The 144179-nt window shown below is 49.9% G+C and overlaps 1 protein-coding gene across 2 annotated transcripts; it reads right to left on the minus strand.

Moving 5' to 3' along the window:
* Nucleotides 1–26869: 26869 nt before the first annotated feature.
* Nucleotides 26870–80710, minus strand: LOC139272562 (zinc finger protein PLAGL1-like). Of its 2 annotated transcripts, none has more exons than XM_070888619.1 (8): nt 80617–80710; nt 52939–52981; nt 49428–49583; nt 46981–47093; nt 39171–39314; nt 37032–37154; nt 33983–34413; nt 26870–29400 (listed from the first exon to the last, which is right to left on the minus strand). In XM_070888619.1, exons 2-8 carry the CDS (start codon nt 52955–52957, stop codon nt 28185–28187), a joined length of 2202 nt encoding a protein of 733 aa, XP_070744720.1. In that variant the 5' UTR covers nt 52958–52981; nt 80617–80710; the 3' UTR covers nt 26870–28184. The 2 variants fall into 2 exon arrangements, with proteins under 2 accessions (XP_070744720.1, XP_070744719.1); XM_070888618.1 differs by having other exon boundaries at nt 39165–39314.
* Between the last annotated feature and the right edge of the window lie 63469 nt (nt 80711–144179).

The raw sequence follows: 144179 nt of genomic DNA on the forward strand, positions 1-144179 counted from the left end.
TGTGTATTGTGTATGGGGGAGTGTGTATTGTGATTGTGGGGGAGTGTGTATTGTGCATGTGGTGGGGTGTGTATTGTGCGTGTGGGGAAGTGTGTATTGTGCGTGTGGGGAAGTGTTTATTGTGTGTGGGGGTGTGTATTGTGCGTGTGCGGGAGTGTGTTTTGTGTGTGGGGGAGTGTGTATTGTGTGTGGGGGAGTGTGTATTGTGTGTGTGGGGGAGTGTGAATTGTGTGTGTGGGGGAGTCTGTTTTGTGTGTGGGGGAGTGTGTATTGTGTGTGGGGAAGTGTGTTTTGTGTGTGGGGGAGTGTATATAGTGCATGTGGGGGATTGTGTATTTGTTGTGGGGGAGTGTGTTTTGTATGTGGGGGAGTGTGTATTGTGCCTGTGCGGGAGTGTGAAATGTGTGTGGGGGAGTGTATATAGTGCATGTGGGGGAGTGTGTTTTGTGCGTGGGGGAGTGTGTATTGTGCATGTGCGGAAATGTGTATTTGTTGTGGGGGAGTGTGTTTTGTGTGTGGGGGAGTGTGTATTGTGCCTGTGCGGGAGTGTGTATTGGAGTGTGTATTGTGCGTGCGTGGGAGTGTGTTTTGAGTGTGGGGGAGTGTGTATTGTGTGTGGGGGAGTGTGTATTGTGTGTGTGGAGGAGTGTGTAGTGTGTGTGTGGAGAAGTGTGTTTTGTGTGTGGGGGAGTGTGTATTGTGCCTGTGCGGGAGTGTGTTTTGTGCGTGGGGGAGTGTGTATTGTGCATGTGTGGGAGTGTGTATTGTGTCTGAGTGAGTGTGTAGTGTGTGGGGGAGTGTGTGTTGTGATTGTGGGGGAGTGTGTATTGTGCGTGTGCGGGATTGTGTATTTGTTGTGGGGGAGTGTGTTTTGTATGTGGGGGAGTGTGTATTGTGCCTGTGCGGGAGTGTGAAATGTGTGTGGGGGAGTGCGTATTGTGCGTGTGCGGGAGTGTGTTTTGTGTGTGGGGGAGTGTGTATTGTGCCTGTGCGGGAGTGTGTTTTGTGTGTGGGGGAGTGTATATTGTGCATGTGGTGGGGTGTGTATTGTGCGTGTGGGGAAGTGTGTATTGTGCGTGTGGGGAAGTGTTTATTGTGTGTGGGGGTGTGTATTGTGCGTGTGTTGGAGTGTGTCTTGTGTGTGTGTGGGAGTGTGTATTGTGTGTGGGGGAGTGTGTATTGTGATTGTGGGGGAGTGTGTATTGTGCGTGTGCGGGATTCTGTATTTGTTGTGGGGGAGTGTGTTTTGTGTGTGGGGGAGTGTGTATTGTGTGTGGGGGAGTGTGTATTGTGATTGTGGGGGAGTGTGTATTGTGCGTATGCGGGATTGTGTATTTGTTGTGGGGGAGTATGTTTTGTGCGTGGGGGAGTGTGTATTGTGCGTGTGTGGGAGTGTGTATTGTGTCTGGGGGAGTGTGTAGTGTGTGGGGGAGTGTGTATTGTGTGTGGGGGAGTGTGTATTGTGATTGTGGGGGAGTGTGTATTGTGCATGTGCGGGATTGTGTATTTGTTGTGGGGGAGTGTGTTTTGTGTGAGGGGGAGTGTGTATTGTGCCTGTGCGGGAGTGTGTATTGGAGTGTGTATTGTGCGTGTGTGGGAGTGTGTTTTGAGTGTGGGGGAGTGTGTATTGTGTGTGGGGGAGTGTGTATTGTGTGTGTGGGGGAGTGTGTAGTGTGTGTGTGGGGGAGTGTGTTTTGTGTGTGGGGGAGTGTGTATTGTGCCTGTGCGGGAGTGTGTTTTGTGCGTGGGGGAGTGTGTATTGTGCATGTGTGGGAGTGTGTATTGTGTCTGAGTGAGTGTGTAGTGTGTGGGGGAGTGTGTGTTGTGATTGTGGGGGAGTGTGTATTGTGCGTGTGCGGGATTCTGTATTTGTTGTGGGGGAGTGTGTTTTGTGTGTGGGGGAGTGTGTATTGTGTGTGTGGGGGAGTCTGTTTTGTGTGTGTGGGGGAGTCTGTTTTGTGTGTGGGGGAATGTATATTGTGCATGTGGTGGGGTATGTATTGTGCATGTGGGGAAGTGTTTATATTGTGTGAGGGTGTGTATTGTGCGTGTGTGGGAGTGTGTCTTGTGTGTGGGAGTGTGTATTGTGTGTGGGGGAGTGTGTATTGTCATTGTGGAGGAATGTGTATTGTGCGTGTGCGGGATTCTGTATTTGTTGTGGGGGAGTGTGTTTTGTGTGTGGGGGGGTGTGTATTGTGCCTTTGCGGGAGTGTGTATTGTGTGTGGGGGAGTGTGTATTGTGCCTGTGCAGGAGTGTGTATTGTGTGTGGGGGAGTGTGTATTGTGCGTGTGCGGGAGTGTGTTTTGTGTGTGGGGGAGTGTGTATTGTGTTTGGGGCAGTGTGTATTCTGTGTGTGGGGGAGTCTGTTTTGTGTGTGTGGGGGAGTCTGTTTTGTGTGTGGGGAAGTGTGTTTTGTGTGTGGGGGAGTGTATATTGTGCATGTGGTGGGGTGTGTATTGTGCGTGTGGGGAAGTGTTTATTGTGTGTGGGGGTGTGTATTGTGCGTGTGTGGGAGTGTGTCTTGTGTGTGTGGGAGTGTGTATTGTGTGTGGGGGAGTGTATATTGTGCATGTGGTGGGGTGTGTATTGTGCGTGTGGGGAAGTGTTTATTGTGTGTGGGGGTGTGTATTGTGCGTGTGTGGGAGTGTGTCTTGTGTGTGTGGGAGTGTGTAGTGTGTGTGTGGGGAAGTGTGTTTTGTGTGTGGGGGAGTGTGTATTGTGCCTGTGCGGGAGTGTGTTTTGTGCGTGGCGGAGTGTGTATTGTGCATGTGTGGGAGTGTGTATTGTGTCTGAGTGAGTGTGTAGTGTGTGGGGGAGTGTGTGTTGTGATTGTGGGGGAGTCTGTATTGTGCGTGTGCGGGATTGTGTATTTGTTGTGGGGGAGTGTGTTTTGTGTGTGGGAGAGTGTGTATTGTGCCTGTGCGGGAGTGTGAATTGTGTGTGGGGGAGTGTGTATTGTGCGTGTGCGGGAGTGTGTTTTGTGTGTGGGGGAGTGTGTATTGTGTGTGGGGGAGTGTGTATTGTGTGTGTGGGGGAGTGTGAATTGTGTGTGTGGGGGAGTCTGTTTTGTGTGTGGGGGAGTGTGTATTGTGTGTGGGGAAGTGTGTTTTGTGTGTGGGGGAGTGTATATAGTGCATGTGGGGGATTGTGTATTTGTTGTGGGGGAGTGTGTTTTGTATGTGGGGGAGTGTGTATTGTGCCTGTGCGGGAGTGTGAAATGTGTGTGGGGGAGTGTATATAGTGCATGTGGGGGAGTGTGTTTTGTGCGTGGGGGAGTGTGTATTGTGCATGTGCGGAAATGTGTATTTGTTGTGGGGGAGTGTGTTTTGTGTGTGGGGGAGTGTGTATTGTGCCTGTGCGGGAGTGTGTATTGGAGTGTGTATTGTGCGTGCGTGGGAGTGTGTTTTGAGTGTGGGGGAGTGTGTATTGTGTGTGGGGGAGTGTGTATTGTGTGTGTGGAGGAGTGTGTAGTGTGTGTGTGGAGAAGTGTGTTTTGTGTGTGGGGGAGTGTGTATTGTGCCTGTGCGGGAGTGTGTTTTGTGCGTGGGGGAGTGTGTATTGTGCATGTGTGGGAGTGTGTATTGTGTCTGAGTGAGTGTGTAGTGTGTGGGGGAGTGTGTGTTGTGATTGTGGGGGAGTGTGTATTGTGCGTGTGCGGGATTGTGTATTTGTTGTGGGGGAGTGTGTTTTGTATGTGGGGGAGTGTGTATTGTGCCTGTGCGGGAGTGTGAAATGTGTGTGGGGGAGTGCGTATTGTGCGTGTGCGGGAGTGTGTTTTGTGTGTGGGGGAGTGTGTATTGTGTGTGGGGGAGTGTGTATTGTGTGTGTGGGGGAGTGTGTATCGTGTGTGTGGGGGAGTCTGTTTTGTGTGTGGGGGAGTGTGTATTGTGTGTGGGGAAGTGTGTTTTGTGTGTGGGGGAGTGTATATAGTGCATGTGGGGGGTGTGTATTATGCGTGTGGGGAAGTGTGTATTGTGCCTGTGCAGGAGTGTGTATTGTGTGTGGGGGAGTGTGTATTGTGCGTGTGGGGAAGTGTTTATTGTGTGTGGGGGTGTGTATTGTGCGTATGTGGGAGTGTGTCTTGTGTGTGTGTGGGAGTGTGTATTGTGTGTGGGGGAGTGTATATAGTGATTGTGGGGGAATGTGTATTGTGCGTGTGCGGGATTCTGTATTTGTTGTGGGGGAGTGTGTTTTGTGTGTGGGGGAGTGCGTATTGTGCGTGTGCGGGAGTGTGTTTTGTGTGTGGGGGAGTGTGTATTGTGCCTTTGGGGGAGTGTGTATTGTGTGTGTGGGAGTGTGTATTGTGCCTGTGCAGTAGTGTGTATTGTGTGTGGGGGAGTGTGTATTGTGCGTGTGCGGGAATGTGTTTTGTGTGTGGGGGAGTGTGTATTGTGTGTGGGGGAGTGTGTATTCTGTGTGTGGGAGAGTGTGTATTGTGTGTGTGGGGGAGTCTGTTTTGTGTGTGGGGGGGAGTCTGTTTTGTGTGTCGGGAAGTGTGTTTTGTGTGTGGGGGAGTGTATATTGTGCATGTGATGGGGTGTGTATTGTGCGTGTGGGGAAGTGTGTATTGTGCGTGTGGGGAAGTGTTTATTGTGTGTGGGGGTGTGTATTGTGCGTGTGGGGGAGTGTGTATTGTGCCTGTGAGGGAGTGTGTATTGTGTGTGGGGGAGTGCGTATTGTGCGTGTGCGGGAGTGTGTTTTGTGCGTGTGCGGGATTCTGTATTTGTTGTGGGGGAGTGTGTTTTGTGTGTGGGGGAGTGTGTATTGTGCCTGTGCGGGAGTGTGTATTGTGTGTGGGGGAATGTGTATTGTGTGTGGGGAAGTGTGTTTTGTGTGTGGGGGAGTATATATAGTGCATGTGGGGGGTGTTTATTGTGCATGTGTGGAAGTGTGTATTGTGCGTTTGGGGAAGTGTTTATTGTGTGTGGGGGTGTGTATTGTGCGTGTGTGGGAGTGTGTCTTGTATGTGTGTGGGAGTGTGTATTGTGTGTGGGGGAGTGTGTATTGTGATTGTGGGGAAATTTGTATTGTGCGTGTGCAGGAGTGTGTTTTGTGTGTGGGGGAGTGTGTATTGTGCCTGTGCGGGAGTGTGTATTGTGTGTGGGGGAGTGTGTATTGTGTGTGGGGGAGTGTGTATTCTGTGTGTGGGGGAGTGTGTATTGTGTGTGTGGGGGAGTCTGTTTTGTGTGTGGGGGAGTGTGTATTCTGTGTGTGGGGGAGTGTGTATTGTGTGTGTGGGGGAGTCTGTTTTGTGTGTGTGGGGGAGTCTGTTTTGTGTGTGGGGAAGTGTGTTTTGTGTGTGGGGGAGTGTATATTGTGCATGTGGTGGGGTGTGTATTGTGCGTGTGCGGGATTCTGTATTTGTCGTGGGGGAGTGTGTTTTGTGTGTGGGGGAGTGTGTATTGTGCCTGTGCAGGAGTGTGTATTGTGTGTGGGGGAATGTGTGTTGTGCTTGTGCGGGAGTGTGTTTTGTGTGTGGGGGAGTGTGTATTGTGTGTGGGGGAGTGTGTATTGTGTGTGTGGGGGAGTGTGTAGTGTGTGTGTGGGGGAGTGTGTTTTGTGTGTGGGGGAGTGTGTATTGTGCCTGTGCGGGAGCGTGTATTGTGCGTATGTGGGAGTGTGTATTGTGTGTGGGGGAGTGTGTATTGTGTGTGGGGGAGTGTGTATTGTGCGTGTGGGGGAGTGTGTATTGTGCGTGTGGGAGTGTGTATTGTGTGTGGGGGAGTGTGTATTGTGTGTGGGGGAGTGAGTATTGTGCGTGTGGGGGTGTGTATTGTGTCTGGGGGAGTGTGTAGTGTGTGAGGGAGTGTGTATTGTGTGTGGGGGAGTGTGTATTGTGATTGTGGGGGAGTGTGTATTGTGCGTGTGCGGGATTGTGTATTTGTTGTGGGGGAGTGTGTTTTGTGTGTGGGGGAGTGTGTATTGTGCCTGTGCAGGAGTGTGTATTGTGTGTGGGGGAGTGTGTATTATGTGTGGGGGAGTGTGTATTGTGTGCGGGGGAGTGTGTATTGTGTGTGGGAGAGTGTGTATTGTGTGTTGGGGAGTGTGTATTGTGTGTACGGGAGTATGTATTGTGTGTGCGGGAGTGTGCATTGTGCGTGTGGGGGAGTGTGTATTGTGCGTGTGGGGGAGTGTGTATTGTGCGTGTGGGAGTGTGTATTGTGTGTGGGGGAGTGAGTATTGTGCGTGTGGGGGTGTGTGTATTGTGTGTGGTTGAGTGTGTATTGTGTGTGGGGGAGTGTGTATTGTGCGTGTGCGCGATTCTGTATTTGTTGTGGGGGAGTGTGTTTTGTGTGTGGGGGAGTGTGTATTGGGCCTGTGTGGGAGTGTGTATTGTGTGTGGGGGAATCTGTATTGTGCGTGTGCGGGAGTGTGTTTTGTGTGTGGGGGAGTGTGTATTGTGCCTGTGCGGGAGCGTGTTTTGTGCGTGGGGGAGTGTGTATTGTGCATATGTGGGAGTGTGCATTGTGTCTGGGGGAGTGTGTAGTGTGTGAGGGAGTGTGTATTGTGTGTGGGGGAGTGTGTATTGTGATTGTGGGGGAGTGTGTATTGTGCATGTGCGGGATTGTGTATTTGTTGTGGGGGAGTGTGTTTTGTGTGTGGGGGAGTGTCTATTGTGCCTGTGCGGGAGTGTGTATTGGAGTGTGTATTGTGCGTATGTGGGAGTGTGTATTGTGTGTGGGGGAGTGTGTATTGTGCCTGTGCAGGAGTGTGTATTGTGTGTGGGGGAGTGTGTATTATGTGTGGGGGAGTGTGTATTGTGTGCGGGGGAGTGTATATTGTGTGTGGGAGAGTGTGTATTGTGTGTTGGGGAGTGTGTATTGTGTGTACGGGAGTATGTATTGTGTGTGCGGGAGTGTGCATTGTGCGTGTGGGGGAGTGTGTATTGTGCGTGTGGATGAGTGTGTATTGTGCGTGTGGGAGTGTGTATTGTGTGTGGGGGAGTGAGTATTGTGCGTGTGGGGGTGTGTGTATTGTGTGTGGTTGAGTGTGTATTGTGTGTGGGGGAGTGTGTATTGTGCGTGTGCGTGATTCTGTATTTGTTGTGGGGGAGTGTGTTTTGTGTGTGGGGGAGTGTGTATTGGGCCTGTGTGGGAGTGTGTATTGTGTGTGGGGGAGTGTGTATTGTGCATATGTGGGAGTGTGTATTGTGTCTGGGGGAGTGTGTAGTGTGTGAGGGAGTGTGTATTGTGTGTGGGGGAGTGTGTTTTGTGTGTGGGGGAGTGTGTATTGTGCCTGTGCGGGAGTGTGTATTGTGTGTGTGGGGGAGTGTGTATTGTGTGTGTGGGGGAGTGTGTTTTGTGCCTGTGTAGGAGTGTGTATTGTGCCTGTGCGGGAGTGACTTTTGTGCGTGAGGGAGTGTGTATTGTGCATGTGTGGGAGTGTGTATTGTGTCTGGGTGAGTGTGTAGTGTGTGGGGGAGTGTGTATTGTGTGTGGGGGAGTGTGTGTTGTGATTGTGGGGGAGTGTGTATTGTGCGTGTGCGGGATTGTGTATTTGTTGTGGGGGAGTGTGTTTTGTGTGTGGGGGAGTGTGTATTGTGCCTGTGCGGGAGTGTGTATTGTGTGTGGGGGAGTGCGTATTGTGCGTGTGCGGGAGTGTGTTTTGTGTGTGGGGGAGTGTGTATTGTGTGTGTGGGAGTGTGTATTGTGTGTGTGGGGGAGTGTGTATTATGTGTGTGGGGGAGTCTGTTTTGTGTGTGGGGGAGTGTGTATTGTGTGTGGGGAAGTGTGTTTTGTGTGTGGGGGAGTGTATATAGTGCATGTGCGGGGTGTGTATTGTGCGTGTGGGTAAGTGTGTATTGTGCGTGTGGGGAAGTGTTTATTGTGTGTGGGGGTGTGTATTGTGCGTGTGTGGGAGTGTGTCTTGTGTGTGTGTGGGAGTGTGTATTGTGTGTGGGGGAATGTGTATTGTGCCTGTGCGGGAGTGTGTATTGTGTGTGGGGGAGTGTGTAATGTGCGTGTGCGGGAGTGTGTTTTGTGTGTGGGGGAGTGTGTATTGTGTGTGTGGGGGAGTCTGTTTTGTGTGTGTGGGGGAGTCTGTTTTGTGTGTGGGGAAGTGTGTTTTGTGTGTGGGGGAGTGTATATTGTGCATGTGGTTGGGTGTGTATTGTGCGTGTGCGGGATTCTGTATTTGTTGTGGGGGAGTGTGTTTTGTGTGTGGGGGAGTGTGTATTGTGCCTGTGCAGGAGTGTGTATTGTGTGTGGGGAAATGTGTGTTGTGCTTGTGCGGGAGTGTGTTTTGTGTGTGGGGGAGTGTGTATTGTGTGTGGGGGAGTGTGTATTGTGTGTGTGGGGGAGTGTGTAGTGTGTGTGTGGGGGAGTGTGTTTTGTGTGTGGGGGAGTGTGTATTGTGCCTGTGCGGGAGCGTGTATTGTGCGTATGTGGGAGTGTGTATTGTGTGTGGGGGAGTGTGTATTGTGTGTGGGGGAGTGTGTATTGTGCGTGTGGGGGAGTGTGTATTGTGCGTGTGGGAGTGTGTATTGTGTGTGGGGGAGTGTGTATTGTGTGTGGGGGAGTGAGTATTGTGCGTGTGGGGGTGTGTGTATTGTGCGTGGGGGAGTGTGTATTGTGTGTGGGGGAGTGTGTATTGTGTGTGTGGGGGAGTGTGTAGTGTGTGTGTGGGGGAGTGTGTTTTGTGTGTGGGGGAGTGTGTATTGTGCCTGTGCGGGAGCGTGTATTGTGCGTATGTGGGAGTGTGTATTGTGTGTGGGGGAGTGTGTATTGTGTGTGGGGGAGTGTGTATTGTGTGTGGGGAAGTGTGTATTGTGTGTGTGGGGGAGTGTGTATTGTGTGTGTGGGGGAGTGTGTTTTGTGCCTGTGTAGGAGTGTGTATTGTGCCTGTGCGGGAGTGACTTTTGTGCGTGGGGGAGTGTGTATTGTGCATGTGTGGGAGTGTGTATTGTGTCTGGGTCAGTGTGTAGTGTGTGGGGGAGTGTGTATTGTGTGTGGGGGAGTGTGTGTTGTGATTGTGGGGGAGTGTGTATTGTGCGTGTGCGGGATTGTGTATTTGTTGTGGGGGAGTGTGTTTTGTGTGTGGGGGAGTGTGTATTGTGCCTGTGCGGGAGTGTGTATTGTGTGTGGGGGAGTGCGTATTGTGCGTGTGCGGGAGTGTGTTTTGTGTGTGGGGGAGTGTGTATTGTGTGTGTGGGAGTGTGTATTGTGTGTGTGGGGGAGTGTGTATTGTGTGTGTGGGGGAGTGTGTATTGTGTGTGTGGGGGAGTCTGTTTTGTGTGTGGGGGAGTGTGTATTGTGTGTGGGGAAGTGTGTTTTGTGTGTGGGGGAGTGTATATAGTGCATGTGGGGGGTGTGTATTGTACGTGTGGGTAAGTGTGTATTGTGCGTGTGGGGAAGTGTTTATTGTGTGTGGGGGTGTGTATTGTGCGTGTGTGGGAGTGTGTCTTGTGTGTGTGGGAGTGTGTATTGTGTGTGGGGGAATGTGTATTGTGCCTGTGCGGGAGTGTGTATTGTGTGTGGGGGAATGTGTATTGTGCGTGTGCGGGAGTGTGTTTTGTGTGTGGGGGAGTGTGTATTGTGTGTGGGGGAGTGAGTATTGTGCGTGTGGGGGTGTGTGTATTGTGCGTGGGGGAGTGTGTATTGTGCGTATGTGGGAGTGTGTATTGTGTCTGGGGGAGTGTGTAGTGTGTGAGGGAGTGTGTATTGTGTGTGGGGGAGTGTGTATTGTGATTGTGGGGGAGTGTGTATTGTGCGTGTGCGGGATTGTGTATTTGTTGTGGGGGAGTGTGTTTTGTGTGTGGGGGAGTGTGTATTGTGCCTGTGCAGGAGTGTGTATTGTGTGTGGGGGAGTGTGTATTATGTGTGGGGGAGTGTGTATTGTGTGCGGGGGAGTGTATATTGTGTGTGGGAGAGTGTGTATTGTGTGTTGGGGAGTGTGTATTGTGTGTACGGGAGTATGTATTGTGTGTGCGGGAGTGTGCATTGTGCGTGTGGGGGAGTGTGTATTGTGCGTGTGGGGGTGTGTGTATTGTGCCTGTGGGAGTGTGTATTGTGTGTGGGGGAGTGTGTATTGTGTGTGGGGGAGTGTGTATTGTGTGTGAGGGAGTGTGTATTGTGCGTGTGGGGGTGTGTGTATTGTGTGTGGTTGAGTGTGTATTGTGTGTGGGGGAGTGTGTATTGTGCGTGTGCGCGATTCTGTATTTGTTGTGGGGGAGTGTGTTTTGTGTGTGGGGGAGTGTGTATTGGGCCTGTGTGGGAGTGTGTATTGTGTGTGGGGGAGTGTGTATTGTGTGTGTGGGGGAGTGTGTATTGTGTGTGTGGGGGAGTCTGTTTTGTGTGTGGGGGAGTGTGTATTGTGCATGTGGGGGGTGTGTATTGTGCGTGTGTGGGAGTGTGTCTTGTGTGTGGGGGAGTGTGTATTGTGATTGTGGGGGAATATGTATTGTGCGTGTGCGGGATTCTGTATTTGTTGTGGGGGAGTGTGTTTTGTGTGTGGGGGAGTGTGTATTGTGCCTGTGCGGGAGTGTGTATTGTGTGTGGGGGAGTGTGTATTGTGCGTGTGCGGGAGTGTGTTTTGTGTGTGGGGGAGTGTGTATTTTGTGTGGGGGAGTGTGTATTGTGATTGTGGGGGAGTGTGTATTGTGCGTGTGCGGGATTGTGTATTTGTTGTGTGGGAGTGTGTTTTGTGTGTGGGGGAGTGTGTATTGTGCCTTTGCGGGAGTGTGTCTTGTGTGTGGGGGAGTGTGTATTGTGCCTGTGCAGGAGTGTGTATTGTGTGTGGGGGAGTGTGTATTGTGTGTGTGCGCGGGAGTGTATTTTGTGTGTGGGGGAGTGTGTATTGTGTGTGGGGGAGTGTGTATTCTGTGTGTGGGGGAGTGTGTCTTTTGTGTGTGGGGGAGTCTGTTTTGTGTGTGTGGGGGAGTCTGTTTTGTGTGTGGGGAAGTGTGTTTTGTGTGTGGGGGAGTGTATATTGTGCATGTGGTGGGGTGTGTATTGTGCGTGTGGGGAAGTGTTTATTGTGTGTGGGGGTGTGTATTGTGCGTGTGTGGGAGTGTATCTTGTGTGTGGGGGAGTGTGTATTGTGATTGTGGGGGAGTGTGTATTGTGCATGTGCGGGATTCTGTATTTGTTGTGGGGGAGTGTGTTTTGTGTGTGGGGGAGTGTGTATTGTGCCTGTGCGGGAGTGTGTATTGTGTGTGGGTGAATGTGTATTGTGCGTGTGCGGGAGTGTGTTTTGTGTGTGGGGGAGTGTGTATTGTGTGTGGGGGAGTGTGTATTGTGTGTGTGGGGGTGTGTGGAGTGTGTGTGTGGGGGAGTGTGTTTTGTGTGTGGGGGAGTGTGTATTGTGCCTGTGCGGGAGCGTGTTTTGTGCGTGGGGGAGTGTGTATTGTGCATATGTGGGAGTGTGTATTGTGTCTGGGGGAGTGTGTAGTGTGTGAGGGAGTGTGTATTGTGTGTGGGGGAGTGTGTATTGTGATTGTGGGGGAGTGTGTATTGTGCATATGCGGGATTGTGTATTTGTTGTGGGGGAGTGTGTTTTGTGTGTGGGGGAGTGTGTATTGTGCCTGTGCGGGAGTGTGTATTGGAGTGTGTATTGTGCATGTGTGGGAATGTGGTTTGTGTGTGGGGGAGTGTGTATTGTGTGTGGGGGAGTGTGTATTGTGTGTGTGGGGGAGTGTGTATTGTGTGTGTGGGGGAGTGTGTTTTGTGTGTGGGGGAGTGTGTATTGTGCCTGTGCGGGAGCGTGTTTTGTGCGTGGGGGAGTGTGTATTGTGCTTGTGCAGGAGTCTGTATTGTGTGTGGGGGAGTGTGTATTGTGCATGTGCGGGAGTGTGTATTGTGTGTGAGGGAGTGTGTATTGTGTGCGCATGAGTGTGTATTGTGTGTGCACGCGCGGGAGTGTGTATTGTGTGTGGAGAAGTGTGTATTGTGCGTGTGGGGAAGTGTGTACTGTGCGTGTGGGGAAGTGTGTATTGTGTGTGAGGGAGTGTGTATTGTGTGCGTGGGAATGTGTATTGTGCACGTGGGGGAGTGTGTATTGTGTGCTGGGGAGTGCATATTGTGCATGTGGGGGAGTGTGTATTGTGCATGTGGGGGAGTGTGTATTGTGCGTGTGGGGAAATGTGTATTGTGCGTGTGGGGAAGTGTGTATTGTGTGTGGGGGAGTGTGTATTGTGTGTGGGGGAGTGTGTATTGTGTGTGGGGAAGTGTGTTTTGTGTGTGGGAGAGTGTATATTGAGCATGTGGGGGAGTGTATATTGTGCATGTGGGGGAGTGTGTATTGTGCGTGTGGGGAAGTGTGTCTTGTGCGTGTGGGGAAGTGTGTATTGTGTGTGCGGGAGTGTGTATTGTGTGTGGGTGAGTGTGTATTGTGTGTGGGGGAGTGTGTATTTTGTGTGGGTGAGTGTGTATTGTGTGTGGGGGAGTGTGTATTATGATTGTGGGGGAGTGTATATTGTGCGTGTGCGGGATTGTGTATTTGTTGTGGGGGAGTGTGTTTTATGTGTGGGGGAGTGTGTATTGTGCCTGTGCGGGAGTGTGTATTGTGTGTGAGGGAGTGTGTATTGTGTGTGGGGGAGTGTGTATTGTGTGTGTGGGGGAGTGTGTATTGTGTGTGTGGGGGAGTGTGTTTTGTGTGTGGGGGAGTGTGTATTGTGCCTGTGCGGGAGCGTGTATTGTGTGTGGGGGAGTGTGTATTGTGCGTGTGCGGGAGTGTGTATTGTGTGTGTGGGGGAGTGTGTTTTGTGCCTGTGTAGGAGTGTGTATTGTGCCTGTGCGGGAGTGACTTTTGTGCGTGGGGGAGTGTGTATTGTGCATGTGTGGGAGTGTGTATTGTGTCTGGGTGAGTGTGTAGTGTGTGGGGGAGTGTGTATTGTGTGTGGGGGAGTGTGTGTTGTGATTGTGGGGGAGTGTGTATTGTGCGTGTGCGGGATTGTGTATTTGTTGTGGGGGAGTGTGTTTTGTGTGTGGGGGAGTGTGTATTGTGCCTGTGCGGGAGTGTGTATTGTGTGTGGGGGAGTGCGTATTGTGCGTGTGCGGGAGTGTGTTTTGTGTGTGGGGGAGTGTGTATTGTGTGTGTGGGAGTGTGTATTGTGTGTGTGGGGGAGTGTGTATTGTGTGTGTGGGGGAGTCTGTTTTGTGTGTGGGGGAGTGTGTATTGTGTGTGGGGAAGTGTGTTTTGTGTGTGGGGGAGTGTATATAGTGCATGTGGGGGGTGTGTATTGTGCGTGTGGGTAAGTGTGTATTGTGCGTGTGGGGAAGTGTTTATTGTGTGTGGGGGTGTGTATTGTGCGTGTGTGGGAGTGTGTCTTGTGTGTGTGTGGGAGTGTGTATTGTGTGTGGGGGAATGTGTATTGTGCCTGTGCAGGAGTGTGTATTGTGTGTGGGGGAGTGTGTAATGTGCGTGTGCGGGAGTGTGTTTTGTGTGTGGGGAAGTGTGTATTGTGTGTGTGGGGGAGTCTGTTTTGTGTGTGTGGGGGAGTCTGTTTTGTGTGTGGGGAAGTGTGTTTTGTGTGTGGGGGAGTGTATATTGTGCATGTGGTGGGGTGTGTATTGTGCGTGTGCGGGATTCTGTATTTGTTGTGGGGGAGTGTGTTTTGTGTGTGGGGGAGTGTGTATTGTGCCTGTGCAGGAGTGTGTATTGTGTGTGGGGAAATGTGTGTTGTGCTTGTGCGGGAGTGTGTTTTGTGTGTGGGGGAGTGTGTATTGTGTGTGGGGGAGTGTGTATTGTGTGTGTGGGGGAGTGTGTAGTGTGTGTGTGGGGGAGTGTGTTTTGTGTGTGGGGGAGTGTGTATTGTGCCTGTGCGGGAGCGTGTATTGTGCGTATGTGGGAGTGTGTATTGTGTGTGGGGGAGTGTGTATTGTGTGTGGGGGAGTGTGTATTGTGCGTGTGGGGGAGTGTGTATTGTGCGTGTGGGAGTGTGTATTGTGTGTGGGGGAGTGTGTATTGTGTGTGGGGGAGTGAGTATTGTGCGTGTGGGGGTGTGTGTATTGTGCGTGGGGGAGTGTGTATTGTGTGTGGGGGAGTGTGTATTGTGTGTGTGGGGGAGTGTGTAGTGTGTGTGTGGGGGAGTGTGTTTTGTGTGTGGGGGAGTGTGTATTGTGCCTGTGCGGGAGCGTGTATTGTGCGTATGTGGGAGTGTGTATTGTGTGTGGGGGAGTGTGTATTGTGTGTGGGGGAGTGTGTATTGTGTGTGGGGAAGTGTGTATTGTGTGTGTGGGGGAGTGTGTATTGTGTGTGTGGGGGAGTGTGTTTTGTGCCTGTGTAGGAGTGTGTATTGTGCCTGTGCGGGAGTGACTTTTGTGCGTGGGGGAGTGTGTATTGTGCATGTGTGGGAGTGTGTATTGTGTCTGGGTCAGTGTGTAGTGTGTGGGGGAGTGTGTATTGTGTGTGGGGGAGTGTGTGTTGTGATTGTGGGGGAGTGTGTATTGTGCGTGTGCGGGATTGTGTATTTGTTGTGGGGGAGTGTGTTTTGTGTGTGGGGGAGTGTGTATTGTGCCTGTGCGGGAGTGTGTATTGTGTGTGGGGGAGTGCGTATTGTGCGTGTGCGGGAGTGTGTTTTGTGTGTGGGGGAGTGTGAATTGTGTGTGTGGGGGAGTCTGTTTTGTGTGTGGGGGAGTGTGTATTGTGTGTGGGGAAGTGTGTTTTGTGTGTGGGGGAGTGTATATAGTGCATGTGGGGGGTGTGTATTGTACGTGTGGGTAAGTGTGTATTGTGCGTGTGGGGAAGTGTTTATTGTGTGTGGGGGTGTGTATTGTGCGTGTGTGGGAGTGTGTCTTGTGTGTGTGGGAGTGTGTATTGTGTGTGGGGGAATGTGTATTGTGCCTGTGCGGGAGTGTGTATTGTGTGTGGGGGAATGTGTATTGTGCGTGTGCGGGAGTGTGTTTTGTGTGTGGGGGAGTGTGTATTGTGTGTGGGGGAGTGAGTATTGTGCGTGTGGGGGTGTGTGTATTGTGCGTGGGGGAGTGTGTATTGTGCGTATGTGGGAGTGTGTATTGTGTCTGGGGGAGTGTGTAGTGTGTGAGGGAGTGTGTATTGTGTGTGGGGGAGTGTGTATTGTGATTGTGGGGGAGTGTGTATTGTGCGTGTGCGGGATTGTGTATTTGTTGTGGGGGAGTGTGTTTTGTGTGTGGGGGAGTGTGTATTGTGCCTGTGCAGGAGTGTGTATTGTGTGTGGGGGAGTGTGTATTATGTGTGGGGGAGTGTGTATTGTGTGCGGGGGAGTGTATATTGTGTGTGGGAGAGTGTGTATTGTGTGTTGGGGAGTGTGTATTGTGTGTACGGGAGTATGTATTGTGTGTGCGGGAGTGTGCATTGTGCGTGTGGGGGAGTGTGTATTGTGCGTGTGGGGGTGTGTGTATTGTGCCTGTGGGAGTGTGTATTGTGTGTGGGGGAGTGTGTATTGTGTGTGGGGGAGTGTGTATTGTGTGTGAGGGAGTGTGTATTGTGCGTGTGGGGGTGTGTGTATTGTGTGTGGTTGAGTGTGTATTGTGTGTGGGGGAGTGTGTATTGTGCGTGTGCGCGATTCTGTATTTGTTGTGGGGGAGTGTGTTTTGTGTGTGGGGGAGTGTGTATTGGGCCTGTGTGGGAGTGTGTATTGTGTGTGGGGGAGTGTGTATTGTGTGTGTGGGGGAGTGTGTATTGTGTGTGTGGGGGAGTCTGTTTTGTGTGTGGGGGAGTGTGTATTGTGCATGTGGGGGGTGTGTATTGTGCGTGTGTGGGAGTGTGTCTTGTGTGTGGGGGAGTGTGTATTGTGATTGTGGGGGAATATGTATTGTGCGTGTGCGGGATTCTGTATTTGTTGTGGGGGAGTGTGTTTTGTGTGTGGGGGAGTGTGTATTGTGCCTGTGCGGGAGTGTGTATTGTGTGTGGGGGAGTGTGTATTGTGCGTGTGCGGGAGTGTGTTTTGTGTGTGGGGGAGTGTGTATTTTGTGTGGGGGAGTGTGTATTGTGATTGTGGGGGAGTGTGTATTGTGCGTGTGCGGGATTGTGTATTTGTTGTGTGGGAGTGTGTTTTGTGTGTGGGGGAGTGTGTATTGTGCCTTTGCGGGAGTGTGTCTTGTGTGTGGGGGAGTGTGTATTGTGCCTGTGCAGGAGTGTGTATTGTGTGTGGGGGAGTGTGTATTGTGTGTGTGCGCGGGAGTGTATTTTGTGTGTGGGGGAGTGTGTATTGTGTGTGGGGGAGTGTGTATTCTGTGTGTGGGGGAGTGTGTCTTTTGTGTGTGGGGGAGTCTGTTTTGTGTGTGTGGGGGAGTCTGTTTTGTGTGTGGGGAAGTGTGTTTTGTGTGTGGGGGAGTGTATATTGTGCATGTGGTGGGGTGTGTATTGTGCGTGTGGGGAAGTGTTTATTGTGTGTGGGGGTGTGTATTGTGCGTGTGTGGGAGTGTATCTTGTGTGTGTGGGAGTGTGTATTGTGTGTGGGGGAGTGTGTATTGTGATTGTGGGGGAGTGTGTATTGTGCGTGTGCGGGATTCTGTATTTGTTGTGGGGGAGTGTGTTTTGTGTGTGGGGGAGTGTGTATTGTGCCTGTGCGGGAGTGTGTATTGTGTGTGGGTGAATGTGTATTGTGCGTGTGCGGGAGTGTGTTTTGTGTGTGGGGGAGTGTGTATTGTGTGTGGGGGAGTGTGTATTGTGTGTGTGGGGGTGTGTGGAGTGTGTGTGTGGGGGAGTGTGTTTTGTGTGTGGGGGAGTGTGTATTGTGCCTGTGCGGGAGCGTGTTTTGTGCGTGGGGGAGTGTGTATTGTGCATATGTGGGAGTGTGTATTGTGTCTGCGGGAGTGTGTAGTGTGTGAGGGAGTGTGTATTGTGTGTGGGGGAGTGTGTATTGTGATTGTGGGGGAGTGTGTATTGTGCATATGCGGGATTGTGTATTTGTTGTGGGGGAGTGTGTTTTGTGTGTGGGGGAGTGTGTATTGTGCCTGTGCGGGAGTGTGTATTGGAGTGTGTATTGTGCATGTGTGGGAATGTGGTTTGTGTGTGGGGGAGTGTGTATTGTGTGTGGGGGAGTGTGTATTGTGTGTGTGGGGGAGTGTGTATTGTGTGTGTGGGGGAGTGTGTTTTGTGTGTGGGGGAGTGTGTATTGTGCCTGTGCGGGAGCGTGTTTTGTGCGTGGGGGAGTGTGTATTGTGCTTGTGCAGGAGTCTGTATTGTGCATGTGCGGGAGTGTGTATTGTGTGTGAGGGAGTGTGTATTGTGTGCGCATGAGTGTGTATTGTGTGTGCACGCGCGGGAGTGTGTATTGTGTGTGGAGAAGTGTGTATTGTGCGTGTGGGGAAGTGTGTACTGTGCGTGTGGGGAAGTGTGTATTGTGTGTGAGGGAGTGTGTATTGTGTGCGTGGGAATGTGTATTGTGCACGTGGGGGAGTGTGTATTGTGTGCTGGGGAGTGCATATTGTGCATGTGGGGGAGTGTGTATTGTGCATGTGGGGGAGTGTGTATTGTGCGTGTGGGGAAATGTGTATTGTGCGTGTGGGGAAGTGTGTATTGTGTGTGGGGGAGTGTGTATTGTGTGTGGGGGAGTGTGTATTGTGTGTGGGGAAGTGTGTTTTGTGTGTGGGAGAGTGTATATTGAGCATGTGGGGGAGTGTATATTGTGCATGTGGGGGAGTGTGTATTGTGCGTGTGGGGAAGTGTGTCTTGTGCGTGTGGGGAAGTGTGTATTGTGTGTGCGGGAGTGTGTATTGTGTGTGGGTGAGTGTGTATTGTGTGTGGGGGAGTGTGTATTTTGTGTGGGTGAGTGTGTATTGTGTGTGGGGGAGTGTGTATTATGATTGTGGGGGAGTGTATATTGTGCGTGTGCGGGATTGTGTATTTGTTGTGGGGGAGTGTGTTTTATGTGTGGGGGAGTGTGTATTGTGCCTGTGCGGGAGTGTGTATTGTGTGTGAGGGAGTGTGTATTGTGTGTGGGGGAGTGTGTATTGTGTGTGTGGGGGAGTGTGTATTGTGTGTGTGGGGGAGTGTGTTTTGTGTGTGGGGGAGTGTGTATTGTGCCTGTGCGGGAGCGTGTATTGTGTGTGGGGGAGTGTGTATTGTGCGTGTGCGGGAGTGTGTATTGTGTGTGTGGGGGAGTGTGTTTTGTGCCTGTGTAGGAGTGTGTATTGTGCCTGTGCGGGAGTGACTTTTGTGCGTGGGGGAGTGTGTATTGTGCATGTGTGGGAGTGTGTATTGTGTCTGGGTGAGTGTGTAGTGTGTGGGGGAGTGTGTATTGTGTGTGGGGGAGTGTGTGTTGTGATTGTGGGGGAGTGTGTATTGTGCGTGTGCGGGATTGTGTATTTGTTGTGGGGGAGTGTGTTTTGTGTGTGGGGGAGTGTGTATTGTGCCTGTGCGGGAGTGTGTATTGTGTGTGGGGGAGTGCGTATTGTGCGTGTGCGGGAGTGTGTTTTGTGTGTGGGGGAGTGTGTATTGTGTGTGTGGGAGTGTGTATTGTGTGTGTGGGGGAGTGTGTATTGTGTGTGTGGGGGAGTCTGTTTTGTGTGTGGGGGAGTGTGTATTGTGTGTGGGGAAGTGTGTTTTGTGTGTGGGGGAGTGTATATAGTGCATGTGGGGGGTGTGTATTGTGCGTGTGGGTAAGTGTGTATTGTGCGTGTGGGGAAGTGTTTATTGTGTGTGGGGGTGTGTATTGTGCGTGTGTGGGAGTGTGTCTTGTGTGTGTGTGGGAGTGTGTATTGTGTGTGGGGGAATGTGTATTGTGCCTGTGCAGGAGTGTGTATTGTGTGTGGGGGAGTGTGTAATGTGCGTGTGCGGGAGTGTGTTTTGTGTGTGGGGAAGTGTGTATTGTGTGTGTGGGGGAGTCTGTTTTGTGTGTGTGGGGGAGTCTGTTTTGTGTGTGGGGAAGTGTGTTTTGTGTGTGGGGGAGTGTATATTGTGCATGTGGTGGGGTGTGTATTGTGCGTGTGCGGGATTCTGTATTTGTTGTGGGGGAGTGTGTTTTGTGTGTGGGGGAGTGTGTATTGTGCCTGTGCAGGAGTGTGTATTGTGTGTGGGGAAATGTGTGTTGTGCTTGTGCGGGAGTGTGTTTTGTGTGTGGGGGAGTGTGTATTGTGTGTGGGGGAGTGTGTATTGTGTGTGTGGGGGAGTGTGTAGTGTGTGTGTGGGGGAGTGTGTTTTGTGTGTGGGGGAGTGTGTATTGTGCCTGTGCGGGAGCGTGTATTGTGCGTATGTGGGAGTGTGTATTGTGTGTGGGGGAGTGTGTATTGTGTGTGGGGGAGTGTGTATTGTGCGTGTGGGGGAGTGTGTATTGTGCGTGTGGGAGTGTGTATTGTGTGTGGGGGAGTGTGTATTGTGTGTGGGGGAGTGAGTATTGTGCGTGTGGGGGTGTGTGTATTGTGCGTGGGGGAGTGTGTATTGTGTGTGGGGGAGTGTGTATTGTGTGTGTGGGGGAGTGTGTAGTGTGTGTGTGGGGGAGTGTGTTTTGTGTGTGGGGGAGTGTGTATTGTGCCTGTGCGGGAGCGTGTATTGTGCGTATGTGGGAGTGTGTATTGTGTGTGGGGGAGTGTGTATTGTGTGTGGGGGAGTGTGTATTGTGTGTGGGGAAGTGTGTATTGTGTGTGTGGGGGAGTGTGTATTGTGTGTGTGGGGGAGTGTGTTTTGTGCCTGTGTAGGAGTGTGTATTGTGCCTGTGCGGGAGTGACTTTTGTGCGTGGGGGAGTGTGTATTGTGCATGTGTGGGAGTGTGTATTGTGTCTGGGTCAGTGTGTAGTGTGTGGGGGAGTGTGTATTGTGTGTGGGGGAGTGTGTGTTGTGATTGTGGGGGAGTGTGTATTGTGCGTGTGCGGGATTGTGTATTTGTTGTGGGGGAGTGTGTTTTGTGTGTGGGGGAGTGTGTATTGTGCCTGTGCGGGAGTGTGTATTGTGTGTGGGGGAGTGCGTATTGTGCGTGTGCGGGAGTGTGTTTTGTGTGTGGGGGAGTGTGTATTGTGTGTGTGGGAGTGTGTATTGTGTGTGTGGGGGAGTGTGTATTGTGTGTGTGGGGGAGTCTGTTTTGTGTGTGGGGGAGTGTGTATTGTGTGTGGGGAAGTGTGTTTTGTGTGTGGGGGAGTGTATATAGTGCATGTGGGGGGTGTGTATAGTGCGTGTGGGTAAGTGTGTATTGTGCGTGTGGGGAAGTGTTTATTGTGTGTGGGGGTGTGTATTGTGCGTGTGTGGGAGTGTGTCTTGTGTGTGTGGGAGTGTGTATTGTGTGTGGGGGAATGTGTATTGTGCCTGTGCGGGAGTGTGTATTGTGTATGGGGGAATGTGTATTGTGCGTGTGCGGGAGTGTTTTTTGTGTGTGGGGGAGTGTGTATTGTGTGTGGGGGAGTGTGTATTCTGTGTGTGGGGGAGTGTGTATTGTGTGTGTGGGGGAGTCTGTTTTGTGTGTGTGGGGGAGTCTGTTTTGTGTGTGGGGAAGTGTGTTTTGTGTGTGGGGGAGTGTATATTGTGCATGTGGTGGGGTGTGTATTGTGCGTGTGCGGGATTCTGTATTTGTTGTGGGGGAGTGTGTTTTGTGTGTGGGGGAGTGTGTATTGTGCCTGTGCAGGAGTGTGTATTGTGTGTGGGGGAATGTGTGTTGTGCTTGTGCGGGAGTGTGTTTTGTGTGTGGGGGAGTGTGTATTGTGTGTGGGGGAGTGTGTATTGTGTGTGTGGGGGAGTGTGTAGTGTGTGTGTGGGGGAGTGTGTTTTGTGTGTGGGAGAGTGTGTATTGTGCCTGTGTGGGAGCGTGTATTGTGCGTATGTGGGAGTGTGTATTGTGCGTGGGGGATAGTGTATTGTGCGTGTGGGAGTGTGTATTGTGTGTGGGGGAGTGTGTATTGTGCGTGTGGGGGAGTGTGTATTGTGCGTGTGGGAGTGTGTATTGTGTGTGGGGGAGTGTGTATTGTGTGTGGGGGAGTGAGTATTGTGCGTGTGGGGGTGTGTGTATTGTGCGTGGGGGAGTGTGTATTGTGCGTATGTGGGAGTGTGTATTGTGTCTGGGGGAGTGTGTAGTGTGTGAGGGAGTGTGTATTGTGTGTGGGGGAGTGTGTATTGTGATTGTGGGGGAGTGTGTATTGTGCGTGTGCGGGATTGTGTATTTGTTGTGGGGGAGTGTGTTTTGTGTGTGGGGGAGTGTGTATTGTGCCTGTGCAGGAGTGTGTATTGTGTGTGGGGGAGTGTGTATTATGTGTGGGGGAGTGTGTATTGTGTGCGGGGGAGTGTATATTGTGTGTGGGAGAGTGTGTATTGTGTGTTGGGGAGTGTGTATTGTGTGTACGGGAGTATGTATTGTGTGTGCGGGAGTGTGCATTGTGCGTGTGGGGGAGTGTGTATTGTGCGTGTGGGGGAGTGTGTATTGTGCCTGTGGGAGTGTGTATTGTGTGTGGGGGAGTGTGTATTGTGTGTGGGGGAGTGTGGATTGTGTGTGGGGGAGTGTGTATTGTGCGTGTGCGCGATTCTGTATTTGTTGTGGGGGAGTGTGTTTTGTGTGTGGGGGAGTGTGTATTGGGCCTGTGTGGGAGTGTGTATTGTGTGTGGGGGAGTGTGTATTGTGTGTGTGGGGGAGTCTGTTTTGTGTGTGGGGGAGTGTGTATTGTGCATGTGGGGGGTGTGTATTGTGCGTGTGTGGGAGTGTGTCTTGTGTGTGGGGGAGTGTGTATTGTGATTGTGGGGGAATATGTATTGTGCGTGTGCGGGATTCAGTATTTGTTGTGGGGGAGTGTGTTTTGTGTGTGGGGGAGTGTGTATTGTGCCTGTGCGGGAGTGTGTATTGTGTGTGGGGGAGTGTGTATTGTGCGTGTGCGGGAGTGTGTTTTGTGTGTGGGGGAGTGTGTATTTTGTGTGGGGGAGTGTGTATTGTGATTGTGGGGGAGTGTGTATTGTGCGTGTGCGGGATTGTGTATTTGTTGTGCGGGAGTGTGTTTTGTGTGTGGGGGAGTGTGTATTGTGCCTTTGCGGGAGTGTGTCTTGTGTGTGGGGGAGTGTGTATTGTGCCTGTGCAGGAGTGTGTATTGTGTGTGGGGGAGTGTGTATTGTGTGTGTGCGCGGGAGTGTATTTTGTGTGTGGGGGAGTGTGTATTGTGTGTGGGGGAGTGTGTATTCTGTGTGTGGGGGAGTGTGTCTTTTGTGTGTGGGGGAGTCTGTTTTGTGTGTGTGGGGGAGTCTGTTTTATGTGTGGGGAAGTGTGTTTTGTGTGTGGGGGAGTGTATATTGTGCATGTGGTGGGGTGTGTATTGTGCGTGTGGGGAAGTGTTTATTGTGTGTGGGGGTGTGTATTGTGCGTGTGTGGGAGTGTGTCTTGTGTGTGTGGGAGTGTGTATTGTGTGTGGGGGAGTGTGTATTGTGATTGTGGGGGAGTGTGTATTGTGCGTGTGCGGGATTCTGTATTTGTTGTGGGGGAGTGTGTTTTGTGTGTGGGGGAGTGTGTATTGTGCCTGTGCGGGAGTGTGTATTGTGTGTGGGTGAATGTGTATTGTGCGTGTGCGGGAGTGTGTTTTGTGTGTGGGGGAGTGTGTATTGTGTGTGGGGGAGTGTGTATTGTGTGTGTGGGGGTGTGTGGAGTGTGTGTGTAGGGGAGTGTGTTTTGTGTGTGGGGGAGTGTGTATTGTGCCTGTGCAGGAGCGTGTTTTGTGCGTGGGGGAGTGTGTATTGTGCGTGGGGGAGTGTGTATTGTGCGTGTGGGAGTGTGTATTGTGTGTGGGGGAGTGTGTATTGTGCGTGTGGGGGAGTGTGTATTGTGCGTGTGGGAGTGTGTATTGTGTGTGGGGGAGTGTGTATTGTGTGTGGGGGAGTGAGTATTGTGCGTGTGGGGGTGTGTGTATTGTGCGTGGGGGAGTGTGTATTGTGCGTATGTGGGAGTGTGTATTGTGTCTGGGGGAGTGTGTAGTGTGTGAGGGAGTGTGTATTGTGTGTGGGGGAGTGTGTATTGTGATTGTGGGGGAGTGTGTATTGTGCGTGTGCGGGATTGTGTATTTGTTGTGGGGGAGTGTGTTTTGTGTGTGGGGGAGTGTGTATTGTGCCTGTGCAGGAGTGTGTATTGTGTGTGGGGGAGTGTGTATTATGTGTGGGGGAGTGTGTATTGTGTGCGGGGGAGTGTATATTGTGTGTGGGAGAGTGTGTATTGTGTGTTGGGGAGTGTGTATTGTGTGTACGGGAGTATGTATTGTGTGTGCGGGAGTGTGCATTGTGCGTGTGGGGGAGTGTGTATTGTGCGTGTGGGGGAGTGTGTATTGTGCCTGTGGGAGTGTGTATTGTGTGTGGGGGAGTGTGTATTGTGTGTGGGGGAGTGTGTATTGTGTGTGGGGGAGTGTGTATTGTGCGTGTGGATGTGTGTGTATTGTGTGTGGTTGAGTGTGTATTGTGTGTGGGGGAGTGTGTATTGTGCGTGTGCGCGATTCTGTATTTGTTGTGGGGGAGTGTGTTTTGTGTGTGGGGGAGTGTGTATTGGGCCTGTGTGGGAGTGTGTATTGTGTGTGGGGGAGTGTGTATTGTGTGTGTGGGGGAGTCTGTTTTGTGTGTGGGGGAGTGTGTATTGTGCATGTGGGGGGTGTGTATTGTGCGTGTGTGGGAGTGTGTCTTGTGTGTGGGGGAGTGTGTATTGTGATTGTGGGGGAATATGTATTGTGCGTGTGCGGGATTCAGTATTTGTTGTGGGGGAGTGTGTTTTGTGTGTGGGGGAGTGTGTATTGTGCCTGTGCGGGAGTGTGTATTGTGTGTGGGGGAGTGTGTATTGTGCGTGTGCGGGAGTGTGTTTTGTGTGTGGGGGAGTGTGTATTTTGTGTGGGGGAGTGTGTATTGTGATTGTGGGGGAGTGTGTATTGTGCGTGTGCGGGATTGTGTATTTGTTGTGCGGGAGTGTGTTTTGTGTGTGGGGGAGTGTGTATTGTGCCTTTGCGGGAGTGTGTCTTGTGTGTGGGGGAGTGTGTATTGTGCCTGTGCAGGAGTGTGTATTGTGTGTGGGGGAGTGTGTATTGTGTGTGTGCGCGGGAGTGTATTTTGTGTGTGGGGGAGTGTGTATTGTGTGTGGGGGAGTGTGTATTCTGTGTGTGGGGGAGTGTGTCTTTTGTGTGTGGGGGAGTCTGTTTTGTGTGTGTGGGGGAGTCTGTTTTATGTGTGGGGAAGTGTGTTTTGTGTGTGGGGGAGTGTATATTGTGCATGTGGTGGGGTGTGTATTGTGCGTGTGGGGAAGTGTTTATTGTGTGTGGGGGTGTGTATTGTGCGTGTGTGGGAGTGTGTCTTGTGTGTGTGGGAGTGTGTATTGTGTGTGGGGGAGTGTGTATTGTGATTGTGGGGGAGTGTGTATTGTGCGTGTGCGGGATTCTGTATTTGTTGTGGGGGAGTGTGTTTTGTGTGTGGGGGAGTGTGTATTGTGCCTGTGCGGGAGTGTGTATTGTGTGTGGGTGAATGTGTATTGTGCGTGTGCGGGAGTGTGTTTTGTGTGTGGGGGAGTGTGTATTGTGTGTGGGGGAGTGTGTATTGTGTGTGTGGGGGTGTGTGGAGTGTGTGTGTAGGGGAGTGTGTTTTGTGTGTGGGGGAGTGTGTATTGTGCCTGTGCAGGAGCGTGTTTTGTGCGTGGGGGAGTGTGTATTGTGCATATGTGGGAGTGTGTATTGTGTCTGGGGGAGTGTGTAGTGTGTGAGGGAGTGTGTATTGTGTGTGGGGGAGTGTGTATTGTGATTGTGGGGGAGTGTGTATTGTGCATATGCGGGATTGTGTATTTGTTGTGGGGGAGTGTGTTTTGTGTGTGGGGGAGTGTGTATTGTGCCTGTGCGGGAGTGTGTATTGGAGTGTGTATTGTGCATGTGTGGGAATGTGGTTTGTGTGTGGGGGAGTGTGTATTGTGTGTGTGGGGGAGTGTGTATTGTGTGTGTGGGGGAGTGTGTTTTGTGTGTGGGGGAGTGTGTATTGTGCCTGTGCGGGAGCGTGTTTTGTGCGTGGGGGAGTGTGTATTGTGCTTGTGCAGGAGTCTGTATTGTGTGTGGGGGAGTGTGTATTGTGCATGTGCGGGAGTGTGTATTGTGTGTGAGGGAGTGTGTATTGTGTGCGCATGAGTGTGTATTGTGTGTGCACGCGCGGGAGTGTGTATTGTGTGTGGAGAAGTGTGTATTGTGCGTGTGGGGAAGTGTGTACTGTGCGTGTGGGGAAGTGTGTATTGTGTGTGAGGGAGTGTGTATTGTGTGCGTGGGAATGTGTATTGTGCACGTGGGGGAGTGTGTATTGTGTGCTGGGGAGTGCATATTGTGCATGTGGGGGAGTGTGTATTGTGCATGTGGGGGAGTGTGTATTGTGCGTGTGGGGAAATGTGTATTGTGCGTGTGGGGAAGTGTGTATTGTGTGTGGGGGAGTGTGTATTGTGTGTGGGGGAGTGTGTATTGTGTGTGGGGAAGTGTGTTTTGTGTGTGGGAGAGTGTATATTGAGCATGTGGGGGAGTGTATATTGTGCATGTGGGGGAGTGTGTATTGTGCGTGTGGGGAAGTGTGTCTTGTGCGTGTGGGGAAGTGTGTATTGTGTGTGCGGGAGTGTGTATTGTGTGTGGGTGAGTGTGTATTGTGTGTGGGGGAGTGTGTATTTTGTGTGGGTGAGTGTGTATTGTGTGTGGGGGAGTGTGTATTATGATTGTGGGGGAGTGTATATTGTGCGTGTGCGGGATTGTGTATTTGTTGTGGGGGAGTGTGTTTTATGTGTGGGGGAGTGTGTATTGTGCCTGTGCGGGAGTGTGTATTGTGTGTGAGGGAGTGTGTATTGTGTGTGGGGGAGTGTGTATTGTGTGTGTGGGGGAGTGTGTATTGTGTGTGTGGGGGAGTGTGTTTTGTGTGTGGGGGAGTGTGTATTGTGCCTGTGCGGGAGCGTGTATTGTGTGTGGGGGAGTGTGTATTGTGCGTGTGCGGGAGTGTGTATTGTGTGTGGGGGAGTGTGTATTGTGTGTGGGGGAGTGTGTATTGTGATTGTGGGGGAGTGTGTATTGTGCGTGTGCGGGATTCTGTATTTGTTGTGGGGGAGTGTGTTTTGTGTGTGGGGGAGTGTGTATTGTGCCTGTGTGGGAGTGTGTATTGTGTGTGGGTGAATGTGTATTGTGCGTGTGCGGGATTGTGTTTTGTGTGTGGGGGAGTGTGTATTGTGTGTGGGGGAGTGTGTATTGTGTGTGAGGGAGTGTGTATTGTGTGCGCATGAGTGTGTATTGTGTGTGCACGCGCGGGAGTGTGTATTGTGTGTGGAGAAGTGTGTATTGTGCGTGTGGGGAAGTGTGTACTGTGCGTGTGGGGAAGTGTGTATTGTGTGTGGGGGAGTGTGTATTGTGTGTGTGGGGGAGTGTGTATTGTGTGTGTGGGGGAGTGTGTTTTGTGTGTGGGGGAGTGTGTATTGTGCCTGTGCGGGAGCGTGTATTGTGTGTGGGGGAGTGTGTATTGTGCGTGTGCGGGAGTGTGTATTGTGTGTGGGGGAGTGTGTATTGTGTGTGGGGGAGTGTGTATTGTGTGTGTGGGGTAATGTGTATTGTGTGTGTGGGAGAGTGTGTATTGTGTGTGGGGGAGTGTGCATTGTGTGTGTGGGGGAGTGTGTATTGTGTGTGTGGGGCAGTGTGTATTGTTTGTGTGGGGGAGTGTGTATTGTGTGTGGGGGAGTGTGTATTGTGTGTGGGGGAGTGTGTATTGTGTGTGTGTACGTGCCACTCCAGACCACAGGAAACGAGTCAGCCTCCCATGCCCCAGACTCTGCTCCATCCTGGCACTGACCCTGGACCCAGCCTGAAGGCACAGACACCCCATTGGCTGTTATGGCCAAGAGACCGTTCACGCGGCCAATTTCCTGGCTGGAAGTTAAAATTCTCTCCCGCCCCATTATCCCAATTTGTGTGCTAAATGGAAACATCATAAATACCATAACTGTGAATACAAGACCATCCAAATAATGAGCTGAAATCTAAACCCAGAGACAACAGAATCAATGTCAGTTCAAGATCATACATGGCATTTAATGCACTGCGTAAAAAAAACGACTGATCAATTCCAAAAATATATATTTTCATTCCATGGCATAAAAAATAATCCTTTCAACATCCACTGTCTAACAACAATTATATTGTGATCAGTCTTCATATAAAATGTTTGGAGTCAATTCCATCAAAAATAGTTTAAAATGTAGAACCGTACTGCTGATTTAAGTTCACCTCCGCTTTCAAAGGTTACCTGTCTTGGAGATAGTTTAGGACAAAAACAGATAATAACTGGGGGTCAATACTGGCCAATCAGGCGCATCCCCTGGCACTGAGAACAACCCCTATTTGGGAGGATTAATCAATAATCTAATCGAAGGGTTCAGATATAGAATAATGGATACCTGGGAGTGAGTTACAGGCTGGAATCTAATCAAAGGGGCCCTGGGAATGTGTCAATATTTGAAAGGGGGCCCTGGGAATGTTCCAATATTTGAAAGGGGGCCCTGGGAATGTTCCAATATTGGAAAGGGGGCCCTGAGAATGTGCCAATATTTGAAGAGGGTTCATGAACAGGGGAACATTCAGCCCCTCGAGTCTGTCCCACCAGTTAATCAGATTATGGCTGATCTGTATCTCACTCCACTTACCCTCCACTTTGCTCCATCCCCCTTGATATCCTTACCCAACAAAAAATCTGCCAACCTCAGTCCTATTGGCAGTGTTCAAGATTTCCATTTCCCTTTGTATGACGAAGTGCTTCCTGACATCAGCCCTGAACGGACTGGCTCTGATTTTAAGATTAGAATCATAGAATGTGACGGCACAGAAGAGGGCCATTCGGCCCATCATGCCTGTGAAAGAGCTGTCCAATCAGTCCCACTCCCCCTGCCCTTTTTCAACGGCCCTGCAAAGTCTTTTCCCCGTTCAGCTTTTTATCCAATTACGATTGAACCTGCTTCCACCGCCCTTTCAGGCAGCGGGTTTTAGATCACAGCAACTCGCTGGGTAAAACAATTATCCTCATCTTCCCCGCTGGGCCGTCTGCCAATTACCAATGAAGATTGTGTTCCCCTTGTTCTGCATTCCTCCAAAGTTTCAAATCCATCGAACTGGATCATTACAAAAAAGCAGGACTTCAAAAATAGAGATGAGTCTTATACTGAGAAACAGGGAGTGTGACGTGCTTCTATCCACAGGTGGTGGGGGCAGTAGACAACAAGGGGAATATTTATCAAAAAGTAAAACTGAAATGTGTACAACTCTTTGAGTCTGCCGACATTACTTCTCCAGCTGTTCCCACCTCAGGGGTGATGCCTGGAGACCCTCCATTGAGCGACGGCTGGTTACTGAAATACCTGGTGAAAGCGGGGCAGTGGGGTCGGGGCAAGGGTGGAGGGGAAAGGTGGGGAGACCGGGTGAAGCTGGGTCAAGTTCAAACAGGCCACGGCCTCCCCGCCGCCCCGTGGCCGCTGCTGCCCAAGGTGGGGGGCCAGTCCGGGCCCAGCGCCCCCTTGGCCGTACGTCAGTCCCGAGGCACCCACTGGGGGCTGGCCTGCTCCGGGAGGTCTGGGCAAGAACCCCAGCAGGTGGGAGATGTCCACGGAGCTCGCGTTCAGGGGCTTGGTCTCCTTGCGCAGGGCGGGGGAGCAGCCCCCGGCGTCCACGGAACCGCTCGAAGCGTCCGGTCCCACGCCGGGGCTTCCTTTACCAGCCGCTGCTCGGGACTGGGGCACCGGTGCGTCTGCCGGCAAGTTGTAGCCTCCGGCGCCGACCTTGGCAGGCTGGCCTTTGGTGGGCAGGGGGCCGTAGGAGGGGGCGCTCGGGTGGTACGGCTGGTGTTGCATGCACTGGCTTTTCTGGGGCGGCGGGGGAGGAGACATAAACAGGGGTGAGCCGGGCACCGCGTGGCGGGGGCTGCCCGGGCGCTGGCCAGGCGGCAACGGATAGGCGTAGGGCCCGGTGCTCACGGCGTAGTCCTTCTGCGCTGGCTCGCCCAGAGGATCGGGCCACGCGGCGTCGAGCTCCTCCTTCAGGGGGATGGCGGGGCAGCCGCCGGTCGCGGCCTCCCGCCTCCCTCGCACCGGGCCGTGGCTCTTCTTGGTGTGCCGGGTCAGGTGATCCTTGCGGCCGAAGCGCTGGGCGCAGAACTGGCACAGGAAGTCCTTGCGGCCGGTGTGCACCACCGTGTGCCGGCGGACGTCCTTGCGGGTGTAGAAGCGCCGCTCGCAGCGGTCGCAGGCGTGCCGCTTCTCCCGGGAGCCGGGGGCGCCGGCCAGCCTGCCCGCGTGGCCCTTCAGATGCTCCAGCAGCTGGTCGGTACGGGCAAACTCGCGGGCGCACACCCCGCACGCCAGCTCGCCCGCCGCCGCGGCGTGCAGCGCCAGGTGCCGCCGGTAGCCCAGCTTGGTGTTGTACCGCTTGCCACACTCCACGCACCGCAGCTGCACCTTGTTGGGGTCGTGGGTCAGCAGGTGGTTCTTCAGGTGGTCCTTGCGGTGGAACATCTTCTCGCAGAACGAGCAGCGGTGCGACTTCTGAGGGCAGTGGGTGGCCATGTGTCTGGGGGAAGCAAGGACACGAGAGAGGATTAGCAGGGCACCACAAGCTCCCAAATCACAAGGAACAGAGCGGATTGAGAGGAGATTCGACAGAGGCCTTCAAAATCATGAGGGGTCTGGGCAGACTGGAGAGAGAGAGAGAGAAACTGTTCCCATTGGCGGGAGGGTCTCGATCGTTTTGAACGATAAGGGAATCAAGGGGCTATGGGGAGCGGGCGGGGAAGTGAATTGAGGCCAAGATCAGATCGGCCATGATCGTATTGAATGGCGGAGCAGGCTCGAGGGGCCAAATAAGAACATAAGAATTAGGAGCAGGAATAGGCCATACGGCCCCTCGAGCCTGCTCCGCCATTTAATACCATCATGGCCGATCTGATCATGGACTCAGCTCCACTTCCCCGCCCGCTCCCCATAACCTTTTACTCCCTTATCGGTTAAGAAACTGTCTATCTCTGTCTTAAATTTATTCCAATGTCCCAGCTTCCACAGCTCTCCGAGGCAGCGAATTCCACAGATTTACAACCCTCTGAGAGAAGAAATTCCTCCTCACCACGAGGTTGAGAGGAGATTCGATAGAGGTCTTCAAAATCATGAAGGGTCTGGGCAGACTGGAGAGAGAGAGAAACTGTTCCCATTGGCGGAGGGTCTCTGTCATTTTGAACGATTATGGGGAGGGGGCAGGGAAGTGGAGTTGAGACCAGGATCGGATCAGCTATGATCGTATTAAATGGTGGAGCAGACTCGAGGGGCCAAATGGCCTACTCCTGCTCCTATTTCTTATGTTCTGATGTAAGGGGATGTTTACTTGGCTTGTTTTATTTTTTATTGACAAACCCACTGTGGAGGACTAAGTAATGAAGAAACCTGTGGGGAAAATTCCCCAATATAATGCTCCAGTGTGGAGCCATGCTTGTTAAATCATTGAATGGTTACAGCACAGAAGGAGGCCATTCGGCCCGTCGAGCCCGTGCCGGCTCTCTGCAAGAGCACTTCAGCTCGTCCCACTCTCCCGCCCTTTCCCTGTAGCCCAGCAATTTTTTTCCTTCAGGTACATATCCAATTCCCTTTTGAAAGCCATGATTCAGTCTGCCTCCACCACTCTTTCAGGCAGTGTATTCCAGATCCAAACCACTCGCTGCGTAAAAATGTTTTCCCTCATGTTGCCTTTGGATGTTCTGACAATCACCTTATATCTGTGTCCTCTGGTTCTCCACCCTTCTGCCAATGGGAACAGTTTCTCTCTGTCTACTCTGTCCAGACCCCTCATGATTTTGAACACCTCAATCAAATCCCCTCTCAACCTTCTTTGCTCCAAGGAGAACAACTCCAGCTTCTCCAGTCTATCCCCGTAACTGAAGTCCCTCATCACTGGAACCATTCTTGAAGATTAGGCCTTGATTACCTATACCCCACTCCCCTCAAACCTGGCTGCTGGCCGCGATCTGGGAATTTCCCCTTCAGATAGTGGCAATGAGACAAGGGAACACAGGTTCAAACAAGTAAAAGACAAATTTGAGACCAATGTCAGGAGGTTCTCCTTAGTACAAGACTAGTCAATACATGGAATGGACTTCCAAGTACAGTCCTGGAGGCAAAAACTCTGGAATCATTTAAGAACATAAGAAATAGGAGCAGGAGTAGGCCATACGGCCCCTCGAGTCTGCTCTGCATTCAATAAGATCATGGCTGATCTACCTCAACTCCACTTTCCTGCCCGATCCCCAGATCTCTCGATTTCCTTAGTGCCAAAAATCTAGCGAACTCAGTCTTCAATATACTCAATGACTGAGCCTCCACGGCCCTCTGGGGTAGAAAATTCCAAAGATTCACCCCCTCTGAGTGAAGAAATTTCTCCTCATCTCAGTTCTAAATGGCCGTCCCCTTATCCTAAGAATCCAAATTCTACAGCCAGGGGAAACACACTCTCAGCATCTACCCCGTCAATCCCCCTCAGAATCTTAAATATTTCAATGAGATCACCTCTCATTCTTCTAAACTCCAGAGAGTATAGGCCTAATCTACTCAGTCTCTCCTCATAGGGCAACCCTCTCATCACAGGGATAAATCTATTTAAGAGATAGTTTTGCACTGTGATGGGAAAGTATAGGACAAGATGAGCCAAATGGCCTTCCTCATTGGTACTGATCTGTCTTGTGATACAATCCAGGTTGAAAAGAGTGAGACTGAAGACAAGACAAATGAAGAATTAGTGATGAGCTGGCTCTGAGCTCGAGTCTTAAAAGTAGGAAGAGAAGACTGAGGAGTTCCACCGTCTGGAACTGTTGAATTAATCCAAGTGATATCTGTACACTTACTGGTGGTATCTCAGTTGCTTTCTTGCAACCAAATTAGCACCATGGAACGAGGAAATGCAATTCACCTCATCACAAGGATAAATACATAATCAAGGTCGAACCCTTCATCAGAACTGCCATGTGTATTCCAACATTCTGGCCAATATTTATCATAACACAGTCATTTCTGGTCATTATCCCATTGCTGTTTGTGGGACCATGCTGTGTGCAAATTGGCTTTCGTGTTTCCTACATAATGACAGTGCCTACACTTCAAAAGTACTTCATTGGCTGTAAAGGGAAGTGGCCCTACTTAAGGAAGTGGCGCTAGAAATAGTGGATGCATTGGTGATCATTTTCCAACAGTCTATCGACTCTGGATCAGTTCCTATGGACTGGAGGGTTGCTAATGTAACACCACTTTTTAAAAAAGGAGGGAGAGAGAAAACAGGGAATTATAGACCGGTTAGCCTGACATCAGTAGTGGGGAAAATGTTGGAATCAATCATTAAGGATGAAATAGCAGCGCATTTGGAGAGCAGTGATACGATTGGTCCAAGTCAGCATGGATTTATGAAAGGGAAATCATGCTTGACAAATCTTCTGGAATTTTTTGAGGATGTAACCAGTAGAGTGGACAAGGGAGAACCAGTGGATGTGGTGTATTTGGACTTTCAAAAGGCTTTTGACAAGGTTCCACACAGGAGATTGGTGTGCAAAATCAAAGCACATGGTATTGGGGGTAATGTACTGACATGGATAGAGAACTGGTTACTAGACAGGAAGCAGAGAGTCGGGATAAACGGGTTCTTTTCAGAATGGCAGGCAGTGACTAGTGGAGTGCCGCAGGGCTCAGTGCTGGGACCCCAGCCCTTTACAATATGTATTAATGATTTAGATGATGGAATTGAGTGTAATATCTCCAAGTTTGCAGATGTCACTAAACTTGGTGGCGGTGTGAGCTGTGAGGAGGACACTAAGAGGCTGCAGGGTGACTTGGATAGGTTAGGCGAGTGGGCAAATACATGGCAGATGCAATATAATGTGGATAAATGTGAGGTTATCCACTTTGGGGGCAAAAGCACGAAGGCAGAATATTATCTGAATGGCGGCAGATTCAGAAAAGGGGAGGTGCAGCGAGACCTGGGTGTCATGGTTCATCAGTCATTGAAAGTTGGCATGCAGGTACAGCAGGTGGTGAAGAAGGCAAATGGTAGCAAGGGGATTTGAGTATAGGAGCAGGGAGGTCTTACTGCAGTTGTACAGGGCCTTGGTGAGGCCTCACCTGGAATATTGTGTTCAGTTTTGGTCTCCTAATCTGAGGAAGGATGTTCTTGCTATTGAGGGAGTGCAGCGGAGGTTCACCAGACTGATTCCAGGGATGGCTGGACTGACATATGAGGAGAGACTGGATCAACTGGGCCTGTATTCACAGGAGTTTAGAAGGATGAGAGGAGATCTCATAGAAACATATAAGATTCTGACGGACTGGACAGGCTAGATGCGGGAAGAATGTTCCCGATGTTGGGGAAGTCCAGAACCAGGGGACACAGTCTTAGGATAAGGGGCAGGCCGTTTAGGACTGAGATGAGGAGAAACTTCTTCACTCAGAGAGTTGTTAACCTGTGGAATTCCCTGCCGCAGAGAGTTGTTGATGCCAGTTCATTGGATATATTCAAGAGGGAGTTAGATATGGCCCTTACGGCTAAAGGGATCAAGGGGAATGGAGAGAAAGCAGGAAAGGGGTACTGAAGGAATGATCAGCCATGATCTTATTGAATGGTGGTGCAGGCTCGAAGGGTCGAATGGCTTACTCCTGCACCTATTTTCTATGTTTCTATGTGGGACAGCCTGCAGTCGTGAAAGGTACTCAATAAATGCAAAATCTTTCCTTTCTGTCTGTGGTTCCCGAAGTTCTCCACCAGTGGGGATCGGATCAGCCATGATCGTATTAAATGGCGGCGGGGGGGGGCCGTATGACCCCCTCCTGCTCCTATTTCTTACGTTATTATGTTCCTCGCCTCATGTCTGAGTCTATTGTAGACTCATTGATACTGGTTAGGGAATCACTCCTTGGTCGTTGAATCATGGGACTACCAGGATGGTCGAAGGCTGTTCTCATCCGATGTTCCTTTGGCACCTTTAATGTACAAAATCGGCCCAAGGCACCTCGCTGAGCCAAAGAAGGGAGCCATTAGGACCTAAAGCTTGGCCAAAGAGGTGGTCTTGCAGGAGGTGGGGAGACGTTGGGGGTTTAGGGAGGGACCCTCCAGAAGTCTAGATCTTTACCTTATTAATTTGTATTTGGAGATAAATGCTTTGGCGCAGTCGTGTTGCGAGCAGGTGTAAGGGCGTTCTCCGGTGAGTGAGTCGGAGTGCGCTGTCGGTCTGTCCACACTGAAGAAGATCTTCCCACACGGCGGACAGGGGAAGGTCTGCCGTGGCTCAGCCTCTGCCCCCTCCCTCCTCGCGGCCTCGGCCTGACCGTCTCGCTGCGCCGTCCGGCCCTCGGGGCCCGAGCCGTCCGTCTTCAGGCAGGCGTGCGCGTGCTCGGTCCCGGGGCGCCCAGCCACAGTCAGTCCCCGCGCCCTCCCTCTCGCCGTCCCCTGGGTCTCGACGGGACCCGAGCCCCAATGATGGCAGGGGTGGGACTCCAGCAAGCTGAAGGTGCTGAAGACGATACAGCAACTCGAGCACTTCCACCGGTCGGCCGTCTCCGCCTGCAAGGGAAAGAGGAAACTGCGCTTTCATTGAAATCCATTTGCCACAGTTTTGCCCATTCACCTAATCTATCGATGTCCCTTTGTAAATTTATTCATTCATCTACCCTGCTTACAATTCTGCCTAGCTTTGTGTCATCGGCAAATCTGAACATGTGACTTTCTACATAGAAACATAGAAAATAGGTGCAGGAGTGGGCCATTCGGCCCTTCGAGCCTGCACTCTGCACCACCATTCAATATGATCATGGCTGATCATGCAACTTCAGTACCCCATTCCTGCTTTCTCTTCATACGTCCTGATCCCTTTAGCCGTAAGGGCTACATCTAACTCCCTTTTGAATATATCTAATGAACTCGCTCCAATAACTTGCTGTGGTAGAGAATTCCACAGGTTCACAATTCTCTGAGTGAAGAAGTTTCTCCTCATCTCGGTCCTAAATGGCTTACCCCTGATCCTTAGACTGTGACCCCTGGTTCTGGACTTCCCCAACATTGGGAACATTCTTCCTGCACCTAACCTGTCCAGTCCAGTCAGAATTGTATATGTTTCTATGAGATCCCCTCTCATTCTTCTAAATTCCAGTGAATATAAGCCTAGTCGATCCAGTCTTTCTTCATATGCCATCATATGAACATATTCAAGTCATTAATAAATACTGCGAATAGTTGAAGCCCCAAAACTGATCCCTGCTGGACACCACTAGTCTCCACCTGCCAATTTGAGTACTTACCCATTATCCATGTTGCCTGTCTCTAGCCACTCAGCCAATTTCCTATCCATTTGCCCTCGACTCTGTGGGCTTCTACATTAGTTCACAGTCTCTTATGTGGGACTTTATCGAATGCCTTCTAGAAGTCCATATACATAACATCCAAAGACATTCGCATGTCGACTACCTGAGTTATCTCCTCAAAACATTCAACCTGGTTTGTCAGGCATGACCTATATTTTACAATTCCATGCTGGCTCTCTCTGATCAGCTGAATAGTTTTGAGATGTTCAGTCACCCGATCCATTATTATAGAATCTAGCAATTTCCCCACAACAGATCTTGGGCGAACTGGTCATAATTCCCTGGTTTCCCTCTTTCGCCATTCTTAAATAGTGGAGTGACATGCACCATTTTCCACCCTAAAGGAATGGTTCCTGAGTCAAGAGAATTTTGGAAGATTAGTTAGGGCATCTGCAGCGTGCTCACCTACTTCCCTTAAAATCCTGGGATGGAAACCGTCTCATCCTGGCGATTTCATTCTTTAGTGCCATTATTTTCTTCATTACTGTTATTTTACTTGCATTAATTTATTGAGTCCATGTTCCTGATTTAATATTGGTTTCCTTGGGATTTCTGGCTATCCTCTTCCTTTACTGTTAACACCGATGCAAAGTAACTCAGCCTCTTGGGTTTGGCTGCTTCCCGAACCAAAACAGCTGAGGTCAGTCGTAAAGAATGAAGCAGTGTCTTGTCACATCTCCGAGAAATGTCTCAAAGCACTTTGCGTCCAATGACCTTGCTTTGAAGTGCAGTGACTATTATAAGAACATAAGAAATAGGAACAGGAGTCGGCCATGCGGCCCCTCGAGCCTGCTCCACCATTCAATACGATCATGGCTGATCTGATCATGGACTCAACGCCACTTCCCCGCCCGCTCCCCATAACCTTTAATCCCTTATCGGTTAAGAAACTGTCTATTTCTGTCTTAAATTTATTCAATGTCCCAGCTTCCACAGCTCTCTGAGGCAGTGAATTCCACAGATTTACAACCCTCTGAGAGAAGAAATTCCTCCTCATCTCAGTTTTAAATGGGCGGCCCCTTAGTCTAAGATTATGCCCTCTAGTTCTAGTCTCCCCCATCAGTGGAAACATCCTCTCTGCATCCAACTTGTCAAGCTCCCTCATAATCTTATATGTTTCGATAAGATCACCTCTAAATTCTTCTGAACTCCAATGTGTAGAGGCCCAACCTACTCAACCTTTCCTCATAAGACAACCCCCTCATCTCCGGAATCAACCGAGTGAACCTTCTCTGAACTGCTTCCAAAGCAAGTATATCCTTTCGTAAATATGGAAACCAAAAGTGCACGCAGTACTCTGGTGTGGCCTCACCAATACCCTGTATAGCTGTAGTAAGACTGCTTTTATACTCCATCCCCTTTGCAATAAAGGCCAAGATTCCATTGGCCTTCCTGATCACTTGCTGTACCTGCATACTATCCTTTTGTGTTTCATGCACAAGTTCCCCCAGGTCCCGCTGTACTGCAGCACTTTGCAATCTTTCTCCATTATGTGGACAGTCCAGTAGGCTATTTTCTCCACAGCAAAATCCCAGAGTCAGCAATGAGCTGGTACTGACTGAAGGAGGGGATGTTGGGAAGGACACTATTCAGAGGACCTGCATCCTCTGAATAGTGGATTTTAACTGTTCACCTCAAGCACCAGCACAGGCAAATGACTTGCTACAGATTGAAATCTGAATGAGATCTTCCAGGGCTATTTGGCAAAGAGGAGCCTCTCTAGCTCTGAGCTACTGGGATGGCTAGAATGGTTCATTCTTAATCCTCAATGTGACTTAACCCAACCAACACCACCTCCGAGTGACAAGGGACGAGACTTACTGCAGAGTCAATGGGAGATGAGTAGATGCCAGGCTCCTCTTTGATAAGCACCGAAGGAGATTCCATGAATTTGGCATAATCTTCCGCATACCAGACTTTCAGCTCCGTGTGCGGTTGAATGTTCTGCAGAAGACACCATTCTGTTAGCACCTACATAGATAACACATCACGTAACGACACCTGCCCTCGACACCTGCCCACACTGCGATACCTCCCCACCGAGTGACAGCTCCATCCGCAGTGACCCCTCACACCAAGTGACCCCACCCACTGAGTGACTCCGCCCACCGAGTGATCCCACCCACCGAGTGCCCCCTCCCACCGAGTGACCCCGCCCACCGAGTGACAGCTCCCACCGAGTGACCCCACCCACCGAGTGACCCCTCCCACCGAGTGACAGCTCCATCCGCAGTGACCCCTCCCACCGAGTGACCCCGCCCACTGAGTGACAGCTCCATCCGCAGTGACCCCTCCCACCGAGTGACCCCACCCACCGAGTGACCCCGCCCACCGAGTGACCCCGCCCACCGAGTGACAGCTCCCACCGAGTGACCCCACCCACCGAGTGACCCCTCCCACCGAGTGACAGCTCCATCCGCAGTGACCCCTCCCACCGAGTGACCCCGCCCACCGAGTGACAGCTCCATCCGCAGTGACCCCTCCCACCGAGTGACCCCACCCACCGAGTGACCCCGCCCACCGAGTGACCCCACCCACTGAGTGACCCCACCCACCGAGTGACAGCTCCATCCGCAGTGACCCCTCCCACCGAGTGACCCCGCCCACCGAGTGACCCCGCCCACCGAGTGACCCCTCCCACCGAGTGACCCCGCCCACCGAGTGACAGCTCCCACCGAGTGACAGCTCCATCCGCAGTGACCCCACCCACTGAGTGACTCCGCCCACCGAGTGACCCCGCCCACCGAGTGCCCCCGCCCACTGAGTGATTCCGCCCACCGAGTGCCCCCTCCCACCGAGTGACAGCTCCCACCGAGTGACCCCTCCCACCGAGTGACAGCTCCATCCGCAGTGACCCCTCCCACCGCGTGACCTCGCCCACCGAGTGACAGCTCCATCCGCAGTGACCCCTCCCACTGAGTGACCCCTCCCACCGAGTGACCCCGCCCACCGAGTGACAGCTCCATCCGCAGTGACCCCTCCCACCGAGTGACCCCTCCCACCGAGTGACAGCTCCATCCGCAGTGACCCCTCCCACCGAGTGACCCCGCCCACTGAGTGACCCCTCCCACCGAGTGACCCCTCCGACCAAGTGACAGCTCCATCTGCAGTGACCCCTCCCACCGAGTGACCCCGCCCACTGAGTGACCCTTCCCACTGAGTGACCCCGCCCACCGAGTGACAGCTCCATCTGCAGTGAACCCTCCCACCGAGTGACCCCGCCCATCGAGTGACTCCTCCCACCGAGTGACTCCTCCCACCGAGTGATCCCGCCCACCGAGTGACTCCTCCCACCGAGTGACCCCTCCCACAGGCTTCCATGTGAGCCTGGATCTGCCCTTGTTCGAACAACCTTCCTGTCGGTGATTCATTGGAGCAGCCAGTTTCACCGTGCACCAGTGGGAACAAAGGGAACGCGTGGCTTTGAAATGGGAAACTGAGATGCAGTCAACGGATCATTATTTTGGATAAAGAGCAGACGTGTTCCCCTCACCCTCACCCCTCCCCTCCACTTTCCCACTCCCCTCACCCTCCTCCTCCATACACCCCCTCCACTCTCTTCCCCTCCCTCACACCACTTCCCCTCACCCTCCACCTCCCCGCCCCACCCCTCACTCCACCCCGCCACTCCCCTGTTCGACCTCACATTCCATCCCCACCTCCACTTCCCCCTCCTTCTTTCACCCACGACTCTCCCCCTCACGCTGCCACTCCCCATCACTCTCCCTCCCTACCTCCTCCCCTCACACTCCACCTCCCATTCCCCATCACGTTCTTCCTCCCTCCCCTCCCACCCTCCCACTCCACCTTCTTGCCTCCCCCCGCACAATCCCCCTCCCCTCACCAACCTCCTCGACCTCCCCTCCCCCTCACCCTACTCTCCCTTCCCACCACAACCTTTCCCTCACCACCCCCTCCCCGTTGGTCGTGACTCCTTCCCAGTCCAGCCCCTACCTTTACCGTTGTGAAGTACACCTCCCCCCGGTGCTGGTACGCCACCAGGGTTTGCTCCTCCAGGTTCCTCGCAGCTCGCACAAACATCATCCAGTTACCGCACTCTTCATCCGGAGTGTCCAGGAAATACTTCCCCCCGTCCTTTATAACCTGGGGACAGTCAGCGCACACATGGAGCAAAGTACAGCAGCGACGGGACCCTTCCCCTCCTCTTCCCCCTCCCCCCTAATGCCACCTTAGTGACAGGAGCAGACCATTCGGCCCCTCGAGTCTGTTCCACCATTCAATTAGATCACGGCTGATCTGTATCTCAACTCCACCTCCCCACCTTGGTTCTGTAACCCTTACACCCTTACCAAACAACAAACAATCATTCTCAGTCCGCAAAGTTTCAGTTGACCACTCCCCCCTATCTCAATAGCTTTTTGGGGGAGCGAGTTCCAGATTTCCACTGCTCTTTGTGTGAAGAAGTGCTTCCTGACATCACTCTGAACGGCCTGGCTCTAATATTAACATTACACCCCCCTTGTTCTGGACTCTCCCACCAGAGGAATTCGTTTCTCTCGATCCACCCAATCAAATCTGTTAACCTAACTCTCCGAAACGCTGACAGATTTGTTGGAGAGTTTCGGTCCATCACCTGCCATCTGGAACTCAAGTTATCATCTGGCCTGGTTGGGCTTAACAGGCAGTCCGTCAGTACAGGAAGTGCTTAAAATAATGGGGGAGACTGGGACGCGAATACATTGTGTTGTCAGTCAAAGGGCATCCAGCATTTCTGTTCCCAAACACTTGACACACACCGTACAAAAAATGGCCATTAGGATACGGGTGAAAGCCTTGATCCTACATCTGCTTTACACTCCTGTGTGTGTGAGGTATCCGGGTACAGTGGGTGAGGTACCCGGGCACTGTGGGTGAGGTAGTCAGACACTGGGGGTGAGGTAGTCAGACACTGGGGGTGAGGTAGTCAGACACTGGGGGTGAAGTACCCAGACACTGTGGGTGAGGTACCCAGACACTGTGGGTGAGGTACCCAGACACTATGGGTGAGGTAGACAGACACTGTGGGTGAGGTACCCGGGTACTGTGGGTGAGGTACCCGGGTACTGTGGGTGAAGTACCCAGAAACTGTGGGTGAGGTACCCAGACCTGTGGGTGAAGTACCCAGACACTGTGGGTGAGGTACCCAGACACTGGGGGTGAGGTAGACAGACACTGTGGGTGAGGTACCCAGACACTGTGGGTGAAGTACCCAGACACTGTGGGTGAGGTACCCAGGTACTGTGGGTGAGGTACCCGGGTACTGTGGGTGAAGTACCCAGACACTGTGGGTGAGGTACCCAGACACTGTGGGTGAGGTACCCAGACACTGTGAGTGAAGTACCCAGACACTGTGGGTGAGGTACCCAGACACTGTGGGTGAAGTACTCAGACACTGTGGGTGAAGTACCCAGACACTGTGGGTGAAGTACCCAGACACTGTGGTTGAGGTAGACAGACACTGGGGGTGAGGTAGACAGACACTGGGGGTGAGCTACCCGGGTACTGTGGGTGAAGTACCCAGACACTGTGGGTGAGGTACCCAGACACTGTGGGTGAGGTACCCGGGTACTGTGGGTGAAGTACCCAGACACTGCGGGTGAGGTACCCAGACACTGTGGGTGAGGTACCCAGACACTGGGGGTGAGGTACCCAGACACTGGGGGTGAGGTACCCAGACACTGTGGGTGAGGTAGACAGACACTGGGGGTGAGGTACCCAGACACTGTGGCGGAGGTACCCAGACACTGTGGGTGAGGTACCCAGACACTGTGGGTGAGGTACCCAGACACTGTGGGTGAGGTAGACAGACACTGGGGGTGAGGTACCCAGACACTGTGGCTGAGGTACCCAGACACTGTGGGTGAAGTACCCAGACACTGTGGATGAAGTACCCAGACACTGTGGGTGAGGTAGACAGACACTGGGGGTGAGGTAGACAGACACTGGGGGTGAGGTACCCAGACACTGTGGGTGAGGTACCCAGACACTGTGGGTGAGGTACCCAGGTACTGTGGGTGAAGTACCCAGACACTGTGGGTGAGGTAGACAGACACTGGGGTTGAGGTAGACAGACACTGTGGGTGAGGTACCCAGACACTGTGGGTGAGGTACCCAGACACTGGGGTTGAGGTAGACAGACACCGTGGGTGAGGTACCCAGACACTGTGGGTGAGATACCCGGACACTGTGGGTGAGATACCCAGACACTGTGGGTGAGATACCCAAACACTGTGGGTGAGATAGACAAACACTGTGGGTGAGGTACCCAGACACTGTGGGTGAGATACCCAGACACTGTGGGTGAGATACCCAGACACTGTGGGTGAGGTACTCAGACACTGTGGGTGAGGTACCCAGACACTGTGGGTGAGGTAGACAGACACTGTGGGTGAGGTACCCGGGTACTGTGGGTGAGGTGCCCGGGTACTGTGGGTGAGGTGCCCGGGTACTGTGGGTGAGGTACTCAGACACTGTGGGTGAGATACCCAGACACTGTGGGTGAGGTAGAAACAAAGAAACATAGAAAATAGGTGCTTGAGTAGGCCATTCGGCCCTTCGAGCATGCACCACCATTCAATGAGTTCATGGCTGAACATGCAACTTCAGTACCCCATTCCTGCTTTCTCGCCATACCCCTTGATCCCCCGAGTAATAAGGACTTCAACTAACTCCTTTTTGAATATATTTAGTGAATTGGCCTCAACAACTTTCTGTGGTAGAGAATTCCACAGGTTCACCACTCTCTGGGTGAAGAAGTTTCTCCTCATCTCGGTCCTAAATGGCTTACCCCTAATCCTTAGACTGTGACCCCTGGTTCTGGACTTCCCCAACATTGAGAACATTCTTCCTGCATCTAACCTGTCTAAACCCATCAGAATTTTAAACGTTTCTATGAGATCCCCTCTCATTCTTCTGAACTCCAGTGAATACAAGCCCAGTTGATCCAGTCTTTCTTGATAGGTCAGTCCCGCCATCCCGGGAATCAGTCTGGTGAACCTTCGCTGCACTCCCTCAATAGCAAGAATGTCCTTCCTCAGGTTAGGAGACCAAAACTGTACACAATACTCCAGGTGTGGCCTCACTAAGGCCCTGTACAACTGTAGCAACACCTCCCTGCCCCTGTACTCAAATACCCTCGCTATGAAGGCCAGCATGCCATTTGCTTTCTTAACCGCCTGCTGTACCTGCATGCCAACCTTCAATGACTGATGTACCATGACACCCAGGTCTCGTTGCACCTCCCCTTTTCCTAATCTGTCACCATTCAGCTAATAGTCTGTCTCTCTGTTTTTACCACATTATACTTCATCTGCCATGCATTTGCCCACTCACCTAACCTATCCAAGTCGCTCTGCAGCCTCATAGCATCCTCCTCGCAGCTCACACTGCCACCCAACTTAGTGTCATCCGCAAATTTGGAGATACTACATTTAATCCCCTCGTCTAAATCATTAATGTACAATGTAAACAGCTGTGGCCTCTTGCGGTACCCTACGAGTCACCGCCTGCCATTCTGAAAAGTACCCATTTACTCCTACTCTTTGCTTCCTGTCTGACAACCAGTTCTCAATCCATGTCAGCACACTACCCCCAATCCCATGTGCTTTAACTTTGCACATTAATCTCTTGTGTGGGGCCTTGTCGAAAGCCTTCTGAAAGTCCAAATATACCACAATAACTGGTTCTCCCTTGTCCACTCTACTGGAAACATCCTCAAAAAATTCCAGAAGATTTGTCAAGCATGATTTCCCTTTCACAAATCCATGCTGACTTGGACCTATCATGTCACCTCTTTCCAAATGCGCTGCTATGACATCCTTAATAATTGATTCTATCATTTTGCCCACTACCGATGTCAGGCTGGCCGGTCTATAATTCCCTGTTTTCTCTCTCCCTCCTTTTTTACAAAGTGGGGTTCCATTGGCTACCCTCCACTCGATAGGAACTGATCCAGAGTCAATGGAATGTTGGAAAATGACTGTCAATGCATCCGCTATTTCCAAGGCCACCGCCTTAAGTACTCTGGGATGCAGTCCATCATGCCCTGGGGATTTATCGGCCTTCAATCCCATCAATTTCCCCAACACAATTTCCCGACTAATAAGGATTTCCCTCAGTTCCTCCTCCTTACTCGACCCTCTGACCCCTTTTATATCTGGAAGGTTGTTTGTGTCCTCCTTAGTGAATACCGAACCAAAGTACTTGTTCAATTGGTCTGCCATTTCTTTGTTCCCCGTTATGACTTCCCCTGATTCTGACTGCAGGGGACCTACGTTTGTCTTTACTAACCTTTTTTTCTTTACATATCTGTAGAAACTTTTGCAATCCGTCTTAATGTTCCCTGCAAGCTTCTTCTCGTACTCCATTTTCCCTGTCCTAATCAAACCCTTTGTCCTCCTCTGCTGAGTTCTAAATTTCTCCCAATCCCCGGGTTCGCTGCTATTTCTGGCCAATTTGTATGCCACTTCCTTGGCTTTAATACTATCCCTGATTTCCCTTGATAGCCACGGTTGAGCCACCTTCCCTTTTTTATTTTTACGCCAGACAGGAATGTACAATTGTAGTAGTTCATCCATGCGGTTTCTAAATGTCTGCCATTGCCCATCCACTGTCAACCCCTTAAGTATCATTCGCCAATCTATCCTAGCCAATTCACGCCTCATACCTTCAAAGTTACCCTTCTTTAAATTCTGGACCATGGTCTCTGAATTAACTGTTTCATTCTCCATCCTAATGTAGAATTCGACCATATTATGGTCACTCTTCCCCAAGGGGCCTCGCACAACGAGATTGCTAATTAATCCTCTCTCATTACACAACACCCAGTCTAAGATGGCCTCCCCCCTAGTTGGTTCCTCGACATATTGGTCTAAAAAACCAACCCTTATGCACTCCAGGAAATCCTCCTCCACCGTATTGCTTCCAGTTTGGTTAGCCCAATCTATGTGCATATTAAAGTCACCCATTATAACTGCGGCACCTTTATTGCATGCACCCCTAATTTCCTGTTTGATGCCCTCCCCAAAATCACGACTACTGTCGCAGTGCATCTTGTAGATGGTGCACACTGCAGCCACGGTGCGCCGGTGGTGGGGGGAGTGAATGTTGAAGGTGGTAGACAGACACTGTGGGTGAGGTACCCAGGCACTGTGGGTGAGGTGCCCGGGTACTGTGGGTGAGGTACCCGGGTACTGTGGGTGATGTACCCAGACACTGTGGGTGAGGTGCCCGGGTACTGTGGGTGAGGTACCCAGACACTGTGGGTGAGGTGCCCGGGTACTGTGGGTGAGGTACCCAGACACTGTGGGTGAGGTACCCAGGCACTGTTGGCATCTCCTCGTAGTGCAGATCAATAATGCAGAGAGGGGTTGCTATTGCAAACTCTTACCCTAGCACTCCGTGCCAATGCTCTGTGCCGTAATACTGCCTGAAGGATACCTGAAGACCTTATTGTACAATTACAAGGCACAAGTCAGGAGTGTGAGGGAATACTCTCCACTTGCCTGGATGAGTGCAGCTCCAACAACACGCCAGAAGCTCGACAGCCTCCAGGACAAAGCAGCCCACTTGATCGGCACCCTATCCATCACCTTCAACATTCACTCCCTCCACCACCGGCGCACCGTGGCTACAGTGTGTACCATCTACAAGATGCACTGCAGCAACTCGCCAAGGCTTCTTCGGCAGCACCTCCCAAATCCGCGACCTCTACCACCTAGAAGGACAAGGGCAGCAGGCGAATGGGAACACCACCACCTGCAGGTTCCCCTCCAAGTTACACATCATCCTGACTTGGAAGTACATCGCAGTTCCTTCATCGTCACTGGGTCAAAATCCTGGAACTCCCTCCCTAACAGCACCTTCACCACATGGACTGCAGCGGTTCAAGAGGGCGGGTCACCACCTTCTCAGGGGCAATTAGGGATGGGCAATAGATGCCGGCCATATCCCAAACATTAATAAAACAGAAGGTGATGTGTCCAGTAGAAGGAACCGAGCTCTGGAGGTACTGCTATGGTGCCTTTGGTAAGCTCCTAGCTGGAGTTGCGGTTTAACAAGTTAGAAGTGGCTACGGCAGAAGGAACAGGAGAGGGAGGGAGAGAGAAAACTGAGGATGATGGAATGTTACAGCTTTTTAAAAAGAAGGACAAGGTTAAGATTCTGGAAACCATTCCCACCCCATGAGAAAGTCTGGGTCCAGGTCCACCTTCAATGCCACAGAGAGTCAGGACAGCATCACGTCTAGAAACGTCTGCCCATTGGAAGCATGCTTTTACACAGTGCTTTTGTAATCTTGTAGAATCTTGCAGCACAGAAGGAGGCCATTCGGCCCATCGTACCCGTGCCGGCTCTTTGAAAGAGCAATCCAATTAGTCCCAGCGCCCTGCCATTTTTTCCCCCTTCATCTATTTATCCAATTGCCTTTTGAAAGTTACTCTTGAATCTGCTTCCATTGCCCTTTCAGGATCCCCACAGCTCACATCCATAAACCGTGAGATGGATACAGATGGGGGAAGGCCCATTCAGCCCCACCCTCGCTGATCGAACCAGGGGGTACATCCAGCCTCTCACTGCAGCTTCCCGCTACATCACTGACTCCAAGGATTGGGCCTCCCCTACACTACCCGGACATCAGTCACTGAATACAATTGTCCCGGCCACACAAGGAAGGACATACCTGCCTTAGAGGAGGTGCAACAAAGGTTCACGAGATTGATTCCTGGGATGAGAGGGTTGTCCTATGAGGAGAGAGCGAGTAGAATGGGCCTATACTCTCTGGAGTTTAGAAGAATGAGAGGGGCTCACTTGGAAACATATTGAAGCACTGACCATGTACAGTAGACACCTCAAGTCGCTGGAGAAATACCGCCGACAATGCCTCCGCAAGATCTTACAAATCCCCTGGGAGGACAGACGCACCAACGTTTGCCAACATCCCCAGCATTGAGGCACTGACCACACTCGATCAGCTCCGTTGGGCAGGCCACATCATCCGCATGCCAGACACGAGACTCCCAAAGCAAGCGCTCTACTCGGAACTCCTTCACGGCAAACGAGCCAAAGGTGGGCAGAGGAAACGTTACAAGGACACCCTCAAAGCCTCCTGATAAAGTGCAACACTCCCACTGACACCTGGGAGTCCCTGGCCAAAGACCGCCTTAAGTGGAGGAAGTGCATCCGGGAGGGCGCTGAGCACCTCGAGTCTCATCGCCGAGAGTATGCAGAAATCAAGTGCAGGCAGTGGAAGGAGCGTGCGGCAAACCAGTCCCACCCTCCCTTACCCTCAATGACTATCTGTCCCACCTGTGACAGGGACTGTAATTCCCATATTGGACTATTCAGCCACCTAAGGACTCATTTTAAGAGTGGAAGCAAGTCTTCCTCGATTCCGAGGGACTGCCTATGATGGTGATTGGATTCTGAGAGGTATATGCTGGATCTTTCCCCCGACTGGAGAGTCTAGAACTAGGGGTCATCGTCTCAGGATGAGGGGTCGGCCATTTAGGACTGAGATGAGGAGAAATTTATTCACCAGAATCTTTTGAATTCTCTACCCCAGGGGGCTGTGGATGCTCAGTCAGTGAGTATATTCAAGGCTGAGATCAATAGATTTTTGGGCTCCGTGTATCAAGGGTGGGAAAGTTGAATTTCAGCCTTGAATGGTGGAGCAGGCTCGTGGAGCTGGATGGCCTATTCCTGCTCCTAATTCTTATGTTAATACAATCACATTACAAGGGCAGTTAAACAGCCCGTCCTCTTCGAGCCGTACCTGCAACATAAGCCTGCTGTCATCATAGTCGGTGAGCCTGATTGAGAGCAGGCCCACGTACGGTCCAAACTGGGTCCTCTTCTGGATCACCTTCTTGGCAAACACTCCTAGGACTGTAGGGGACATGAAAATTGCATAAAATAATGCAGAATTTACAGCACAGAAAGAGACCATTGGGCCCAACAGGTCTATGTCGGTGTTTATGCTCCACACCAGCCTCCTCCCACCCCTCTTCATCTAACCCCATCAGAATACCCTTCTATTCCTTTCTCCCCCATTGGTTTATCTAGTTTCCCCTTAAAGGCATCTATGCTATTCGCCTCAATCACTCTCTGTGCTAGCGAGTTCCACATTCTCACCGGTCTCTGGGTAAAAAGGTGTCTTGTGAATTCCCGATTAGATTTATTAGTGACTAACTTATATTGATGGCCCCTAATTTCAGTCGCCCTCCCCACAAGTGGAAACACTCTAAATCTACCCTTTGATACCCTATCATAAATCAGGTCACCCCGCCCCCCCAGTCTTCTCGTTTCTAGGGAAATGAGCCCTCGGTGTTCAATATTTCCGGACAGGTATAACCTCTCAGTGCTAGTATCATTCCAGTAAATCTTCTTTGCACCAGTGCTTCTATATCCCTTTTATAATATGTAGACCTGAACTATTCCGAGTGTGATCTAACCAAGGATAGTCGTTCAGTGGCTGAATGACAGTACAGGTATCTGTTTCTACACGTACTGCAACAGGGACTTTAAAAAATAATCTATTCTGGGATGTAGGCGTCGCTGGAAAGGCCGGCATTTATTGCCCATACCCAATTGAGAAGGTGGTGGTGAGCTGCCTTCTTGAGCCGCTGCAGTCCGTGTGGTGAAGGTGCTCCCACAGCGCTGTTAGTGAAGGAGTTGCAGGATTTTGACCCAGAGACGATGAAGGAACGGCGATGTATTTCCAAGTCGGGATGGTGTGTGGCTTGGAGGGGAACGTGGAGGTGGTGGTGTTCCCATGCGCCTGCTGCCCTTGTCCTTCTAGGTGGCAGAGGTCGCGGGTTTGGGAGATGCTGCCGAAGAAGCCTTGGCGAGTTGCTGCAGTGCATCTTGTAGATGGTACACACTGCAGCCACGGTGCGCCGGTGGTGGAGGAGGTGAATGTTGAAGGTGGTAGATGGGGTGCCAATCAAGCGGGCTGCTTTGTCCTGGATGGTGTCGAACTTTCTTGTTGTTGGAGCTGCACTCATCCAGGCAAGTGGAGTGTATTCCATCACACTCCTGACTTGTGCCTTGTAGATGGTGGAAAGGCTTTGGGGGGTCAGGAAGTGAGACACTTGCCACAGAAATACCCAGCCTCTGACCTACTCTTGTTGCCACAGTATTTATGGGACTGGTCCAGTTAAGTTTCTGGTCAATGGTGACCCCCAGGATATTGATGATGGGAAATTCGGTGATGGTAATGCCGTTGAATGTCAAGGGGAGGTGGTTAGACTCTCGCTTGTTGGAGATAGTCATTGCCTGGCACTTGTGTGGCCCGAATGTTACTTGCCACTTATCAGCCCAAGCCTGAATGTTGTCCAGGTCTTGCGGGCACGGACTCCATTATCTGAGGAGTTGTGAATGGCACTGTGCAGTCATCAACGAACATCCTCACTTCTGCCCATATGATGGAGGGAAGGTCATTGATGAAGCAGCTGAAGATGGTTGGGCCTAGGACACTGCCCTGAGGAACTCCTGCAGCGATGTCCTGGGGCTGAGATGATTGACCTCCAACAACCACAACCATCTTCTTTTGTGCTCGGTATGACTCCAGCCAGTGGAGAGTTTTTCCCTGATTCCCAATTTTACTCGGGCTCCTTGATGCCGCACTCAGTCAAATGCTGATTAATCTGCTCCATCCCATAGTGGAACCATTTCCCAATAGATCTCCTGTTGGCTGGTGGTATTTGGTTGCCATCAAGTGTCTAAAGGGCTCTGTAAACCAGCCTGTGTACCCATCCATTATCCCCCTTCCCATTCAACTGCCGCTGTGTTGTTCTTGTGCAATACTCCCTCATCTCTATCCCTTCCCCATTAGAACACGACCCCTCACCACAAGCCCACTCCCTACTGTGACAGTCCTAGTAGGAGCTCCAACATAAACCCACCGCTCCTTCTTCATGTTGTCCAATAGGGATCTGCTTTTTCCTTCCTTGAGTACATCCGAATCCTTCTCTCCACAGTCTCTCCTCCCCATATTCCGCACTGCAGTCTCTTTATCCTTTCTGCATTGTGCAGCCTCTCTATCCATTCCTAGTTCCTCACTAGGTAACCACTTAGATTGTTCTCCTTACTGTATCCTTACTGTCCTGCTCCCCCCCCCCCGGGTTCCCACACTCTGGTTTCTCTTCATTCACCTCTGCCTGTAACAGAGACCTTTGGCCAATGAGGCCGTGTGGCCCAGTCCATGCACAGGGTACTCACCCTGCTTGCTGTCGGCCCGCATCTCCAACACTCGGAGGACAAGGTAATGGGGGAGTGTTAGCCGTGCTCGGCTGGGAATGGCTCTGTCCTTCACCTTGATCAGCGGCCCGTGTATCCGGCACTCCCCGGGCACACATTTGCCACAGTCCACGCACCCTACAACAACAACAACAACTTGTATTTAGATAGCGCCTTTAACGGAGTAAAAAATATCCCAACACGCTTCACAGGAGCGTTATCACATAAGATTTGACACCGAGCCACATAAGGAGATATTCGGACATGTGACCAAAAACTCGGGTAGAGAGGTGGGTTTTAAGGAGCGTTCTGTAGGAGGAGGGAGAGGCGGAGAGGTTTAGGGAGGGAGTTCCAGAGCTTAGGGCCCAGGCAGCTGAAGGCACGGCCACCAATGGTGGAGCGATTATAATCAGGGATACTCAGGAGGGCAGAATTAGAGGAGCGCAGACATCTCGGGGGTTTGTGGGGTTGGAGGAGATTACAGAGATAGGGAGGGGCGAGGCCATGGAGGGATTTGTAAACAAGGATGGAGGCCTGGGTGGACTAGGGGTGATGGATAGACAGAGAGAGAGAGAGAGAGAAAGAGAATCAGAGGACAGGGAGAGAGGGAGAGCAGGGAATTGAGGAGCCAGAGGACAGAGAGAGAGAGAGAGAGAGAGAGACACACACAGAGGACAGAGAGAGAGAGAGACGGGAATAGAGAGAGTCAGAGGACAGAGAGAGAGAGAGAGAGAGAGACACACACACACAGAGGACAGAGAGAGCGAGAGATGGGAATAGAGAGAGTCAGAGGTCAGGGAGAGAGAGGGAGCCAGAGGACAGAGAGAGAGAAGAAAAGAGAAAGGGCCAGAACATGAAGATGAATGAACGAGGAGTGAATGCAGTGGTTTTGGGGGGGAGAAGAATGGGGCCAGGGAGGGGAGGATTCACGGGGGAAGATGATGGAGACCTCCACGGTCCCACTATCCTGTGTGTGTGGGAGGAATTGTGAATTTTTAGCGATGGCAGGGAGTGAGTGTTGCATCACCTGTTTAGACACGTGCATCGGTACCCTCCTCCCAAATGCAAAATGTTGGGGGCCCTCCGTGCCCGAGACCCCTTTCAAACTCAGCCCTACGCCGTGAGAGCAAACAGCTACTAACCCCTCCCCTATTGTCAGCGAAGCCAAGATAGCGATACATGCAAGTAACTAAAAGCTCAGGCTGCCTGCACCATCAGCAGGCAGCATCTGTGGACAACCTCCCCACACACACACAATTCCCTATCTCCCCCTTCCCCCATGCTCGGAATGTGTGTCAGAGCACGCCTGGGGGCGGGAGGGTCATTAAAACTGGCTGTCGGGCCTTGAAGAGTCTGGTAGCCATTCCCCCTGTGTTATTGTAAGATAACGTCTGTTGCTGTGTATCCCTCCTCCATCCTCCTCCCCATACCCATCTCCATCCACCTGCTCCCCTCCTCCATCCTCCTCCCCATACCCTCCTCCATCCACCTGCTCCCCTCCTCACCCTCACCCTCCCCATACCCTCCTCCATCCACCTGCTCCCCTCCTCCATCCTCCTCCCCATACTCTCCTCCATCCACCTGCTCCCCTCCTCACCCTCACCCTCCTCCCCATACCCTCCTCCATCCTCATCCCCATACCCTCCTCCATCCACCTGCTCCCCTCCTCCCCATACCCTACCCATACCCTCCTCCATCCACCTGCTCCCCTCCTCACCCTCACCCTCCCCATACCCTCCTCCATCCACCTGCTTCCCTCCTCCATCCTCCTCCCCATACCCTCCTCCATCCACCTGCTCCCCTCCTCACCCTCACCCTCCTCCGTCCACCTCCCCGCCAACCTCTTCACCCTCACCCATTTTCCTGCTTACACCCCGCCCACCCCCACAAACCTCCTCCACGCCCAACCCTCCTCCTCTCCGCCCTCCTCCCCTCCAACCTTCTCCCCAACAGCCTCCCCCCTCCCGTCCCCTCTCCTCCTCTCCCCGCCCGCCCGTCCTCCCCCGCCAACCACATCGAGGGATGGCCAATAAATGCCAGCCTTGCCAGCGACACCCACACCCCCAAAACGAATGTAACACAACCCAGGCCTCCTGTTCTGCCCATTGCTGTACCGCGATGCAGAGTCAACCATCCAATCAAGGCTCAGCGATGTAAACCAATGAACAGACTGCATCCTGGATGTGACACTACACTGCGGGGGGGGGGGGGGCAGCACTGAGAGGGGGGCTGGGGCAACACTGCGGGGGGGGGTTGGGAAGCACTGGGGGGGGCAGCGATGAGGGGGATGGGGCAGCACTGGGGGGGGGCAGCACTGGGTGGGGGGGCAGCACGGGGGGGGAGCACTGGTGGGGGGCAGCACTGGGGGGGGGGGCAGCACTGAGAGGGGGGCTGGGGCAACACTGCGGGGGGGGGGGGAAGCACTGGGGGGGCAGCGATGAGGGGGGTGGGGCAGCACTGGGGGGGCAGCACTGGGTGGGGGGGCAGCACGGGGGGGGGCAGCACGGGGGGGAGCACGGGGGGGGGAGCACTGGGTGGGGGGGCAGCACGGGGAGGGCAGCACGGGGGGGGGGAGCACTGGGGGGCAGCACTGGGTGGGGGGGCAGCACGGGGGGGGCAGCACGGTGGGGAGCACGGGGGGGGAGCACTGGGGGGGCAGCACTGGGGGGGGCAGCACTGGGTGGGGGGGCAGCACTGGGTGGGGGGGGGCAGCACGGGGGGACAGCACGGGAGGGAGGAGCACTGGGGGGGGCAGCACTGGGTGGGGGGGCAGCACGCGGGGGGAGCGCTGGGGGGGCAACACAGGGTGGGGGGGAAGGACTGGGTGGGGGGGGCAGCACAGGGAGGAGCACTGGGGGGGGGGAAGCACTGGGTGGGGGGGGAAGCACCGATTGGGGGGGCAGCACTGGGTGGGGGGGCAGCACTGGGGGGGCAGCACCGGGGGGGGGAAGCACTGGGGGGGGGCAGCACTGGGTGGGGGGGGCAGCACGGGGGGAGCACTGGGGGGGGCAGCACTGGGTGGGGGGGCAGCACGGGGTAACACTGGGGGGGGCAGCACTGGGTGGGGGGGAAGCACCGGGTTGGGGGGGCAGCACTGGGTGGGGGGGCAGCACTGGGGGGGCAGCACGGGGGGGGAAGCACTGGGGGGGCAGCACTGGGTGGGGGGGCAGCACGGGGGGAGCACTGGGGGGGGGCAGCACTGGGTGGGGGGGCAGCATGGGGGGGAGCACTGGGGGGGCAGCATTGGGTGGGGGGGAAACACCGGGTGGGGGGGGGGCAACACTGGGTGGGGGGGGAAGCACCGGGTTGGGGGGGCAGCACTGGGTGGGGGGGCAGCACTGGGTGGGGGGGGAAGCATCGGGGTGGGGGGGGCAGTACTGGGGGGTGGTGTGTGGAACTAGTTGGGTCCAAATGAGGGGTCCAAAAAGCCTGTGATGGATCGTGAGTGCAACGTTCTGACACTGGGTTTGAGAGAGAGGAAGGACAGACTTACAGAGCGGCTCTGTGCACATGTTCAAGGAGAGCGAGGGGCAGACCTGTGGAGGAAAGGACAATTCAGTAAGGCACACAGCAACAGACGTTCCAGCTCACCAAATATTCCCAGCACAGTTCCTCACCATCTGACTTACTTTGGCGACTCCGTGTGGCCCCTTGTCCCGGTCGGGGTACAGAGCTGGATGGGGCATGTCATGTATTCAACCAGCATTGTAACCTATGTAGAATCTGACCACTAGGTGGTGAACTTGTGGGAGACACTCCTAACCTGGACCTTCAGGTATAAAAGGGGAAGCTCCACCCACTTCCATCACTTGACTGCTATGAAATAAAGGACAGGTCACAGACTGACCTTCTCTCAAGCATGGGCCTCGTGTGCATTTATACTGTATAGTAAGGACGTATCAATGGCGACAAGAAACTGAATTTAAACCACGCGAGCATGGCCACCAGCAGAACAGACGAGAGGTACTGTGTTAAGGAATGGTTGGGACAGAGATTCAACATTGTTAAAGCAGCACACAGTTCTCCAGGCAGACAAGGGCAATCGGGCATGCCCCAACATGTAGTCGAACCCAGAGGGGGAGTTCGACAGAGACAATGGCAAGCTGAACGGCGATTCACGCCATTGCAAGGGACAATGCGGCCAGTAATGGGGCCACCAACACCTGTTAATGGCGCACTCAAGGACAATAACAGGGGCAGTCAGGGACGATCGACTGGCAAAGTACCTTTTGTTTCCAACAACAGCTCATGTTGGAGGCATGGAGGCACACACTCAGCCAGAGTTTGCAGAGATGAGCAAAATACCTGCAGAAATTGCAGAAACGAACGTTGGGGGAAATCGCTGGAAGCTGAAGTTCAGCGAGTTCATGTGGAGCACATATACAGTTCATACACCAGGATGCCACCGATAATGATGAAAGTGCTCCTCAATGGCATCCCAGTATCAATGGAGTTAGACACGGGGGCCAGCCAGTCCCTGATGGGTATCAATCAGTTCAAAAAGTTGTGGGCGTCCAAGGCCAGGAGGCCAAAATTATCGCCGATGAACGCACAGATACGTACTTACACAAAGGAGATCATTCCGGTGCTAGGCAGCGCCACGGTAGTCGTGACCCACAAAGATTCAGAGAACAGACTGCCACTCTGGATTGTCCCAGGGGACAGTCCCGCACTACTGGGGAGGAGTTGGCTTGCTGTCATGAACTGGAAATGGGGCGATGTCAATGCAATTTCCTCTGTGGAGCGAGTATCATGCCCACAGATCCTGGACAAATTTGACTCATTATTTCAACCCGGCATTGGCACTTTCATGGGGGCCAAGGTAGTGATTCACATAAACCCGGACGGCAGGCCAGTACACCACAAGGCCAGAGCGGTGCCGTACATGATGCGGGAAAAGATAGAAGGCGAATTGGACCGCCTGCTGAGGGAAGGCATCATCTCGCCAGTCGAATTCAGTGACTGGGCGAGCCCGATTGTGCCGGTGCTCAAGGCGGATGGGTCAGTCAGGATATGTGGTGATTACAAGCCCACCATCAATCGGGTGTCACTCCAAGACCAGTACCCGCTACCGAGAGCGGAGGACCTCTTTGCGACGCTATCCGGTGGCAAACTTTTTTCAAAATTGGACCTGACCTCAGCTTATATGACCCAGGAGCTGGCGAGTGAGTCGAAGAAGCTGACCACCATCACGACACACAAGAGGTTGTTTGAGTACAACAGATGTCCGTTCGGGGTTCGCTCGGCCGCCGCGATCTTCCAACGAAATATGGAAAGCCTCCTCAAATCGATTCCAGAGATGGTGGTTTTTCAGGACGACATCCTCATCATGGGTTACGATACTGAAGAACACCTCCACAACCTGGAGGAGGTGCTACGCAGACTGGACCGGGTAGGGCTGCGATTGAAAAAGGCGAAGTGCATCTTCCTAGCTCCAGAGGTAGTATTCCTGGGGATGAGGGTAGCAGCAGACGGGATCAGCCCTACTGCGTCCAAGACGGAAGCGATCCAGAGAGCACCCAGACCCCGTAACACGACGGAGCTGCGTTCATTCCTGGGGCTCCTGAACTATTTTGGTAACTTTCTTCCCAAATTGAGCACGCTGCTAGAGCCACGACACGTGCTCCTATGCAAAGGTCGCGAATGGGTTTGGGGGGACAGCCAGGAAAAGGCTTTTAATAGAGCACGCAATTTGTTATGTTCCAATAATCTGTTAACGCTATATGACCCATGTAAGAAACTTGTTTTAACGTGCGATGCGTCGTCCTATGGTGTCGGGTGTGTGTTGCAGCATGTCAATGCCAAGGGTCAGTTACAGCCGGTAGCTTATGCCTCCAGAAGTCTGTCCCAGATAGAAAGGGGCTACGGGATGGTAGAAAAGGAGGCGCTCGCATGTGTATATGCGGTAAAGAAAATGCACCAGTACCTGTTTGGCAGGAAATTTGAGCTGGAGACAGATCACAAACCCCTAACGTCCCTTTTGGCCGACAACAAGGCCATAAATGCAAACGCATCGGCCCACATACAGAGGTGGGCACTCACGTTAGCCGCCTATGACTACACAATTCGGCACAGACCGGGCACCGAAAACTGCACCGATGCACTCAGCAGGCTCCCACTAGCCACCACTGAGGGGGCTACTGAGCATGCTGCTGAGATGGTCATGGCTGTTGAAGCTTTCGGAAGCGAAGGCTCACCCGTGACAGCCCGTCAGATTAAAGTCTGGACAAATAGAGACCCGCTATTGTCTCCAGTCAAGAAATGTGTCCTGAATGGGGACTGGGCAGCCACGTACAGGGCATGCCCTGAGAAATTTAAACCATTTCACAGGTGCAAGGAAGAACTCTCGATTCAGGCTGATTGCCTACTGTGGGGAAACCGCGTAGTCATGCCCCAGATGGGCAGAGAGGTGTTCATCAGAGAACTCCACAATGAGCACCCGGGCATTGTCATGATGAAGGCAATTGCCAGGTCACACGTTTGGTGGCCAGGGATAGACGCAGATCTGGAACTTTGTGTTCGCAGGTGCAACACGTGTGCCCAGCTGGGCAATACGCCCAGGGAAGCCCCCCTTAGCCCCTGGCCATGGCCCGCCAAGCCTTGGTCACGCATCCATGTGGACTACGCAGGTCCTTTCATGAGGAAAATGTTTTTGGCTGTAGTAGACGCCTACTCCAAATGGATCGAGTGTGACATTTTAAATTCAAGCACATCCTCTGCCACGGTATAAAGTCTACGGGCAATGTTCGCCGCCCACGGTCTACCGAAGATCTTGGTCAGCGACAATGGCCCGTGCTTCACAAGCACTGAATTCCAGGACTTCATGGCAGGCAATGGAATTAACCATGTTAGAACGGCACCGTTCAAGCCGGCCTCAAACGGCCAGGCAGAACAAGCAGTGCAGATAATCAAACAGGGGATGCTCAGAATCCAAGGGGGTTCCCTACAATGCCGCTTATCACGCCTCCTGTTGGCCTATAGGTCCCGACCACACTCGCTCACAGAGGTTCCACCCGCAGAGCTACTAATGAAAAGGACGCTCAAAACCCGATTATCCCTTATACACCCCACCATGAAAGAAATTGTCGAGAGCAGGCGCCAGTCACAATATCACTACCATGACAGGAATGCGAGGGCGCGATGTATTGATGTAAATGATCCTGGTTTTGTCCTCAACTACGCTGCAGGGCCCAAATGGCTCGCAGGCACCGTGATTGCCAAAGAGGAAAATAGGATTCTGGTAGTTAAACTTACCAATGGACAAATCTGCCGCAAACACGTGGATCAAACAAAAAGGAGGTTCAGCCATCCCATAGAAGAAGCAGAGGAAGAACACGATGTAGTGTTCACTCCACCACAGGTGACCGAACATCGGAACCAAAGGGAGGAGAACCCAGTCACTATGGGCAGTCCGGACAGGCCTGAGGCACCGCAAACAGCAGACACTCAGGCCAGCGCCCAACAACCGGAGCCCCAACTCAGGCGCTCTACAAGAGAGCGTAAACCACCAGAGAGACTCAACCTGTGATCTCAATAAGACTTTGGGGGAGGGAGGTGAAGTCATGAATTCAACCAGCATTGTAACCCATGTGTAATCTGACCTAAGTTGTACACTGTGAGAACAATGACCACTAGGTGGGAGACACTCCTAACCTGGACCTTCAGGTATAAAAGGGGAAGCTCCACCCACTTCCATCACTTGAGTGCTAAGGGATAAAGGACAGATCATAGACTGACCTTCTCTCAAGCATGGGCCTCTTGTGCATTTATACTGTATAGTAAGGACGTATCAGAGAGAGAGAAGGGGGACAGAGAGAGAGAGGAGCGACAGAGAGAGAGAGAGGGAGAGGACAGACAGACAGACAGAGAGAAAGGGGAGACAGACAGAGAGAGAGAGAGAGAGGGGGACAGAGAGAGAGAGAGAGAGAGAGAGGGGACAGAGAGAGAATGGGGCAGAGAGAGAGAGAGAGAGAGAGAAAGGGGACAGACAGAGTCACAGAGAGAGAGAGAGAGAGAGTGGGGCAGAGAGATAGAGGGGACAGAGAGAGAGAGTGGGGCAGAGTGAGAGAGACAGACAGGGAGAGAGAGGGGACAGCAAGAGAGAGTGGGGCAGAGAGAGAGAGAGAAAGGGGACAGAAATACAGAGAGAGAGAGTGGGGCAGAGTGAGAGAGACAGACAGACAGAGAGAAGGGGTGGACAGCGGGAGAGAGAGCGAGAGAGAGGAGAGAGAGAGAAAGGGGACAGAAGGGGACAGAGAGAGAGAGAGAGAAAGGGAGAGAGGGGACCGAGAGAGAGAGAGAGAGAGTGGGGCCGAGAAAGTGAGAAAGGGGGGACAGAGTGAGAAAGGGGGGACAGAGAGAGAGAGAGGGGACAGAGAGAGGGGGGAACAGAGAGAGGGAGGGGACAGAGAGAGTGGGAGTGAGACTGAGAGAGAGACAGGGAGGGGGAGAGAGACAGGGAGGGGGAGAGAGAGAGAGCGGGGGCAGAGACAGAGACAGAGAGGTGACAGAGAGGGGGAGAGAGAGTGGGGCAGAGAGAGAGAGAGAAAGAGGGGACAGAGAGAGAGGGAGGGGGTGGACAGAGAGAGAGAGGGGGCAGAGAGAGAGAGAGTGAGGGGGGACAGAGAGAGAGTGGGGCAGAGAGAGCGAGAGAGAGAGAGAGAGAGACAGGGAGGGAGAGAGAGAGAGAGAAAGGGGGGGCAGAGAGAGAGAGAGAGAGAGGACATAGAGGGGGACAGAGAAGACATAGAGGGGGACAGAGAGATAGAGCGAGAGAAGGGGAGAGAGGGGACAGACAGACAGACAGACAGAGAGAGGGGACAGAAAGACAGAGAGAGAGGGGCAGAGAGAGAGAGAGGGAGTGGGACAGAGAGAGAGAAAGAGGGTCAGAGAGAGAGAGAGAGGAGACAGCGAGAGAGAGTTGGGCAGAGAGAGAGAGAGAGGGAACAGCGGGAGAGAGAAAGAGAGAGAGAGGGAGGGAGAGAGAGAGACAGAGAGGGGGGACAGAGAGAGAGAGAGAGACAGAGAGGGGGGACAGAGAGAGAGAGAGAGAGGGGGGCAGAGAGAGAGAGTGAGTGTGGCAGAGAGAGAGAGGGAGAGGGGACAGAGAAAGAGAGAGGGGGAACAGAGAGATAGAAAGAGGGGAGACAGAGAGAGAGGGGAGACAGACAGACAGACAAACAGACAGACAAAGAGAGGAGAGAGAGGGGAGAGAGGGGACAGAGAGAGAGAGGGGGGGACAGAGAGAGAGAGGGGGGGACAGAGAGAGAGAGAGAAAGGGGGGGACAGACAGAGAGAGAGAGAGAGAGGGGGGGACAGAGAGAGAGGGAGGGAGTGAGGGGACCGAGAGAAAGAGAGAGATAGAGAGTGGGGCAGAGAGAGAGGGGACAGGGGGGACAGAGAGAGAGAGATTGGGTTAGAGAGATAGAAAGAGTGGCAGAGAGAGAGAGGGGACAGAGAGAGAGAAAGAGAGAAAGGGGGCAGAGAGAGAGAGAAAGAGAGAAAGGGGACAGAGAGAGAGAAAGGGGACAGAGAGAGAGAGTGGAGCAGAGAGAGAGAGAGAGAGGGGACAGAGAGAGAGTGAGTGGGGCAGAGAGAGAGAGAGAGAGAGGGGACAGAGAGAGAGAGGGGACGGAGAGAGAGGGGGGGACTGAGAGAGAGAGAAAGGAGGAGCAGAGAGAGAGAGAGAGAGAGAGAGGACAGAGAGAGAGAGAGAGGGGGAGAGGACAGAGAGATGGAGAGAGGGGAGAGAGATGGAGAGAGTGGACAGAGAGAGAGGGGGGGACAGAGAGAGAGGGGGGGACAGAGAGAGAGAGAGAGAGAGAGAGAGAGGGGGGGACAGAGAGAGAGAGAGAGGGGACAGAGAGAGAGAGGGGACAGAGAGGGAGAGAGATGAAGAGAGTGGACAGAGAGAGAGAGGGGACAGAGAGAGAGAGGGGACAGAGAGAGAGGGGGGGACAGAGAGAGAGAGAGAGAGGGGGGGGACAGAGAGAGAAAGAGAGAGAGGGGACAGAGAGGGAGAGAGAGAGAGAGAGGGGTCAGAGCGCGCGGCCGTGCAGCTTATCGTGAACTTGGGTTGTGGGGCTGGAGGAGGTTATACAGATAGGCATGGGTGAGGCCATGGAGGGATTTGAAAATACAGATGAGAATTTTAAACTCAAGGTGTTACTCAATCGAGAGTTAGCGAGCACAGGGGAGATGGGTGAGCGGGACTTGGTGTGAGTTAGGACACGGGCAGCGAGCACAGGGGAGATGGATGAGCGGGACTTGGTGTGAGTTAGGACACGGGGCAGCGAGCACAGGGGAGATGGGTGAGCGGGACTTGGTGTGAGTTAGGACACGGGCAGCGAGCACAGGAGTGATGGGTGAGCGGGACTTGGTGCGAGTTAGGACACGGGGCAGTGAGCACAGGGGTGATGGGTGAGCAGGACTTGGTGCGAGTTAGGACACGGGCAGTGAGCACAGGGGAGATGGGTGAGCGGGACTTGGTGCGAGTTAGGACACGGGGCAGTGAGCACAGGGGAGATGGGTGAGCGGGACTTGGTGCGAGTTAGGACACGGGGCAGCGAGCACAGGGTGATGGGTGAGCAGGACTTGGTGTGAGTTAGGACACGGGGCAGTGAGCACAGGGGAGATGGGTGAGCGGGACTCGGTGCGAGTTAGGACACGGGGCAGTGAGCACAAGGGAGATGGGTGAGCGGGACTTGGTGCGAGTTAGGACACGGGGCAGTGAGCACAAGGGAGATGGGTGAGCGGGACTTGGTGCGAGTTAGGATACGGGGCAGCGAACACAGGGGAGATGGGTGAGCGGGACTTGGTGCGAGTTAGGACACGGGGCAGCGAGCACAGGGGAGATGGGTGAGCGGGACTTGGTGTGAGTTAGGACACAGGCAGCAGAGTTTTGGATGTGCTGAAATTTATGGAGAGTGGAAGTTGGGATGTCGGCCTGGGGAGCATTATTGAGGGAGGGAGGCCTTTCTTCTGTGAGAGTCCTCAGGGGTTGCCTGCCTGCCGGACAGTGCAGTCAGCAAACTCTGACCGAGTATGTGCTAGCCATGACTCAGTGGTAGCACGCACACCTCTGAGTCAGACAGGACCCTCCCAGGGCAGTGCTGAGGGAGCGCTGCACTGTCGGAGGTGCCGTCTTTCAGATGAGATGTTAAACCGAGGCCCCGTCTGCTCTCTCAGGTGGATGAAGAGCAAGGGAGTTCTCCCTGGTGTGCTGGCCAATATTTATCTCTCAATCAACCTCACTAAAAACAGATTACCTGGTCATTATCACATTGCTGTTTGTGGGAGCTTGCTGTGCGCAAATTGGCTGCCGCGTTTCCTACATTACAACAGTGACTACACTCCAAAAACTCTTAATTGGCTGACAAGCGCTCTGAGACGTACTGAGGACGCAAAAGATGCTATAGAAATGCAAGTTCTTTCTTTTGAATCAAACCGATCTATTAATGTCTCTATGAGCTTTAAGCCCCTTTCCCCACTATTGGCAATGGCACTGCACGGGAAAAGCAAGACAGCTCGGCCCACAGGGAGCTCATGCCTCAGCGCCCACGTTCAGCGACACCCTTCTCCCCGAGAACTGTTTTATTTCCGGTGGCGGCCCAGATTAGCCGGTGCCTGTCTCGACTTTGTGTCCCCCTCTCTTACAAAGTGCTCACAAAACTACAAACACTGCTTTGCCACCAGCAATAGGAGCCCTGTGATAGTGATGATAGTGATGGGCCGCCTTCTTGAGCTGTGGGGAACGGTTTGATAGAACCGAGGCCGCTTCAGAGGGAAGTTAACAATGAACCACGTTGGTGTGGGACTGGAGTCACATATAGGCCCAGACCGGGTAAGGAGGCAGGCTTCCTTCCCTAAAGGGCATCAGTGAACCAGTTGGCTTTTTATTTTAAAATTCGAATTCTCACAGTGAGATCTGAACTCACATTCTGCTAGATTATTACCACAGGCCTCTGTATTTCCAGTCCAGTAATTTAACCACTGCACCACTGAAGCCATAATTTATTATAATCTCTGTCTACACGACCATAAAGTGCAAAGACAAGCCTCTACATCCAGCAAAAAGCTGCACCCTTGGCTGAAGAGGCACAGGGGAGGGCCTCAAAGCCTAAATCGAGACTAGGCTGAACTCTGAGTGACCTCCGGCTCTTCCCTCTTTGCCCTACATACTTCAGTGAGAACTGAGAGGTTAAACACTGCCGTTCACCAGCCAGGAGGGGCGGAGTAAGTACATGGAATGTCAGGCCCAAAATTACACAGATATAACATAGAAACATAGAAAATAGGTGCAGGAACCCTTCGAGCCTGCACCGCCATTCAATATGATCATGGCTGATCATGCAACCACAATACCCCACCCCAGCCTTCTCTCCATACCCCCTGATCCCTTTAGCCGTAAGGGCCACATCTAACTCCCTTTTGAATATGTCCAACGAACTGGCCTCCACAACTTTCTGTGGCAGAGAATTCCACAGGTTCACAACTCTCTGTGTGAAAAGGTTTCTCCTCATCTCGGTCCTATATGGCTTACCCTTTATCTTTAGACTGTGACCCCTGGTTCTGGACTTCCCTAACATCGGGAACATTCTTCCTGCATCTAACCTGTCCAGTCCCGTCAGAATTTTATAAGTTTCTATGAGATCCCCTCTCAGTCTTCTAAATTCCAGTGAGTATAAGCCTAGCCGATCCAGTCTTTCTTCATATGTCAGTCCTACCATCCCGGGAATCAGTCTGGTGAACCTTCACTGCACTCCCTCAATAGCAAGAATGTCCTTCCTCAGATTAGGAGACTAAAACTGAACACAATATTCCAGGTGAGGCCTCACTAAGGCCCTGTACAACTGCAGTAAGACCTCCCTGCTCCTATACTCAAATCCCCTAGCTATGAAGGCCAGCATGCCATTTGCTTTCTTAACCGCCTGCTGTACCTGCATGCCAACCTTCAATGACTGATGCACCATGACATCCAGGTCTCATTGCACCTCCCCTTTTACTAATCTGTCACCAGATAATAATCTGCCTTCCTGTTTTTGCCACCAAAGTGGATAACCTCACATTTATCCACATTATACTGCATTTGCCATGCATTTGCCCATTCACCTTCACCTAACCTGTTCAAGTCCACCTGCAGCCTCTTAGCATCCTCCTCGCAGCTCGCACTGCCACCCAATTTAGTGTCATCTGCAAGATATTACATTCAATTCATTCGTCTAAATCATTAATGTATATTGTAAATAGCTGGGGTCCCAGCACTGACCCCTGTAGTACCCCACTAGTCACTGCCTGCTATTCTGAAAAGGACCCATTTATTCCCACTCTTTGCTTCCTGTCTGCCAACCAGTTCTCTATCCACTTCAATATGTTACCCCCAATACCATGTGCCTTAATTTTGCACACTAATCTCCTGTGTGGGACCTTGTCAAAAGCCTTTTGAAAGTCCAAATATACCACATCCACTGGTTCTCCCTTATCCACTCTACTCATTACATCCTCAAAAAACTCTAGAAGATTTGTCAAGCATGATTTCCCTTTCATAAATCCATGCTGACTTGGACCGATCCTGTCACTGCTTTCTAAATGCGCTGCTATTACATCTTTAATAAATGATTCCAGCATTTTCCCCATCAACGATGTTGGTCTATAATTCCCTGTTTTCTCTCTCCCTCCATTTCCTTGTTCCCCATTATAAATTCACCTGATTCTGACTGCATTTTTTTCTCTTCACATATCTATAGAAGATTTTGCAGTCAGTTTTTATGTTCCCTGCAAGCTTCCTCTCATACTCTATTTTCCCCCTCCTAATTAAACCCTTAGTCCTCCTCTGCTGAATTCTAAATTTCTCCCAGCCCTCAGGTTTGCTGGTTTTTCTGGCCAATTTGTATGCCTCTTTCTTGGATTTAACACTTTCCCTAATTTCCCTTGTTAGCCACGGTTGAGCCACCTTCCCTTTTTTATTCTTACGCCACACAGGGATGTACAATTGTTGTAGTTCATCCATGTGTTATTTAAATGTCTGCCATTGCCTATCCACCGTCAGTCCTTTAAGTGTCATTCTCCAGTCTATCCTAGCCAATTCACGTCTCATACCATCGAAGTTTCCTTTCTTTAAGTTCAGGACCCTAGTCTCTGAATTAACTGTGTCACTCTCCATCTTAATGAAGAATTCTACCATCTTATGGTCACTCTTCCCCAAGGGGCCCCGCATGACCAGATTGCTAATGAATCCTCTCTCGTTACACAAGACCCAGTCTAGGATGGCCTGCTCCCTAGTTGGTTCCTCGACATATTGGTCTAGAAAACCATCCCTTACGCACTCCAAGAAATCCTCCTCCACAGTATTGCTACCAGTTTGGTTAGCCCAATCAATATATAGATTAAAAATCACCCTTCAGGCTTGTTTTTTTAATACTCTTTGTCCTTTCAGAATTATGTTGTAATGTGGCCCTTTTTGATTTTTGCCCTTGATTTCTCTGCCCTCCACTCTTGTTTTTCTCCTTCCTACCTTTTGCTTCTGCCCCCTTTTTACTTCCCTCTGCCTCCCTGCGTAGATTCCCATCTTCCTTTAGTGTTTCGCAGCTCTACCCATATAGATTCCACATCATCCACGCTAATGTCCTTCCTTACTATTGCTAAAAGGAGGTGGGGTAGTGTTAACCAGTAATGCTATCCTACCTCCTTTTCCTTCCTGTCTGTCCTTCCTGAATATTGAATACCCCTGGATGTTGCGTTCCCAGTCTTGGTTACCCTGGAGCCATGTCTCCGTAATCCCAATTACATCATATCCGTTAACAGCTGTCTGTGCAGTCAATTCATCCACCTTATTACGAATGCTCCTCGCATTGAGACTCAGAGCCTTCAGGCTTGTTTTTTTAATACTCTTTGTCCTTTCAGAATTATGTTGTAATGTGGCCCTTTTTGATTTTTGCCCTTGATTTCTCTGCCCTCCACTCTTGTTTTTCTCCTTCCTACCTTTTGCTTCTGCCCCCTTTTTACTTCCCTCTGCCTCCCTGCGTAGATTCCCATCCCCCTTTAGTAACAGCCCAGAAACAGCCATTCAGCCCAACTAGTCCGTTCTGGTGTTTACACTGCACACGCGTCCCCTCCCATTCCATCAACCCCGCCTCAGCACATCCTTCCAGCACACCTCCCTATCAGCTTTTCTCTCAGCTACTAGTCTAGTTTCCTGGAATGGGCCCTCGAAGGTGGGGGAGGGGAGTGGCGGCAAGAGAATGAGATGGGTCGGTCACCTGGCAGGTCGCCAACTCTGATTGGCCGTATTCCTGGAGGTTTCGTCACATGACCTCCCCAACCGGCCCCGCCCAATCAAACGGCCTTTCTCTCCCCCGCCCCAGCCCCAATATTTGTATATATAAAAAGGAGGAAAATCTTTCATTCCTGGTGACTCCAGGACATTTCTGGAGGTTTGGAGCCCCTAATCAGAACTGTACCAAGCATGGCCCCTTATAATCAGACACTGGGTAATTTAAAACAATATCACCTCAACGGTCCAATCAGTCTCCATTTCTGGACACAGGTTTCTGCACTGAATGTAACCCAGCATTGCTTGATAGCTGTGTGCAAGATATGTCTTTACAGTGACCTCCCTCAATGAATTCATGCGTTTCAAAGCCTCACGTGGACCATTGATATTGGAGATTGCTTCACAACCATTCCATCCCTCACTCATCTCCATGTGCCTCCTTATTGGGTCAACTGGCCGCTTCCTGCTGTCCTTACCTGGTCTGGGCCTACGTATGTGACTCCAGTCCCACACGAAAGGGAGGAAGGGATAGACCGAGCAATTACAGGCCAGTTAGTTTCATCTCGCTGGTGGGCAAATTACTGGAATCAATCCTGAGGGACAGCATAAACCTTCATTTAGAAAGACACAGACTAATCAAGGTCATCGGCACGGATTTGTTAAGGGAAGGTCGTGTCTGATTTGATTGAGTTCTTTGAGGAGGTAACAAGGAGGGTCGATGAGGGTAGTACGTTTGATGTAGTTTACATGGATTTTAACAAGGCTTTTGACAAGGTCCCACATGGCAGGCTGATCAAAAAAGTAAAAGCCCATGGGATCCAAGGGAGAGTGGCAAATTGGATCCAAAATTGGCTCAGTGTCAGGAAGCAAAGGGTAATGATTGATGGGTGTTTTTGCGACTGCAGGCTGTTTCTAGTGGGGTTCCGCAGGGCTCATAAGAACATAAGAATCAGGAACAGGAGTAGGCCATCTAGCCCCTCGAGCCTGCTCTGCCATTCAACAAGATCATGGCTGATCTGGCCGTGGACTCAGCTCCACTTACCCGCCCGCTCCCCGTAACCCTTAATTCCCTTATGGTTAAAAATCTATCTATCTCTGATTTGAATACATTCAATGAGCTAGCCTCAGCTGCTTCCTTGGGCAGAGAATTCCACAGATTCACAACTCTCTGGAAGAAGAAATTCCTTCTCAACTCGGTTTTCAATTGGCTCCCCCGTATTTTGAGGTTGTGCCCCCTAGTTCTAGTCTCCCCGACCAGTGGAAACAACCTCTCTGCCTCTATCTTGTCTATCCCTTTCATTATTTTAAATATTTCTATCATCCTTCTGAACTCCAACGAGTAAAGACCCAGTCTACTCAATTTATCATCATAAGGTAACCCCCTCATCTCCGGAATCAGCCTAGTGAATCGTCTCTGTACCCCCTCCAAAGCTAGTATATCCTTCCTTAAGTAAGGTGACCAAAACTGCACGCAGTACTCCAGATGCGGCCTCACCAATACCCTATACAGTTGCAGCAGGACCTCCCTGCTTTTGTACTCCATTCCTCTCGCAATGAAGGCCAACATTCCATTCGCCTTCCTGATTACCTGCTGCACCTGCAAACTAACTTTTTGGGATTCATGCACAAGGACCCCCAGGTCCCTCTGCACCGCAGCATGTTGTAATTTCTCCCCATTCAAATAATATTCCCTTTTACTGTTTTTTTTTCCAAGGTGGATGACCTCACACTTTCCGACATTGTATTCCATCTGCCAAACCTTAGCCCATTCGCTTAACCTATCTAAATCTCTTTGCAGTCTATCTGTGTCCTCTACACAATCCGCTTTCCCACTAATCTTTGTGTCATCTGCAAATTTTGTTACACTACACTCTGTCCCCTCTTCCAGGTCATCTATGTATATTGTAAACAGTTGTGGTCCCAGCACCGATCCCTGTGGCACACCACTAACCACCGATTTCCAACCCGAAAAGGACCCATTTATCCCGACTCTCTGCTTTCTGTTCGCCAGCCAATTCTCGATCCATGCTAATACATTTCCTCTGACTCCGCGTACCTTTATCTTCTGCATTAACCTTTTGTGTGGCACCTTATCGAATGCCTTTTGAAAATCTAAATACACCACATCCATCGGTACACCTCTATCCACCATGCTCGTTATACCCTCAAAGAATTCAGTACTGGGTCCCTTGCTTTTTGTGATATAGATTAATGATTTAAACTCCAATGTAGGGGGCATGATAAAGATATTTACAGATGATACAAAAATTGGCCGTGTGGTTGACAGTGAGGAGGAAAGCTTTAGACTGCAGGAAGTATCGATGAACTGGTCAGTTAGGCAGAAAAGTGGGACATGGAATTCAATCCATGTGAGGTAATGCATTTGGGGAGGGACAACAAGGCAAGGGAATACACATTAAATGGGAGGATACTGAGAGATGTAGAGGAACGGATAGACCTTGAGAGTGTATGTCCATAGATCCTTAAAAGGTAGCAGGACAGGTAGGTAATGTGGTTAAGAAGGCATAAGGGATACTTGCCTTTATTAGCCGAGGCATAGAATATAAGAGCAGGGAGGTTATGCTAGGCCACAGCTAGAGTACTGCGTGCAGTTCTGGTCACCACATTACAGGAAGGACGTAACTGCACTAGAGAGGGTGCAGAGGAGATTTACGAGGATGTTGCCAGGACTGGAGACTTTTGGCTATGAGGAAAGATTGGATAGGCTGCGGTTGTTTTCCTTGGAACAGAGGAGGCTGAGGGGAGATTTAATTGAGGTGTATAAAATGATGAGGGGCCCAGATAAAATGGACCTATTTCCCTTGGCAGAGGGGTTAACAACCAGGGGGCACAGATTTAAAGTAATTGGTACACGGTTTAGAGGAGATGTGAAGGGAAATGTCTTCATCCAGAGGGTGATGTGGGGGGTCTGGAACTCACTACCTGAAAGGGTGATAGAGGCAGAAACCCTCGCCACATTTAAAAAGTACTTGGATGTGCACTCGAAGTGCTGCAACCTGCAGGGCTTTGGACCGAGAGCTGGAAAGTGGGATAGCTCTTGGTCGGCCGGCGCGGACACGATGATTCATCCTTGTTTCTTTTCTTACTTCCCTCTCCATTCCATGGAATCGCACATGGCTCCTTCCAGTGAAAGACCACGGGTCCTACAGAATCAGACAAGGATCAGGGAACACGGACCTCCCTCCATCCGGGGGTTGGGGGGGGGGATGGGGGCAGGGACCTCTCTCCATCGGGGGGAGGGGCACTGATTGCCTCGATCGGGGGAGCGGCATAGATCAGGGAAGTGGTACGGATTGCCCCGATTGGGGGAGGGGGAGGGTCACAGATCAGGGGAGGGACACAGATCGCCCCGATCGGGCAGGGGGCCGGACCAGTATCAGTGAGGGGAGGGGGGTGAGCCAGACACGGGTCGAAGTGCAGACCAGCCTCGATCGGAGGCAAGACGTGACCGAGAAGGAGCAAGCGGGCATCGAGAGGGGAAGGCGGCCGAGTGCCGTTCTCCTCTATCGCCGATGGTCCCTGGTTGTGGGGCTGGACTCCCGACAGTCACGGCGAGTGGAGACCAGAGCTCCGGCCCAGAATTCCAGGCTGACATCCAGTGCTCCCTCCCCCACCCACGTATGGGTTCTGGGAGCCACTAAAACCCTCCCCTCGTGCAGGACCAAGCCCTCCATAGTCTGGGAGAAAGATGGTTCCGGCCATGGATGGACCGTTCACCTTGCAGATATCAGACTGTTAATCAACCCACAAATCATTCCAATACTCACACTGTTCTCCCGGGGAAGAGCATTGAAGATATCCAAATAACGTCCCAACAACCCCCACACTATTTATTGTTAGTTTCCACTTGGGTGTACAATGGTTTAAAGAAAAAGTGCAGAGTTCAGGTCTAAATAACAGCATGCCATAAATTGACAACGGCTTGAAATTTCTAAGTATGTTACAGTGATGTGAAAGGCCTGTGGCAGAGTGAGAATACTTCCAATTGTTGGTCCATGCCTTGGCTACCTCGAGACTTGACTATTCCAACACACTCCTGACTAGCCTCTGTAAACTTGAGGTCATCCAAAACTCGGCTGCCCATGTCCTAACTCACACTAAGTCCTGCTCACCCATCACCCCTGTGCTCGCTGCCTGTGTCCTAACTCACACCATCCCGCTCACCCATCACCCCTGTGCTCGCTGCCCGTGTCCTAACTCACACTAAGTCCCACTCACCCATCACCCCTGTGCTCGCTGACCTACATTGGCTCCCAATTTAAAAATTCTCATCCTTGTTTTCAAATCCCTCCATGGCCTCGCCCCTCCCTATCTCTGTAATCTCCTCCAGCCCCACAACCCCTCGCCCCCCCCGCCCCCCGAGATATCTGCGCTCCTCTAATTCATCCCCGATTTTAATCGCTCCACGATTTCGGCCCATCGTGCCCATGTCGGCCCACAAACAGCTACCAGCCTAATCCCACTTTCCAACTCTTGATCCGTAGCCCTGTAGGTTACGGCACTTCAAGGGCACATCCAAGTATTTTTTAAATGCGGTGAGGGTTTCTGCCTCTACCACCCTTTCAGGCAGTGAGTTCCAGACCCCCACCACCCTCCGGGTGAAGAAATTTCACCTCGGGTTCCCTCTAAACCTCATACCAATTACTTTAATTCTATACCCCCGTGTTCCCTCTGCTAAGGGAAATAGGTCCTTCCTATCCACTCTATCTAGGCCCCTCATAATTTTATGCACCTCAATAAGGTCTCCCCTCAGCCCCCAAGGAAAACAAACCTAGCCTTTCCAATCTTTCCTCGTAGCTAAAATTCTCCAGTCCAGGCAACATCCTCATAAATCTCCTTAGTACCCTCTCTAGTCAAATCACATATTTCCTTTAATGTGGCGACCAGAACTGTACGCAGTACTCTGTGGCCTAACTAGAGTTTTATACAGTTCAAGCATATCCTCCCTATTCTATGCCTCGGCTAATAAAGGCAAATATTCCATATGCTGTCTTAACCACCTTATCCACCGAGCCTGCTACCATCAGGGATCTATGGACATGCACTCCAAGGTCCCTCTGTTCCTCTACACTTCTCAAGTGGCCTATGATTTATTGTGTATTCCCTTGCCTTGTTAACCCTCCCCAAATGCATTACCTCACACTTATCCGGATTGACTTCCATTTGTCACTGTTCTGCCCACCTGACCAGTTGATTGATATCTTCCTGCAGTCCACAGCTTTCTTCTTCATTATCAACCACACGGCCGATTTTTGTATCATTTGCAAACTTCTTAATCATATTCCCTATAATGAAGTCTAAATCATTGATATATACCACAAAAACCAAGGGACCCAGCGCTGAGCCCTGCGGATCCCCACTGGAAGCCGCCTTGCAGTCACAAAAACACCCATCAACCATTACCCTTTGCTTCCTGCCTCTGAGACAATTTTGGATCCAACTTGCCACTTTGCCCTGGATTCCATGGGCTTTTACTTTCGTGATCAGTCTGCCATGCGGGACCTTATCAAAAGCTTTGCTAAAATCCATATACATTACATCGTACACACTGCCCTCATCGACCCTCCTGGTTACATCCTCGAAAAATTCAATCAAGTTAGTCAGACACGACCTTCCCTTAACAAATCCATGCTGACTGTCCTTGAATAATCCGTGTCTTTACAAATGAAGATTTATTCTGTCCTTCAGGATTTTTTCCAATAATTTTCCCACCACTGAGATTCGGCTGACTGGCCTGTAATTACTCGGTCTATCCCTTTCTCCCTTCTTAAACAAAGGTACCACATTAACAGTCCTATGGCACCACACCGGATGTGTTGGAAGTTCGGTTTACAGGAGAAACCGTTCCATTTCATTCCAAGGGAAATCACAGAACTGGTGTCAGGGTGCCAAACTAAAGCAGAAACTAGAACGTCACAGTGTCAAAGAACATAAGAATTAGGAGCAGGAGTAGGGCATTCAATAAGATCATGGCTGATCTTCTATCTGAACTTCAATTTCCTGCACTATCCCCATATCGCTCGATTTCCTTAATATCCCAAAATCTATCGATCTCTGTCTTCAATATACTCAACGACTGAGCCTCCACAGCCCTCGGGGGCAGAGAATTCCAAAGATTCACCACCCTCTGAGTGAAGAAATTTCTCCTCATCTCAGTCCTAAATGGCCGACCCCCTTATCCTGAGACTGTGACCCCTGGTTCTAGACTCTCCAGCCCGGGGGAAACACCCTCCCTGGTGACAGAGGAGTGTGGGGGATGGGGGGGCAGCAAAATCCAACACCAATCGTGACAGTCAGCACATTGTGGCTTCAGTTGCTCGGCCCAATTCCTTTCCGTTCTACTTCAACGCAGTCATCAACCCGTCTTAAAACATAATGCGGCGCCAGAAATGCCGCGCGGCCGAGCGAGGCGTCAGCCATGGCTCACTGGGTGGTACTCTCGGCACTTGTCAGAAAGTTGTGGCTTCATGTCCCACTCCAGAGGCATGGCCGAAGGCGGACAATCCGGTGCGACGCTGAGGGAGCGCCGCACTGTCGGAGGTGCCGTCACTCGGATGAGACGTTAAACCGAGGCCCCGTCTGCCCTCCTCAAATTGATGTAAAAGATCCCACGGCACTATTTTGAAGAAGAGCAGGGGAGTTATCCCCGGTGTCCTGGGCAATATTTATCCCTCAATCAACATCACTAAAACCGATTATGTGGTCATTATCACGTTGCTGCTTGTGGGAGCTTGCTGTGCGCAAATTGGCTGCTGCGTTTCCCACATTACAACAGTGACTACACTCCAAAAGTATTGACTTGACTGTAAAATGCTTTGGGACAGCCTGGGGTCATGACAAGTGCTATATAAATGCAAGTCTTTCTTTATAACTGCCCACCCATCTCATGGCTGTTTACGGAACATTGCTATTGCAGAATAGCTGCCCTGTTTCCCTCAACAATAGTCACTGCTCTTCAAAGCAATTGATTGTATGTGAAATGCTGAGATGTGATGTGAAATTTCAGTAGTTCTGCATTCACAGTTCCTGTTCAATTATCTGCTTACATCGAATATCAACTATTCCTTTCAGCATTTTAAAGCCCAGGATCATGTTCTCTCCACCTCAATCTTACCTCCCACTCTGAAAATCAGCTCCCTCCACTCTCCCTCCAATCCCCTGAAACGTGCCGCAATGATGGAATCAGCAGGAATATTAGTTCCCTTGCCACATACCGGGATTGTCACCTTAACTCACAATCCCGGAATGGACTGTTGCTCAAAGCAGTGTCTGGGGTTGTGGCTGTCAATGCTGGGGGAGGGATCAACTCCCAACATCAAGCACTCCCGTGCCAGGAAGTCTGGAAGCTGAGAATCTTAGAATGGTTAAAGCACAGGAGTCCATTCGGCCCGTCGAACCCGTGCCGGCTCTCTGCAAGAACCCTTTCCCCGTAGCCGTCCAATTTTCTTTTCCTTCACGTACTCATCCAATTCCCTTTTGAAAGCCACGATTGAATCTGCCTCCAACACCCTTTCAGGCAGTGCATTCCAGAGCCTAACCTCTCGATGTATAAAAGGTTTTCCCTCATGTCGCCTTTGGTTCTTCTGCCAATCACCTTAAATCTGTATCCTCTGGTTCTCGACCCTTCCACCAATGGGAACAGTTTCTCTATCTACTCTGTCCAGACCCCTCATGATTTTGAACACCTCGATCAAATCTCCTCTCAACCTTCTCTGCTGTAAGGAGAACAACCCCAGCTTCTCCAGTCTATCCACGTAACTGAAGTCCCTCATCCCTGGAACCATTCTTGTAAATCTTGTCTGCACTCTCTCTAGTGAACGTTAGATATCGGGCCCACCTACCTCTACACTTCCTCTGTTTCTGTGTGTGCGTGTGCATGTGTGATTCTCTTTGTGCGTGTGTATGTGTGTGTGAGTGTTTGTGTGTGTGTGTAAGTGTGTGTATATCTGTATGTGTAAGTGTGTGTGTATTTGTGTGTGTACATGTGTGTGCAATTGTGTGTGTGCATGTGTATCAGTGTTTGTGTGTGTCTGTGTAAGTGTGTGCGTGCGCGCATATGTATGTGTGCATGTTTGCGTGTAAGTGTGCATGTGGGTGTGAGCGTGTGTGTGCATGTGTGAGTGTATGTGTGTGTGTGTGTGTGTGCGCATGTGTATGTGTGTAAGTGTGCATGTGGGTGTGAGCGTGTGTGTGTGTGTGTGCATGTGTGGGTGTGAGTGTGTGTGTGCGCATGTGTAAGTGTGCATGTGGGTGTGAGCGTGTATGTATAAATGTGTGTAAGCATGTGTAAGCGTGTGTGTGTGTCTATGTCTACATGTAATGAATTTGTAGATTGCGGTATATGAGAGGGCAACGCAGCTCACACACCCTGGGCAGTGGCTACATTCATAATTCCGCAACGATAGGAACATTTTTGAAGGAGATTTTCTAAGAAATTAATTTTTAAAGATTTTTCGCAATCTGCATTACACCACGGCTCAATGAATGAAGACAGCTGCATGTCCCTCATCAGGTCGGATTTAAACAAACGCAGTAATTAAACAGTCTAAGGCTCAACACGCCCCTGCAGGTAGTATGGTTACAGCAACAGCAATCAGCTTGTATCAGTCTAACAAAACATCAGAGGGTTCTCCCTGAGTCCTGGCCAATATTCCTCCCCCCAACCACACCATCAAAAACAGCCATCTCATTCGCTGTTTGCGGGACCTTGCTGTGGGAGCTTCATTTTAAAATTCTCATCCTTGTTTTCAAATCTCTCCATTGACTCGCCCCTCCCTATCTCTGCAACCTCCTCCAGCTCCACAACGCCACCCCCCCACTCCCTCCCCCCTCCCCCGAGATATCTGCGCTCCTATAATTCTGCCCTCCTGAGCATCCCTGATTATAACTGCTCCACCATTGGTGGCCGTGCCTGCAGCCACCTAAGCTCTGGAATTCCCTCCCTAAACCTCTCCGCCTCTCTCTCCTCCTTTAAGATGCTCTTTAAATCCTATCTGTCCTAATGTCTCCTGCTTTGGCTCAGTTTCTGTCCGATAATGCTCCTGTGAAAGCGATGATGGCAACAGGAGCAGTGCCACAGAAAAATCAACGCCGGGGCATTCAAAGATCCAGCTAAGAGAGCCCTATACAGCCAGTACCTCACTGCCAACCCTCGAGGACCCCGAGACACAGAATGCCCACACAGCGCTTGGTCTGCCCTCCAGGCCTCCATAACCAGTGCCTGTGAAGAGACGCTCGGTCACTCAACCAGGAAACACCAGGACTGGTTTGATGAGAATGACCAGGAGATCCAAGAGCTAATAAATCGCAAGCGCAGGGCATTTCTGAACCTAAAACAACACCCCAACTTGGGAGCAGCAAAGCAGCTTTACAGATGGCTTAAAGCCGAAGTCCAACAAAAAACCCGCGACCTAAAGAATAGTTGGTGTGTGGAGAAAGCACAGGAGATCCAGCGGCCGGCCGACAGCCATGATGTGCCAGGATTCTTCACCGCAGTCAAGTCCACCTACGGTCCAAACACCCAAGGCCCCATCCCACTGCTGGCCACGAACGGGGAGACACTCATCAAGGACACCGAGGCAGCCAGGACCCGCTGGACGGAGCACTTCGACGACCTCCTTAACCGAGACTCTGCCTTTGACTCGAGTGTCCTCGACCCCATCCCGCAGCATGCCTCCCGCCACCATCTCAGCAAAACCCCAGCCCTGCACGAGGTAGAAAAGGCCAGCCGTCAGCTCAAGAACAACAAGGCATCGGGAGCAGATGGAATCCCTGCTGAGGCACTAAAGTATGGCGGAGAGGCACCGCTGGCACGAATACATGACCTCATCTCTCTCATCTGGAAGGAGGAGAGCACGCCGGGAGATCTGAGATGCAGTAATTGTGACCATCTTTAAAAAAAGGGGACTGCAGTAACTACAGAGGAATCTCCCTGTTTCAGCCACTGGGAAAGTCATCACTAGAATCCTCCTCAGCCGTCTTCTCCCTGTGGCTGGGGAGCTCCTCCCAGAGTCACAATACGGATTCTGTCCACTACGGGGTACAACGGACATGATCTTCGCCGTGCGACAACTGCAAGAGAAATGCAGGGAACAGCACCAACCCTTGTACATGGCCTTCTCTGACCTCACAAAGGCCTTTGACACTGTTAACCACGAGGGACTAGGGAGCAGCCTCCTCCGTTTCGGCTGCCCCCAAAAGTTTGTCGCCATCCTCCATCTGCTCCATGACGACATGCAGGCCGTGATCCTGACCAACGGATCCACCACAGACCCAATCCACGTCCGGACCTGGGTCTAGCAGGGCTGCGTCATCACACCAACCCTCTTCTCAATCTTCCTCGCTGCAATGCTCCATCTCACACTCAACAAGTTCCCCGCTGGAGTGGAACTAAACGATAGAACCAGTGGGAACTTGTTCAACCTTCGTCGCCTCCAGGCTAGATCCAAGACTGTCCCATCCTCTGTCGTCGAGCTACAGTATGCGGATGACACTTGTGTCTGCACACATTCAGAGGCTGAACTCCAAGTCATCGTCAACATTTTTACCGAGGCATATGAAATTATGGGTCTTACACTAAACATTCGTAAGACAAAGTCCTCCACCAGCCTGACCCCGCCACCCAGCACTGCTCCCCAGTCATCAAGATCCACGGCGCGGTCATGGACAACGTGGACCACTTTCCATACCTCAGGAGCCTCAGCAAGTTTATGGTGTACAGGGCAGTAGTGATCCCCACCCTCCTGTCTGGCTCAGAGGCGTAGACCATATACATTAGATACCTCAAATCGCTGGAGAAATACCACCAACGATGCCTCCACGAGATCCTGCAAATCCCCTGGGAGGACAGACGCACCAATGTCAGTGTTCTTGATCAGGCCAACATCCCCAGCATTGAAGCACTGACCGCACTCGACCAGCTCCGTTGGGCGGGCCACATCGTTCGCAGGCCTGACACAAGACTCCCAAAGCAAGCGCTCTACTCGGAACTCCTACACGGTAAGCGAGCCCCAGGTGGGCAGAGAAAATGTTGCAAGGACACCCTCAAAGCCTCCTTGATAAAATGCAACATCCTCACCGACACCTGGGAGTCCCTGGCCAAAGACCGCCCTAAGTGGAGGAAGTGCATCCGGGAGGGCGCTGAGCACCTGGAGTCTCGTCACCGAGAGCATGCAGAAAGCAAGCGCAGGCAGCGGAAGGAGCGTGTGGCAAACCAGACTCCCCACCCACCCTTTCCTTCAACCACTGTCTGTCCCACCTGTGACAGAGACTGTAATTCCAGAATTGGACTGTTCAGTCACCTGAGAACTCATTTTTGGAATGGAAGCAAGTCTTCCTCGATTTCGAGGGACCGCCTATGATGATGTGACATGCCTTGGTCTATTTTATTGCATTATAGGCGCTATATAAATACAAGTTGTTGCTGTGTGTAAATTGGCTACCACACTTGCCTATAATATAGTGACGGCGACTAAACTTCCAATAGTAAAGTAGGCCATTGCTTGGGAAACAGTGTGCTTTTCTTTGTCTGCAATACTCAGTAAACAGCATACCAGAAAAACTTTGAGTGTGTGCAATAAAGTATGTGTATGTAAACAAAAGTGTCCATTTCCATAGCACCTTTCACAGTCTCAGAACAACTTTACAACTAATTAAGTGTAGTCACTGTTCGTCTAAAACAGATGAGAGTCACACTCATCTGAAAGACGGCACTGCTGACAATGCAGCACTTCCTCAGTACTGCATTGGGGTGTCAGCCTGGCTTATGCCCTCAAGTCTATGGAGTAGGACTTGGACCCCACAACCGTCTGACTCGAAGGCCAGAGTGCGACTCACTGAACCACGGTGATATACTAGCGAGCTGCCTACCGTCAGTTAATGAATGTGTGTTTTTTGTGATATATGGGAAATGGCGATGGAGATGGGAGATTTTAGAAACTTACTCTGCAGAGTCACCGAGTGGCCAGAGCCTGCAAATGCATTGTGACAGTTGACATAGCAAAACTGAATGTAAAATGTTGATCAGCAATCTATAACAGGAAATGTTGGAAGAGATGCACGACTTAAAACTGTGACAACAGGAAGTAAGGTTCAGGGAACGGACAGGATGTGTTTATACAGAATATTGCAACTAACTGTTGATCCATTTGTCATTCACTCCCCCTCCCCAGCACTGAATTTAGCTCAGCCCACCCAATTAACTTTATTGGTGATCGATTTATTCTTGACTTGATTTAGAAACTCAAGCCATGGCCTGATCCCAGCGTCCACCCCACGCTAATTTAACACATTCGGTAACTTTAAATAGGTGTGTAAAAGCAAAGCACAGGCAAATTTCACACGTATCGAGGGTTTCACTCCACAGGCTCTTTCCCCAGAACGTGCAGCAACTTCTAGTGGCCAATGCCCCTGGGAAGCACAAGAAGTTCAATGGCTTTTGACCCCCAAAATTGGCCAAAATGATCAGAAACCGGACAGCAGCGCAGATGGTCCACTTTATATGCAGAACAACTCTCAATGTAAGAATATAAGAAATAGCAGCAGGATTAGGCCACTCGGTCCCTCGAGCCTGCTCTGCCAATAAGATCATGGCTAATCTTCGACCTCAACTCCACTTTCCTGCACTATCCCGTATCTCTTGATTCCCCTAGAAATGAAAGAAAAAGAGAAAGACTTGGACTTATATAGCACCTTTCACGACCACCGAATGTCTCAAGGCACTTTACAGCCAATGAAGTACTTTTAGAGTGTAGTCACTGTTGATAAAGTGCAACATCCCCACCGACCCCTGGGAGTCCCTGGCCAAAGACGGCCCTAAGGGGAGGAAGAGCATCCGGGAGGGCGCAGAGCACCTCGAGTCTCGTCGCCAAGAGCGTGCAGAAACCAAGCGCAGGCAGCGGAAGGAGCGTGCGGCAAACCCATCCCACCCACCCTTTCCTTCAACCACTGTCTGTCCCACCTGTGACAGGGACTGTGGTTCTCATATTGGACAGTAGTCACCTGAAAACTCACTTTTAGAGTGGAAGCAAGTCTTCCCGATTTCGAAGGACTGCCTATGATGATGATGAATGTAGAGTCCAAAAATCTATCTATCTCAGCCTTGAATATACTCAACGACTTTATCCACAGCCCTTTAGGGTAGAGAATTCCAAAGCTTCACAACCATCTGAGTGAAGAAATTTCTCCTCATCTCTGTCCTAAATGGCCAACTCCTTATCCTGACACTGTGACCCCCTGGTTCTAGACAATCCAGCCAGGGGAAACATCCTCTCAGCATCTATCTTGTCAATCCCCCTCAGAATCTTGTGTGTTTCAATGTGATCACCTCTCATTCTTCTAAACTCCAGAGAGTATACATAAGAAATAGGAGCAGGAGTTGGCCATTTGGCCCCTCAAGCCTGCTCCGCCATTTAATAAGATCATGGCTGATCTGATCATGGACTCAGGTCCACTTCCCTCCACTTCCCTGCCCGTTCCCCATAACCCATTACTCCCTTCTCACTCAAAAATCTGTCTGTCTCTGCCTTAAATATATTCAATGACCCAGCTTCCACAGCTCTCTGGGGCAGAGAATTCCATATATTTACAACCCTCTGAGAAGAAATTTCTCCTCATCTCAGTTTTTAATGGGCGGCCCCTTATTGTAAGACTATGTCCCCTAGTTTTAGTTTCCCCTATGAGTGGAAACATTATCTCTGCACCCACCTTGTCGAGCCCCCTCATTATCTTATGTTTCAATAAGATCACCTCTCATTCTTCTGAACTCCAATGTGTATAGGCGCAATCTACTCAACCTTTCCTCATAAGTCAACCCCCTCATCTCCGGAATCAAACTAGTGAACCTTCTCTGAACAGCCTCCAATGCAAGTATATCCCTCCCTAAATACAGAGGATTCTTCGCACGTTGTCACACACAATCTGGACAATTAAAGAGTGGTCACCCTTTCTGTTCAAGAAGTTGAGTGGGTTAACCACAGGAATTCACAAAGCAATATGGATGGCACCTACTGCTTCCTGCACTTTGGGAGACTAAGCGATGCAATAAAACTGGATGTTCCTATCTTAATGCTGCCTTTTTGTGATGCCAAATTGGATGAATTTCCAAACTCTCTGGGAGGGGAGTGTGTCAATTAGAAATACACGCCCTGATGGCACCGTGGCTGATATTACACTGTACCCCCTGGCTGCCTGTAATGAGACAGTGGCATAAACTTTGAATGCAGTTTATTAACGCAGGATTTGCTGAAAGTTTGCATGATGCATTCATCCTGCCTGGGAGCTGCAGCAGGCTCTCGGTACACTAATACATGGTGGAGGAGCGGCGATACATCGTGGCGGACATGCAGCAAATGAGGGTGCGGGGCCCAGAAGAGCCCAGGGACAGGACGGGCCAGCCCACACTGCGATGGGTGCGCGCACTGGGTCTGTGCAGCAGAGCAGGTCTCCAGTCGTCTTGGTTTACCCTTGCCACTGGATAAAGACCTCGCTCTGTCAAGCCCGTGTGGTGGCTGGTGTGCAATGGTCACCACACGTTAAAAAAAATCCACGCACAGGCATCTTCCACCCCTGGAGTTCAAGACTGGAATATCAGGTCCTCCATTGAAACATCTGTGAACTCATCCCTTTTGGTGTGGAAGCAAGTCATCCTCGTTCGAGGGATCGCCTATGATGATCGTTCCTTAAATACAGAGACCAAAACTGTAAGCAGTACTCCAGGTGTGGCCTCACCAATACCCTGTACAGTTGTAGCAGGACTTCTCTGCTTTTATACTCTATCCCCCTTGCAATAAAGGGCCAACATTACTGATCACTTGCTTGACCTGCGTTGGCCCAATCCACTCAATCTCTCCTCATTGGGACAGCCCTCTCATTCCAGGGATCAACCTAGTGAACTGGAATAAACGCAAGACAACCTGGAATTGCTGGAGCTTATTTTACAGGGTTATGTCAGGAGGCGGCACAATAGTGAGAGAGGAAATGACAATCTCCCGGCTTGCCTTCAAATCCCGGCCGGGCGGGTGAAACGACATCTTGTGTGTTGGTTGCAATGTTACTCACAAAGCAGCGAGAGCTGCAGGCTTGTTCAGAGTTTTAAATGAAGAGTTGCTAGATTGTGCAGATAAACAGAATAACGGCAGTTCTGAGACACACTGCCATTGCAGAATGTGTGGGCGATCACGGTTTAATGTTGCTATTGGCTGGCAATGCTGACTACATTGTATTGAGGAATGTGTTCTGAGCCCAGAGTCCCGCCCAATTCCTTCACTGCCATTCATAAAATCCTGGCTGGGACCTTCCAGAGGTCAGACCTGTATCTGCGATTGTATCTCAGATAGTGGCCCGGGGGGGGGGGGGGAGAGAGAGAGCCAGGTCAGTGAGCTTTGCGAATTACTGCTCAAAACCAAACCTGCTGCAGGGATATATTCTATATATATACAACATTGCTGCTCCAGGGATAGCCCTCCCAGGGAAGCCTCGCCAACTCAGCCCACAATATGGGGGGAAGAGATTGTTTCTCTACAGTATGGATTGTCTCTGTCCCATTAAACAGTGCAAAAAGGCACCGGAATATACACAAGGGACCAATGAAAATACAGCACAATGCAATAAAATGCAAACCTACACAATTAAAATCTGCAATTCAACTAGAAACAATGCGCCCCCCCCCCCCTTTGTATACAAAAACTATCTTACAAGTATTTTATGTATTTTATATATTTTTATATATAAATACAACATTGCTGAGTGTTTTTTGGAGGTACCGGTGGGCAGGGAGAGAGAACATCTCCAACACTCTAACTTTGGGTAAACTTTTTGCTACTTTGGCCCCTCGATGAGTTGCCAGCGAACAGGCTGGCGAGCGCCTCCTGCCCCACTCACCCGGCTCGGCACAGCATCGCTGGGCGCTCAGTGACGGCGGTGTGCCCCCGTAGCTCTCCCGTTACCTGTCCTCCTGGGGCTTGCGATCGGGAGCCAGCCCGGCTCCTCGAGGCAGGAGTCACAAAGGAAGAAAAAGGGATTTTCCTGTGGCGACAGGGGGCTGGGGGGAAGGGGAGGGGCTACCCTGCTATTGAAACACACACATACACACACACTGACTTTCACAAATATACACACTCACACCCACACACTCACTGACTTTCACAAACACACACACACTCTCACACACTAACTCTCACAAACACACACAGCTCACACTCGCACTCACACACACACACCAGAGACACACACACTGACTCACACAAACATACACACATACACACACATATACACAGTCTCACACTCAGACACACATACTGACTCACACAAACTTACACACTCTCATACCCCCACACACATATATATACTCTCACACTCACACACACCACAGACACACACTAACTCCCACAAACACACACACTCACACGCAGTCACACACACCTCACATTTACACACACACACACACTAACTCCCACAAATATACACACTCACACGCACATACTACAAACACAAACTAACTCACACACACACAAACCTATACACATATACACACATACTACAGACACAAACTCACACACACTAAGTTACACATTCACACATACTCATAGAGACACACAGACACACACTCACACACACATACACATATACTCATACACACAGACACACTCACATGGACACATACACATACTCAGACAAACACACACACAATCATGCACACATACTTTCACACAGATACACACTCACACATACACACACTCAGACAAGATACTCACACATACACACAAAATTACACACACACACAAATACACACGGACACACACACACAAACACTTAGACACACATACACACAGACATACATAGACAAGCAGTTGGGCCGAATGGCCTGTTCTAGTGCTGTAAATTCAATCCAATTCTATGTAATTCATACACACAGACACAAATACACACACAGACACACATACAGTCACAGACACACATACACACACAGACACACATACAGTCACAGACACACATACAGTCACAGACACACACACATCATTATCATCATAGGCAGTCCCTCGAAACGAGGATGACTTGCTTCCACGCCGAAAAAGGGATGAGTTCACAGGTGTTTCTATGAAGGACCTAATATTCCAGGTCCCGAACTACATCCTGAAGGGTGGAAGATGCCTGTGCGTGGATTTTCTTAACGTGTGGTGGCCGTTGCACACCAGCCACCACACGGGCTTGACAGAGCTCGGTCTTGGCCCAGTAGCAAGGATTAACCAGGACGACTGGAGACCTGCTCTGCTGCATGGACCAAGTGTGCACACATATTGCAGTGTGGGCTGGTCCGTGCTGCCCCTGGGCCCTTGCCTCTCCTGGGCCCCGAACTCACGTCTCTCCTGGGCCCCGATCACATCCCTCTACGAACTCTTGCCGCTTCTTCGCCCTGACTGCACCGCTCCTGCTGTACCTGCCCACGCTGCAATCAGCCATCGCCCTCCTGCAACAGCACGCGCTGCTCCCTGCAGTGGCCCCGGCCTGCTGATGGTCTTGCAGGCTGGGAGCGCGCCGATTTCCAGGCCAGGGTGCCTCACACTGCTGCCTCTAATGGCCCCAGCCATCTATTGTTTGATGGGCTGCACACAGTGACACCATGGAGGCCAGAATGGAGGTGATTGGGTAATTCCACTGTCAATCATGCACTGCTGTAAGCGACTGCCATTGGGTTTACCCACATCATTTATATTCTGGAACTATCTTTGCACATACACACATACAGTCACAGACACACATACAGTCACAGACACACATACAGTTACAGACACACATACAGTCACAGACACACATACACACACAGACACACATACAGTTACAGATACACATACAGTCACAGACACACATACACACACATACACACAGACACACATAGTCACAGACACACATAGTCACAGACACACATACACACATATAGTCACAGACATACATACACACACACACATACAGTCACAGACACACATACACACATATAGTCACAGACATACATACAGTCACAGACACACATACACACATATAGTCACAGACATACATACAGTCACAGACACACATACACACATATAGTCACAGACACACATACACACACATACACACAGACACACATAGTCACAGACACACATAGTCACAGACACACATACACACACATACACACACATACACACATACACACACATACACACATACAGTCACAGACACACATATAGTCACAGACACACATACAGTCACAGACACACATACACACATATAGTCACAGACATACATACACACACACACACGCATACAGTCATAGACACACATACACACAGAGACACATACACACACAGGCACACAGACACACACAGACACACAAAAACACGACACACATACAACCAAGGCACACACTCATACTGTTACACATGGTCATGCAGACTCACAAATGCACATACACAGATAGGCATATGTATATATCTGTGAGAAAAATCCCAAAGTTTTGGTTGTAAAAGTCAATGGTTGGAATATTTTAGAGACAATAATCTGGGTGCAAAATTATTCAGCATTTGGAAAAGTATGGGCTAATAAATGAAAATCAGCACAGATCTATTGAAGACAAATCAAATTTGATGAACCTGATTGGATTCAATTGAGGAAGTAATGAAGAAGGTTGATGAGGGTAATGCAGATGATGTTGTGTATATGGACTTTCAAAAATCGTTTGATAAAATACCACATAATGGACTTTAGCAAAATCGAAGCCTATGATTTTAAACGGTCAGTGGCCGTGTGGATATAAAACTGGCTAAGGGACAGAAAGCAGAGAGCAGTGGTGATTATTTGTTCATCATATGGCAGGGAAATATAGAGTGGTATCCCTCAGGGGTTGGTATAAGGAACACTGCTCTTTTTGATATACATTGTATTAATGATCTGATTACGGGAAGGTATTGGTTATATTCCTGGACTAATAATCCAGGTTACAGTAGTATAGTGATTATATTCCTGGACGAATAATCCAGGTTGGGCCTGTATTCACTGGAGTTTAGAAGAATGAGCGGGGATCTCATAGAAACATATAAAATTCTGACAGGACTGGACAGGTTAGATGCTGGAAGAATGTTCCCGATGTTGGGGAAGTCCAGAATCAGGGGTCACAATCTAAGGATAAGGGGTAGGCCATTTAGGACTGAGATGAGGAGAAACTTCTTCACTCAGAGAGTTGTTAACCTGTGGAATTCCCTACCGCAGAGAGTTGTTGATGCCAGTTCATTGGATATATTCAAGGGGAAGTTAGATATGGCCCTTATGGCTAAAGGGATCAAGGGGTATGGAGAGAAAGCAGGAAAGGGATACTGAGGGAATGATCAGCCATGAGCTTATAGAATGGTGGTGCAGGCTCGAAGGGCCAAATGGCCTACTCCTGCACCTATTTTCTATGTTTCTATGTTACAGTAGTGTAGAGTTATATTCCTGGACTAATAATCCAGGTTAGGATAGTGTCGTGGTTATAGTCCTGGACTAATATTCTTGCCACAGTGAAAGTCATCACAAGAATCCTCCTGAATCGCCTTCTTCCAGTGGCTGAAGAGCTCCTCCCAGAGTCACAATGCACATTCCATCCACTAAGGGGCACAATGGACATGATCTCCACCGTGTGTCAAATTCAAGAAAAATGCAGGGAGCAGCATCAACCTCTGTACATGGCCTTTTTTGACCTCACAAAGGCCTTCGACACTGTCAACTGGGAGGGATAATGGAGTGTCCTCCTTAAATTTGGCTGCCCTCAAATGTTCGTCACCATCTTCCGCCTGCTTCATGCAAGGCATGCAAGCTGTGATCCTGACCAACCGATCCACCACAGACCCAATTCACGCGCGGACCGGGGTCAAGCAAGGCTGTGTCATCGCACCAACGTTCTTCTCCATCTTCCTCGCTGCAATGCTCCATCTCACCTTCAATAAGCTCCCCGCTGGAGTGGAGCTAATCTACAGAACTAATGGGAAACTGTTCAACCTCAGTCGCCTCCAGTCCAGATCCAAGGTCGTCCCACCCTCTGTCATTGAACTACAGTATGCAGATGGCGCTTGCGTCTGTGGAGGTCAAACCATGTTAACACCTTCACTGAAGCGTATGAGAGTCTGGGCCTTACACTAAACATCCTTAAGACAAAGGTCCTCTACCAACCTTCCCCTGCCACACAGTATTGCCCCCGATTATCAAAATCCACGATAAGGCCTTGGACAATGTGGACCATTTTCCATACCTTGGGAGCCTACTGTCAACAAGGGCAGACATCGACGACAAGGTCCAACACTGCCTTCAGTGTGCCAGTGCAGCCTTCAGTCACCTGACGAAGAGAGTTTGAAGACCAGGATCTCAAACCCGGCACCAAGCTCATGGTCTACAGAGCAGTAGTGATACCCGCCCTCCTATATGCTTCAGAGACATGGACTATGTACAGCAGGCACCTCAAATTGCTGGAGAAGTAACACCAATGCTGCCTCCGCAAGATCCTGCAAATCCATTGGCAGGACAGACGTAACAATGTCAGTGTTCTCTCTCAGGCCAACATCCCCAGCATTGAAGTATTGACAATGCTCGATCAGCTTCGATGGACAGGCCACATCATCCGCATGCCCAACACTAGACTCCCAAAACAAGCGCTCTGCTCAGAGCTCCGATACAGCAAGCGAGTCCCAGGTGGGCAGAGGAAACACTTCAAGGACATCCTCAAAGCCTCCTTGAAAAAAGTGCAACATCCCCACCGACACCTGGGAATCCCTGGCCCAAGGCCGCTCAAAGGAGAGAAGAAACATCTGGGAAGGTGCCGAACACCTCGATTCTCTTCGCCGGGAGCACGCAGAAGCCAAGCGCAAACAGCGGAAGGAGCGCCCGACAACCCAAGCACCCTACCCACCCGGCCCTTCAACCACCGTCTGCCCCACCTGTGACAGAGACTGTAGGTCCCGCATTGGACTCATCAGTCACCTGAGAACTCATGTTAATGTAGAAGAAAGTTATCCTCGACTCCGAGGGACTGCCTAAGAAGGAATATTCTAGGTTACGGGAGTGCAGTGGTTATATTCCTGGACAAATAATTCAGAGATTGTGAGTTATATTCCACCATGGCAGTTTGAGAATTTGAATTCAATATAAAACATTTTGATGTAAAAATCTGCTAACAGCAAACGTGACCATGGATTGTCAGTGGAGATAAAAGTCGGGAGAGATGGAAAACGGACTGCCAACTCGCTACTACCCTGTCGCACAAAGTCAAGACCTGCCTCAGCAACTGGTGAAGTCAGAGGTTCAATGATGGTGCGGCATCAAGACTGTAAGCAGCAAGAACAACAACTGCCACTGACATAGCGCCACGTTTCAGTCAAATCCAGGGCACGACTGCAATCGTTCACAATAAGCTTGAGGTACAGGAGAACGTATAGCCACGAGGCTCAATTGTCCCGAGTGATTTGCGCTGTGTTTTTGGAGTAGGCCGCTTTGTTTGGCGTAGTGAGTCAAATTTTTGGTGTATTTATTTTTTCCAAGTTTCCCCCTGCGATCTGCGCCGGTGTAACTGACACGGCTCTGATTTTTCTAGGCCACTTTTTTTGACGTTCCCTCATGTCTGCACCGATTTTTTTCAATTGTTTGCAGTTTGGCCAACATTTTTTTCTCTGAGGTCGGCGTATCTGGCTACTCCCGAAAACCTTCTGGTGAGCTAAGAAAACCAGGACACATTCACAAATCTGCGCTGAAAGCCGCCATCGGTTTTAAATTGAAGATTTTGGAATGAGTCAAGACCACTGTCAAAATCACTAATAAAGTTCAACGTTTTTTTACCTGTCAACATAGAAGTGTAAATTTGTTGGATTTCAGAAGTTCTCTCATTTTTTTACTCACTCACACGCCACCAGCGAACGTCTTGAAGAAGGCCTGGAGGGTCGCAGGTATGGCCGGCAGAATCGGCTTCGCGTCCAAACACAGCGGGCTCAGGATTCGGCTACAAAACAAGCCCTGGGGGGGAGGCGGTGGGGGAGGGAGGGGAAGAGAGAAGAGGAGGGAGAGATAGCCAATCTTTACGGCTTGGAGCCCGGGGAGGGGGGGAGAGAGAGAGAGGTCACAAGGCTCAAGGGCGTGGGGGCGGGGGGGAGGGAGGGGAAGAGAGGAGAGGAGAGAGAGATAGCCAATCTTTACGGCTTGGAGCCCGGGGAGGGGGAGAGAGAGAGAGAGGTCACAAGGCTCAAGGGAGTGGGGGGTGGGCTGGGGCGAGGGGGGGGGGGGGAGAGAGAGGAGGCCCTGAGGGCTCAGCGACAACTATTCCACATGGACCTGTTTATTGTTTGGAGCTGTTCCGTGATGTTGTGTTGTGTTAATGGATCATGATTCATTTTTAACGTAAAATATATTTTATTCAAAAGTTTACAATAATTTAACTTTAATAAAATTATTCTTGTATCAAACTTCACTTTAAGATCACTCTTTAAGATCACTTAAAAAATTTAAGATCACTTATACACTTGTAAATTTACATAACTTACAAAAAACTTTTAATTTGATAACAGTTACAACAGTAACAATAATAATAATAACAGCAGCAGCAGCAAAGAAAGGCTGCACCCATCACTCCTCCCCATTATTCTAAGGCCCCCCGCTGCGCTTGGCCTTGGATAGTCCATCACCCCTGCCCACAGGCGATGGCGCAGTGATTTGGGGCTTGGTACCAAGCTTATTCCTTCTAACATCTCGGGTACTGCGCACCTCTTGAGGGTGGGGTGGGGGGGGCGTCAGCGCCAGGTAGCAAGTTGGAGGGCCCAGCTTGGGGCTCTTCAGAGGCTTGTGTAGGGATTGGAGTGGGAGTGGCAGTTGATTCTGTCGATGGGTGCGGGGTCTGGGCGTGTTCCCTTAATGTAACAGCTAACACCAACATACCGTCCCTCATGCACCCTGACAGTGTCTCAACGACCTGCAACATTCCCGCCCTCATGGCCAGTGACGTGGTTTGCACTACCTCTGACATTCCCTCCCTCATGGCCACTATTCCCTCACTGATGGGTCCGGATATTGTTCCCATTTCTCGTGAGAGTGTTGTTACTTTTCCCGACAGTCCCGCTACCTCATCACTCACCCCACTCAATGACATCACCTGAATCACATCTGTTACATCCTGCATCTCAGGAGTGCGCTGTCGAGCTCTCCTTCCCCTCCTCCCCATGGATGTGCCTCGTTGCACCCCAACACTGGGGCCCGCAGCCTGGGACGGTGGGGCCCTGGGTGTGCCTCGCTGCACCACACCACTGGGACCCGCAACCTCGGAAGGTGTGAAACCATGGAATGTCCCACCAACACTGAAACCACTAGTCACGGAAGGGGTTGGCATCTCCATGAGTGGCATGTCCCCCATATTCAGTACAAAGGTGGGAGCTTCATCCAGCTCCATCACTTCACCCCCGCCCCTCACCCCCCCCCCGCCCCCCCCACCGTTCCCCTCCCCATGTTTTTGATCTGGAGGGTTGGATTGTAAGATGTTCTCCTGTTCAGGCTCATCCTCGTCTGAATCTTCTTCTGCGTCGTCAGAGATGGCCTCAAGTTCTGCAAAATATAACAGAACAGTCAAATGGTTAGCAGCAGAAGAGGGGACAGGATGGGTGGCATGAATAGACACACACATAGCAGGCCACGCAGCAGGTTGATTTGAAGGGCCATGATGAATTTGCAGGACTTACCCTCTCCCTCGAGTGTGGGCCCAGCTTGTGCAGTGGTGGTTGCTTTTTTCCAGGCAGGACCCATCAAAGCAGCGAGTCTCTCTTCCAAGGGTGTCAGTGGGTGCAGATTTGCCGGGCCTCCTCCTGTTCGAGTTCTTTCTCTTTTGTTATGTGCCACCTTCCTCTGCAAAGATGAAAATGCATCTTTTTAGAGAGGGTGTCTTTCTGCTGGGTGGACATAAGAATATAAGAACCAATAGAAACATCCTCTCTGCATCCACCTTGTCAAACCCCCTCATAATCTCATACATTTCAATAAGATCACAAATACAACTGGCCGCATTTATAATTGCATTGAATAAATGAAAATATTACTTACACTAACTACTTGACCAAAGTCCTGCCATTTCTTTTTACACTGGCTTCCAGATCTCGTGGTGGTCACCACTGCGCAGTAATCTTCTGCAACTTGGTTCCAGCGTTTCTTCATTTCTTTTGGTAGAACTTTTATGTGGTGTCCAGCTCCTGCCAAAAGAACACAAGAACATAAGATATAGGAGCAGGAGTAGCCATAAGGCCGCTCGAGCCTGCTCCACCATTCAAATAGATCATGGCTGATCTGATCATGGATTCAGTTCCACGTCCCTGCCCACTCCCCATAACCCCTTATCCCCTTATTGTTTAAGAAACTGTCTGTTTCTGTCTTAAATTTAGCGTCCCAGCCTCCACAGCTCTCTGAGGCAGCGAATTCCACAGATTCACAACCCTCTGAGAGAAGAAACTTCTCCCCATCTCAGTTCTAAATGGGTGGCCCCTATTCTAAGATCATGCCCTCTAGTTCTAGTCTCCCCCATCAGTGGAAACATCCTCTCTGCATCCACGTTGTCAAGCCCCCTCATAATCTTATACGTTTCTATAAGATCACCTCTCATTCTTCTGAATTCCAATGAGTAGAGGCCCAACTTCCTGAACCTTTCCTCATAAGTCAACCCACTCATCCCCGGGATCAACCTAGTGAACCTTCTCTAAACTGCTTCCTCAGCAAGTATATCCTTTTGTAAATATGGAAACCAAAACTGCACGCAGTATTCCAGGTGTGGCCTCACCAATACCCTGTATAACTGTAGCAAGACTTCCCTGCTTTTATACTCCATCCCCATTGCAATAAAGGCCAAGATACCATTGGCCTTCCTGATCACTTGCTGTACCTGCATACTATCCTTTTGTGTTTCATGCACAAGTACCCCCAGGTCCCGCTGTACTGCAGCACTTTGCAATCTTTCTCCATTTAAATAATAACTTGCTCTTTGATTTTTTTCTGCCAAAGTGCATGACCTCACATTTTCCAACATTCTACTCCATCTGCCAAATTCTTGCCCACTCACTTAGCCTGTCTATGTCCTCCTGCATCCTCTTTTTATCTTCCTCACACATTACCCTTCCTCTCATCTTTGGATCGTTAGCAAACGTGGCTCAATCACAGTAACTAGTGCCTCCACTTCTTCCGATAAGAAATTCTTGGTCCTTGATCCGCATTTCATCTTGTATTGCTCCAGCTGCGCTTTTTCCAATGCTCTCAAACACAACTGGCTCTTTAAAAATGGCCGATTGCCAAATTCGAGCTGTACTGAGCATGCGGGCCCATTGGAACGGCGTCAAAAACGGAACTTATTTTCCGTGCATGCGCAGACGGCGCTGCATCGTTTTTTGGCGCAGACAGCAGGCTCCACCCCCCGAGGCGACTGGTCACGCTGCACGGTGCCAAGTTCGAATTATGCATCGGGGAAAGTTTGGAAAAATATTTCTGGCGCATTTCTGGCCTAGAAAACCTGCCGTAACTCTGGCAATATGCCAGAAAACGGGCTTGGGGAAAATTGAGCCCATGATGTCACCCCTTGTCTGTGCCCCTCTCTTGCCCCCTGCCTGGGTCAATTACCCAGGACGTAAGGCACTGAGATGGGAACTGTCATGTATGTAACCACAATGCAACACCACTGTATTAGTACATACACGCAACCTAGATGCACACCTTGACCATAAGGGGTGAACTTGTGGGAGACACTCCTTACCTGATCACACAGGTATAAAAAGGGAGGTCCCACGCAGGGTCATCGTCTTTGGAGTCCTGTGAATTAAGAGTTAAGGTCACAGAGTGACTTTGTCCCCAGAATGTGCCTCGTGTGGTTTCATACTGTAGAGTAAGGACTTTACATTGGCGATGAGAAACGGGAATTCACGACCCACGAGAATGGCCACCGGTAGCACAGAGGAACGGTACTGTGTTGGGGAAGACTGGGGCGATTTTGTCGAGAGGCTTCAGCAAAGCTTCGTTACGAAAGAATGACTGGGGGATGCAGCGGCCGACAAGCGAAGGGCTCATCTTTTGACCAGCTGCGGACCAAAGACTCATGAAGGACTTACTAGCACCTGAAAAGCCGGCGGACAAAACCTTTGAAGAACTTAACAAATTGATCGGGGAGCACCTCAAACCGGCGAGTAGCATACATATGGCACGACACAGATTCTACACCCACCGACGTCTTGAAGGACAGAGCATACCGGACTTTGTAGCGGACCTCCGGCGTTTGGCCAGCCTCTGTAAGTTCACAGACGCCTGCAGGGGGGAGATGCTAAGGGACTTCTTTATCGAGGGTATCGGTCAAGCGGGAATTTTCCGCAAATTAATTGAGACCAAGGATTTGACCTTGGACGCAGCGACGTTGTTAGCTCAAACTTTCATGGCAGGAGAGGAAGAGACGAAAATAATATACGTGCGCAATTCTGGTTCTAACGCGGCGATGGATCAGGGAGTCAACATCATCAATGCGACTCAGAGCCTCGCAGGCAGGCTGGGGCAGTCCAACACTCCCCAGGCAGCAATAGATCCCAGAGTAGGACTTCAACAGAGACAATGGCAGGCTGAACGAACATTCACGCCATCACAGTGGACAATGTGGCCCGGGATGGGGCCATTGACACCCACCAATAGGGTACTTAAGAGCAGTCAAAGGGACAGTCAGCACAGAATGCCTGGCCCTAGGGCCTTTGTTCCCAACAATGGAAACTTTAACTCATGCTGGAGGTGTGGGGGAAAACACACAGCTAGATCTTGCAGATTTCAAAAGTTTGTCTGCAGGAACTCCAATCTCAGTGGCCACTTAGCTCGAATGTGCAGGAAGTCTGCAACCAGACTAATCTATGAGGCGGATGGACCAGAAGAGGGTTGTTTGAGGCAGGATGACTTTTGGGGCAAATCGATGGTCGCCGAGGTTCAGCGGGTCCAGGTGGCGAATATTCACAGTTCATACATCAAAACGCCACCAATGATGATGAGGGTTTTATTAAACGGTATCCCAGTACACATGGAGCTGGACACTGGGGCCAGCCAGTCACTCATGGGCGTTCAGCAATTTGAGAAGCTATGGCCACTTAAAGCCAGTAGACCCAAATTAGCACATATTGAGACACAATTACGGACGTACACTAAAGAAATCATTCTGGTGCTAGGCAGTGCAATGTTGCCTGTCACACACAATGGGTTAGTGAATTGGCTTCCGCTCTGGATTGTCCCGGGCAATGGTCCCGCTCTGTTGGGGAGGAGCTGGTTAGCCGAGATGAACTGGAAATGGGGGGATGTTCACGCAATGTCATCTGTGGAGCGAAGTTCGTGCTCACAAGTCTTTCAACAATTTGATTCTCGATTCCAACCTGGTGTCGGGACTTTCAAAGGCACTAAAGTAGCGATACACATCACCCCGGATGCCAGGCCAGTGCGCCACAAAGCCAGTGCCGTATCTGATGCGGGAAAAGACCAAGATCGAATTGGACCAGCTATTGAGAGAGGGCATCATCTCGCCTGTTGAATTCAGCGACTGTGCGAGCCCCATCATTTCTGTTCTAAAAGCGGATGGCTCTGTCAGGATCTGTGGCGACTACAAGGCCACCATCAATCGGGTGTCCCTACAAGATCAATACCCGCTCCCGAGAGCGGAGGACCTCTTCGCCACGCTGGCAGGTGGCAAGCTGTTCACCAAGTTGGAACTCACTTCAGCCTATATGACCCACGAACTGGCCAACGAATCTAAACTACTGACCACCATCACCACGCACAAGGGACTGTTTGTTTATAACAGGTGCCCGTTTGGCATTCGATCAGCGGCCGCGATTTTTCAATGAAACATGGAAAGCCTGCTTAAATCCATTCCTGGAACAATCGTATTCCAGGACGACATCCTCATCATGGGTCGAGACACCGAGGAACACCTCCACAACCTGGAGGAGGTGCTACGCCGACTGGACCGGGTAGGCCTGCGACTCAAGAAGTCTAAATGCGTGTTCTTAGCTCTTGAGGTTGAGTTTCATAGAAACATAGAAACATAGAAACATAGAAACTAGGTGCAGGAGTAGGCCATTTGGCCCTTCTAGCCTGCACCGCCATTCAATGAGTTCATGGCTGAACATGCAACTTCAGTACCCCATTCCTGCTTTCTCACCATACCCCTTGATTCCCCTAGTAGTAAGGACTTCATCTAACCCCTTTTTGAATATATTTAGTGAATTGGCCTCAACAACTTTCTATGGTAGAGAATTCCACAGGTTCACCACTCTCTGGGTGAAGAAATTCCTCCTCATCTCGGTCCTAAATGGCTTCCCCCTTATCCTTAGACTGTGTCCCCTGGTTCTGGACTTCCCCAACATTGGGAACATTCTTCCTGCATCTAACCTGTCAAACCCCGTCAGAATTTTAAACGTTTCTATGAGGTCCCCTCTCATTCTTCTGAACTCCAGTGAATACAAGCCCAGTTGATCCAGTCTTTCTTGATAGGTCAGTCCCGCCATCCCGGGAATCAGTCTGGTGAACCTTCGCTGCACTCCCTCAATAGCAAGAATGTCCTTCCTCAGGTTAGGAGACCAAAACTGTACACAATACTCCAGGTGTGGCCTCACCAAGGCCCTGTACAATTGTAGCAACACCTCCCTGCCCCTGTACTCAAATCCCCTCGCTATGAAGGCCAACATGCCATTTGCTTTCTTAACCGCCTGCTGTACCTGCATGCCAACCTTCAATGACTGATGTACCATGACACCCAGGTCTCTTTGCACCTCCCCTTTTCCTAATCTGTCACCATTCAGATAATAGTCTGTCTCTCTGTTTTTACCACCAAAGTGGATAACCTCACATTTATCCACATTATACTTCATCTGCCATGCATTTGCCCACTCACCTAACCTATCCAAGTCGCTCTGCAGCCTCATAGCATCCTCCTCGCAGCTCACACTGCCACCCAACTTAGTGTCATCCGCAAATTTGGAGATACTACATTTAATCCCCTCGTCTAAATCATTAATGTACAGTGTAAACAGCTGGGGCCCCAGCACAGAACCTTGCGGTACCCCACTAGTCACTGCCTGCCATTCTGAAAAGTCCCTATTTACTCCTACTCTTTGCTTCCTGTCTGACAACCAATTCTCAATCCATGTCAGCACACTACCCCCAATCCCATGTGCTTTAACTTTGCACATTAATCTCTTGTGTGGGACCTTGTCGAAAGCCTTCTGAAAGTCCAAATATACCACATCAACTGGTTCTCCCTTGTCCACTCTACTGGAAACATTCTCAAAAAATTCCAGAAGATTTGTCAAGCATGATTTCCCTTTCACAAATCCATGCTGACTTGGACCTATCATATTACCTCTTTCCAAATGCACTGCTATGACATCCTTAATAACTGATTCCATCATTTTACCCACTACCGATGTCAGGCTGACCGGTCTATAATTCCCTGTTTTCTCTCTCCCTCCTTTTTTAAAAAGTAGGGTTACATTGGCTACCCTCCACTCCATAGGAACTGATCCAGAGTCAATGGAATGTTGGAAAATGACTGTCAATGCATTCACTATTTCCAAGGCCACCTCCTTAAGTACTCTGGGATGCAGTCCATCAGGCCCTGGGGATTTATCGGCCTTCAATCCCATCAATTTCCCCAACACAATTTCCCGACTAATAAGGATTTCCCTCAGTTCCTCCTCCTTACTACACCCTCCGACCCCTTTTATATCCGGAAGGTTGTTTGTGTCCTCCTCAGTGAATACCGAACCAAAGTACTTGTTCAATTGTTCCGCCATTTCTTTGTTCCCCGTTATGACTTCCCCTGATTCTGACTGCAGGGGACCTACATTTGTCTTTACTAACCTTTTTCTCTTTACATATCTATAGAAACTTTTGCAATCCATCTTAATGTTCCCTGCAAGCTTCTTCTCGTACTCCATTTTCCCTGCCCTAATCAAACCCTTTGTCCTCCTCTGCTGAGTTCTAAATTTCTCCCAGTCCCCGGGTTCGCTGCTATTTCTGGCCAATTTGTATGCCACTTCCTTGGCTTTAATGCTATCCCTGATTTCCCTTGATAGCCACGGTTGAGCCACCTTCCCTTTTTTATTTTTACGCCAGACAGGAATGTACAATTGTTGTAGTTCATCCATTCGGTCTCTAAATGTCTGCCATTGCCCATCCACAGTCAACCCCTTCAGTATCATTCGCCAATCTATCCTAGCCAATTCACGCCTCATACCTTCAAAGTTACCCTTCTTTAAGTTCTGGACCATGGTCTCTTAATTAACTGTTTCATTCTCCATCCTAATGCAGAATTCCACCATATTATGGTCACTCTTCCCCAAGGGGCCTCGCACAACGAGATTGCTAATTAATCCTCTCTCATTACACAACACCCAGTCTAAGATGGCCTCCCCCCTGGTTGGTTCCTCGACATATTGGTCTAAAAAACCATCCCTTATGCACTCCAGGAAATCCTCCTCCACCGTATTGCTTCCAGTTTGGTTAACCCAATCTATGTGCATATTAAAGTCACCCATTATAACTGCTGCACCTTTATTGCACGCACCCCTAATTTCATGTTTGATGCCCTCCCCAACATCACTACTACTGTTTGGAGGTCTGTACACAACTCCCACTAACGTTTTTTGCCCTTTGGTGTTCTGCAGCTCTACCCATATAGATTCCACATCATCCAAGCTAATGTCCTTCCGAACTATTGCCTTAAGTTGCTCCTTAACCAGCAATGCTACCCCACCTCCTTTTCCTTTTATTCTATCTTTCCTGAATGTTGAATACCCCTGGATGTTGAGTTCCCAGCCCTGATCATCCTGGAGCCACGTCTCCGTAATCCCAATCACATCATATTTGTTAACATCTATTTGCACAGTTAATTCATCCACTTTATTGCGGATACTCCTTGCATTAAGACACAAAGCCTTCAGGCTTGTTTTTTTAACACCCTTTGTCCTTTTAGAATTTTGCTGTACAGTGGCCCTTTTTGTTCTTTGCCTTGGGTTTCTCTGCCCTCCACTTTTCCTCATCTCCTTTCTGTCTTTTGCTTTTGACTCCTTTTTGTTTCCCTCTGTCTCCCTGCATTGGTTCCCATCCCCCTGCCATATTAGTTTAAATCCTCCCCAACAGCACTAGCAAACACTCCCCCTAGGACATTGGTTCCGGTCCTGTCCAGGTGCAGACCGTTCGGTTTGTACTGGTCCCACCTCCCCCAGAACCGGTTCCAATGCCCCAGGAATTTGAATCCCTCCCTGCTGCACCACTGCTCAAACCACGTATTCATCTGCGCTATCCTGCGATTCCTATTCTGACTATCACGTGGCACTGGTAGCAATCCCGACTTTTTAATTTAGCTCCTAGCTCCTTAAATTCGTTTCGTAGGACCTCATCCCTTTTTTTACCTATGCCGTTGGTACCAATGTGCACCACGACAACTGGCTGTTCTCCCTCCCTTTTTAGAATGTCCTGCACCCGCTCCGAGACATCCTTGACCCTTGCACCAGGGAGGCAACATACCATCCTGGAGTCTCGGTTGCGGCCGCAGAAACGCCTATCTATTCCCCTCACCATTGAATCCCCAATCACTATTGCTCTCCCACTCTTTTTCCTGCCCTCCTGTGCAGCAGAGCCAGCCATGGTGCCATGAACTTGGCTGCTGCTGCCCTCCCCTGATGAGTCATCCCCCTCAACAGTACCCAAAGCAGTGTATCTGTTTTGCAGGGGGATGACCACATGGGACTCCTGCACTACCTTCCTTGCACTGCTCTTCCTGTTGGTCTTCCATTCCCTATCGGGCTGTGGACCCTTTCCCTGCGGTACGACCAACTCGCTACACGTGATACTCACGTCATTCTCAGCATCGTGGATGCTCCAGAGTGAATCCACCCTCAGCTCCTAATCCGCAACGCGGACCGTCAGGAGCTTGAGGTGGATACACTTCCTGCAGATATAGTCGTCAGGGACAGGAGGGTTGCTGCAGATTGGATTGGATTCAATCCACCGAATCCAAAACAGAGGCGATTCGACGAGCACCCAGGCCCTGCAACACGTTGGAGTTGTGTTCATTCCTGGGACTGTTGAACTATTTCGGGAACTTTCTGCCGAACTTGAGCATATTGTTGGAGCTGCTACACGTGCTCCTGTGTAAGGGTTGTGATTGGTTTTGGGGGGACTGTCAGGAACGGGCTTTTGTTCGGGCGCGAAACCTACTTTGTTCAAACAAGTTGTTGACCCTGTACGACCCCTGTAAAAAATTGGTTCTGACATGTGATGCATCGTCCTATGGGGTTGGGTGTGTGTTGCAGCAGGGCAATGAACGGAGATATGGGATGATCGAGAAGGAAGCACTTCCATGTGCCTATGGTGAAAAAAAAATGCATCAGTATCTCTTTGGTAGGAAGTTTGAATTAGAGACGGACCACAAGCCATTAACATCCCTGTTGTCAGACAGCAAGTCTGTCAATGCCAACACATCAGTTCGCATACAGCGATGGGCTCTCACGCTGGCTGCTTACGACTACTCCATCCGGCACCGGCCCGGCACTGAAAATTGCGCTGACGCGCTCAGCAGGCTTCCACTGGCCACCACTAAGGGGGCAGCGGAGCAAAGCGCCGAGATGGTCATGGCTGTCGATGCCTTTGACAGTGCAGGCTCCCCCATCACAGCCCGCCAGATCAAAATCTGGACAAACAGAGATCCCCTCCTATCCCTGATTAAGAAATGTGTCCTGACTGGGGATTGGGCGCCCGCACACGGACCATGCCCTGAGGAGGTCAGACCATTCCACAGACGGATGGATGAGCTCTCCATCCAAGCCGACTGCCTACTATGGGGCAGCCGGGTAGTTATGCCCTAGAAGGGCAGGGAGGCATTCATCAGGGAACTCCACAGCGAGCACCCAGGCATTGAGCTGATGAAGGCCATTGCCTGGTCACACGTTTGGTGGCCTGGAATTGATTCAGACCTGGAACACTGTGTTCGTCATGTGCCCAGCTGGGTAATGCCTCCAGGGAGACCCCGTTCAGCCCGTGGCCATGGTCACGCATTCATGTTGACTACGCGGGCCCGTTCATGGGAAAGATGTTCCTCGAAATGGATCGCGTGCATCATTCTGAATTCATGCACATCATCCACCACCGTGGAAAGCCTACGTGCTATCTTTGCAACCCATGGCTTGCCGGACACCCTGGTTAGTGATAATGGCCCATGTTTCACAAGCTACGAATTCTGAGAGTTTATGTCGGATAATGGCTTCAACCACGTCAGGATTGCGCCGTTCAAACCAGCCTCCAATGGCCAGGCAGAACATGCGGTCCAAATGATTAAGCAAGGTATGCTCAGGATTCAAGGACCCTCCCTACAATGCCGCCTATCGCGTCTCCTGCTGGCCTATAGATCCCGACTGCACTTGCTCACGGGGGTCCCGCCCGCAGAGCTACTAATGAAACGGACACTCAAAACTCGGTTGTCCCTCATTTACCCAGTCCTGACCGACATAGTTGAGGGCAAGTGCAAGTCACAAAACGAGTACCATGACCGTAATTCGAGGGGGATATGTGCAGACATAAATGATCCTGTATTCGTCCTCAATCACGCCATGGGGCCTAAATGGCTTGAGGGCACTGTAATTGACAAAGAGGGGAATAGGGTCATCATGGTAAAACTCAACAATGGTCAGATATGCCATAAGCATCTGGATTAAGTAAAAAAAAGGTTCAGCATCGACACGGAGGAACCTGAAGAAGACCATGAGATGGAGCTCACAACACCGCCAGTGAACGAGCAACAAGAGCAATCAGAAGAATGCACAGTCCCTGCGGTTAGTCCGGACAGGCCGGAATCATCACAGGTGACAGACACTCACGTCAGTGTCCAACAACCAGAGCCCCAACTGCGGCATTTCACAAAGGAGCGTAGACCACCTGAAAGACTAAACCTATGATCCCAATAAGACTTTCAGGGTGGGCGGGGGGAAGGTGATGTCATGTATGTAACCACAATGCAACACCACTGTATTACTGTATACACTCAACCTAGATGTACACTTTGACCACAAGGGGTGAACTTGTGGGAGACACTCCTTACCTGATCACACAGGTATAAAAATGGAGGTCCCACGCAGGGTCACCATCTTTGGGGTCCTGTGAATAAAGAGTTAAGGTCAGAGAGTGATCTTGTCCCCAGAATGTGCCTCGTGTGGTTTCATACTGTCGAGTAAGGACTTTACAGGTACAAACTGCATTTGTTTCTGGAAGTTACTGGTATGTCTGAGGAGAATCTGGGGCTCTGAATATTGTCCTGTTATTTAGGGATGAAAGAAAGAAAGTTCTTGCATTTCTATAGCGCCTTTCACAACGTCAGGATGTCCCAAAGCGCTTTACAGCCAATGAATTACGTTTTGGAGTGTGGTCACTGTTGTGGGAAACGCGGCAGGCAAGCTGCGCACAGCAAGCTCCCACAAAACAGCAATGAGAAAATGACCAAATAATCTGTTTTAGTGGTGTTGGTTTTGCGATAAATATTGGTCAGGACCAGGGAGAACTCCCCTGCTCGTCTTCAGAATAGTGCCATGAGATCTTTAATGTCCATCTGAGAGAGCAATGGGACATATTGTAAATCATATTGACATATTGTCATATCATCTATGTATATTGTAAACAGTTGTGGTCCCAGCACCGATCCCTGTGGCACACCACTAACCACCGATTTCCAACCCGAAAAGGACCCATTTATCCCGACTCTCTGCTTTCTGTTAGCCAGCCAATTCTCAATCCATGCTAATACATTTCCGCTGACTCCGCGTACCTTTATCTTCTGCAATAACCTTTGTGTGGCACCTTACGAATGCCTTTTGGAAATCTAAATACACCACATCCATCGGTACACCTCTCTCCACATGCTCGTTATATCCTCAAAGAATTCCAGTAAATTAGTTAAACATGATTTCCCCTTCATGAATCCATGCTGCGTCTGCTTGATTGCACTATTCCTATCTAGATGTCCCGCTATTTCTTCCTTAATGATAGTTTCAAGCATTTTCCCCACTACAGATGTTAAACTAACCGGCCTATCGTTACCTGCCTTTTGTCTGCCCCCTTTTTTAAACAGGGGCGTTACATTAGCTGCTTTCCAATCCGCTGGTACCTCCCCAGAGTCCAGAGAATTTTGGTAGATTATAACGAATGCATCTGCTATAACTTCCGCCATCTCTTTTAATACCCTGGGATGCATTTCATCAGGACCAGGGGACTTGTCTACCTTGAGATCCATTAGCCTGTCCAGCACTACCCCCCTAGTGATAGTGATTGTTTCAAGGTCCTCCCTTCCCACATTCCTGTGACCAGCAATTTTTAGCATGGTTTTTGTGTCTTCCACATCGTCTCATCCGAAAGACGGCACGTCCGACAGTGCGGCGCTCCCTCAGTGCTCCCTCTCCGACAGTGCAGTGCTCCCTCAGTACTACCCCTCCGACAGTGCAGCACTCCCTCAGTACTACCCCTTCGACAGTGCAGCACTCCCTCAGTACCGCCCTCTGACAGTACGGTACTCCCTCAGTACTGCTCTCCGACAGTGCGGCGCTCCCTCAGTACTACCCCTCCGACAGTGCAGTGCTCCCTCAGTACTACCCCTCCGACAGTGCAGCACTCCCTCAGTACTACCCCTCCGACAGTGCAGCACTCCCTCAGTACTACCCCTCCGACAGTGCAGCACTCCCTCAGTACTACCCCTCCGACAGTGCAGTGCTCCCTCAGTACTGCTCTCCGACAGTGCAGCGCTCCCTCAGTACTGCCCCTCCAACAGTGCAGCGCTCCCTCAGTACCGCCCTCTGACAGTGCGGTACTCCCTCAGTACTGCCCCTCCGACAGTGCAGCGCTCCCTCAGACAAAGTTAATTCGGAAACTCGGGTCCTGAACTTACGGAAAGGTAACTTCGACGGTATGAGGCGTGAATTGGCTAGAATAAACTGGCAAATGATACTTAAAGGGTTGACAGTGGATAAGCAATGGCAAACATTTAAAGATCACATGGATGAACTTCAGCAATTGTACATCCCTGTCTGGAGTAAAAATAAAACTGGGAAGGTGGCTCAACCATGACTCACAAGGAAAATTAAGGATAGTGTTAAAGCCAAGGAAGAGGCATATAAATTGGCTACAAAAAGCAACAAACCTGAAGACTGGGAGAAATTTAGAATTCAACAGAGGAGGACTAAGGGTTTAATTAAGAGGGGGAAAATAGAGTACGAGAGGAAGCTTGCAGGGAACATAAAAACTGACTGCAAAAGCTTCTATAAATATGTGAAGAACAAAAGATTAGTAAAGACAAACGTAGGTCCCTTGCAGTCAGATTCAGGTGAATTTATAATGGGGAACAAAGAAATGGCAGACCAATTGAACCAATACATCGGCTCTGTCTTCACGAAGGAAGATACAAATAACTTTCCGGATGTACTCGGGGACAGTGGGTCCAGTGAGAAGGAGGAACTGAAGGATATCCTTATTAGGCGCAAAATTGTGTTAGGGAAATCATTGAAGGCCGATAAATCCCCGGGGCCTGATCTGCATCCCAGAGTACTTAAGAAAGTGGCCCTAGAAATAGTGGATGCATTGGTGATCATTTTCCAACAGTCTATCGAGTCTGGATCAGTTCCTATGGACTGGAGAGTAGTTAATGTAACACCACTTTTTTAAAAAGGAGGGAGAGAGAAAACGGGTAATTATAGACCGGTTAGCCTGACGTCAGTAGTGGGGAAAATGTTGGAATCAATCATTGAGGATGAAATAGCAGCGCATTTGGAAAGCAGTGACAGGATCGGACCAAGTCAGCATGGATTTATGAAAGGGAAATCATGCTTGACGAATCTTCTGGAATTTTTTGAGGATGTAACTAGTAGAGTGGACAAGGGAGAACCAGTGGATGTGGTGTATTTGGACTTTCAGAAGGCTTTTGACAAGGTCCCACACAAGAGATTGCTGTGCAAAATCAAAGCGCATGGTATTGGGGGTAATGTACTGACGTGGATAGAGAACTGGTTGGCAGACAGGAAGCAGAGAGTCGGGATAAATGGGTCCTTTTCAGAATGGCAGGCAGTGACTAGTGGAGTGCCGCAGGGCTCGGTGCTGGGACCCCAGCTCTTTACAATATATATTAATGATTTAGATGAAGGAATAAAGTGTAATATCTCCAAGTTTGCGGATGACACTAAACTGAGTGGCGGTGTGAGCTGTGAGGAGGATGCTCAGAGGCTGCAGGGTGACTTGGACAGGTTAGGTGAGTGGGCAAATGCATGGAAGATGCAATATAATGTGGATATATGTGAGGTTATCCATTTTGGGGGCAAAAACACGAAGACAGAATATTATCTGAATGGTGGCAGATGAGGAAAAGGGGAGGTGTAACGAGACCTGGGTGTCATGATTCATCAGTCACTGAAAGTGGGCACACAGGTACAGCAGGCGGTAAAGAAGGCAAATGGTATGTTGGCCTTCATAGTTAGGGGACTTGAGTATAGGATCAGGGAGGTCTTAATGCAGTTGTACAGGGCCTTGGTGAGGCCTCACCTGGAATATTGTGTTCAGTTTTGGTCTCCTAGTCTGAGGAAGGACGTTCTTGCTATTGAGGAAGTGCAGCGAAGATTCACCAGACTGATTCCAGGGATGGCTGGGCTGTCATATGAGGAGAGACTGGATCAACTGGGCCTTTATTCACTGGAGTTCAGAAGGATGAGAGGGGATCTCATAGAAACATATAAGATTCTGACAGGACTGGACAAGTTAGATGCGGGAAGAATGTTCCTGATGTTGGGGAAGTCCAGAACCAGGGGACATAGTCTTAGGATAAGAGGTAGGCCATTTAGGACTGAGATGAGGAGAAACGTCTTCACTCAGAGAGTTGTTAACCTATGGAATTCCCTGCCGCAGAGAGTTGTTGCTGCCAGTTCATTGGATATATTCAAAAGGGAGTTAGATATGGCCCTTACGGTTAAGGAGATCAAGAGGTATGGAGAGAAAGCAGGAAAGGGATACTGAAGGAATGATCAGCCATGATCTTATTGAATGATGATGTAGGCTCGAAGGGCCGAATGACCTACTCCTGCAAGTATTTTCTATGTTTCTATGTTTCTAGTACTGCCCCTTGACAGTGTGACGCTCCCTCAGTACTGCCACTCTGACAGTGCGGCGCTCCCTCAATACTGCCCTTCTGACAGTGCGGCGCTCCCTCAGAACTGCCCCTCTGACAGTGCAGCGCTCCCCCAGTATTGTCCCTCCAACAGTGCAGTGCTCCCTCAGTACTGCCCCTCCGACAGTGCAGTGCTCCCTCAGTACTGCCCCTCCGACAGTGCAGTGCTCCCTCAGTACTGCCCCTCCGACAGTGCGGTGCTCCCTCAGCACTGCATTGGATGGGGCGTTGATACACCATTAAGGAAGAAGGATCAGGATCCGTTGGGTGCAGCTGAGAGTGGACACTGCCGAAGTGCATTGGATATGAGATTATCGGAGCCTGATTCCAGTTAAAGGGGCGTTAGCCCCCGGTGAGTGATGCATCTGACCAAAATACGATGCTGGATCAATAATGGCAATTGTGTAAAGAACGGCCTCGTGCATATATTGCACAAAGTGGTTGGCACATTTTTGCTTTTTAACAAAATGGCTGAACTTCGGGTGGAAGCGCACCATCAGAAGATTAGAGACGACCAGTTGTGTGGCGTAGAAGATCACAGGGATTTGGAAAGAAGCTGCTAGCTAATGGACGTGCTGTCATACAGTGCGCCGCTTCCAATCGAATGTTCGTGCCGGCAGTTTGCGAATAAGGATCGCCCATTTAAATTCTTCATTGTCCGGGTTCTTGCATCCTTTGTAAATGTAACAACCTTCCAAATCTGAAATTTGTTCCCTTGCCGCTTTTAATAACAGATGGTGCAAAGCCACATCGATAAGAATGGTTGCATGGATTTCTGTGCAATTATTGTTAAGGTCCCAGAGACACCTGGGGCTAGTTTTTCCATTATTTTGACATGCATACCGCCCACTTAACATCCATTTTAATGCTGAAATGAGGTGTAACGCCCATATATCGCCCTGGAAAGTAACGGCCATTGCTCGGTCACTTATCACAGAGAGTTACTTTCGGGATGTATGTAACGCTGATAAAAAATAATACCGTCTGCCCACTTTTTTGGGGCGGAAAGGTCAGAATGGGCGACACCAATTCCAATAATATCGCCCAGCGTTACTTTCGGCACGCAATTAACACTAAGATTTAATAATACCGCCCGGCCATTGATTTTTGTCGTAAAGATCAGATTTGCCGAAACTAACGTCCAGAAAATCACCCATCCTTACTTTCAGCACCTTGCGACAATATCGCTCGACAAAAAAAACGCCGTGAAAAAGTTGAACTTACCGGAACTACTCACAGCGGTATAGACGCCATGTTCTAAATCGCAGGTTGCATCATTTAAAAAGCTGCTCTGCTTCAACTTCGGGGGAGTTTGGATGTACTCTGGAGGTCTTTGGAGGTGATGTGAACATCTGAACAAACCTCTTTTCATACTGTGGCCGATTGGAATTTACTTTAGGTATCTTAGTGGGGACATTTATTGTTTGTGAACAATCAGTGTAATACTGATAGCTGTTGGAATGGAGCCTGTCATTTCTCAGCCCTCTCTTGATGATCACGCACATGCTGCAGACGCGAGATGGCAGAAGGTACATTCGACAGCATTATGTGCCCAACGTAAGACGTGCCAGACTGATGAGGAGGACCAGTCGTTACACCTCCCCCCCCCCCGCACTTAAAGGGAGAAGCGGTCTTATCTCAACTTGTCCGATAACACCTGCCTTAGGAGACTGCGCTTCCACAAAGAGGTTATCAGTGAGATCTGCCAGCTCATCAGGGGAGATCTGCAGCCTGCCAGCACCATCAGGTCCGCACTGTCTGTCGAGGCCAAGGTCACCGCGGCACTGTCGTTCTACGCGTTGGGTTCTTTTCAGGCCTCAGCTGACATTTGCACTATATCTCAGCACGCCACACATTGCTACATTAGACAGGCCACTAAAGCCCTTTACGCATGCAGGATGGACTTTATCCGCTTCCCTATGACCAGGGAGGCTCAGACTGAGAGGGCTCTTGTGCAGGAAGCAATAGACTGTACGAAAAACGTGATGCGGGCACCTTTTCAGAATGCAGAGGTTTTTAGGATCCACAAGGGATTCCACTCCCTGAACGTGCAACTGGTTGTCGACCACCAGCAAATTATAATGGCAGTGAATGCTAAATTTCTGGGCAGTATCCATGATGCTCACACCCTGCGTGAGAGCACTGTATCTGACTTGTTTACCAGTCAGCGACAAGGTCAATGCTGGATGCTTGGTGACAAAGGATATGACTTCGCCACCTGGCTTATGACCCCCCCCGCCCCCGCGTGACACCCACACCGAAGCTGAGAAGCGATACAATGAGAGCCACAGAGCTACTTGCAATATCGTCAAGAAAACCATTGGAGTGCTTAAGCAGCGCTTTCGATGCCTGGACCACTCAGGAGGCGAGCTCCGATACCACCCTGAGCAGATAGCTCAATTCATGGTAGTGTACTCCATACTGCACAATTTGGCTATCAGGAGGGGACAAGAATTGCCTGATGAGTCTGACAGTCCATCTCAACAGAGAGAGGAAGAGGAGGATGAGGAGATGGACACTGACCTCGGGCCAGACAATCAGGCTGATGATGAAACCATGTTCCCGCCCCCCCCCTCTAGATCGCAGGAAAGGGCCCGTGGTGGCTACATAGCTGCAAGACTCTTACGTCAGCAGCTCATAAATGAACGCTTCGCTTGAAAGAACGTTGGTGGTATTTACAAAGCTGTAACACTGCTGGGTGTGCAGGTCGTACATGAATGGTGTGCATCACCTTGGTAACAGTTAAAGTTTCAGTTGATTGAAGTAAAGTGTAATTATACCCTTTCATGTTAAGGAATCACCAGTGTGTAACGGTGCAGCTATCTGAGACAATGCGCAACAAGGTTATGTTAAATAAAAAACATTTAATCTGACCATTTGTCTGAAATCATAAGTATATCTGTAAAAAACACCCACCCCACCCCACAACAAATTTATCATACTTACATCATTACAATGGTCCCCATTTCCAGCAAAACAGAACACAAATGCAAACCAACAGGGTAGCCCCCCTAGCCCCTTGCCCCGACCCTCCCAATAGCAGCAGCAGCCTAAAAATATGGCCCAGACAACACCGGTGGCCATGCACCTCACTTTCCTTTCCCCCCCACCCCCCCACCACCATTTCTCCTCCCCACCTCTACCCCTTCCCCTCCTGACTCCAAGCCGCCTGGCCGAGGAGTTCCTCAGGCACTGCTTCATTGGGGGGATGACGGCAGAACCGCCGGTTGGCCGGATGCGGGAGAGGACGATCCCGAGGTGGGAACGTGCTCCGAGCTAGAAGCAAGATCTTCCTCCTGGCTCTCTCGTGTCGTTGGCAATGGGGGTGCAGCACCTTGGGGTGCAGCCGTGCTCCAGGACCACTGGGAGCCCTCTGCCACCAGTGTTCCTGGCTGACAGCTCCAGGGCCTCCTCTATCCCTTCCATGTTACATATTATTTGCTGGGCCAAAACTCGGTGCCAACTACCTTCTTGGTGCTTCGTAGGCTCTTTGCTGCTGGTGAATCTCCCTCCTGCCCAGTACAACAGCCAAACAAGCACACACCACAGCCAGACACGCTTTCAGTTCCTCTCTGCTCCCTTTCTCTCTGTCTCCTCTTCTGCGCATGTAATGATGGCCCCTGACCTCCTCAAGCGCGGGAAATGAGCGTTACCATGCTGTTGCTATGATCGGCGACACTTTACGGCAGAAGGTCAAAAAATGTTAACACTTACGCTCATTTCAGATTGCTTGCGGTAACGCCCATTTTTAAAAATGGAAAGTTAGGGTTTTGGAAATGTGCGATAATCCAACGATCTCAAAATCCATATTTACCATCCACGCTGGAAATAACGCCCATTTTTGGACAATTTGCACAAAAGTGGAAAGTCTAGCCCCTGGTCCTTACTTCCCAAACTTCGGAGGGCCTTAAGAAAGAAAGAACTTGCATTTATATAGCGCCTTTCAGGTCAGCTCAAAGCACTTTAGAGCAAATCACATCGTAGAAATTTACAGCACGGAAGGAGGCCATTTCGACCCATCGTGTCCGTGTCGGCCGACCAAGAGCCATCCAGCCTAATCCCACTTTCCAGCTCTTGGTCCGTAGCCCGTGGATTACAGCACTTCAAGTGCACATCCAAGTACTTTTTAAATGTAATGAGGGTTTCTGCCTCTACCAGCCTTTCAGGCAGTGAGTTCCAGACCCTCAACACTGGATGAAAAAAGTTCTCCTCAACTTCCCTCTAATCCTTTGACCAATGACTTTAAATCTATACCCCCTGTTATTGACCCCCTCTGCTAAGGGAAACAGGTCCTTCCTATTGACTCTATCATGTAGGACTGGAGTTGTATGGAGGTCAGACTGAGTAAAGGTGGCAGCTTTCTTTCCCCGAAGGATGTGGCTGAACCACTTGGGTTTATACACCAATCTGGCAGCTTTCATAATTATCCTCCCTTCCCCCCACCCAGCCCCTCACCCCCCTCCCCCCTCGGTGCCAGCCCAGCAAAGGCTACATTGCTTCAATTCAATATATACCTTGGTGGGATTTGAACTTGCAACTCTCATGAAGCACTGATCCAGTCCCATAACTACCGCACCTTAATCGGATTTCGCTGCCTGCAATTTAAATGGAAGCATTAATGAAATAGTCTAAAAGCTTGGTTCACATGGCGGGCTGAGGAATTTCACACTCCAGCCCTCCCTCCCGGGCCTTTCTGAAGCCCCTCGGGACATTTTTCTGCATTAGACGCAGTGTGATTGCAGGTTATTGCATTAGCACATAGCTCGATTCAAACCTCCCTGAGGAGCTTCAGATGGAGGACGGATTCTGCCTATTATATCCATTAGACAGCTCTCAGCCTCTATCTCTGGGAGGTTGCTGCAGCCGATACGTTTAGTGGGGAAGGTTGGTGCGAAAACAAAGCGTGGATCTCCCGTTCTGTCCCCTGATCTCTTTCGTCACAGTTATTCACCATTGATTCCATGTCCTTGAGCAGTTGGGATCATCTTGTGCGCTGACCTACATTGGCTTCCGGTGAAGTAACGCCTCCATTTTATAATTCTCATCCTTGTTTTCAAATCCCTCGCCCCTCCCTATCTCTGTAATCTCCTCCAGCCCCACAACCCCCCGAGATGTCTGCGCTTCTCTAATTCTGCCCTCTTGAGCATCCCCGATTATAATCACTCAATCATTGGTGGCCGTGCCTAAGACCCGAAGCTCTGGAACTCCCTGCCTAAACCTCTACGCCTCTCTTTCCTCCTTTAAGATGCTCCTTAAGACCTGCCTCTTTGACCAAGCTTTCACTAATCTGCCATAATTTCTCCTTATGTGGCTCAGTGTCACATGTATCCAAAATTGGCTCAGAGGCAGGAAGCAAAGGGTAATGGTCGATGGCTGTTTTTGTGACTGGAAGGATGTCTCCAGTGTGGTTCCGCAGGGCTCAGTACTGGATCCCTTGCATTTTGTGGTTATATATCAATGATTTAGACTTGAATGTAGGGGGTATGATTAAGAAGTTTGCAGAGAATACAAAAATTGGCCGTGTTGTTGATAATGAAGAAGAAAGCTGTAGACTGCAGGAAGATATCAATCAACTGGTCAGGTTGGTAGAACAGTGGCAAATGGAATTCAATCTGGATAAGCGTGAGGTAATGTATTTGGGGAGGGCTAACAAGACAAGGGAATAAACAATAAATGGTAGGACACTGAGAAGCGTAGAGGAACAGAGGGACCTTGGAGTGCATATCCATCGATCCCTGAAGGTAGCAGGAGAGGTAGATAAGGTGACTAAGAAGGCATACGGGATACTTGCCTTTATTAGCCGAGGCATAGAATATAAGAGCAGGGGGGTTTATGCTTGAACTATACAAAACATTAGTTAGGCCACAGCTGGAGTACTGCGTGCAGTTCTGGTCACCACATTACAGGAAAGATGAGATTGCACTGGAGAGGGTAGAGAGGAGATTTACGAGAATGTTGCCTGGACTGGAGGATTTTAGCAATGAGGAAAGATTGGATAGGCTGGGGTTGTTTTCTTTGGAACACAGGAAGCTGAGGGGAGACCTTATTAAAGTGTATAAAATTATGAGGGGCCTAGATAGAGTGGATAGGAAGGACTTGTTCCCCTTAGCAGATGGGTCAATAACCAGATTAAAAGTAATGGGTAGGAGCTTTAGAGGGGATTTCAGGAGAAATGTTTTCGCCCAGAGGGTGGTGGGGGTTTGGAACTCAATGCTTGAAAGGCTGGTAGAGGCAGAAGCCCTCATAGTATTTAAAAAGTACTTGGATATGCACCTACAGGGCTACGGACCGAAAGTTGGAAAGTGGGATTAGGCTGGATAGCTCTTTGTCGACACGGTGGGCCCAATGGCCTCCTTCCGTGCTGTAAATTTCTATGATTCTATGATTGCCAAATTTTGTTAACGTCCTGTGAAGCACCTTGGGACGTTTTACTACGTTAAAGGCGCTGTTTAAATACAAGCTGTTGTTGTTAGCAGAGTTCACCTTTTCCACTATTTTAGTAAAGAGACAAATCTGTTTGAAATGTGTGAGCTAATCCTTCAAGGACCTATCTGGTTTCATTCTTAGCTACTTCCTGAAAGAATTCCACTGGATCCGTGAGGCATGACCTATTGCTTCTAAAACCATCTTGACTGTTCCATGTAGCCTTGACATTCTTTAGATCGACAGTACTGGCATTCCATGAAATGGAGTCATGTGTTTTCACCAACACTGAAGTTAACCTAACTGGTTTCTAACTCCCTGACTCTTAGCTTACTGCAGTTTTGATTAACCGGGTGACATGTTATGTCCTCCAGTTCTCGGTGTAGCACCTTCATTTATAGAACAGCCAAAACCATTGACCCAAGCCATGGCTAGTTCAGCATCCGTCACCTTCGGAATTCTCGAGTGCGTCTCATCTGGTCCAGATGCCTATAGAGAGTTCACGCTTTGTATTCCTTTATTAACTAATCTGTTATCCTTGTCTGAGTCAACTAGGATCTTGAATTTGACCTCCGACTTAACTTGTGAAGAATCTATTTAATATATTTTCTATTCCATGATCCTTTAAAATGTTATAACCTGCCAACTAGTTCTTGCCTAACTAACATTTATTTTGATTCCTTATCCATGCCTTTGTCATCTCCAGAGTCGACTGTTCCAATGCTCCCCTAGTCACCTTTCACCCTCCGTAAATTACCCATCATTCAAAAACGCTGGTGCCCATATCCTATCCGCATCAAGTCACACATGCCTATCGCTCCTGCCTCTGCTGACTTACATTTGCTCCCAGTCCCCCATTTCCTCAAATTTAACCCACTCACCCTTGTCTTAAGAACATAAGAAATAGGAGCAGAAGTAGGCCATACGGCCCCTCGAGCCTGCTCCACCATTCAATAAGATCATGGCTGATCCGATCGTGGACTCAGCTCCACTTCCCTGCCCACTCCCCATAACCCCCTTATTCCCTTATCGGTTAAGAAACTGTCTATCTCTGTCTCAAATTTATTCCATGTCCCGGCTTCCACAGCTCTCTGAGGCAGCGAATTCCACAGATTTACAACCCTCTGAGAGAAGAAATTTTTTCTCATCTCAGTTTTAAATGGGCGGCCCCTTATTCTAAGATCATGCCCCCTAGTTCTAGTCTCCCCTATCAGTGGAAACATCCTCTCTGCATCCACCTTGTCAAGCCCCCTCATTATCTTATACGTTTCGATAAGATCACCTCTCATTCTTCTGAATTCCAATGAGTAGAGGCCCAACCTATCGCTCCTGTCTCTGCTGACCTACATTTGCTCCAATCCCCCATTTCCTCAAATTTAAATGACTAAGCCTTGTCTTTAGATAGGTCCATGGCCTTGCCCCTTTCTACCTCTGTAAGCTCCTCAAGGGCCATAACCCGTCCTCCCAAACTCTCCGTGCCTCTGCTCCTTGCCTCTTGTATATCCTCACCGAACTTTGTCCCTCCAGCCTCCCATTGGTGACCATGTCTTCCCTCGCGTGGGTCCGATGTTCTGGAATTCCCTCCCTAAACTCCTCTCTATCTCCCTCTCCTTCTCCAAATCCCTCTTTAAAACCCACCTTATAAACCAAGCTTTTGGTGAGGTAGTGAATTCCAGGATATTCACCCAGTGACAACGAAGGAACGGTGATGTTGGTCCAAGTTACAACAGGACGTGACTTATGAGGAACCTGAAAGTGATGATATTCCCGTGATAAAAACAGAAAATGCTGGAAATATTCAGCAGGTCAGGCAGCATCTGTGGAGAGAGAAAGAGAGTTCACGTTTCAGGTCGATGACCCTTCGTTAGAACTGAAAAATGTTACGGAGGTAACCGGCATTAAGCAAGTGCAGAGGCAGGCAAGGGAGGAAAGAACAAAAGGGAAGGTCTGTGATAGGGTGGAAGGCATTGAATGGAGAGATTGAATGACAAAAGGGATGATAGTGCAAGGCAGAAGGAGATGGTAATGTGAAGAGGTCAATTACAGTTCTTTATAATTGTGCCATTTTAGAATGAAATTTAGTTTACAGACTGTGAGAACTATGATATTGCAGTTATACAACTAAAGACCTTGGACCTTGGAAGGCGAGAGTACAAAGAGATAACATAGAAACTGAAACCATAACAAAATAAGCGTAGACTAGAAATGGACACTATAAGCAACTGTCCGGACTTACCATGTACTAATCAATCATCATAGAAACATAGAAACATAGAAAATAGGTGCAGGAGTAGGCCATTCGGCCCTTCTAGCCTGCACCGCCATTCAATGAGTTCATGGCTGAACATTCAACTTCAGTACCCCATTCCTGCTTTCTCGCCATACCCCTTGATCCCCCTAGTAGTAAGGACCTCATCTAACTCCTTTTTGAATATATTTAGTGAATTGGCCTCAACAACTTTCTGTGGTAGAGAATTCCACAGGTTCACCACTCTCTGGGTGAAGAAATTCCTCCGCATCTCGGTCCTAAATGGCTTACCCCTTATCCTTAGACTGTGACCTCTGGTTCTGGACTTCCCCAACATTGGGAACATTCTTCCTGCATCTAACCTGTCTAACCCCGTTATGTATCAATCATGTATCAATCATTGTAACCTGCGTAATTATGTAATAACTTCATCTGAAATTGTATAAAGGAAGATGCCCTTGGCCACTTCCCTGAGCGTTCCTTTACGGAATAGCTCCCCTGTCGCCTTGTATTAAACTGCCTTTACTTTAAGGCTAAACGGACTCCGAGTGGTGGTTTGACCCTAACATATTGGGACAAGTAAAGGAACAAAAGATGGAATTAGCAGAATCAGCACCTGCTGGGGGCAGAGGTTATGGCCTGAGATTGTTGAACTCGACGTTGAGGCCGGACGGCTGTAAAGTGCCTATTCGAAAGATGAGGTGCTGTTCCTCGAGCTTCATTGGAACCGAGGGCAGAGAGGTCAGGGTGGGAATGGAGTGGAGAATTAAAGTATTCCTGTGACAGTGCTGCTCCAAGACAGTTGCTTATAGTGTCAAGCAGGAAGGAGCTGCTTTGGAGTAATCTTAGTGAATTGCTACAGTGCCTCCTATAGATTGAGTGTACTGTAGCCATTGTGTGCAGATGGTGGTGGGATCACTGATCAGGCAAATGGCTGTGTTCTGGATGATGCTGAACATTTTGACTGTTGTTGTGCCTGCACTGCGTGAGGCCAGTGGTGAGTATTCCATCACACTCCCGACTTCAGTCTTCATACTTCATGGAGAGGCATTGAGTGCTCAGGAGGTGAGCCAGCACTCCCATTTATTGTACATTCCCTTGCCGTGTTGCCCCTCCCCAAATGCATTACCTCACACTTTTCCGGATTGAATCCCATTTTCCACTTTTCTGCCCGACTGACCCGTTCATCGATATCTTCCGGCAGTCTGGAGCTTTCCTTTTCGCTGTCAACCACACGGACAATTTTTGTATCATCTGCAAATTTCTTTATCATACCGCCTACATGTAAGTCTAACTCATTAATTATATAGAGGGAACTCTCGATTATCCGTACACGGATCTAACGGAGAAACCGCTACCACGGCACTTTTAAAAACTGTTGCGCACGTGAATATCTCGATCAGCTCAAGTGTCAATCACACGTAAATTGACACAGGCGTGCACTCCTTTCCCACTTTGCAACTGACACGGGCATTAAATGACTGTCACACGTGTGAAAATCTCGATCACTTCAACTAGCAAGCACACATAAACTGAAGCAGGCGAGGACTTCCTTCTCACTTTGCAACTGACACACACATCGAAAGCAGTTCACGCAGTCGGGGGGCACAGTTTAAAATGTCTTGTGGAGGCACGAAAAGCAAACGAAAGGTATTGTGCACCCGGCAGAAGTTAGAAGTGATAAAGAAGTACGAAACTGGAGGAATGTGAAGTTGGATTAACAATTTTATGATATCAAGAAGCAAAAGAAAAATCTTGAAAGATTCACCGCTGCTTCTGAATCTCCCGTGAAGGCAATGGCCCGCAAGAATTTGCGAAAGCCAAACTCCACCAGGTGCTTTCTGAACGGTTTGCTTTGAAGTGGTCTGAGGGCGTGGCAATTTCAGGTCCATTGATTACAGCAAAGGCCAAGGACTTCAAGGCGAGAATGAATCCCGACGCAGAGTGCATTTTCTCAGAGGGGTGGCTCACACGATTTAAGCAGCATTCGCCAGCTGGATGTGTCGGGTGAGAAAAGATCAGCAGACAATGAGGACGCACAGAATTATGCAAGAACATTTGCTGGAATGGTGCCGTGTACTACAAAACGTAAGGCACCTAGTACTGAACCCTGTGGAACCCCACTGGATACAGCCTTCCAGTCGCAAAAACTCCCCTCAACCATTACCCTTTGCTTCCTGACACTGAGCCAATTTTGAATCCAATTTGCCACTCTCCCTTGGACCCCATGGGCTTTTACATTTTTGATCAATTTGGGGCCTTGTCAAAGGCCTTGCTAAAATCCATGTAAACTACATCGAACTCACTGCCCTCATCGACCCTCCTTGTTACCTCCTCAAAGAATTCAACCTAATTGAGGTGTGTACAATTATGAGGGGCCTAGATAGAGTGGATAGGAAGGACCGATTTCCCTTAGCAGAGGAGTCAACAACCAGGAGCCATAGATTTAAAGTAATTGATGAAAGGTTTAGAGGGATTTTGAGGAGAAATATTTTCACCCAGAGCGTGGTGAGGGTCTGGAACTCACTGCCTGAAAGGGTGGTAGAGGCAGAAACCCTCACAGCATTTAAAAAGTACTTGGATATGCACTTGAAGTGCTGTAACCTACAAGGCTACGGACCAAGAGATAAATAGTGGGATTAGACTGGATAGCACTTTGTCAGCCAGCACGGACACAATGGGCCAAGTGGCCTCCTTCTGTGCTGTAAATTTGTATGATTCTACCCAGCCTCTGCACTGTTTCTGCTGTTGCGGTGTTGATACGCTGGCCCAGTCCAGCTTCTGGTCAGTGATGACCCCCAAGGTGTTGATGGTGGGGGGCTCGCTGATAGTGGAGCTGTTGTTTGGTCAGAGAGATGGCTGGGCTTTCTCTGGTGTACAATGGCCATTACCTGGCACTTATGATTTAACAGTGTGTTTACATAACATTACCAGCTGTAGCTCAGTGGGCAGCGCACTTGCCTCTGAGTCAGAAGGTTGTGGGTTCAAGTCCCACTCCAGGGACCTGAGCACATAAATCTAGGCTGACACTCCCAGTGCAGTGCTGAGGGAGTGCTGCACTGTCGGAGGTGCCGTCTTTCAGATGAGACATTAAACTGATGCCCAGGGATGGATTAAGAGTGCCTCAGGCCCTGGCAGTACCCCAGCCATGGGTACCCTACTCCCATTCACACCCTGCAGTAAATTACATTAGTGAGCTTAGTCACAGGGCACTATACTGAGTATGCATCAGGTCTACATCTCAGGTTATGTTCTCATTGATACTATAATGACACTCATTTAATATTTTATTATATTCTCAAACAATCAAATCAATATCTTGATGAAATTATGTATAAGGAGTAAATAATAGTGCTTTAATTTTTTTAAATCCGTACATTTTGAAACTAAATTGACAATGACAACAATTTAGAACAAGACAGCGCAATTGTTTTGGAAGACCATCTTTTGTTATTTGCATTGCATTTTCTCCACAGAGGCAACGACAAGTACAACATTGGTATAATTGATCTTTGCCTAGATTTTTGTCGGCTAAACTCGCCAATGATTTTCGAGAAGTCAAGTTCTCTCAGTACTTCGCTCTCGATGCTCAGGATTGAAAGACTATTCAGTCGATCTTGTCCCATTCGGTTCCTGACCTCATCCTTGATGCATTTTAGTTTCGAGAAGGACCGCTCACCACTTTGATACCATCGTCGACAGATATATCCGAAGAGCTATTTCAATTTGAGAAAAGGTTTGAGTGAGGGCGTGTGTATGGAGGAATTGGTACGTTATCAGCTCTGCTGACTTAGCTTGTTTGACACAAATTGAGGTTTGAAGCTCTGTTGAGGATGCCACCAAGCTGCAAAACTAGATGAATTCACTTTCAATCATCGGTTCCAGATCTTTGGGATAGGAACGGGCAAGATTTGCTGTGGCTTGCCTGATCTCACGAGTCGAGAGAGCGGCTAGCTTGGGCAGGAATCCAAACTTGCAGTTGATTTCCTCGTATACTTCAAGGCGGTGTTTCAAGGTACTGATTAGTTGATCAATGATGACCAGGCACACTTCAGGTTTGAATTTCTCCTCGGGTGACAGCACAGTGTTTTCAGCGTCTCCATCGTCACAGCGGTGGTTGCGAACCCGGACTCGCCTCTGAGCAGAATTGTACTCGTTGTGGCCACACGGTCTAATCCCTAGGTCGTCGTAGTCCTCAAACCCTGTCCGCTGGGTCTTGACAAAATCGACAAGGGACTCGAGTAAGGGCACCATGACATTCAGATTCAAGCCAGTTTCGAAGCGAGAGATTGGTCAGGTGAAAGTGCTTCAGACTGTGCTCCAAATAACACTGAGAATAGCTGAAGACAGTTCGCCCAGTTTGTCAAGGATCAACCGAGCTTCATTTCAGCATTCAACTAGATTCAAACATTTGACATTTTGCGAGAACCTCCATCACACCCAGATAATTACCATTACTTGGAGACCCAACGATTTTGTCTCTGCCTCACAATGAAAGATCTCGCTCACAGAGAAACGTTATCACACAGACAGCCTGCTCTATCACCTGGCACTAGTACTGCCATTCATTTTCAAACTGGAAGACAATATCCACACAACCAGTGCCTGCTTGTCTAGTGCACGTTACTGCCGTGGCCTCTCTATGCTGGGGGCTGTTTTCGTCAGATGAAATCCTCTCATCTCCATGCTTCCAGTCATTAAACCCATGAGCAAAGTGGCTACTTGTTCGTGCTGTGACCTTGCAAGCAAAGCAGTATACTCTACCATTTGAAGGTGAATAACAGAGGCACGTTCGCTCCACGGGTTGCCCTGTCAGCGGGTTCGTATGTGTGACGACTTCGAGCAGTATGAGTGACATCTTTTCTTGGCATGAAAACGCCGGAGTTTTGGAAGTCTTTATCACAGTTTCGACAATCCTCACTACCTTTTGCAATCCAATGGCTTCTGAGATATTGTCTTCCCACAGCCCGACGTCACTCGTAAGTTGCGCTTCTTTCAGCTCAGTATGAGCTAGTTGGTTTTCATCAACTTTTTGGACTTGGAGGTCAACTGGGCCAACTCCGGGTCCGGTGCCACCAGTGGTTTCCTTGTTGAAGTTGACGGCACAGTGTCATCTTGGTCTTCATCATGATCTTGAGTTTTAGTTGGAAAAGATTATCTAGTTTAAGCAGTTTAGCTACTTGTCTCTTTTGCCCCTCGTGTATATAAGAACATAAGAACATAAGAATTAGGAACAGGAGTAGGCCATCTAGCCCCTCGAGCCTGCTCCACCATTCAATAAGATCCTGGCTGATCTGGCCATGGACTCAGCTCCACTTACCCACCCTCTCCCCGTAACCCTTAATTCCCTTATTGGTTAAAAATCTATCTATCTGTGACTTGAATACATTCAATGAGCTAGCCTCAACTGCTTCCTTGGGCAGAGAATTCCACAGATTCACAATCCTCTGGGAGGAGAAATTCCTTCTCAACTCAATCTCTTTGCAGCCTCTCTGTGTCCTCTACACAACCCGCTTTCCCACTGATCTTAGTGTCATCTGCAAATTTTGTTACACTACACTCTGTCCCCTCTTCCAGGTCATCTATGTATATTGTAAACAGTTGTGGTCCCAGCACCGATCCCTATGGCACACCACTAACCACCGATTTCCAACCCGAAAAGGACCCATTTATCCCGACTCTCTGCTTTCTGTTCGCCAGCCAATTCTCCATCCATGCTAATACATTTCCTCTGACTCCGCGTACCTCTATCTTCTGCAGTAACCTTTTGTGTGGCACCTTATCGAATGCCTTTTGGAAATCTAAATACACCACATCCATCGGTACACCTCTATCCACCATGCTCGTTATATCCTCAAAGAATTCCAGTAAATTAGTTAAACATCATTTCCTCTTCATGAATCCATGCTGCGTCTGCTTGATTGCACTATTCCTATCTAGATGTCCCGCTATTTCTTAATAGTTTCAAGCATTTTCCCCACTACAGATGTTAAACTAACCGGCCTATAGTTACCTGCCTTTTGTCTGCCCCCTTTTTTAAACAGCTGGTGCTCTTTCCTTCTTTTTGCCCCCGATTTGTGTGTAGAATGCATCTCTAGAAAAAGGGCATCTAGAGTCTGTTTCCATCAAGTGGAGAATAACATGCGCCTGAGTCCTCGCGGCTGTGCCGCACTCTTGCTACATCATTTATGTCAATACTGTTTACGTTGACTCTTAATCCCACCCTGTATGGGTCCCACTCTAGGCTGGGGCCCTGGGTGATGCCCCATCTGCCCGCCCCCCACTTAATCCGTCCCTGCCGACACCCCGTCTGCTCTCTCAGGTGGACGTAAAAGATCCCTTGGGCACTATTTCGAAGAAGAGCCGGGGAGTTATTCCAGTGTCCTGGTCAATATTTATCCCTCAATCAACATAACAAAAGCAGATTATCTGGTCATTATCATATTGCTGTTTGTGGGAGCTTGCTGTGTGCAAATTGGCTGCCGCGTTTCTCACATTGCAACAGTGACTACACTCAAAGTACTTCATTTGCTGTAAAGAGCTTTGAAATGTCCAGTGGTTGTGAGGCGCTATATAAATGTAATTCTTCCTTCGTTCCTATATAACAGCGAGCCCATTTGGCAGCTGGCTCAGTCCAATTCACTGCCCTCCGGATGAGATACCGTAGCTTGAGTGTAACTTCCACCATCACTTCCTGGACAGTCATTAGGCGGAGTGGGTCGCTCGCCTGTCCTTCAGTCCTCCTGATTTCAATGGGATGAAAATCCGGCGGGTTGTACAATGGGCGGCCAATCCATTCCACCCAGTTAGCACTTCACCCTCCGCCCTTAGCTTCCCGTTTGGATGGTTCTTAAATGGCGCAATGGGAATTGGATTGAGTTAATATTGTGGAAGGTGAGATTGAATGGGTTGATGGGTCTTCTTCACTGGGACTGATCAGGTGTGTCGTCCCGTGTGTGCGCGAACTCCTGCCCATATAGTGACACCCACTGCACCAGCAGTAACTTGGACAACTACCGTAGATATTTAATGGAGCTACAAAGCAAACACGAGGTATGTAATCTGTACACGTGGCTGCAATTGGGTCGGTAGTCAATTTCCCACAACATTTTATTCATGGCTGATCTGTACCTCAACTCCATTCGCCGGCCTTTGATCCATATCCTCACCGAAGAAAATTCTAACGATGTAGGTTTTGAACATTTCAATTGTCCCAGCAGCCACAGCCTTTTGGTGGAGAGATTTCCAGATTTCCACTACCCTTGGTGTGAAAAATTGCATCCTGATTTTAGTCCAAAATGGCTTGGCTCCGATCTCCCACCCCCCGACTCCCCCCCAGTTTCTCTATCTCCAACTTATCGAATCATTTTAAAAACCTCGATTAGATCACCCTCTAAACTCAAGAGAATACATGCCAAGTCTATGCAACCTGTCCTCATAATTTAACCCTTTTAGCCCCGGTATCGTTCCGGTGAATCTGCGCTGCTCCCCCTCTGAGACCTCTGTGAGGTGTGGTGCCCAGAACTGAAAGCAATTACACCAGACGTGGTCTGACTAACTGAAGCATAACTTTCTCCCCTTCGTATTCCAGCCATCTTGAGATGAAGGCCAACATTGTATTCACCTTTTGAATTGCTTGTTGTACCTGTGCACCAGATTTTAGTGATTTATGTACATGGACACCCCTATGCTCCTCCACAGCTCGTAGACTTTCCCCATTAAGAAAATGTTCCGATTAACTTTCTCAGAACCAAAGTGGATGATCTCCTACTTCCCCACATTGATCTCCACCTGCCATCGTTTTGTTCACTCACTTAATCTGTTTGTCACCCCGAGAGTGGTGGGGGGCCGGAACTCACTGCCTGAAAGGGTAGTGGAGGCAGAAACCCTCACCACATTTAAAAAGTGTAATAGAGCTCCCCCTGGTGGTCTACTGCTCCACCTAGTGGTGTACTGCAACTACTGATGTAAATAATAAAGGATTATGTGGCAAAGTCACATGATAGTTTCTGTGTTGGAGCCATCTTGTCGAGTGTGTTTGTTCGTAATGTCATAAGAATATATCACAACAAATACTTTGGATGTGCACTTAAAGGGCTACAAACCAAGAGCTGGCAAGTCATCATTTGCAGTCAGTCTAAAAATAAGTTCTTAAGTGACTGAACAGTCCAATACGAGATCCACAGTCCCTGTCACAGGTGGGACAGATAATCATTGAGGGAAAGGGAGGGTGGGACTGGTTTGCCGCACGCTCTTTCCTCTGCTTGCGCTTGGTTTCTGCATGCTCTCGGCGACGAGACTCGAGGTGCTCACCGCCCTCTCGGATTCTCTTCCTCCACTTAGGGCAGTCTTTGGCCAGAGACTCCCAAGTGTCAGTGGGGATGTTGCATTTTATCAAGGGAGGCTTTGAGGGTGTCCTTGAAACATTTCCTCTGCCCACCTTTGGCTCGTTTGCCGTGAAGGAGTTCAGAGTAGAGCGCTTGCTTTGAGAGTCTTGTGTCAGGCATGCGAACAATGTGGCCCTCCCAGCGGAGCCGATCGAGAGTGGTCAGTGTCTTCAATGCTGGGGACTGTGGGCCTGATCGATGACACTAACTTTGGTGCGTCTGTCCTCCCAGGGGATTTGTAGGATCTTGCGGAGACATCGTTGGTGGTATTTCTCCAGAGACTTGAGGTGTCTACTGTACATGGTCCATGTCTCTGAGCCATACAGGAGGGCGGGTATTACTACAGCCCTGTAGACCATGAGCTTGGTGGCAGATTTGAGGACCTGATCTTCGAACACTCTCTTCCTCAGGCGGCCGAAGGCTGCACTGGCGCACTGGAGGCCGTGTTGAATCTCGTCGTCAATGTCTGCCCTTGTTGAGAATAAGGTCTCGGGGTATGGGAAATGGTCCATGCTGTCCAGGGCCGTTGGACAACATGGGATTAGACTGGATAGCTCTTTGTCGGCTGGCATGGACACGATCGGCCAACTGGCCTCCTTCTGTGCCATAAATTTATATGATTCTATTATAGTAACTTCCCACTCCCATCCACACAACATACTGTGCCTCCTAAATTGATATTTTCTTGAATAGAAACATAGAAACATAGAAAATAGGTGCAGGAGTAGGCCATTTGGTCCTTCGAGCCTGCACCACCATTCAATATGATCACGGTTGATCATGCAACTTCAGTACCCCATTCCTGCTTTCTCTCCATACCCTTTAATCCCTTTACAACTCCCTCTTCCTTTATCCAAGCCATATGGTGAAGAGCTCAGGTCCCGATCCCTGGGAAACACCACTTGTCATATCCTGCTAATCAGAGTACCTGTCACTGTCTCCAATCTCTCAACCAATTACCAACACATGTCACTGAGCCCCCTTCAATTCCGTGCACTCCCATTTTTTTGGCTAATAATCTCTTGTGCGTAACTTTGTCAAATGCATTCTCGAAGTCGATGCAGACCATATCTGTAGACACTCCCCTATCCACCGCACGAGTGATCCCCTGAAAAATTTCAACTAGATTAGTCAGACGAGACCGATCCTTCACAATCCACACTGACTCTCTGTGATCATTGCACATTTGTCCCAGTGCACAGTCGCTCTGTCTGATGATTGAGGCCATTGATGTGAAACCGACAGGGCTGAAGTTACTTGCTGCTTTGCTCCCTGCCTTCTTTAATAATGGAGTGACCTTTGCAATTTTCTAACGCAAAGGTGCAATTGCTGAATGTAGAAAGGTTTGGGGAAATGAGGACGAACACAACTCTTTTGGAGTAAACAATATTAAACATTAAATCTTAAACATTAAATCCTGCCCCTCCGATTTGGGGGACACTCCAAACGTTTCCCAAGGCCCTTTTTTTTTTTGTATTTTTGTTTTTTTTGTGGTTTATTTTGGGCTCTAAAACCATAATTTACAAGTGCCCCCTATAAAAGGGGAGGGGGACACTAAAAAAAAAAACCCGGCAATTAAAACAAATTAAACTTTAAAACATATAAAATCAAATTAAAATGTGGTTGCTGGGGGTGACAATGCACTCCAGTCATGAGGACGAACACATCTGTGAAACTGGTGAAGCATGTGTCAAATCCTCTACTCTTGTCCAATTTCATTCGAGCAACCCCTTACTATCGCAGCGTAGCATTTCCATTTGCTGCTCCATTCCCCATCTGGTTGGCTTTCCTGAGCGAAGTTGTTCATATAAGTTGTGCTTGAACTGGTTCTGCATTGGAGCTATCTACAACAACAACTTGTATTTATATAGCGCTTTTAACGCAGCAAAACATCCCAAGGCGCTTCACAGCAGTGTCATAAAGAAGATAAAACAAATACATTTGACACCGAGCTACATAAGAAGAAATTACAGCAGAAGCTTAGCCAAAGAAGTATGTTTTAAGGAGCATCTTACAGGAGGAAAGAGAGACAGAGAGGTTTAGGGAGGGTATTGCAGAGCTTGGGGCCCAGGCAGCTGAAGGCACGGCCACCGATGGTGGAACAATTCTAATCAGGGATGTTCAAGAAGGAAAATCCCCTTTCCCAGTATGCTTCCATATTTTTCCTCGAGTGTTAATGCTATCCCTTCTTAAATGCTGCGATTGATGGCTTCTCATGAATAAAACACTAATGCCCTTGAACAATGTTTCCATTTCATTGGGAACAATAGGGACTTAAATACTACGCTGCTGGAATGGACACAAAAAGGGTTAAAATAGTGAAGCAATCCTTGAGCGTTGTAAAATATATTCGTGCAGTTTATTTAATGATGTTGAGGAATGTTCTGTCGGGGGTTTAGTGAGCATTGCATATCAATCAATGTGGGGTCAGCCAATTAAAAACAAACATGTCTCTGGAATTTCGTTTAAATGGCATCTGGAAGCACTTAAAGAGAACCTGATCTCTCAAATGCCAATTGATAACTCGCTGGTGCTGTGTTGATTGACGTTTTGGGCTGCAGCCAATCAAGCGCTGTCTCCCTGTGCCTTGTTAACTTGGAGGGGCGCAAAGGTCACAGGTCCCCAGGCGAAAAGTGCTGCTCCTAACTGAAAACTGATCGAGGAACTGAGACGCAAGACCTCGATTGGGAAGACAGAAGGACTAAAAATAAAGGCTTACACTTGAGAGATTAATCTGAAATACCCTCTTCTCAGTCTTGGCTGTGCTATCGGTACAAGAAGATGACGAGAGGCTCACAGGGTTGAGGTGTTTCAAAGGAGTGCTGGGTGGAGGGGAGGGACTTCACAGAGAAGCACTGACCATCATCACAGGCAATCCCTCGAAACCGAGGAAGGCTTGCTTCCACTCTAAAAATGAGTTCTCAGGTGACTGAACAGTCCAATACGGAAATTACAGTCTCTGTCACAGGTGGGACAGACAGTCGTTGAGGGAATGGGAGGGTGGGACTGGTTTGCCGCGCGCTCCTTCCGCCGCCTGCGCTTGCTTTCTGCATGCTCTCGGCGATGAGACTCGAGGTGCTCAGCGCCCTCCCGGATGCTCTTCCTCCACTTAGGGCAACCTTTGGCCAGGGACTCCCAGGTGTCGGTGGGGATGTTGCATTTTATCAAGGAGGCTTTGAGGGTGTCCTTGAAACGTTTCCTCTGCCCACCTTGGGCTCACTTGCCGTGGCAGAGTTCCGGGTAGAGCGCTTGCTCTGACCAGAGGTTAGAGGAGCCACATACTGGACACAAGGAGCTACACAGAAAGGCGCTGGATGGAGGCTAGAGATTTTAGAATGATGCGCGTACTAGATGCTGGCAATTCAAGGACAATGATTGGAGATGAGACTTCAGAGGGAGAGAGCAAATGGGCACTAGGGGCTTCAAACCTCTACCGCCTAGAAGGACAAGGGCAGCAGGCGTGTGGGAACACCACCACCTCCACCATCACCATCCTGACTTGGAAGTATATCGCCGTTCCTTCAGCGTCGCTGGGTCAACATCCTGGAACTCCCTCCCTAACAGCGCTGTGGGAGCACCTTCACCACACGGACTGCAGCTGTTCAAAAAGGTGGCTCACCACCACCTTCTCAAGGGCAGTTAGGGATGAGCAATAAATGGTGGTCTTGCCAGCGACCCATGAGAGAGAGAGATACAGAATGGGGACCAGGGGCTTCAGAGCAAGGCATTGGTTAGATGCGCGAATCTGGACAGGGAGCTACTGAGTGGAGGAGAGGGTTTCAGAAGGTAGCTGGACCACATAGAGGCATGAGGTAGAGTCGAGGGCTTTAGAAGGGAACATTTACAGGATGTCAGCTGTGTCTCAGTGGGTAGCACACTTGCCTCTGAGTCAGAAGGTTGTGGGTTCAAGTCCCACTCCAAGGAACTTGAACACATAAATTTAAGTTGGCAGCGCAGTGCTGAGGGAGTGCTGCAGTGCCTTAGGTGCCTTCTTTCAGATTGGAATTGGGTTACATAGGGCTAGAAAATTAATAGCATCCCATTTGGGGTGCTACTTTTTGAAATCTTGAAAAATTAGCACCAAGCGCTAATGATTTTCAGCTTCCACTAAATTGGCTGTTAGTGCTCCAGGAAAGAACTGGAGGGCTAAATCAGGCGCTAATGACCTCAGTAGGGTGCTCCAATGCCGCCATCAGCAGAGCGATAATGAATTTCAGTTGCAATGCAATCAGAAATGATCATTCACACTGGCTCATTCCAGCTCTTAAAGGGGAGGTTGTTTTATTGTGCAGATCCTCATTATCAACATTGCTGGCAGTGAAGGTGACCTGTAACCAACTCAATCCCCCGATCATCATGGCTGGTCCCACTCCCAGGGAGAGAGCTTACCGTTTCAGCAACGAGGCTTTGGTCGTGGGAGTGGAGCGAAGGAGAGCAGTGCTGTTCCCGGCCACAGGAAGGAATCCATTGCCCCAGGTATTCAGGGCAATGTGGGGGGGAAGTGGCCCAGGGGGTCTCAGCCATCAGTGTGGTGCTCTGGAATCTGACACAGTGCCGGAAGAAATTCAACGACCTCACTTGGGTGGTCAGGGTGAGTACATGCTTCAACATGTCCTACATACCAACATCTGAGCCTCAGTCTGTACACACTGCACAAACCACCACACCCCCCCACCACTCACCCACCAAACATCTCCACCTACTAAAAGTCACATCCACATCTCACGCCTTGCCTACAATTAGACCTATTCAACAACGACAGACATATCTCCCAGACACATAGCTGGACTCTCACTCACACACATTCCTTTCTCTTGCATGCCCACAATTGGAGAGGGCAGCAGAGAACAGGCGGGATGGTGCATAGTTCCAGCAGCTCTCAGACTTGGGGGAACGAGTGCCACGACTCATTGGGCAGCATGTGGTGGGTGCTGTGGCCATTGGCGACTTCAACCCCACTGTGGGCAACAACGGTATCTTCATCCCCTCTCCTTTTCTCAGCCCACTTTCCCCTCAAGCCTCTATCGCTTTCCAGCTCCTGATACTGTCTGCATTCCTTGCTCCATTCCTGGCCCCCCTGCCCTCACCTTAATGCGAGTCTTGTGCTTTCAGATAATCAGCAACCGGATGACCAGCCTGTCCCTGAGCCCCCCGCCCCCCTCCATGATAGTGAGGAAGGGGAAGAAGTGGACGACCGAAGCACTGTGTCACTGCATCTCTCACCCACAGGCTCCACCTCAGAGACTGGCAGTACGCAAAACTATAAAAGCAGGTTTAGTCGAGGGGTCTGCACTGAGTGATGCACGAGGGACGAGTGGGCTGCAGCAAGGCCAAGGAGAAAGGGTAGCTCGGTAGCCAGCTCCCCGGAGGGTGAGTTCACACACGAGTTCTGCTGCACAGGACTCGGATGAGGATCTCGATGTGGAAGAAGGGTGATGGCCATGCACTCCTAGATGAGCGGTGCAATGGCAAGGGTGCCTGAGAGCCTCTCGGCAATAGTAAGGAGCGTGGAGGAGGCTGCCTCCAACATTGCACAGAGCTCTGCACACACCGTGGAGCTCATTATTTCCAGTCTGCAGATGATGGTAGACTCCCAGAGAGACTGCGAGCTCATGATGCATGTCATTGTGTCAAGTAACAACTGGGGCTCAGTGGGTAGCACACTCGCCTCTGAGACAGAAGGTGTTATGTATTTAACTATGTAATAGTTGCCACCAGAGGGCACGACTATTGGAGTCCTAATGGTCGCCTGCACACACGTGTCGGGCCAGTATAAAAGGTTAGCTGCCATGTTGTTTAGGCACTCTGCAGTTGTACTAAAGAAAACTAAGGTCATACTAAGTTTAGCTCACAGTACTCAAGCCTTGTGGAGTTCTTTGATACACAAAGAAGGTTGTGGGTTCAAGTCCCACTTCAGGAACTTGAACACATAAATTTAGGCTGACACTCCAGTGCAGTGTTGAGGGAGTGCTGCACTGTCAGAGGTGCAGTCTTTTGTATGACACATTAAACCGACTCTGCCCTCTCTGGTGGATGTAAAAGATCCCATGGCACTATTTCGAAGAAGAGCAGAGGAGATATCCCCGGTGTCCTGGGCCAATATTTATCCCTCAATCAACACAACAAAAACAGATTATCTGGTCATTATCACGTTGCTGTTTGTGGGAGCTTGTTGTGCGCAAATTGGCCGCAGAGCATCCCACATTATAACCGTGACTACGCTCCAAAATTGGCTGTAAAACTCTTTGAGACACCCAGTGGTTGCGAAAGGCGTTACAAGTCTTTTATTTTTTTTAGGAATTGCTGTGTGTATCAAATCGCTACAGAAACACAATGAATGGAAGATTCAGAGGGAGTCTTGGGGAGGCAACCAGCAGGCACTGGAGTTTAGAAGGGACCTGTGTGGAAAGGATTGGCGAAAGCTCATTGATTCCATCATCCTAGCTGATTTCCTTGTGCTGCAATATTACTGCGCATTGGCTCGATAGTGCCATATGTTCACATCACTTAGCCATTTGCCATGTAACACTGAATTGAGACGTAATGAATGCCACATTTTGACGAGAGAAATATAAAGGGTCGGATCTCACGAAAACAAACCAGACCCGATTAAGTAACTTCAAGCTCAACTTCGGGCTTTCGTCATAATTGGAAAGAGCCTGGCGATTACAGCCAGATGCTCAGTGCCGACCACGTTAGTGAGTTCTGGAGTGAAGCGGCTGTTTGTTCTGGTCACCCGATGTTTTCGCAGCGGAACGAGAATCGAGGAAAGAGGGACTCACGCGAGCCGTAGTCACTGCATCTGTTCGGTCTAAGCAGAGGCACACTCATCTCCTGTGAAGAAGAAGGAGAGAACTTGCCCATCATGCTCTCAGGACGTCCCAAAGCACTTCACAGCCAATGAAGTACTTTTGAAGTGAAGCCACTGGTGTAACGTAGGAAACACTGCAGCCAATTTGCGCACAGCAAGCTCCCACAGTCATCATCATCATCATCATAGGCAGTCCCTCGGAATCGAGGAAGACTTGCTTCCACTCTTAACATGAGTTCTCAGGTGATTACAGTCCAATACTAGAACCACAGTCCCTGTCACAGGTGGGACAGATAGTCGTTGAGGGAAAGGGTGGGAGGGACAGATTTGCTGCACGCTCCTGACCAGTAGTGAGTCATCTGACCTAGATACAGTTTAAAAAAAAAAGGCAGCTCGTGCAGAGCACAGAGTGCAGCAGCATAGAGTGGCATCCGTGAGTTTGGTAAGTGGGTGACTTCGGGCAAGAGAGAGTGGCAGGTGTTGTTTTGTCTTGTTTTTCCTACCAGTGCTGACACTAGAACAGCTGATAAGGAGTGCAAGAGTAAGAGACGGAGGCCCAGGGACCAGCCCAACCAGCTGCAGACAAAGATAGAGGGGTGCGAAATTGAGAGGTGACGTCACAGCCAAGCTGGTAAGTGGTTGGCTGTTCGAACTGGTAAGTATAACTCTCTTTTAGACTGACTTTTAGATTGGTTTAATTGGCAGCGAACTACTAAGTAGCTGTTTGGTGTTTAAGTAAATTTTAGTAAGTAAATTAATTTAAGGGTTAAGTCATGGCAGGAGAGCTCGGACCCATGTCATGCTCCTCCTGTGCTATGTGGGAAATCAGGGACACTTCCAGTGTCCCTGACTACTATGTGAGTGCGAAGTGTGTCCAGCTGCAGCTCCTGACAGACCGCATGACAGCACTGGAGCTGCGGATGGACTCACTCTGGAGCATGCGCGATGCTGAGAATGTTGTGGATAGCACATTTAGTGAGTTGGTCACACCACAGGTAAGGGTTAGGACAGATAGTGAATGGGTGACCAAGAGACAAGGCAAGAGCAGGAAGGTCGTGCAGGAGTCCCCTGCGGTCATCTCCCTCCAAAACAGATATACTGTTTTGGATACTGTTCAGGGAGATGACTTACCAGGGGAAGGCACCAGCAGCCAGGTTCATGGCACCATGGGTGGCTCTGCTGCACAGAAGGGTTGGAAAAAGAGTGGGAGAGCTATAGTGATAGGGGACTCTATTGTAAGGGGAATAGATAGGAGTTTCTGCGGCCGCAACCGAGACTCCAGGATGGTATGTTGCCTCCCTGGTGCAAGGGTCAAGGATGTCTTGGAGCGGCTGCAGAGCATTCTGGAGAGGGAGGGTGAACAGCCAGTTGTCGTGGTACATGTAGGTACCAACGATATAGGTAAGAAGTGGGAAGAGGTCCTACAAGCTGAATTTAGGGAGCTAGGGGTTAAATTAAAAAGTAGGACCTCAAAGGTAGTAATCTCTGGATTGCTACCAGTGCCACATGCTAATCAGAGTAGAGGGAGCAGGATAGTTAATAAATGCGTGGCTTGAGCAGTGGTGCAAGAGGGAGGGATTCAAATTCCTGGGACATTGGAACCAGTTCTGGGGGAAGTGGGACCTGTACAAAAGGGACGGTCTGCACTTGGGCAGGACTGGAACTGATGTCCTGGGGGTAACATTTGCTAATGCAGTTTGGGAGTGTTTAAACTAATATGGCAGGGGGATGGGAACCTATGCAGCGAGACAGGGCAAAGTAATGTGGAGTCAGAAACAGATGGCAGAAAGGTAAAAAGCAAAAGTGGAAGGCCGAGTAAACAAAGGCAAGAAACAAAAAAGGCCACACTACATCATAATTCTAAAAGGATAAAAGGGTGTTAAAAAAACAAGCCTGAAGGTTTTGTGTCTTAATGCAAGGAGTATCCGTAATAAGGTGGATGAATTAACTGTGCAAATAGATGTTAACAGATATGATGTGGTTGGGATTACAGAGACGTGGCTCCAGGATGATCAAGGCTGGGAACTCAACCTCCAAGGGTATTCAACATTCAGGAAGGATAGAATAAAAGGAAAAGGAGGTGGGGTAGCATTGCTGGTTAAAGAGGAGATTAATGCAATAGTTAGGAAGGACATTAGCTTGGATGATGTGGAATCTATATGGGTAGAGCTGCAGAACACCAAAGGGCAATAAACGTTAGTGAGAGTTGTGTACAGACCTCCAAACAGTAGTAGTGATGTTGGGGAGGGCATCAAACAGGAAATTAGGGGTGCATGCAATAAAGGTGCAGCAGTTATCATGGGTAACTTTAATATGCATATAGATTGGGCTAACCAAACTGGAAGCAATATGGTGGAGGAGGATTTCCTGGAGTGCATAAGGGATGGTTTTCTAGACCAATATGTCGAGGTACCAACTAGGGGGGAGGCCATCTTAGACTGGGTGTTGTGTAATGAGAGAGGATTAATTAGCAATCTCGTTGTGCGAGGCCCCTTGGGGAAGAGTGACCATAATATGGTGGAATTCTGCATTAGGATGGAGAATGAAACAGTTAATTCAGAGACCATGGTCCAGAACTTAAAGAAGGGTAACTTTGAAGGTATGAGGTGTGAATTGGCTAGGATAGATTGGCGAATGATACTTAAGGGGTTGACAGTGGATGGGCAATGGCAGACATTTAGAGACCGCATGGATGAACTACAACAATTGTACATCCCTGTCTGGCGTAAAAATAAAAAAGTGAAGGTGGCTCAACCGTGGCTATCAAGGGAAATCAGGGATAGTATTAAAGCCAAGGAAGTGGCATACAAATTGGCAGCGAACCCGGGGACTGGGAAAAATTTAGAACTCAGCAGAGGAGGACAAAGGGTTTGATTAGGGCAGGGAAAATAGAGTAGGAGAGGAAGCTTGCAGGGAATATTAAGACGGACTGCAAAAGCTTTTATAGATATGTAAAGAGAAAAAGGTTAGTAAAGACAAACGTAGGTCCCCTACAGTCAGAATCAGGGGAAGTCATAACGGGGAACAAAGAAATGGCAGACCAATTGAACAAGTACTTTGGTTCGGTATTCACTAAGGAGACAAAAACAACCTTCCGGATATAAAAGGGGTCAGAGGGTCTAGTAAGAAGGAGGAACTGAGGGAAATCCTTATTAGTCGGGAAATTGTGTTGGGGAAATTGATGGGATTGAATGCCGATAAATCCCCAGAGCCTGATGGTCTGCATCCCAGAGTACTTAAGGAGGTGGCCTTGGAAATAACGGATGCATTGACAGTTATTTTCCAACATTCCATAGACTCTGGATCAGTTCCTATGGAGTGGAGGGTAGCCAATGTAACTCCACTTTTTAAAAAAAGGAGGGAGAGAGAAAACAGGGAATTATAGACCGGTCAGCCTGACATTGGTAGTGGGTAAAATGATGGAATCAATTATTAAGGATGTCATAGCAGCGCATTTGGGAAGAGGTGACATGATAGGTTCAAGTCAGCATGGATTTGTGAAAGGGAAATCATGCTTGACAAATCTTCTGGAATTTTTTGAGGATGTTTCCAGTAGAGTGGACAAGGGAGAACCAGTTGAGGTGGTGTATTTGGACTTTCAGAAGGCTTTCGACAAGGTCCCACACAAGAGATTAATGTGCAAAGTTAAAGCACATGGAATTGGGGGTAGTGTGCTGACATGGATTGAGAACTGGTTGTCAGACAGGAAGCAAAGAGTAGGAGTAAATGGGTACTTTTCAGAATGGCAGGCAGTGACTAGTGGGGTACCGCAAGGTTCTGTGCTGGGGCCCCAGCTGTTTACATTGTACATTAATGATTTAGACGAGGGGATTAAATGTAGTATCTCCAAATTTGCGAATGACACTAAGTTGGGTGGTAGTGTGAGCTGCGAGGAGCATGCTATGAGGCTGCAGAGTGACTTGGATAGGTTAGGTGAGTGGGCAAATGCATGGCAGATGAAGTATAATGTGGATAAATGTGAGGTTATCCACTTTGGTGGTAAAAACAGAGAGACAGACTGTTATCTGAATGGTGACAGATTAGGAAAAAGGGAGGTGCAACGAGACCTTGGTGTCATGGTACATCAGTCATTGAAGGTTGGCATGCAGGTACAGCAGGCGATTAAGAAAGCAAATGGCATGTTGGCCTTCATAGCGAGGGGATTTGAGTACAGGGGCAGGGAGGTGTTACTACAGTTGTACAGGGTCTTGGTGAGGCCACACCTGGAGTATTGTGTACAGTTTTGGTCTCCTAACTTGAGGAAGGACATTCTTGCTATTGAGGGAGTGCAGCGAAGGTTCACCAGACTGATTCCCGGGATGGCGGGACTGACCTATCAAGAAAGACTGGATCAACTGGGCTTGTATTCACTGGAGTTCAGAAGAATGAGAGGGGATCTCATAGAAACATTTAAAATTCTGATGGGTTCAGACAGGTTAGATGCAGGAAGAATGTTCCCAATGTTGGGGAAGTCCAGAACCAGGGGTCACAGTCTAAGGATAAGGGGTAAGCCATTTAGGACTGAGATGAGGAGAAACTTCTTCACCCAGAGAGTGGTGAACCTGTGGAATTCTCTTCCACAGAAAGTTGTTGAGGCCAATTCACTAAATATATTCAAAAAGGAGTTAGATGTAGTCCTTACTACTAGGGGGATCAAGGGGTATGGCGAGAAAGCAGGAATGGGGTACTGAAGTTGCATGTTCAGCCATGAACTCATTGAATGGCGGCGCAGACTCGAAGGGCCGAATGGTCTACTCCTGCACCTATTTTCTATGTTTCTATCTTTCTATGTTTCTTCCACTGCCTGTGCTTGGTTTCTGCATGCTCTCAGCGATGAGATTCGAGGTGCTCAGTGCCCTCCTGGATACTCTTCCTCCACTTAGGACGGTCTTTGGGCAGGGACTCCCAGGTGTTGGTGGGGATGTTGTACTTTATCAGGGAGGCTTTGAGGGTGTCCTTGTAACGTTTCCGCTGCGAACATTTGGCTCGTTTGCCGTGAAGGAGTTCCAAGCACTGAGATCATGGCCAGATAACCTGTTTTCTTTATGTTCGATGAGGGATAAATATTGGGGATAACGCCCCTGCTCTTCTTCAAAATGGTGCCAAGGGATCTTTTACGTCCACCTGAGAGAGCAGACGGGGCCTTGGTTAAGCACCTCATCTGAAAGACGGCACCTCCGACAGTGCGGCACTCCCTCAGCACTGCACTGGAGTGTCAGCATAGATTTATGTGCTCAATTTCCTGGAGTGGGACTTGAACCCACAACCTTCTGACTCAGAGGCGAGTGTGTTACCCACGGACACTGCCGCTGAACAGCCTTGTGAACACCCACCAGATATTACTCACCCTGATGTTATCTTCACTAGTTGTAGCTGTGGAAGGCAACTTACTCTCATCCCCCCATCGGTTTGTGTGCCCACCTTGGTCTGGCAGCTAGCTCTTCTGCCTCCAAAACCAGCGACATTATAATCAGATAATGAGAAACAGATGGGAGTAAGAGAGAAAGAGATAGATAGAAACAGATAGATAGAAAGAGAGAGATAGAAAGAGAGAGACACACACACACGAGACAGGGAGAGAGATGGATAGATCGAGAGATACACAGAGAGAGAGAGAGAGAGAAAGAAAGAGATAAATAGATAGATAGAGAGAGGCACACACACACACACACAGAGAGAAAGAGAGAGAGAGATAGAGAGAGATACAGAGAGAGAAAGAGATAGAGATACACACACACATAGACCGAGAAACTGAGAGAAAGAGAAAGAGGGAGAGATAGAAAGAGAGAGACACACACAGTCAGAGAGAAAGAGAGAGATAGAATGCGATACCACACAGAGAGACAGAGAGAACAAGAGAGATAGAAAGAGAGAGACAGAGAGAGAGAGAGAGACAGATAGATAGAGAGCGATAGAGAGAGAGATAGAAAGAGATACACACAGAGACAGAGAGAAAGAGAGAGAGACAGAGAAAAGTTGAGCATAACCGGTGAACATTGTCATCCTCATTCAGCTGTTCCAACAATGACGACATTTTGAAAGTAATTCATTGACTGTAAAGTGCTTTGGGACGTCCTGAGGTCGTGAAAGGTGCTATAGAAATGCAAGTTATTTCTTTCATTCTTTCAACTGCTTTTTATTCCTGTTTAAAATGGGTAAGATTGCTGTGGGTGGAAATTTCTGCTGCGCTGTCACTGTGGGTGGTATGTACTGTTACAGGAGCACTTGCTTCAAGGGGCAGTGTTGACAAATCATTGTCTCCTGGGGAAGAGAGAAACCCACCATTTTCCGCACCAGAGTGTCACATAAATGTGAGGCAATAGTTTCGTCTCGATGTACTTTACAACAACTTTGTGTTTATATTGCCTGTTTAACGGGAAAAAATGTCCACAGGTGGTTTACAGAGGGGGAAAAAACAGTCATCGAGTGGGAGAGTTGACTGAAAGGTTGGTCAACGTTTAAAACGTGTTTTTCATAAAGTCGAGTATCCTATGTGCTTTAACAGCCTTTTTACTTGTCGAGCCGCCTTCAAAGATTTGTGTAAATACACCCCCCACGCTCCCAGGTCTCTCTATTCCTGCACCCCCTTTAAAATTGTACCGTTTCATTCATATCCCCTCTCCTCATGGAACGGTAACATAGGGTAATGTCACTGGACTAGTAATCTAGAGGCAAAGACTAATGATCCTGGGACACGAGTTCAAATCCCACCACAGCAGATGGGGAATTTAAATTCAGTTAGTTAAATAAAGGATGTGTTTATTTGTATTAACGGAATTGCATTCGTTTCACTGATTGGCTCTCCATTATCACAAGACCTATTGCTGATTGGTCCCCATTAGAGGATAAGCAACACCCTGAATTTTCTCTGGAATGTGTAAATGGAACCGCCCAGCCTAACTTTGCACAGGAAACAAGATTCATTTGGACTTCACAAGTCAGAAAGGACACATCCCTCCCCCAGCCGAAGTCGCTCCTTAACCCCCAGTGCAAGTGTATCCTAACTCCCTTACCTAACCACCCTGCCTCCCCACCTCCAGCCATAGGTGGGACATTTTGTGCAGATTGTTAACAGGTTTATTGGGTATGAAGTGTCAGTGTCGTGACTTCTGGATTTCATCCACCTCAATGATGTTGGGTGTGGGTGAAAAAGGGGTTGGAAGAACGTGATTTGTCTTCCCTGAGTTTCTCCTCTCCCTGTCTCTCTCCCCGCCCCTCCCCCCACAACCAGATGCTCTCCCTTCTATCCCCCTCCCCCAGCCCCAACAACCAGGCTCTCTCTCGCTCTCTCTTCCCCCCCCCCCCCCCCCCCCCCAGTTGTCCTACGGCTCTCTCCCCCGGCTCAGGGCTCAGCGGCCGACAGCCCAGCTGGGAGCTCGGGGCCCAGTGGGGAGCCTGGGGCCCAGCGGGGTGCCCATATGAGTCTCTCATCGTATCATCGTAGGGCGGTGTTATCAGCAAGGGCAGACATTGACGACGAGATTCAACTCCAGTGCGCCAGCACAGCCTTCGGCCGCCTGAGGAAGAGAGTGTTCGAAGACCAGGCCCTCAAATCTGGCACCAAGCTTATGGTCTACAGGGCTGTAGTAATTCACACCCTCCTGTATGGCTCAGAGACATGGACCATGTTCAGTAGACACCTCAAGTCTCTGGAGAAATACCACCAACGATGTGTCCACAAGATCCTGCAAATCTGGGAGGACAAACGCACCAACATTAGCGTCCTCAATCACAGGTTTGGGACGATATGGGATTAACAGTGTGCCAGGGGACCCTGCTCCACCACTCTTCACATTCTCCCCCAGCCACATGCTTTCAATGAAGGTGTTTTGTTTATTTTAGCAGTACTTGTCATCCCTGACATACTCAGCGGTGCAGCTAGACTCCGATTCCCCAATGATTTGGATAATGTAATTAGATGTAATGTAAATTTGTCCCAGCACTCCACAGCAAATTACTCCCCGACTGTGCATGAAGTGCTACAAAGGAATGTTTCGGATATCAATCACTGTGGAATATCTGGCAAATTAGCAGGAGAAAGCCTGCCTGCTGCTTCTAACTTTTCAATTAGTTCTTTGAAGGCTAGTACTTTCTGACGCACAGTTCCCCCCCGCACATCCCCCCTCGCAAACATGAGTGAGGCGTGATTGGCTCGTGGATTTTCCCAGATGCTTTTTATTTCACCAGCCAGACTGTCAGATGGACCAAAAGAAAAGAAAAATCGGCCAGGAGAACTCCCCAAATCTCATCGGAACAGGAGGAGGCCATTCAACCCCTCGGGCCTGCACCGCCAATCATCATCATCACAGGCAGTCCCTCGAAATCGAGGAAGACTTGCTCCCACTCTAAAAGTGAGTTCTCAGGTGACTGAACAGTCCAATACAGGAATTACAGTCTCTGTCACAGGTGGGACAGACAGTGGTTGGAGGAAAGGGTGGGAGATGAGTGTAGTTTGCTGCACACTCCTTCCGCTGCCTGCACTTGATTTCTGCATGCTCTCGGCAATGAGACTCGAGGTGCTCAGCGCCTGGATCCACTTCCTCCACTTTGGGCAGTCTTGGGCCAGGGACTCCCAGGTGTCGGTGGGGATGTTGCATTTTATCAAGGAGGCTTTGAGGGTGTCCTTGAAACGTTTCCTCTGCCCACCTGGGGCTCGCTTGCTGTGTAGGAGTTCCGAGTAGAGCGCTTGCTTTGGGAGTCTCGTGTCGGCCATGCAGACGATGTGGCCATGCAATGAGATCATGGCTGATCTGCACCTCAGCTCCATTTACCCGCCATTGCTACATATCCCTTGATACTCTTACACAACTTAAATCGAATGATCTCAGGCTTGAAAAGAATCACTGGGGAGTTCTCCATCAACTAACCTTGACACCCTTACCTATCAAAACTCAATCGCTCTCAGTCTTGTAAGCTCCAATTGACCCCCAGCATCCTTCGTCTTTTGGGGAGACACTTTCAGATTTCCACTACCCTTTCTGTGAAAAAGTCCTTCCTGATTTCACTCCTGAATGGCCTGGCTATAACTTTAAGGCTATTCCCCCTTGTCCTTGATTCCCCCACCAGAGGAAATAGTTTCTCGGTATCTACCTTAACAAACCCCTTTAACATTTGAAACAGAGATCACTCCTCGGTCTTTGAAACTCAAAGGAATAAAAGCCAAGTTTCTGCAACCTGTCCTCATAAGTTCACCTGCTAAGCTGGCCGTGGTTTCCAATCCTAGCAGCAGGATATGTAGATAGTACAGAGAATTTCTCAGGTCTTCTGCATAATGTCGAGCTCTCTGCTGATTCTAGGACACCTGGGAGTCCCTGGCCAAAGACCGCCCGAAGTGGAGGAAGAGCATCCGGGATGTAATGTCCTTTCTCAACGGCACAAAGCCCACGCAAGGCACATTCTATGGACAAGGTCATTCTATGACCTGAACTTTTATTCACAGGACCAAGAAAAGATGACCCTGCGTGGGACCTCCCTGGATGACCAGGTAAGGAGTGTCTCCCACAAGTTCACCCCCTGTGGTCAAGGTGTGCATTGCCTAAGTATATACAGTATTGCAGTGGTGTTACATAGAGGTTACATACATGACATCACCTTCCCCCCCATAAAGTCTTATTGGGATCATAGGTTAAGTCTTTCCGGTGGTCTACGCTCCCTCGTGGAGCGCCACAGTTGGGGCTCTGGTTGTTGAGCCTTGGCGTGAGTGTCTGTCACCTGTGGTGATTCTGGCCTGTCCGGGATGACCGCAGGGACTGTGCATGCTGCTGAATGTTCTTGTTGCTCGTACACTGGCGGTGGTGTGAGCACCATCTCATGATCTTCCTCGGGTTCCTCAGTGTCCATGCTGAACCTTTTTTTTACTTGGTCCCGGTGCTTACGGCATATCTGCCCATTGTTAAGTTTAACCACGATGACCCTGTTCTCCTCTTTGTCTATTAAAGTGCCCTCAAGCCATTTGGGCCCCACGGCGTGATTAAGGACAAATGCGGGGTAATTTATTTCTATACATCTCCCCCTTGAATTTCGGTCATGGTACTCGTTTTGGGACTGGCGCTTGCCCTCAACTATGTCGGTCAGTTCTTGGGTCATGTAGGCTGAAGTGAGATCCAACTTGGTAAACAGTTTGCCGCCTGCCAGTGTGGCGAAAAGATCCTCCGCTCTCGGGAGCGAGTATTGATCTTGTAGGGACACCCGATTGATAGTGGCCTTGTATTCGCCACAGATCCTGACCGAACCATCTGCTTTTAGGACGGGAACGATGGAGTCGCCCAGTCGCTGAATTCAATGGGCGAGATGATGCCCTCTCTCAGCAAACGATCCAATTCGCTCTCAATTTTCTCCCGCATCACATACAGCACAGCTCTGGCTTTGTGGTGCACTGGTCTGGCGTCCGGAGTGATGCGTATCACTACTTTGGTACCTTTGAACGTCCCGAAGCCAGGTTGGATTAGTGACTCAAATTGTTGTAGGACTTGTGAGCACGAACTTCGCTCCACAGACGACATTGCGTGCACATCCCCCCATTTCCAGTTCATCTCAGCTAACCAGCTCCTCCCCAACAGTGCGGGACCATTGCCCGGGACAATCCAGAGCAGCAGCCAGTTCACTGATCCATTGTGTGTGACCGCCAACATTGCACTGCCTAGCACTGGAATGATTTCTTTAGTGTATGTCCGTAGTTGTTTTTCAATGCGTTCTAATTTGGGTCTACTGGCTTTGAGTGGCCATAGCTTTTCGAATTGTTGAACACTCATGAGTGACTGGCTGGCCCCCGTGTCCAGCTCCATGCATACAGGGATGCCGTTTAATAAAACCTTCCTCATCATTGGTGGCGTTTTGGTATATGAGCTGTGAATGTTTGCCACATGAAGTTAGATGAAGTCCTTACTACGAGGGGGATCAAGGGGTATGGCGAGAAAGCAGGAATGGGGTACTGAAGTTGCATGTTTAGCCATGAACTCATTGAATGGCGGTGCAGGCTAGAAGGGCTGAATGGCCTACTCCTGCAACTATTTTCTATGTTTCTATATTTCTATGAACCCGCTGAACTTCAGAGTCCATTGATTTGCCCCAAGACTCATCCTGCCTCACAGAACCCTCTTCTGGTCCATCCGCCTCGTAAATTAGCCTGGTTATAGGCTTCCTGCACATTCGAGCTAAATGGCCACTGAGGTTGCAATTTCTGCAGACAAATTGTTGAAACCTGCAAGTCTGGCAGAGTGTTTGCCCCCACACCTCCAGCATGAGCTGAGATTCTTATTGTTGTGAACAAAGGAGCTATGACCCAGCATTCCTCGCTGATTGTCTCTTTGACTGCTCTTGAGTATCCTGTTAGTGGGTGTCAATGGCCCCATCCCGGACCGCATTGTCCACTGTGATGGCGTAAATGTCCATTCAGCCTGCCATTGTCTCTGTTGAAAACCTACTCTGGGGTCTATTGCTGCCTGGGGTGTGTCGAACTGCCCTTGCCTGCCTGCGGGGCTCTGAGTCGCGTTTATGATATTGACTCCCTGATCCCCCGCCACGTTGGAGGCAGAATTGCGAGCGTATATTATTTTGGTTTCCTCCTCCCCCGCCATGAAAGTCTGAGCCATCAATGCCACTGCTTCCAAAGTCAAGTCCTTGGTCTCAATTAACTTTCGGAAAATCCCCGCATGACCGATGCCCTCAATAAAGAAGTCCCTTAACATCTCCCCCCTGCAGGCATCTGTGAACTTACAGAGGTTGGCCAAACGCCGGAGGTCCGCAACGAAGTCCGGTATGCTCTGTCCTTCACGATGTCGGTGGGTATAGAATCTGCGTCGGGTCATGTGTATGCTACTCGCCGGTTTGAGGTGCTCACCAATTAGTTTGCTGAGCTCTTCAAAGGTTTTGTCCGCCGGCTTTTTGGGTGCTAGTAGGTCCTTCATGAGCGCGTAAGTCTTAGGTCCGCAGCTGGTCAACAGATGGGCCCTTCGCTTGTCGGCCGCTGCATCTCCCAGCCATTCCTTCGTGACAAAGCTCTGCTGGAGCCTCTCAATGAAATCGTCCCAGTCCTCACCAACACAGTACCGTTCCTCTGTGCTACCGGTGGCCATTCTCATGGGTCATTGATTCCCATTTCTCGTCGCCAATGTAAAGTTCTTACTCAATGGCACAAAACCCACACGAGGCACATTCTATGGACAAGGTCACTCTATGACCTGAACCTTTATTCACAGGACCAAGAAGTGATGACCCTGCGTGGGACCTCCCTTTATATACCTGGATGACCAGGTAAGGAGTGTCTCCCACAAGTTGACCCCCTGTGGTCAAGGTGTGCATTGCTTAAGTATATACAGTGGTGTTATATAGAGGTTACATACATGACATCGGAGGGCGCTGAGCGACTCGAGTCTCGTCGCCAAGAGCATGCAGAAAGCAAGCGCAGGCAGCGGAAGGAGCGTGCTGCAAACGAGACTCCCCCACCCAACCGTTCCTCCAACCACTGTCTGTCCTACCTGTGACACAGACTGTAATTCCCATATTGGACTGTTCAGTCACCTGAGAACTCACTTTTAGAGTGGAAGCAAGTCTTCCTCGATTTCGAGGGACTGCCTATGATGATGATGTAACATGAAACGCTTAAGCTTTCAAATTTTAAAAAAATGCATTAAAATTAGATTTCTTTGTAACAAATTCAGAAACCCAACACCCAGCTTAAGAGTCTCAAAACCAAACTGCTGAGAACTCTACACAGGCAGGGCTACTGATTGCCTGATACAGAGTGCAAACCCTGGCCTTGTAGAGATACACCTCACTTACACAGGCTGGGTCTCCTTTCTCTAGGAAAGAGAGGGCCGAGGGCTGACCTGGTAGAGGTCGTTAAGGTTATGAAAGGGTTTGATGGGTCGATGTAGAGAACATGTTACCACTTGTTGGGGAGCCCAGAACTAGAGGCCATAAATATAAGTCTCTAATAAATCCAATATGGGAATTCAGGAGAAACTTCTTTACCCAGAGGGTGGCGAGAATGTGGAACTCGCTACTACAGGGAGTGGTTGAGGCGAATAGTATCGATGCATTTAAGGGGCAGCTAGATAAACACATGAGGGAGAAGGGAATAGAAGGATATGCTGATGGGGTGAGATGAAGAGGGGTGAGAGGAGGTTTTTGTGGACCGGCCCAATGACCTGTTTGCTGTAAATTCTATGAGGGAGAAATTGGTCTCCTTTGTGCCTCCCATTAGTGCCTCAGTGGGGTGATAACGGGGTGCAAATGGTTTTGTGAATTCAACAACACTCACGAACTTCCCTGGCGGGTTTGTGCTGGCGCGAAGAGTTACCGTCACGGTCTCTAGCGCTCCGGTGATCCTGATGTCGTTCGTTACTGCCCCGTTACTGCCCCGCATCATATATTCCCGCTCTCCCCCTGCCTGAGCGCCTGACATTAACAATGGCAGGAAGAGGAGACGGTATATATGGGGACGGATCAAGGGGCGGGGCGGGCGGGGCAATTGCTTGGGGCCCAGGCCTAGAGTGGGGCCCATACAGGTTGGGATTAAGGGCAAGGGTAAACAGTATTGGTATCAGTAACGCAGCAAGAGCGGGGCAAATCTGCGAGGACTCAGGTGCATGTTATTCTCCACTTGATGGAAACAGACTCTAGATGCCCTTTTTCTAGAGATGCATTCTACTCACAAATCGGGGGCAAAAAGAAGGAAAGAGCACCAACTAGGGGCAAGGGGCAAAAGAGACGAGAAGTAGCTAAACTGCTTAAACTCGATAATATTTTCCAACCAGAAAACTCAAGATCATGAAAATGAAGACCAAGATGATGCTGTGCCGTCAACTCCAACCACTGGTGGCACTGGACCCGGAGTTGGCCGAGTTGGAGCTTCAAGTCCAAAAAGTTGAAGAAGATGAAAACCAACTGGCGAATACTGAGCTGAAAGAAGCGCAACTTACGAGTGACATTGGGCTGTGGGGAGACAATATCACAGAAGCCATTGGATTGCAAAAGATAGTGAGGATTGTCGAAACTGTGATAAAGACTTCCAAAACTCCGGCGTGATTCATGCCAAGAAAGGATGTCGCCGATATTGCTCGAAGTCCTTCTTCACACGTGTGAACCCGCTGACAGGGGAACGTGTGGAGAGAACGTGCCTCTGTTATTCACTTTCAAACGGTGGAGTACGCTGCTTTGCTTGCAAGGTCACAGCACAAACGAGTAGCCACTTTGCTCATGGGTTTAATGACTGGAAGCATGGAGATGAGAGGATTTCATCTCACGAAAACAGCCCCCAGCATAGAGAGGCCACGGTAGTAATGTGCACTAGACAAGCAGGCACTGGTTGTGTGGATGGTCAATATTGTCTTCCAGTTTGAAAATGAATGGCAGTACTAGTTCAAGGTGCGAGAGCGGGCTGTCTGTGTGATGTTTCCCTGTGAACGAGGTCTTTCATTGTGAGACAGAGGCAAAAACGTTGGGTCTCTGTTGTAGGCATTAGGCACCTGCTGAATGTATCAAAACACTAGGCATTAGACACCTGCTAAATATATCTAAACTCATATAGGTTTAAAGTGGCCACATATAAAATGGCTGCCCAAGCATGATGGGAACTCAGTTAGTCAAGCAATGAATTGTTGACTGAGGCTGACCGAGCAATGACCTAGTGAGGCCCACTACCGGGAATGCCTTGGATCATCCGCTTGAGACAAGATAACTATAATGAACCATTATAGTACCTGGTATGGAATGCCCTTAATCAAGGACTTCGCACAGCAAAGCCCCGAGGAACAGAGATAAGGGGAGGCCTACCTCACATAACGAGGTCATTAATCAGCCCGAGCTGACAAGAACCGAACATACAGCCCCTGAGGTATCAAGGGAATTCTATTGGGTTAAAGAAACCTATATGTAATCTATAATCATTATGTTTGGATTGTGTCCAGCCGAAGTGATGAATGCAAGGCATTAACACCTTGTTGGCGCTGCAGAGGTGATCATCGTTTCCATTCATGACGCTTCAAAAGGTACGTTTGTAGGGGCTGTGGAACAATGGGACACCTCCAACATATGTGCAGGTGAGCTGCAAACCCTGTTAATCCTGCAAACCACCATGTTACAGAGGAGGACAGATCCACAACGGATCATGACGAACCAGAGCCTCAGACCGAGGAGGCAGGGGTGCATGGGGTGCACACATTTACCACAAAGTGTCCCTCGATAATGCTGAAGGTTGAATTAAATGGAGCTGGATACAGGTGCGAGCCAGTCCATTATGACCAAAAAGACTTTTGATAAATTGTGGTGCAGCAAGGCCTCAAGGCCAGTCTTGACTCCCAGTCGCACGAAACTGAGAACTTACACAAAGGTACTGATTCCCGTAATCGGCAGGTCTCCAATGATGGAGTGGTGCACAAGCTACTACTCTGGGTGGTACCAGGCGATGGTCCCACGCTGTTCGGCAGGAGCTGGCTGGGAAAGATACGCTGGAACTGGGACGACGTCCGAGCGCTTTCATCCACTGATGACACTTCGTGTGCCCAGGTTTTAAACAAATTCCCTTCGCTGTTCGCAGGCATCGGGAAGTTCCAAGGAGCAAAAGTGCAGATCCACCAAATTCCGGGGGCGCGACCCATCCATCACAAGGTGAGAGCAGTACCGTACATGATGAGAGAAAGGGTAGAGATCGAGCTAGACTGGCTGCAACGAGAGAGCATCATTTCGCCGATCAAATTCAACGAATGGGCCAGTCCGATTGTTCCAGTCCTCAAGGGAGACAGCACCGTCAGAATCTGTGGTGATCACAAAGTAACTATCAATCGTTACTCCCTGCAGGACCAATACCCACTACCAAAGGCTGACAATGTTTTTGCTACGTTGGCGCGAGGAAAGACGTTCAAGAAGTTGGACTTGACCTTGGCCTACATGACGCAGGAGCTGGAGGAATCATCGAAGGGCCTCACCTGCATCAACACGCACAAAGGTCTCTTCTGTTATAACAGATGCCCGTTTGGAATTCGATCAGCCGCGGCGATATTCCAGAGAAACATGGAAAGCTTACTGAAGTCAGTCCCGCGCACGGTGGTCTTCCAGGACGACATCTTGGCTACAGGTCGGGACACCGTCGAGCATCTGCAGAACTTGGAGGAGGTTCTTAGTCGACTGAACCGCGTGGAGCTCAGGTTAAAACGCTTGAAGTGCATTTTCCTGGCACCTGAAGTGGAGTTCCTGGGGAGAAGGATCGCGGCGGATAGCATCAGACACCCGATTCGAAGACAGAGGCAATCGAGAACGCATTGAGGCCACAGAACGTGATGGAGCTGCGGTCATTTCTAGGAATCCTGAACTACTTTGGCAACTTCTTACAGGGTCTCTGCACACTGTAAGAACCATTGCATGTCTTACTGCTAAAGGAGACGAATGGGTAAGGGGAAAAAGCCAAGAATATGCCTTTGTAAAAGCTAAAAAATTGTTATGCTCAAACAAATTGCTTGCGTTGTATGATCCATGTAAGCGTTTGGTACTAGCATGTGATGCGTCATCATATGGCGTCAGGTGTGTAGCTAATGAATCTGGGAAATTGCAACCAGTTGCTTATGCATCCAGAAGTCTGTCTAAGGCTGAGAGAGCCTATAGCATGATTGAAAAAGAAGCGTTAGCGTGTGTTTATGGGGTAAAGAAAATGCATCAATATCTGTTTGGGCTCAAATTTGAATTGGAAACTGAACATAAGCCACTGATATCCCTGTTTTCCAAGAGTAAGGGGATAAATATGAATGTATTGGCCCGCATCCAGAGATGGGCGCTCACGTTGTCTGCATACAACTACGCCATCCGCCACAGGCCAGGCACAGAAAACTGCGCCGATACTCTCAGTAGGCTGCCATTGCCCACCACGGGGGTGGAAATGGAACAGCCCGCAGATTTAGTCATGGTTGTGGAAGCATTCGAGAGTGAGCAATCACCCGTCACAGCCTGACAGATTAGAACCTGGACGAGCCAGGACCCCGTACTGTCCCTAGTAAAAAATTGTGTGCTTCACGGGAGCTGGTCCAGTGTCCCAGTGGAAATGCAGGAAGAAATAAAGCCGTACCAGCGGCGCAAAGATGAAATGTCTATACAGGTAGACTGCCTTCTGTGGGGTAATTGGGTAGTGGTCCCCAAGAAGGGCAGGGACACTTTCATCAGTGACCTCCACAGTACCCACCCAGGCATTGTAATGATGAAAGCGATAGCCAGATCCCATGTGTGGTGGCCCGTTATCGATGCGGACTTAGAGTCCTGCGTTCACAGATGTAACACATGCTCGCAGTAAAGCAATGCACCCAGGGAGGCACCACTAAGTTTATGGTCTTGGCCCTCCAAACCGTGGTCGAGGGTCCATGTCGACTA

This window comes from Pristiophorus japonicus, chromosome 9 (assembly GCF_044704955.1).
Source record: "Pristiophorus japonicus isolate sPriJap1 chromosome 9, sPriJap1.hap1, whole genome shotgun sequence".
NCBI classification, from domain to species: Eukaryota; Metazoa; Chordata; class Chondrichthyes; family Pristiophoridae; genus Pristiophorus; species Pristiophorus japonicus.

Excerpts from the sequence above, each read along its gene's own strand:
- LOC139272562 (XM_070888618.1), bottom strand. Across the intron at positions 47,094-49,427 it reads GCGGGCCGACAGCAAGCAGG|TCCTAGGAGTGTTTGCCAAG; the intron begins GTGAGTACCCTG and ends TGTCCCCTACAG. Across the intron at positions 39,315-46,980 it reads ACAGCAGGCTTATGTTGCAG|GTTATAAAGGACGGGGGGAA; the intron begins GTACGGCTCGAA and ends GACTGTCCCCAG.